At 39.9% G+C, this 143,791-nt stretch overlaps 5 protein-coding genes across 6 annotated transcripts in view; 3 read left to right on the forward strand and 2 right to left on the reverse strand.

Annotated features, from left to right (window-relative positions):
* Nucleotides 1-3,781: 3,781 nt before the first annotated feature.
* LRRC72 (leucine rich repeat containing 72) lies at nt 3,782-20,859 on the forward strand. The gene is made up of 10 exons (XM_058825495.1): nt 3,782-3,815; nt 3,917-3,932; nt 4,456-4,572; nt 7,985-8,054; nt 10,097-10,178; nt 11,439-11,552; nt 15,705-15,794; nt 17,693-17,857; nt 19,043-19,070; nt 20,530-20,859. Exons 1-10 carry the CDS (start codon nt 3,782-3,784, stop codon nt 20,693-20,695), a joined length of 882 nt encoding a protein of 293 aa, XP_058681478.1. The 3' UTR covers nt 20,696-20,859.
* A 730-nt stretch (nt 20,860-21,589) lies between these two features.
* On the reverse strand, nt 21,590-46,329 carry ANKMY2 (ankyrin repeat and MYND domain containing 2). The gene is made up of 10 exons (XM_058822158.1): nt 46,119-46,329; nt 42,832-42,896; nt 34,989-35,127; nt 33,082-33,180; nt 30,860-31,020; nt 29,518-29,732; nt 28,287-28,422; nt 26,397-26,525; nt 25,847-25,988; nt 21,590-23,087 (listed from the first exon to the last, which is right to left on the reverse strand). Exons 1-10 carry the CDS (start codon nt 46,327-46,329, stop codon nt 22,864-22,866), a joined length of 1,521 nt encoding a protein of 506 aa, XP_058678141.1. The 3' UTR covers nt 21,590-22,863.
* A 261-nt stretch (nt 46,330-46,590) lies between these two features.
* On the forward strand, nt 46,591-103,023 carry BZW2 (basic leucine zipper and W2 domains 2). 2 transcript variants are annotated; one of them, XM_058822272.1, is made up of 12 exons: nt 46,591-46,658; nt 65,696-65,760; nt 71,843-72,019; nt 73,113-73,216; nt 76,303-76,368; nt 82,256-82,391; nt 87,580-87,689; nt 89,490-89,660; nt 90,040-90,186; nt 94,300-94,438; nt 100,832-100,954; nt 102,569-103,023. In XM_058822272.1, the coding sequence occupies exons 2-12, from the start codon at nt 65,703-65,705 to the stop codon at nt 102,595-102,597; spliced, it is 1,260 nt and encodes a 419-aa protein (XP_058678255.1). In that variant the 5' UTR covers nt 46,591-46,658; nt 65,696-65,702; the 3' UTR covers nt 102,598-103,023. The 2 variants fall into 2 exon arrangements, with proteins under 2 accessions (XP_058678255.1, XP_058678320.1); XM_058822337.1 differs by lacking the exons at nt 46,591-46,658; nt 65,696-65,760; nt 71,843-72,019 and adding an exon at nt 72,285-72,482.
* Nucleotides 103,024-120,949: 17,926 nt separating this feature from the next.
* TSPAN13 (tetraspanin 13) lies at nt 120,950-136,575 on the forward strand. The gene is made up of 6 exons (XM_058806691.1): nt 120,950-121,073; nt 132,527-132,694; nt 133,739-133,819; nt 134,652-134,765; nt 135,090-135,200; nt 136,376-136,575. The coding sequence occupies exons 1-6, from the start codon at nt 121,011-121,013 to the stop codon at nt 136,448-136,450; spliced, it is 612 nt and encodes a 203-aa protein (XP_058662674.1). The 5' UTR covers nt 120,950-121,010; the 3' UTR covers nt 136,451-136,575.
* Nucleotides 136,576-141,574: 4,999 nt separating this feature from the next.
* AGR2 (anterior gradient 2, protein disulphide isomerase family member) overlaps nt 141,575-143,791 on the reverse strand; it is a 5,162-nt gene continuing 2,945 nt past the window's right edge. Inside the window, exons 5-8 of the mRNA XM_058810557.1 lie at nt 143,415-143,488; nt 142,973-143,036; nt 142,466-142,549; nt 141,575-141,871 (exon numbers count right to left, since the gene is read on the reverse strand). Of these exons, the coding sequence (XP_058666540.1) occupies nt 141,822-141,871; nt 142,466-142,549; nt 142,973-143,036; nt 143,415-143,488 (272 nt within the window). The 3' untranslated portion in view covers nt 141,575-141,821. The remainder of the gene's footprint in view (nt 141,872-142,465; nt 142,550-142,972; nt 143,037-143,414; nt 143,489-143,791) is intronic.

Here is a 143,791-nt window from a genome sequence, read left to right on the forward strand (position 1 = left end):
TCTGTAACGTGGTTTTTAAAGAAATACAATGACAACCTCCTATAACTGTGGTGTTTGGCCAAAGCATGGACATACTAGGAGGCCTCTGAAGTAGAGAACAAAGGGTGTTCATTTCCCAAGGCACCTGTAGCCTGATCATTTACAAAATCAGCAACCTCCTGTTCTGCCCTATCACCTTTGTCAGTAAAAGCAGATCTGCCTGTGCTTTCCCCTATTTCTATGTTCTGTTACCACATACTATAAAGTCATGTTGTCTTGTTGCAACTGCTTATCCATGCATGAGCACCTAAAATACTTTTACTACATAAATATGAAAAAATATGTATAACAAATTAGCCATTATTCTGAGTAACCCAAAGGAAAAATGATTGTTCACTTATGGACAGCAATTCAATTCAGGAATAGTAATAAATAGGTGATAGGCTACGTATTTTGGGGAAAAAAAAACCAATACCAAGCAACTGCAAAATATGGTCACAGTTCAGTCTGAATAAAAAAAAAAATTCTCTGCCCAAATTCCTTTAAACTCATTGGGAATTTTAAGAGTTGGTTTGCAAATGCAGAAAGAAATAGATATTAACTTTACTGAATTTGAGACAGTCTCTTTGCAATCATCCAGATTAAGTCTGTAATACCAGTTGCTAATAGAGACAAGCACCTCAAAACCCCAAAGCTTATCAAGTGAACCCCTCACCTCATGTACATCACACCTCTGTGAGGGAACACAACAAAAAACCTTCCAGAAGTTCCCTCTCTCTCTCTCTTTTCCCTTATTTAATTACTGAATTTTCTTGTCCTGTCATGTTAATTGGACTAAATTGATAAGTCACTTTCATTATTAAACATGACCTTAATAGCTACCTTGCCTTTCACAATTCTAAACTGGTAGCTTGATCTTGTTGATTGAAAACACTGAACTTGAATGTAGAATGAAAAAAATACAGAACTCTTGTACCAGTTTCTTCTTCTCCATTACAGTCCCTCTTTTCATGATTTTAAATACCCTAGAGATATTTTTAGAAACTAAAATAAGGGATTAAAGCAATTCCTCTTGTCAGTTTTATACCTTTAACATGTCTAGTTTTCTTATTTGAGGTTTCTATTTGTTTAAAGCTACCTAGCTGAAATGGAAGCCACCCACAGAATTTTTTCTATGAAAATTAGATATTTGCAATATAATACTTGTACTGTAGTTCCATTCCTCCATCATACACACTACATCTAGCTTCAGTGGTCTGAACAAGCAGAGGCATGCACATAATTAATTCCATGAGGGACAGCTTATTCATATATTTGCACACACAACTCTTGTTCTTTGTATATCAGTTACACATAATTTACAATGACTATTTCTGCTAACTTGAGTACTCGGCGTAAATTAAATTCTAAATAAAGCTCCAAGTTTTCAGACATATTTTCGTTGTAGCTTGATCAAACATTTTCTTTTGTCCTACTGGCACATGAGTGCGTGCACACACACACACTGGAAATGGCTTTTTCTATTCTTCAGCTTGTGTTATGCAGTAAAATAGTTATAAAAATAGCAACATGGCAACAGTTGCTTGCACATGTGGATGTCATAAACATTTTGTGCTCCTTTACAGCCAAACTCAATCCAAAGCACTGTCACAGCAGTGGGCCCACTCCAGGAGCCGGCACGGGAGAGGCGCTCTCAGGCACCAAGGTGATTTGCAAGTTGCAAGGGAGTAATACATACGGTGTGAATTAGCTGTAAATTAAATGCACAAGTGTTTTCTTTATAAGTGACATGTAGTCTGGACGAATTTCTTCACAGAATGGGTGATTAGACATTGGAATGGTCGGCCCGGGGAGGTGGTGGGGTCTCAGTCCCTGAAGGTTTTCAAGGAAAGACGAGATGTGGCACTTAGTGGCACATGGTCTAGCGGGCATGACGGGTTTTGGTCATAGGTCGGACTCAATAATCTCAGAGATCTCTCCCAACCTAATTAATTCTGTGATTCTGTGATATACATACATAGACATAGGATCTGTGCTTAAAAATAAAGAAACCATAGGAATATAGTTAAAAAAAAAAAAAAAAAAAACAAATATGAGTTTTAAGCAAATGTGATCCAGGAGACAGCCCAGAGGTATCAGAGGTCTCTCCCAGTTCCCCCTACCCACTGCCCACTGGGGTCCCTCACAGGCCCACCCAGGACCCTTCCCCAAATCCTGGCTCCCAGTGTGGGCACCCCTCGCTCGCCATCGAGCTCCTTCCCCAAATCCTGGCTCCCAGTGTGAGCACCCCTCGCTCGCCATCGAGCTCCTTCCCCATCAAGAAGCCCTGCCTTGATCCACACCCAGGCTGGGGCTCTCATTTCAGTGTCACACTATTGCTACTGGGTCCACTTCTGGGACTGTCAGCTCAGGAAGGACATTGAGGTGATGCAGCATGTTCAGAGTGAGATTGGGTGGAGTCTGGAGCACAACTCTTGTGAGAAGTGGCTGAGGGAGCTGGGGTTGTTTAGCCTGGAGGAAAGGAGGCTCAGGGGCGACCTTATTGCTCCCTACAATTTCCTGAAAGGAGGGTGTGACCAGGTGGGGGTTGGTCTCTTCTTCCAAGCAGCCAGTGACAGGACCAGAGGACAGTGTCAAGCTGTGCCAGAGGAAGAAATAATTTCTTCACAAAAAGGGCGGTTAGACATTGCAATGAGCTGCCCGGGAAGGTGGTGGAGTCACCGTCCCTGGAGATGTTTAAGGAAAGACTAGATGTGGCACTCAGTGGCACGATCTAGTGGAGGAGGTGGTGATCAGTCATAGGTTGGACTTGATTATCTCAGAGGTACTTTCTTAAACCGATTCCGTGATTCCAGGTGCGTGCTGGGGGTCCTGGCCCCGAAAGCCCACTCCAGCCTGGCCCGGCCGTGACCCGATCGCGTCTCGCGATCCTGCCCGGCGGCCGCCCACAGCGGGGCTCTAAGATGGCGGCGGCCGACACGGCTGGCGGGCAGGTGAGCGGGCGCGGCCCCTCCTCTCCCCTCGGGCCGCCCTGGCCGCTCCTCTCCCCGCCCGGTCCCGCCCGGAACGGCGGCCGCCCCGGCTCGGCCCGGCCCGTCGCACCCGCCCGGTCCCAGCGGCCTAGGCCTCGGCCTCTCGCGCTGCTCGGCACCGCCACCGCACCCCGAGGCGAGGCGCGCTCCGTCCTCCCCCACGGGGCGGCAGCGAGCGGCTGGGATTCTCCGAGAGAGCCCGGGCAGCCTTCCCTGTCCTTCCCGGGCCCGCGCGGTGCTGCGGCGCAGGGCCGGGGCTGACAGGGACGGGGCTCCAGGGTGAGGAGACGATGAGCTGTCGCCTAACGGAGTGTGCGAAATACGGATCTTTGAGCACAGCCTTCCTGTGAAACGCTGCCCCGGGTTGGTGCTCTCCGCCGTAGGTGTGCTTTCCCCGTTGTCATGTCGGGACTCCCCATCGCTGTGTCCCGCAGTGCCGGGGCCTGACTTGGGGTGTCTCACAGCTGCTTTTCTCCAGAGATCACCTGGTGTTCTATGGGCACATGGTGCACGTGTAGTAACACAACTATGGCCATTTGTTCCAGACCCTCGCCCTTCCCGACACCTGCAGTTGGCAGCTGGCTGTGCCCAGTTCTGGGCAAAAGGCAGGGTCCCACAGGCGCTGTGGGGAATAGGCGGCCTGCGTGTGCCTGGCTGCCTCTGGCCGGAGACTCCCACACGTCCCACTCATTAGCAAATTATTTTGTGTAGGTTTAGCACAGCCAGAACACGCTGCAGTGGTTGTGCAGCCAATACAGGCCACTCTCTACATGCCCGTCAGAGATTCCGAGCCATTTTATGCTCGTGAGGTTGTATCAATTTTGTGTTTTAAACAATAGTGGTCATAATGATGTTGGGCACAATAGCTCATGTATTAAACCCATTTTTTCTGATATGCATTTTAGTTTCTATCAACCACTAGTAAGAGAGATCCATAATTCTTACGATAATGGGTTTTGTTGCTTTTGCAAGTTATGACACAGGGATATACTCTGAAAATAAAAATCGTGTCTGCATTTTTCAATGTTAAATGTACAAGCAGAGTTTTCTAGATGTGTAGTTTTAAAAGCTCACGTGCATCGTTTAAAGTAAAGCTGCATAAAATAAAGTTGCAACTGTAGTGCAAAGTAAGCAGTTTCCTTGCTCATCACAAGTACTGGGCTAGCTGACCTGAGTGAGAAGCCCATTCTCCAGTTAACATATGTTAATTTCTCGTTTCATGTCTACCATCTATGATTCCCCACAGGAAAAGAAAATTAGTGTGAGTGTAGCCTAATCACCAGAGTATTTTTATCAATTTAAAATACAGACTGGAAATTTAATACCGCTCTATCTCTCTTAGATTATGTTACAGTTTGCTGTGATAAGGTGCTGTGATACATGTATTAATTTTGGTTACTTTAAACGCTGAGTTCACATATGTTACAATGTAATGACTCCATAGTGATGCAGCATATTATACTGACAAATGTACTGTGTACTGTCAGGCAATAGAAAAGCAGCTGAAGATTTGTGGCTATAAGAGTAATGTGGATGTCGTGGCACTGTATCTGGCTAGACAGTAAGTAAAATGTTTCTTGTTTTGACTTTTACTAAAAGTAGAGCACGCAGTAAATGGAAATCTCTCACAGTGCTTTCTGTACCAGGAACTCTGAACATCATTTATATGTGAAATACCAGTAAATCATATTCTCACATATTCCATGCATGTTGTGAATGAAGAAATGGTAAAAGTGCACAGACACACAGCAACACTGTGCTCACAGCTAACAGCCTCATCCCTAGATACACAATCTGTCTCCAGCAGCCCAGAGTTGCTTGAGGGTCTGTGAGTTCCCAGAGTTGTACATGAATTTCTGCCATGGGGAGCAGAGGAGGGAGAGCTGATGGGCTGATCTCTGCCTGTTCCAACAGGCACATAGCGCTGGGTGGAAGGAGTATCAAGAAGGCAAATGAAAGAACACAGGACCTGCCCAGTCTAGGAACTGCCAAATTTCTGACCTCCCTGAAGAAATGTGTTACTGCAATGGCAAAACTCAGTGGTCCCACCCTTGAAATTACCTGCATCAGTACTGCTGAGAACTGAAGGGAGGGCAGGGCAAGATAAAGTGAATACAAGCACAAGAACACTTCTTTTGGGCAGGCAGTGCTGATAAGAGAGCTGATCTCCTCTGAGAGCTTAATGAAGCAGCTTGAGATGTAGGGCAGATGAGGAGAAGACATGCTGAGTGAAGGAAGGCAAACTTTCATGAACCTGTGGGTGATCTGGGTTGATAGAGGTGTGTGCTGCAGCATGAACGTGCTGAGAGGCTGCCATAGGGATGTATACATGACAGGACATATTTCAAAGTTTTGGGAAAGCGTGCTTGGAATTTCTGGCCAGGGCACAATTCCAAGTGTTGCATACCTGTCTGCAGCCTCCCAACTGCATCCACTGCTCACATGGTTGATGGCATATAGAAAAACTAACGTAGTTTAATAATTCAGGGACAAGGTTTTTAAGGTCTCTTGGTCCAATGAGTGAAAAAAAAAGTCTTAAGGGATTAAGGGATTTCAGTATTGTCTAGTCTGTTTTTAGTGGAAATTATATGGTCTTGAAAATCTAAATAGTGCACTATTAGTGCTCACTAATATGTTTAAATTCCTTATCACATCTCCTGATTTACATCAACAAAGTATTTGATGCTTTGTGAGGTAAAATATATAGTTACTGTCAAATTTCTTAAAATGTGCATTTTAGAAAGAAGAAAAAAGATAAAATTTAAGGGAGAAGTTTCAATAATGAGAAAATTACAAGGGGCATATATACATACTTTCTGAACAATACAATTAATATACCACAGATGTAAAGAATTAAGACTGTGCATACAATCTTAATTGCCATATTTTCTGTTTTTAAATGCTTAAATGTGTGCCCTCACTAGCTTTCAAGTATTTTTTTGGTATAGAATAAAAAGAAATGCTCACATGGCAGATAAGTAAGTGATCTGTCTTCCCATTAAACCATTTGGTAAAGATGATGCAAGATGGATTCTTTCATGATTGGATAGAAATGAACTCCTTTTATTCTATATCAGTTTATATAAACTTGAACCCCAGCCAAGCTCAGTATCAGATCATGCCTCCTTTAGTGTTGGTTTGGCATATTTTTCTGATAGCTGAAGTAAGAAAATGGAAAAAAAATTAAAGTTAATCAAATAAGAGGGAATGAGTTTATATTTTTAAACCACTACCATTAAAGGAACATGAAACAACGTATTTTGGACACTGAAAGCTGTCATCCCAGGAAAACTGATTAACTTAGCAGTAGGTAGAAAAAGAGTGCTGCAGGCCAAAAAGGATCAGTTTATAAAAGATATACAAAGTCTGGAAGGCATGTAGAAAAGGACAGGCTCTTTTAAAATGTTACAGGAATTAAGCTCTACCTGGGGCAAATTAAATGCCTTAATATGAAAAAAAAAAAAAAGAAAGCAAAGCAGCAAACCAAAACCAAAAAAACAGCAGATTGAGGCTTGGAGATAGTGAAGATGAGGCTGTTACTAGACAGGGAGTAAAGCCAATTAAATGTAAAGCTGTAATCTAGTTATAGAGTGGCAGTGACCAAGAATATAAGAAATTTTGGCTTTTTTACCTGAAATGTAGTAATGTAGTTCAGGGATGCACAGGAGAATTAGATAAGAGCTCTGTAGGAGCTCTGCATGTCCTGTCATCAGCCATCTGCTTGTCCCTGCCACTTGCAGTAATGTCTTTTTCTGTTACTTGTGACAGCAGACACATTAAGTATGTGTTTGCAGGGTTAGTTCCTACGGCTTATCTCAGGAAGACAAAGAAACAGTTTAAAGTAGCAACATGAAAGGATAATCTGATTTTCAGTAGTACAAGGGACTAAAAGTATAGTGCCTCAACTTTGTAGGGTTTGCTCTTGACAGACTTTTCATTTGCAAGATGAGTAAAGGCATCCACCCTCCCATTGTCTGTACCTGGAGGGTGTGTTGGAAAAAAAACAACCCAACAAGTAAAAAGACAGCATGGAAAGATAGGGACCAGACTATACAGCTGGAAAACAAACATGCTTTTAGCCTAATGATATGAGGTGAATTTTTATCAGTCCTATTACCTTCTGAAACACTGGCCTTCATCTTGCAACACATTAAAATCCACAAGAAAATTTTTATTATGGCAATTAAAAATTGTCAGGTAAAAGTAATTATAATTTTTCTAGTGGAAATTAAGAGCATTTATTTATAGCAATGAAAATAAAGAAGAGCAGTTAGTTAAAATCACTTGGTAGCTCACTAATATTTTCTGGTCAGTAGGCAATTTTTTATTTATAGCACCCTAGCAAGCTCAAAGTGCTAGATACACAATGGAACATAAAACCATACTAGCACAGGGGAGATCATTTCAGCCTCAGTGGATGTACTAAGTTTCCATGAGAATAGGACAGGAATGGGAAAAAGGCAAATTTCACAATATAGGAAGAATTCACTAATTCACTAATAGGAAGAATAATAAAAAATGCACATTGACATGCTTGATGTCTGCCTTCTGTTGGCTCCTCTGGCACTGTGGCTGGACAATCCCCACTGCACCTTCAAAGCAGTTTTGCTTTTAGCTTCATGTCCCCAGGGTGCCAAACCTCTCCTCCTGTGTTCTGAGCAGGATTTCTACAAAGTGCAAAGTACATGTGACTCAGACTCATAACTCATGCTGTTATGGAAAAGCAATTAATGTATCACTTATTTTGTTCCTGTTTCTTTGCCACCTGCTGCCTTGTTATGTTTGCAGGTGTGCAGAGTGCTTCCACTGTCTCTGCCACCTTCTCTTTGTGGCTTTCTGTACTATAAATTCTAAGGAAGTGTGCCTTTCTGGTTCTTGTCTAATATTATTTATGGAAAATAAAATATTTATCAAATTAGTAAGCATTATTAATGTTAAGAAATTTATTACTCTTTTTTTTTTTCTCCCATCAGAGGACTGAGAAGTATCCCAAGTCTATCCCAGTTTCGTAGATTAAGGTATTTGTGGATTAACAACAATAAGGTAATTAGATATTCCTTTAAAGAGCAGAACAATGCATCCATACTCCCTGATTATTATTTTGTGGTCTTTTCTAGCATAAAGTATTATATCTGTTGTCAAACAAATAGATTCTTTTCAATTTCCAGGCTAATTTAACTGTCAAATATAACAGATTTGAAGAAAACTCTTTTTTTAATTTGACATTGCAGAGCTAATATATTTTCCTTTAGATTCACATTAGATTTATAAATTCTATTTAAGGAGCTGAGGTTTTGTGCTAATTCCTGAGCTCCCAGTGTAATTGGAGCAGGCAGTTCTTGGAACAGGCTGAGGAGTGATGCAGCTGTGGGACAGGAGTGGACTGCAGAAAATGCAAGGCTCTTCTTTTATATTCTGGCAGACATGCATAGTTTATTTCCTGGCAGGCTGGTGGTTGAGGTGAGGCCCCTTTTTGATGTCATGCACATGAGAGTGACATAAAACTCTGTGAAAGGAGTTTCACCCTGTGCACAGGAAGCAGCCCTGCAGGTCTAGGGATGACAGGGTATGAATATTTTACTGTACTGTATTTTACATGACTTCTACAGTGTGCCCAAATTCTTCCATCTCCAGAATTGATTGCTCAGGTAAATAAGTAGATCTGCAAGCAGCAGAAAGAATAAATTTGCATTGCCTGTCACTTCAGAGTACATGTATATCTGATGCCCCAGGCTAACATCAGTTATATGGCATCTTATGACCAATTCATCAGAAGATCTCTACTAACTATTTATGAAAAGAGAAAATGCATAGATATATTAAAATGTTAAACTAAAATCAGGTATAATAGGGCTTTTCCTTGTATAGTAGAAGGACATTAAAGAAGAAATGGCCTGATGACTAAGCTGAACTGATCTTGCTGATCAAAAAAATAAATAAATTGGAGTTTTCCACAACTCTCACTTTTCTTACCTCAGCAGTAACAAAGAACATTCTTTTGTTGTTCTATATAACTTATGTGGAGAAGTCACTCAGTGGCTTTTCATGGGAGAAGTCTCACTGAAATGCCTCAATAGGAGCAGCATATTTTTCTGTACTTAATGATTTTATCAGAAAAAAAGCAAACAAATGATTCTGAAAACAAAACTTGCCAAAAATAGGGAAAACCATTGTACAAGGGAGTGGGAAAACTTCTGTCTTGTGTTCTTCCTTCCAGCTTTTAGGTGCTGTTAATACACAGAGCAAAGCACATTGATTTCAGAGTCAGTGGCAAAATTCAAGGACTGAAATAATTCCTTTCCTGACAAACTACTTTTTGTCACAGAATTCAGAATCAGGAATAAAATTCTGTTTGTTGTTCTTGCATTTAAACTGTAAGATAAAAAGTTCAGCACCATTAGTACTCCCATTTCTCAGTGATTATAAAGGTCAGCTTGCTGTCCCACTGCAGATACTTTACCTTGCACTGGAGTCAGAAGTTTGTTGGAATTGAGCTCTCCAAACAAGGTGTGATTCCATAGGAACTGAAGACAACTCTTTATTTGGAATACACCCATATTCATACTGATTTTTTATTCTGTAACTAATTGATTCTCTGAGTATGATTAGATGACATTTCTGATGAATAAGAACCATAAGAACCATTTTGTGCTCTTTGAGCTTGCTGGTAAAAGAGCAATTTAAAAACAAGATGCTGGGCTTATTCAAATGACATATTTCAGGAATATTCTTAAACCAACATAGAATTATTATGCTCTACAAGGGTCTTTTAACAATAAAAATTATTTCAAATATGAATAGAAGGAGAGAAAATGTGCAGACCAGTCATTTGAAGAAATCTCTTTCCAAATACAAATGTTAAATGTGTAGTTCAAAAAATTAGGTAAGGCTCTACTGCTTATATTTGATTTGTAATTAGTACTTCTAATGAAGGTTCAGTTGTCAAGAGAATCCTTAAACCAAGAGTCTTAAACAGAAATATAAGGAACTACCTGTGGTTAAACAGTTTTCCAGAGGCCATGTTTATAATTCTCCAGCACCACATTCAGAGTGACATATAACAGTTTGCCTAACTCTAATTTCAGATCCAAGATTTAACCTTCTTGATCAAAAACTATTACTTGACTGAACTCTATCTCAACAATAATGAGCTGACAGATATATCAGGTACCAATCCTCCCTTTTTAAGTTGTTGAGCAGAGGCCTATACTTTCTTTTTTGTGTATTGGCATTCAAATTTTAAAAACTGGATTACAGCAAGTAATTTACTGGTTGAAAGATCCTATGTATGTATAATTAATACTTTATAATCATTAGATATTTAATTTTTCCAACATACTTGAGTGACAATAAGGTGATCTGTTTATTCTGGTTTAAGGAATGAAATGTCATTCACTTTATGTCAGGCAATTGTGAAATATTTTTGATCTTACATGATCATATTTAATATTGAGAATTTATAACCAGAAGTATTTTGCAAAGTTACTGCCAAACTTGATTTATTTTAAAAATGCGTCTGTCTTATACTTCTATTTTAGTTTTGCTTGTCCTTGTAGATTAAATGGCTTTACCAGACTTCTAAATTTGTGAATGAACAGGCCAAAGCATAATACATTTCTAACTATTTTAGACATTTAAAATATTAATTTATCTTTTTTTCTGTCCCTATGAAATGCTGGATGAGAAATGATGTTGATTTGTTTCTGTGAGATTTCAATCAAACTTTATCTTTGAAAGACATAAACATAGATACAAGAGACAATACAGGTGATAACAAAATATGGATAAACAGAAGGGTATCATTAGTAAAGAAATGTGAATAAAATGCTGTATATTATTTGGAAAATGGAATATCTTGATGTGTGAGGATGTGAACACAGTCTGAGTCAAAGCAATATTTTGTAACAGCTTTTTAATACATCAATAATTACTTGAGACAGAACTATTTTCTAAGGAATGCACTATTTACTACTTGTGAGACAAAGGTAGTATTAGGTATATACTGTTCTTTGTCAGGCAAAGGCAATATTAGGTCAAGGTAAAAGGAAATTAATTAACCAAAGATTACAGGGATATAGGAGGAATGAAAGGAGGTAGAAGAGAGGTTGCAATTGAAGCTGATTTGTTGATGCAAGGTAATGTAGACAAATGGAAAAAATTGGAATGAAAAAAAGTCATGTGCTTAAAGGATGTGACTAGAAAGGTGAAAAAGATATTGAAATATTTTTAATTTATTGTTTAATTAATATTGAACTATTGAAATATCTTTAATTTGTTGCTTAATTAACACCTCATGCAATGTGTTACTAAAAGACAGGCATACATAGATAACTAAAATACCAAATTCAGTGTACAGCATAGCAAAATATTGTTCTAATAAAGGCAGCTGTGGTGAGAATGATTAATTATTTTTTCATTTTATTTCAGGTGCTCTGAAACACCTATGTTCCTTACAGATTCTGTTTCTTCACAACAATGAGTTAAGAAAACTTGGCAAAACAGTGAAGGAATTGAAAGGAATGATAAGCTTGCAGACTCTAAGTAGTACCTTATTTTTATTTTGCAGAATAGCAAGTAGTAGCTTTTTAGTTTCTTATCAGGATGTTTCTTGTCTATTTCCACATCATTTGCCTATAGCTTTTGAAGCTAATTAGCAATTTCAGCCAAATTTGACAGAAGAAAGAGATCTCTAAGACATGAAAATTCCACAAAGAGTACCTCAACTGAGGAAAAACTGCTAAGTGAGTTCAGAAGTTAACTTTTTGGCTGCTGGCTGCCAGTAGCTTGGGTGATGTCTAAGCAGTTTACAGCTGCCTCTCTGTGATGGAACCCAGGAGTAGGGTGAGATTATCATAGAGGTGAAAGGAGTAGAAAAATGGGTGTTAACTGCTGTTGAGACTGTGAGTGATAGCTTATAGAGCCCAAATTCCTGCCTCATTAATTCTCTTGCTTATAGAACTTCCTTTCTGCATCTTTTTGGCAGACTGGATTTCTAGAGTCTAAGAATAAATGTACTTTAGGTATTATTCATAACAATGTCTGTTAAGGAGCATACTTTCTGATACACTGGCTGAAAATGAAAATTGCACCATCTCTGAAATTTCAAATGAAGTCATACAAGACAGTGTTGGTGCCACTAAGTTACAATATAAGAAGGTAGGATTATATGCTAATAAGGTATTGAAAATGAAAATATAAGCAGTGTTTTTCCATGATTCTTAAAGGAATGTCAACATAGGTCATGCCAAATGCTTAGTACTTGGAGAAGACAGCAAACAAGTTTTGTGCCTTGGTGACATGGTTAAGGAGGTGAATGTCAGAATGTCACCAGGCCACAACACCTCCTTAAGCATTCAGAAAACTGAATGTGTGATTGTGGGAAAGGAAAATATGAATAAAAAATTAAACTTTTAATTGAACTTGACCCTGAACTGAAACTAATAAAAACAAATCAAGTGTTTAGGAAGACAACATGCCAGCCAAACTATTGAAATGCTTGTCATTATATGCAAGATAGAAAAATGAGTCCATTTAAGAATGCAGTTGTTTGAAGTGATTAGGCAGCGTCTGGAGAGACATCCTATGTATGAATGGTGCAGTCACTTGAATTTAATGTTAGCTCTACAAATTAATAAGGAGCTTCAACAAGCACAGGAAGTTTGTTGTACTTTTTGCAACCATCTGTGGGAAATATAGAGCAGATAGTTAAAAGTGCTGCTGAGTTATTATAAATGGCAGTTACAAAGGCACAGTGAAAATTGTATGCAAATTGGACCAGCCACCACCACAGAAGTGTCTGAAAGAACAATCAAACAATATATATAATATATTGATCTACCCTAATTTAAAAAAAAATTGTTGTTTAGTTCAAATATTTGTACAAGAATTAAAAGTAATCAATGGGAGAAACTTAATGACCTTAATAATCATAACTTTAAAGTCCTTCATGATCTTTGCAGTCATGAAAAAAATTGTCAACATGTTTGCTTCAAGGGGATTTTGTAATAATGAACTCTCAAATTAACAGGTCTCTACTAGGTTAATAAAATGCTCTGTCATATTTGAAGTAAATTAAATTAGTAAATGAACAAAATAAATTCTAAAAGTCATATCCTATATATCGTATTACTATATAATTTATCTGCCTTCTTGCAATATTAATAAATATTGAATGGGTGCAGAATTTGCACTGTGTAGCTTTGCAAAGGGCTGTGTCCACAACTCACTTTTATAAAACAAAACCAGTGAGACTTCTCACTGTTATGAGGTAGATCTTTTTTATTGCTAATCTGATTTAAAGAAAAAAAGTCACTTGCTAACCCTCAATAGAGCTTCTGGATGCTTAACAACATTTTATTATTTTGTAGCTCTTGGGGACAATAGAACTATTAAAAAACACACTATTATTGTTTGCTTCAGGAGTGGCATCCAGCTGCCAAAATGTTGCATTTCTCTTGCTGAAGGCTCTCTTGTGATTTTAGCCACTGCCCTGCACTGGATGTGTAGCATAAGAACCATCCTTCAGCAGGTGTCTAGGGAAGACACTCAGCTTCAGGAGATTTACTGCACGTGCTGCCTGCAACTGCAGCCTTTTGGGAGATTCAGAGTGCTGCCTTATGGGCTCACCCTGTGCTCACATCTCCCTTTTGGAATCCCAGATTTTTGTTACGTACTCTGTAAATTGCCTCACTGATTTATTGTCCACAGCTGATAGCATCCTGCTGCTAGACCTCAGGAAACTCTCTTGTTCACTATGTTTCTGCCCCATGTGGCAGAGGCACACTGTTTTCCTACACTCCAAATAGAGAAAACCGACAAAACTGTGGAGGAAGAAAGCATTATCCTAATTTGTACAACTGAAATTGCATGACCTTGACAAGAAAGTAGATAGCTCAGCCAGAAATTGATCCCAGATGTTATGTAAAACAAAACCATCTTGATCTGTACAAGGGTTGAATTTGTTGTAAAAATGAGTAGTAGAAAAGTGCACATTCTCTAAAACAAACCTACAAATCAGTGTTGTTGAGCAGGGACATAATCCAAGCAGCATCCAGATTCACAAGTTTAATATCAGACCTGTTTTGTGCCTTGGAAAATATTCTCTTAAATCTTTATTCTATTCCACTACCAAACATACCTGCTTTTAGAGATCCTTCTGAAACATTTTTCTCTTTGGAGTGCTGTGGTATATTTTCTCAACTCAAGAATAGACTTATCAGATACATACATAATATTCTTTCTGATTAACACTTTCTAGGAAAAAAAATTCATTCCGTTAAAATAGAACTTTCTTTTGCTGCCACCTCGTGGGTGTTTTACTAATTTTAAGTACAGCAATTTTTAAAAATATGTTTAAGAATTAAAATCAAAAGTTCTCTGAATACATGAACAGGTGTTTTCTATGAAGGAGAGGACAAATGCTCATTCCAGCCTTGTTGCATCTTTAAAATACCTGCTAAATCCCATCAAACACTGAGCCCTCTCAGCAGTCCTGAAGAACATGAAATTACATCTTGTACATTACAAATCTGGGTGGAATATTTTCTGACTTTTTTCTTCTACTATCTTTTACTTGCTTCTGTAATACCATCCTCCTCTCCCTAACTGCTAAATGACATTTTTTTTTACCTTAGAGCAAGTATTAGCCACAGCCTCTCCTCAGAAAAACAGGTGACTGCAGACTGTAGCAGTAGTAGTAAAGATGATTAATTTAGGATTTTTTACCCTGCTCTCATGTCAAGGTGACAGCCTCCTATTATTTTTACTGTCTTAGAAGAACAGCATTTGTATGAGGAAATAAAAAGCATGATAATGTTTTTTATCTAGAAAAGAGGTCCCACCCTACAACACTTGCTTGTTTATTAGCTCATCTGTGAATGAGCCAGTTTCTACTTTAATCAGCCTCAGATATCACTGTCACTTATCAAACTGATTTGGCATGTGAGCTAGGCTCATGTTCCTCATCTGGCCAAGCAGCAGCACAGGGCTGATACCTGTCTCTGTGTTGCAAAGGTTTGGTTAGACCGGTAGTGTGAACCTGAACATAAACATTTTAGCCAAGTTGCTAATGAGCTTTTGGAGCTTGGTATATCCAGTGTCAAGGAATGCAACTAGAACCCAGGTTCTTAGGAATTAAGGCCCTCTGAAACATTATTCTCTTATGTTTCTTGAGTTTTCAAACTCATCATCTGTCAAAATATCAGAAGGCTGTGTATTTACATTTTATATTGTATCTGTGGGATACAGCCTCTTATCAGCTCTGATAGTGTCCTAGGTGATCATCTGATATTAAAAACTCCTTCCTCCTACAAATTTTGTGTCTTACATTTAAGCTGTCACACATAAAAGACCATTGCTATTTAAAATAGGGATTACCTAACACTACATAAGAAAATCAAAGGCAAACACCTCAGTATTTTTTGCTATAAAGGTTTGGAGTGCATGATGACACCTTCACTGAGTTCTTGCCAGTGGTATTTTGCATCTCTGCAGTCAGTTCCTGCAGTCCATGTTTAGATGAGTAATTTCACATGTGTAAAGTGTTTATGCAGCCTAAGAACAATCTGAATTTGATATTTTGTACAAAATCTTTGGCTCCTAGTGACCTTTAATTGTCCTGCCTTGCAAAGTTGTTGTTTTGCTGGATTTGCTTTTTTGTGCCATTGGGGCTTTTTTTCTGTGTTTGTTTTGCAGACCTATTCCATAACCCTCTGGAATATGATCCAGACTACCGGCTCTATGTGATTTACTTCCTTCCTTCAGTTCAGCTCCTGGACAGGAAGTGTAAGGACTGCTTTCCTCTCTCACAAAGCACTGTCAGCTGCTTTTGGTTCTAAGCAGTTTGGAAACATAGCTGAAATTACCCTGTCTGTTGTTTCACATGCATTTGTTGATAGAGAAAGAGAACTAATCAACCAGATACCTGTTTTTTGTAAGATTTATCAAGAAAAAAGAGTTTGCATGGCATAAACACTGTCAAATTTTTTTTATTTCTTTTTAAATTATGTTGGTTTTTCTTGTATCTTTGTTTATTTGAGTAAAGATAAAAACGTGCTTAGAAATGTGTACCTATCTCTGTGCATTCACTGGTATATTCACATGGGTGAGTGTGCTTACTTAGGTTTGTACATGTTTCTGTACAGTTTAAGTACATATATGCACATTTTTGACAAGGTAAATGCAGAACAAGCTTTCAAATATAATAAATGTCCACAAGTTATCAAGAGATCTTTCATAGCTTGCCTACTGAAAATTCTACAGAAAAAAAAGTTCTTAAGAATAGCCAAATTTTAAATCAGTGAATCCATAAACATGCCACAATGTACCCAGAAAATCACCTTTGGTGATTTTTATCTCTGGTATAAGGAGAACTGTGTGACTGACAGGACTGAAAATTACTGGAGAGCACTGAGAAAGTAGCTGATTCCTACCTCAGCTCTGTGAGAAAGCAGGAAGGAAAATCCAGCACCTTGAAAAGGGACTGAGCAAGGCAGGTGCAGGACCTGTGCAGGTGCTGGGGAGCTGTGCAGCTGTTGTGCAGGAAAGCTGCTGGATGGGCCCCAGCAGGTGCCAGGGGCTGATGAGGAGTTGCTGGATCTGACCAGGTGCCCATTTGCTCACAGTCATCATTCTGCACAGGTACCCCCACTCTCCTGAGCACTTGCTCTGGTGTTACACTTGTGCTTAGCACATCTGCCAGCCTGTTACTAAAATATCACTTTTTGACTGGGGAGCGATGACTGAAGCTTAATGTGCTGAAAAATCCATGTTGCATTTACATGTCTAGAAACACTTCCTTAAAACTTCCTGGACTTCATCTCCTAACTACAGTTCTACTGTAATCAGTCCTGGATTAAGACTCAAGGCAGTAATTTGTATCAAGCTGTATCCTGGACTTTCTCTTTAGTGAAATATTTCTCTAAAACATTACAAAGCTTCTTCACCATCTGTAGAACATTACCAGCATAGTCCTGGCTGTCTCCTTCACACAAGACATGTGCTCATGTTCCACTACCTTCAGGCATGACTACTGCAGTTCCTTCCTAATTGGTCCCCTAGACACCATGACTCCAAAACTTCCCTGAACTGAAAATCCTTCTGCCAGTTACTTGTTCTAAAAGTTTAGCTGACTTCTGTTCCATAGCTGAAGTACTAGATTAGTATGAGATTCATAAAATTAAGCCACCATCCCCAATTTGATTTAACAGCCTCAAACCATTTGTTTAAAAATTAAAGTTATTTCTCTTAAAGTGGAAAACACGAAAAACTTAAATTTTTCTTCTGATTGCACTCCTAGGGTTTTCCCTGTAATTGACCAATGGGAATTGAACTGGTCTTAAACCAAGACTTGTTTTTGCTATTCATAAAGACACTTTCAATTCTTTACTTACTTCTGCAGGAGATCTCATTTAAGCAGCACGAAAAATCTTGCTTTCCAGCATCTTCATTTAAAACTTCTGATCCTACTGCACTCAGAAGAAAATACTTTACTGTATAAGGCTTCACCCTAAAGCCTTAGAAAGTGTCACTCCATGTTCCCATTTTGAATTGCCATGAAATTGTGTAATTATTATTATTATTGTTGTTAAAAAAACTGGACAGAAAATGTATGAATCACCTTTTGTATGCTGCCTTTTCAACTGATAGAAATAAAATTAATTTTTTCATATCCCTTTTAACAGTAGTTACCCAAAAAGAAAGGGAGTCAGCACTTAATCTCTATAACCCCAAAAAGGCTTGGATGATGCAGTCAGTGGCTTTTGAGAAGAGAGCAGACACATCCCTGGGGACAACAGTGGGATCTGGCAGATGCACTCAACCAGCCAGAAGACCAATAATGCCCTCAGGTATTTATAGTGCTCGAAGGAAGGCATGCATTTTTAGGTCATTTGAATTAGAAATGTTTTTTTTCATTCATCTGATAAAACATTATTGGTTTTAGTAATAAAACATAAATGCATCAAGAACTCAGCTGCTTTGCTTCATAAAGTAAGTAGTCGTGGCAGCAGCAGGCAACAAATGAATCCTTCTACTGAGAGTATTGTGGCAGATAAATTCTAGTCATACCCTGTAGTTACAGAATTGTCCTTAAAGAGAACTGAAAAATTTCTGTCAGTAAGAGTCTTGTGTTTAGTTTTACTTTTATTTAAAACATCTCAATCGACTTCTGACTCTCAGTGCTCAGCATCATAAGAGTTTTGATGCCCTCTAGTGCTTTTACAAGATCATCTCCTGAAGAAAATATTTTCTTCTAGTGTTCTAAATTTTATGTATCTGTTTTGTAAGCAGATTCCTCTTTATGTTTTCCAAGCTAGGAATATTTTAATGATGTCTTATAACAGCATATAAAGCAATTTTTAGAGTTCTTAAACCATTCAGATCTTGAAGGCAGCATGAAAGCAGGTGAAATACCAGCTGGAACCATGAGACTTGTATCACAATCCAGAACCAACTTTGAAATCCCACACAACCTTGTCAGCTTTTGATGTTTTAAAGATAAAAACCCCAACATTGTGCATAGATAACTGAAATTGTAGCACTTTAAATAGCGTAGATGAAAGTTTAGAAAGTAATCAAATACTGCAAGTTTTTTTTAATGTATATATCACAATAGTAAAACTGAAAGCAGTGTATTTAACAATGATTTTGAAGAGGTTGGGGAAAGGAGGATAGTTTAAGCATATTTATCATTTGTTTTGCTGATGATTATCAAAGCAGGCAGACAGCTGTTTATCTCTACCCTGCAATCTTACACATCTACAGTGGCATCATTTTCTGTAAAAGAAAAAAAAGCCTGGATGTGTCTGTCTACAGGAAATAAAATACAAAAACATTAAAACTACCTACACTTAAAACCCAGCAAATACTTGCTTCCATAGTAATTTAATAAAATATTATCTTAAACATTTGAAATCATGTGCTAGTTTTCAATTAATTTGAACAAGCAATTTAGGATCAGGATAGCAATCAATTCTCAGCTACTCAAATTGCTGTACAGACATTAACATCATAATTTGAACCTTCTCTTATAGGTCATGAATTTGGAAATAACACTAATAGGTAAGTGATGTTTTCAGTGTCTTCTTCCTTTTGCATCTCTGAAGCATTTAAGTTCCTCTTCCTCTTCCTAACTAGAGAAAATGTCTAGTAAAAATGAGCATTTGAAACAGTTTCAGGTCTTTGTATTCAATATCGGTGCAACTCTACCCTAGGTTTGTTGTCTAAATTTTAGTATTGAAAGGTATTCCACATTTGGGAATGGGTACATAAAAATGCCATTTATTTGTAAGATCAAACACTGATCACTAGAAAAAGCATGCTCAAAGTATTAGAGCATCAGAATAGCTGTTCTGTATTATGTCCCAGAAAATGTTCTCCTGACTGGCTGTTCAAAAACACACTCTCTGGAAAATATTATGACTTGTAGAATGAAATTGTTTTATTCTGTATGTGATGTTAATTTTATTCTGTTCAGTTTCAAAATCATAGAAATAAATGTAAAAGTTTTATCTCTGTGTCTGGATTGAGACAGGAGAAAAGTTGCATTTTAATGTGATGATATTTTAGATGCAAACTTTGTAAGAGCAGATTTAGGTATCAAAGAGCAAACATTAGGTATCAGGCTTGGCTTTACTTTCTAGCTTTACACATGAGAAGATTTGAAAAAGGCATTGAAGTAAATAATAAAAGCCTACATATAATATCCTTTAACAGTATTCTGAGCAGAGGTCTTTAAAAATCAAGTTATTTCTGTTGAACAATTAAGTCTTACCTGCCTTCAGTGCAGCAGGCTGTCCTCATTGCTAGAATGGATGTACAGCTGCCTGGAGTCATTTATGGAAATGCTGAGGCTTTGCAAGGTGTCTTTCCATGACAGTGCATGACACTCAGTGAGACAGTCCTGTGGCTCCTATGAGGTGTGTTAGTACAGGGACATCTTTAAGAAATAAGTTCTTGTAAGACAAAGTTTTAACATTGTATGTGAGTTGGAAGGTTTTGGTTCCCTGTCAGTGCTGCTGTGATGGTGTGAATCTGCTGCTTTTCTCTCCCAGACAGCAGCTGTGGCAGGATACACCAACACCAGCTCACAGGTTGGAGAATGGATATTTGCCTGTGGGCTAGTTAAGAGATCCACAGTGAAATAAATGTGCATTTCCAGTAATGGGTACCAAATCACTTCAATCATGTCCATTGAATCAGAGCATTAAAAGTATACAACTTTTGTGAGGGAAAAAACTGAAAACAAAGAAACATTTTTAAGTCTACTATAAATGTTTTAAAAATAATTTATAGCATGATTTTTTCAAATAGAATCTCATGACTCTGACCTTTTTTCATTTTGTTCTGCTTTATTAAATTTGGTAGAAGAAAACCTACTGAAAATGAAAAATTTTTAAATCCTCCCTCTTTAGTGTCATCATGACTGCTACTTTCATTTTCCAGAGAGTGTGTCTTGTGAATTAGTTCTGAAGGGGTTTGGGAATGTTCAGGTAATGGACTTTCTTTGTTCTTTTGGCAGAGTACCATTTGAGGACCCTGAAGATGCAGTTTTAGTGCGGGCAATGACAAGATCTCTAATGGAATTTTCCTCTGTGGACTGGAACAAAGTAACCACCTGTCCAGAAAGGCGGCTTGAAAACAAAGCAGAAGAGCCCCCTGAGAAGCTGACAGTCCAGTTTAGATGAAAAAAACCCTACTTTTCTCTCTAATGTTAACCCCATAAGTAGGTTAACATAAAACAAGTACACAACAATACACATCGAATTGAGTGAAATTCCAGAAAAAAAATGTTAGTGTAACATTTCTTTTATCATATGTTGTATAGAGAGTGAAGAAATTAAGATATGATAAACAGTGGCAATATTATAATAAAAGTTGCTTGAAATGGAATCCTTACCATAATTTTGTCATCCAAAAGTACTTAACTGCTCACTAATTTTTAGGAAACTAAGGATAAATTCTTTTATTTCTTATAATACACTTCCTCACATACTTCTTCCATTCTGTCAAGGCCTAAGGTCAATGATGCTTTCTAAACATTTCCAAGTCCTTCTTTCAGGCTGTAGCTTGTCTGCTGAGTTCCTTCCTTCTCTCCTAAGTTAACCCAGAGCCACAGGACAGTCTCTGTTGGCAGGGATCTCTGGAGCTTATCTAGTCCAGCTTTCCTGCAGGAACCAGGGTGGAGATGAGGTCTGATGGGGAATCAAAGATTTCCAGTGAGCAAGGCTCCACCACTGGGAGAATGAAAGCAGGATTGGTGCTGGGGATTTAGCACACTTCCAAAACCCTGACCCTTTTGCCCTGAAGGGATGGATTTCAGAGAATCCTTGAACAGCAACACCCCTGAGAGCTCCAAAGGCTGTGAATGGAACAGGGAGGCAGCAGCACTTCTGCATTCCCAGACCCCAGAGTGGAGGGTGACTACAGCATGACTACACATCTGAGTTCCAGGCAGGCATTTCTTGCCTGCCAATTGTCCAGAAGTTAAATTTGTATACTCAAGCTACAGGAGTCCCCTGCATGTCACAGGAGAATGTCACCATGTTACAGACACAGGAACATAATTGCCACATAGCCCCTTTCTTTTAAAAAAATTCCCTTTATTCATCACAATCTACTAATCCTTGAAATTAAAACAGAAGTACATTCCCTCCACAGGTGGATTTATGTATCCTCATTCTTACAGTTTTCAGAATATTAAACAAAAACTTTCAACATATTAAATAGTAAAAAAAATTAAGAGTGTTTTCTCTGTTTTGAGGATGGTCCTTACTCCTCTAATTAGAAGAATACTGCTATTTTTAAAACACCACTGATTCAGCTGACAGTAAGTCTCCAATTTTGCCATCCCTATGCAGCAAGTGATATTTTCAGTTGTGGCATTCCCATTGATTTCATGAGACACAGAAATAAATCTGAGTGAAAAACGAAGTTGAGGGGAGCTATTTTCTAGATCTGAAAGCCAAAGTGAAATCCCAGTTGTTTCAATGGACACATGAATTTTCTTATCTAATTCACTGTGACCAGTTCAGCAAGAAAAATACTTAGCATTTTTTGTTTATGAAATAATTCACAAGCAACATCCCACTGTGCTCTAAGGCATCTTTACCTGAAAAATTTAGAATGTATTATTCTTGTCAGTCAAAATATTTTGAGTCATTCTGGTCTTCCCTTCATTAAACTTTGGAATATTTCTAACCAAACCAATAGTGAAATACACATTTCACCATCAGCTTGAGACACCTGGAACAGCAGTTTCATTTACTACAATTGCCACAAAATAGACATTATTTTTGTGCTCTGACTAGTCAAAAATATTTACAGTAATGTCATGAAAAACTGGGAGTTCAGATGAGTATCTTCAGAAACTTAATTGCTACTGAATTCCTTCAGATAAAGCTTCATAAAGTGCTGAAAAAAAAAGCAATTTAATAGTTGGCCCTCCAGTGCTTTTATCTACAGGTCTATGCATTTGCAGAAAAAAAAATTAAATTACAATTAAAGTAAGTTTTAAGTTTGGAAAACATGAATAATCCAAATCAAATGCTGTTCATTTTTCACTATGTGGCTCATTAACCACAGAAACTCAGTTTCACTGGGCTTATGTTGGTATACATACAGATGGATCTATGCCACTAATTTTTAGCAGATAACAAATACCTATCTTGACAATTTACAACAAAACCTGGAGTATTTAGAGATAAAGTAGTCAGTATTCTATCTCTTGATGAACAGAGACATTCTGTATTTTAAAAGAAGTCTTGCATAAGCCAAGCTCCAAGAACTCAGACATGGTCAGCATTAAAAATTCTTTAGTACCCTTGAGAGCTCTCAGTCCCTTCCTACCCTCTTCTTACTCCTCAGAATCTTGAATTTTTTGAAGATCAATGTCATCTAAGGCAGTTTCACTCTCCAGTGGACTTTCGGGTTGCAGGGCTAGTGCCTCCATCTCTTTGGTAAGTTCAGGTTCTTCTGTTCCATCAGTAGGATGATTTGGATCCTCGTTTTTTGTAGGATCTGGACCAGGATCTGACTGTTCTTCACTTGTAGAACTACCCTCTACTTGTTGCATTTCATCTGAACAAAAGAGAAATCACACAATTAATAAACACTGAATTCCTTTAAAAGCAAACATTTTTATTGTTGAGAAACAATAACACTAGGATACTTTGCATCAATTACAGAAGTTATTTAATTAGAAAATCTTAATTGAAAAAACCCAAAACACTAAAACTTTACTTAAGTTGTCATAAGGTTACTCTGGAACTAACCCTATACAAAGCTCTCATTAATTTATCTTCCATTTTTGCCAGACTACCTTTTTTTTATTATAAAGTGTTGCAGTGTGTTGCAATTTCCTGTTTTACTTCCCAGTCCCTTCCCAGGTGTGGCAATACCTCTCTCCCTTCCCCCTCGCCCCCTTGCTGAGTGAGTTCTGTCAATCAGGCTTAACATTCCAGCAAGGCCTCCTGTGGTTGGTCAAGTTCAAAGGATGCCCTTCAGGCCTGGGGTCATTGGCCTGTCTCGGTGTCCCTCGTCCCTGAGACCCTCCTCCTTCCACCTGGCTGGTGCCTCACCTGTCTCTTCTCCTCCCCCTGTCCCTGGGCTTAAATTCAGCCAGGTCCATGTCATTGGGATTCTGTTAGAGCTGTAACCAAGATTCAGACGTCTGTGTCCATGGAATAAACTCTGGATATAAACCCTCCGGCAGAATCCGTCTCCTTTTCCTCTTCACCCTAGCCTGAAGCCTTTCCACCAAAGGTAAACTGAGGTTCTACAAGCCTGGACTTGTTTCAGCGCCCAGCTGCAACATCCAGCCAGCCAAAAGTGTCTCTGAGGTGAAACACCACAGGTGCCACCTTTGGCCCAGAAGCAAGGGTCAGACAGGGCCAGGCACAATCTACCTGCTAATACTGGGATCGTATTCCAATATTTTGGCACCCAACGTGATGCTATAGAGAGGAGCAAAGTAAGATACTATATTCTTTTAACTTTCAATTCAAACATGCTTTATTGACACTATACTTATCACCAGCTTCTCAAAGAATGGCTGCAAGGCAGTTAAACACTGAGTACAGGTGGGGTTTGTTTTAAATCAAAAAGACATGGACACAACTATATAGGAAGCATTTCTGCATAAAACAGACTGAAGAAATTATGTGCTTAAAAACATTGAACTTTGGTTGAAATGAGTCATCCTAAAATTCATAACATGACTGCATGGAACAGAATAAGCTATTGCACCTTTACTCTTCAAGCAATGTTTTCTGAAAAAAAAATAAGTGTTAAATAACTTTTTTCACCTGATTCGACTAAGTAGGGCTTGCATGCTAGGACTTCTGAAAAGAAGGAGGGGAAAGCCTAATTGGGAGAAGTAGTTATATCTTGGTTTATTGTTCGGTGCTGTGATTGATAGCCAGCCAAGAACAGTCACAGCCAGCTAGCCACAGCCCTGCCAAAGCCTTACGTGGCAGTGAGCTCAGAGCCTTCAGCACAGGCTGAAACGGGGACTTTCTTGACACTCACCCCTGTACAGCAGAAACACTTAAACTCATGGGTTTGCTTGTAGTTGCAGCTGTTGAATTTGTTTCTTTTTGATTATTAGTTTCCTGATGTACAGGATTTGTAGGGGGTATTACTAACTTTCTGAAATAAAACTGCTGTTGATATGAAATGCTCTGATACACCACCATTCACAAGGTGACCTGAAGCTCAGATGACTTCAGTGTCTTACTAACAGTGCATAATTGGATAAGGTCTGTAATGTGCTGGCTGTCTACTTGAATCAGTTAATGAAGATTAACATGTAGATAATGGAGGAGGAGAAGCATAACACAAAATGTCAGCTTCCCTTTTTAGGCAGGAAGGGAGAAGAGCCATCCACCAAGATCCTGCCCCTCCCTCTGAAAAGGACAGCCCGTGAGGCATCACTGCTCACAGCCCATTATGTTTTGATGTACTGTTATGCAATATATCCAGGGATTTCTAATATCCTTGTCTCCAATTTCCACAGTCATCCTGATCTCATGCAACAGCAGCTCTCATAACACGATCAACTGAGGAAACTGTTGAAAACTTTAATTATTACTGATTCATTACTGATTTATATCCTGCTATTTTGAGTACAGCTGAAGTGAACATTACCATTGTAAGGCAACATGATTTGTGCAGTGCACTTCTACAATCCTTAAAACAAAGGAACGGAAATCCAGTAAGTTGTAAAAGAGAAAAAGTGATTTCATCCCCTACTTTCCTGTTATTTCACTTGGAGAAACATGGGAAGGGGCAATACAGTGTTTATTACGTTATTATGTTTTAATTACTTGTTTCTCAAAGGGAGAAAACCACCATGAGCAGTTTAAAGACTACTCCTTGCTTTCCTCACACTCGAAGCACACAACACAATTAACTTGATACTGTGATTATGAAGAGAAGTATTATGGGAGATTTAACATCTATGTTAACCTTTGCAACTGGAAGGAGCAGGCTGCTTGCTTATTATCCAACTTGTCTTAACACCTCCAACAAAACATAGAGCAGCATTAAAGTTCTGCACTAGCTTCATTAAAGATCTGGATTTTGAAACAGTGCAGTGTGAATCAAAAGGCTTCCATTGTAGAAATCTGTGTAACTGCATAATTAAAAACTACATTTGGAAAGTATACAGCATTTGTAAATTTCAAGGCCAGAATCCCAACAAACTCAGCTTTGCTGTTATGTTTCATCAAAGATTTTTCTCCCAACCTCAGCTGTTACAGTTTTAAGACCTGTTAAATTGCTCTTTGTGATGCAGTTAACACAGCATTAGTTTCAGCAAGGGAACAACAGATCCTAACCTTTCTTTTGCTTCTTTTCTTGTTTCCTTTTCTCTTTGGCAGCTTCTAGTTCTTGTTTCTCATGAATTTCCTTCAGGGTCTTGCAGACCTTTTTGTGGGTAAACCAGTGTATTTTCTGGCAGTTCTGGTCACAGTACATCACCTAAAAGTTACCAGAGTTACCAATTAATTTTCACGTATGAAAAGAATTTCTTCGCATTTCTTAGTGCAACAAGTTAAATGTCTATGTATAGTACTTAATGTTATTTTTAAGCAATTTTTAAGGTTATATGGAGTGGCTCTAACCTATATAAGAATCTATAAAGAGCAGTTTTTTATTAACTCTAAACATAGAGAATTTTTGCTTCTTCTTCATTCTTAAGTGTTCACACTTGGAAATCCAAGTACTCCTTCCTAATTGTGAATTCCAGGCATCTTTCCCAGAAGTAGATGGCCTGAATGTCTTCAGTGCAGGCATGCATGTCATTCTTCCTAAGCCTACACATACAGTGAATAGAGAAGCATTCAAAATCCTCAGCACCTCAGTGCAAGTATTTTTTTTTATTCTTACCATTTTACAAACTGAGCATCTTTTGTCTGCTCCCTTTCCCCCACAGGTTGTACAGAATTCAGCATCCACAAAACCCACTTGGCCAGTAATCGCTTGTGTAAGCACAGAAAAAGCTGTGGGGTCAGAGCCCTGAAAGACAGGAGTGGAAATGAGATTAAAAGGCAGCATTGCTGCAGAGAGGGACGTGCAAGGGAAGACCAGAAACGATGAACACGAGTGTTGGTCTCACTGAAGCTGCTGCAGCAGTAAAAAACATAAAACCAAATCAGAGATCTTCAACTAACATGCACAACTTAATATCTGTCTTTAGATAAACTTTTGTATGTGAAGTTAATGTAAGCCCTGAGCTTCTCTAGTATTTCCTCTGTAAGTCATTCATAAACTCCACATTCTTTACATCTGTAGATCCTATGCAGCAGATTTTTGCAGCTCAGTCTCTGTGCTGGCACACAAAATAAATGTTTCATTTGTCACTGTTGTGCTCAGTGCACACAGGTGCTACAGACCAAATGGTCAGAACTTGAAACTTTCAATTATTTGCGTATTACTATTTAGATGTTATTTGCAGCATCCTTCTCATGCAATGCAAGCAGTAAGGTTTAAGTAACCATACATTAAAACTATTCTTTTGGGCAATGATGTAAATATTTGAGGAACAGTGCCAAGTTGTTCTGGCTCTAAGTAATTCCTTCAACTGTCAGACTACCATGGAATATGCACAGTCATAACTACTATGACAACACTGAGATGCCCAGACTGAATCCAAGTAATTGTGCAATGACAAAGGTCAAAGGCTTACACATAAATAAAAATTATAGTATGTCCTTCTTTCCAGCTCTGCATAATGGACAGAAATCAAATGGAATAAACCATCATTGCTTTAAAGGCATGAAAGACTGCAGGCTCTCCCAAGAAAAAAGCAACAGGAAAGAAAATGTTTAATCTAAAGCAAGTTGTAACGCATCACAATGGCTTATGTTTTCACACTGTGTTTATCTTCCTGGCTTAGGCAAACAGTAGAGATTGCACTAAGCCTCAGGACATTTTAGCAGACCTGGAGCCACTTAAAATGGAGGCTATTTTTAATTGGCTCTGAATAATCCAAACACGTCACAAGATTGTTCCAATTCCCCAGTGTTTGTGCGTACAACATCTCGCTCTCAGAGACCAGCGGGAACATGCTTAAAAAAGAACAGCCACTCTTGTGTAAAATTTATTATGAAGCAATAAAGAGTCCTAAAATGAAGAGTGTGCTAGCAAAGACCTAAGAGGACAACTGAGGTTAGATTTTTAACTTGTAATTTTGATTGCCTAATTGAGATATAAATTATGCTGCACATTGCATCATCTTGGCTCTCCCTCTCTGTGATAAAAGGAACCCCACTGAACGTTTCTACCATCATATATTACCAACTTCTTGTGTACAATAAAACAAATGAATGCATTAAATCTAGGAAATTATTCAATCTTAAATTGAATTTAGCCATTGTGAAAACAGAGTGCAAATTAAGTTGCATTTTTATCTGAATCTACCATTTCAATAAGTGAACTGGCATAGAAAAACTGAACAGACATACCAGAGGAGGAAAAGAAAGCTCAGAGACAAGATAAAATTGATCAGTTTTCTTTAAAAGCAGAGATGTTTATGCATTTGTTATGGGCACATGAAAAGAATACTAATTGAAGTAATTTAGACCATTTTCCTGCAATATAAAAAGTGAAATCCAGATACAGAGAGTTTAGGGACATCAAACCCTTTGCTTAAGGGTTGCAGGGTTGTAATATGTTGCAAAAGCTGAGGACAGAAAGACGTCTCAATCTGGATTTACTATGCAAGTCACTGAGAAAGGATTTTCTTGACAGGAAAAGGTCCCTACTCAAACTACTTACTATTTCAACAGGAGCAATACTTCTCACAAGCTGCTGGAGCAACGTGGCTTCACAGTAAGGAAACTTCCGGATACTTTCTCGAATTAGCTTCTCTTGATACACAGGGAAACCATCTTTATCTCTCCCTTTCAAGAGGCTAAATTTTTTAAAATGCATGTAAAATCAGAAATCACATGGTAAATATTCAAGAACAAATACATACAGCATGCTATACTCCGTCCCCTTTCAGATTATAGAGAAGAATTCATAATAATTTGGCAACTTTATATGTTAAGTTCATATGTTAAAATGCAAATGGAAGTGTTTTTATTCTAATGCACAGTCATTATTAAATACACAATATATAAATGCTCTGAAAGCAGGACTTACCAAATAAGCCACAGAGAAAAATAATAATCTATAAGTATACTATCTACATCTGATTAAAATATCAAAATGCTTTGTGCTGTTTAAAAATTATCATTGTCATAATAAACACTGATAAATGAACAATACCTTCAAATGCAAATTCCACTTCATTATAATAACATGTTATAATCCTTACGCCTCTTTGGCTACTGTTTTTTTGTATGGATCACTGATAAACTATTTGATTTCAATATGTGAAAGCTGACTTCATAATTTATTTTCAGTCTCACAGAGGATTTCAGTAAAATTCCACAGTGGTGTATGGGGAATGTAGTCCTTCTAAGAAGTCAGGTCGCTTTGATATGTACGATCAGGCAGCTGGTTGGTAACTTAGTAGATTCTGAAGATCTATCTAAGTTATTTAAGAGGATAAGTTTCATCCAGGGTCTGTGGGATTTACAATTCTCACTTCTTTAGGTGTTTTTGAAAAAAAATCTCAACCTGCATGATTGCTGGAGAGCAAAATGGCACAAGAAATGTTCCCAGATGAACCATACTGGACACTGAGTTGTTCTTTTTTCAAGCCTATCACTCCCCTTTTGTTCAATCACACATTGCTGCTTCATAATGCATATGTAAATGCCAAGTTCTAACCAGTTAAAGCAGAACTGAAATTCCAGGAATGTTTCCTTTCTACCCAGGAAAGGACAGTGTCACTTCAGACAGAAAAAAGGCAGACAGTGCCACCCTGAACTAAATGCAGCTGGGATTACTTAACAAGTTATTTGCCATAGCCTTTATCCAAACCAATCCAATCTATTCCTTCAGTTGTCTTTTTCCAGGGCATACATGGGCTTTGAGACTTCTCTGTAGAAACACTCACCTTTTGATAAACCCATCTAGTTTATCCTCTCGCTCTTTTAAAAATGTGATACATTTCTGGAAGATGCAACTGATATAGTGCATTTTCATAGCAAGAACTTCATTCATGTCTTTCTGCTTCATGCATTTCTCACAAATGAGATCCAGAACCCTGTAACATTTCTGCAGTGCTTCTACTTCAGCCAACAGAGGGTTCTCTTTCACCAGCAACACGATCTAGAAGATTGAAGAAAATGTAATCCAGTAAAGACTTGTGCATTGGTATTAAAGCTTATATAGCTCATTGCAGCTAAATTTCAGTGGAATTTCTAATATTCTTCTACTTCCTTCTTATGCAGTCTTCCCTCTCTTTTCCCAGTCATTATTAACCATTTTTATTCAACATATTGTAATCACAGTTCCCATACAAGAAAACATTTACAACTAAAACTAGTATTAAAAATAGCAAGTTTGTTTTATTTCTTTTAGAATAAGAACCTGAAGAATCAAAACTACTTCTAAAGAAAGTTACAGAAACTACATACACTATCCTAAAATCTCTTTCCTTTTGAACACTGCAGTCTTGTATGGTTTAAGGACTTGTATGATGTAAGCAGTTGCACAGAACACATCAACCTCACATAATTGTAGAGTACTTCCTGTAGCCTAGTAAAGCACTGGATAAAACAGTCTAAGAGGAAACTGTGTGCTCTACTCACTCAATTAGCTGCCACTGGTGCACTACTGTCTCTGTGTATTGTAGATACCTGGCTGGAAACTGTTAACAAATGCTGGGCTTTGACTGGCAAGCCCAAGGAATTTGCTTTTCAATTTAGTTGTATTCATTTCTCTGAACTACACTGGAGGAGCAAACCATAAAAGACATTATTGTCAGCAATGTCCAGGGAAGTAAAATAAACATTCTCTTGCACATACTTTCAGAAACAGCAGCAGGGGTAGATGTTACTGTGGCAAACCAGTGATGAAGGTAGGAAGATAGATGCTGAGAAAAGCACTGAGAGAACAATGAGATTTTGTTAAGATTGGAAATTGTTGTATGTTTCCACTTCAAGTGGGGCTGAGTAATAAAGCCAAAAAAGACAGCTATTTATGGTTACTGATATAAGAAGTAAGAATCTCTCCAATCAAAGGTGTTAGTTCAAGATTCTGGTGTATACAAACACTGAAATAATTTTTTAATCACATCTGAACATTGAACCTGCTTATTTCTCATTTTCAGAAGTAGCTGAATTAGCAGATAATACTTTTGATCTCAGCTGAACTTGCAGAAGAGCAGAAGGCTTTCTGACACAAATAAACTGCTCCCACACCAACAAATACATACAATTTGCATATTACTCCACCTTAACAGGATGCATGTTGGTAGTAGTAATAATTTTATGCAGAGGCCCAGCTAATTTTACTGGCAGTTTTGGTTCTTTGTCTAAGCCTTGTGGTTTAGTGTAGTAGTCCAGCCTTTCACGTGGAAAGAAGTTGTTGATGACAGTCACACAGTCATGTTGACCTAAAGGCACACAAGAAAAGAAATCACCAGTGAAATAATAACAAGAAAAAGAAAACCAAAACCACCTAAACCCAAATGTAATATAAGCAATACAAGTGAGAATTACCCATATGCAAAGGAGCTCTGCATGATATATTTTGCACTGCAAAGAGGCAACTCTTGCCATTCTCTTGTGTGTAGCTCTAACCTTCAGTAAGTGTTATTAACTTAGTGACTCCCAGCAGGGAAAGGCCTCATGAAAATTAATTTTGAATGTCCTGTCTGCTTCCTGCATTCTTTCCCTGGTAAGCCACAACTAGGAGAATAGTCACTTCTCCCCAGTTTATACTATGCTAGTAGTCTCATACTGGTGCTATAATTTTTGAAGATAAGATTTTTCCACTTTGTACTTTTGAAATTAATGACATTTGCATTGAGATTCATAAGCTTTCAGATCTGCAAGCAGGTATTACTGTATTAACCTAAGGTGGGAGAAGTTATAAGAACAGAACAGGTTTAAAGTTTACAAAAAAATAAAAGGATTGTAATGAAAGTAACAAGATAAGAAAAGTTACACCCTTCTTTTTTTCTACATCTGACAATACAACGGATTACTTGACTAAAGGGAAAGTAAAACTTATCTTTTCTAGCTCAGGACCACATTCTTTAAATTGATTGATTTGTCTTGGCACTAATCCTATAATCACCAGAAGACACAGCCAATCAAATTCCAACGTATAAAATCCTCCACTGTTTTAGAAGAGACAGTTCTGAGCTAATAGAGCACAGTGTAAGACAAATGACAGGGGAAGAAGTATCCTCAATTCCCACACACAGGCAGATGAATTAATGTTGATTGGACAAAGAATAAAAAAGGAACAGGAATAGATTCCAATGTTCAGACCTTTACAGAGTAGTGTATCTCAGTATGCCTGAAAATATTTATGCTACCTTGGTGATGTGATGAGATTTTTACAAGAATTCTTAAAAATTCTGTTGGAGATAATATTCCCCATTCACTTCATACAGCATCACATGGGAAAGACTCTCCAAACCCAAAGGAGAATTAATAGGAATAGATTTCTCTGATACTTAAATGAATAGTTAAGGTTTGGCTGCTTGAACTTCAAGTGAGCAATGTCAGCCTTTTCTTCTTTAAAACAGCAGAATAAGATAATGGAAAGTGAAACAGCACTAAATCACTATTCAAGGAAGTAAATCTAAATGGCAAGGTAGCCTTGAATTCACACCACCAAAAGGACTTGAAAGGGGATTCTCAAGCATTCAAATACCATGAGAAGGTTGTGTTTGAAAGAAAATACAGGTCCTCATTTTTGGAATAGCTGTGCCATTGAAAATGACTCCACTTAACCTCATAATATTTTATCAATTCTCCCTGCTAGAGACGAAGTGGGACATTAAGCCAGAAACCTAGCATGGTCAAGGAGGGTAAAAAAATTGAAAAGGGCTTATAAAAACAAACAAAAAAAGAGCAAAAAAAAGAGAAAAAAACAACAGCAAAAAAGCCTATTGCATGTTTTGCCAGGGATTACTTCACATGCTGGAATGATAAATCTCTCTCTTATTCCAATGAAGTCCAGGTCAGTAAGTAGTGAGTGCCTCAGAAGAGGTTCCAAGACTTTGTCCCTCTCCCAGAAGCCAGGGAGAAGGGCAGGGGGTGGCATGCTGCCAGCACACAGCTGCAAAGCTCAGCTGAGCTCCTAACTCCTGGCACTACAGTCATCCTTTCCCACAAGAGAAGCTCCAGTGAGCACTTGGTGCTGCACTCTGGATCCCTCCAGTGCAACCAGCTTCCTCTTACTATTTCCAAAGCAGTGGCATTACAAAAACGTACACACTTGTGTAGCATCTGTTCTCACAGTTAAGATCATCTGTGTTTTCAGGAAATCAAACATGGGAATAGGACACAAACTGACTTACAGGATGAGATGTGGAAAATAAAGATCAACAACATGTCAGTTCAGAATAAGTCATTAAATGATGTTTCTCCAAGAAAAAGCATTAGACTCTAACACTTCACTTCTTTAGGAGTTCAGAAAATGATAATAATTTTCATCTTACCCACAAAAGCAGCCATCTGAGCAGCTGTCCTTCCCACAGAGTTGACAACATCAGTTTCTGCTCCAGCCTCTAACATCATCCAGGTGATTTCTTTGTTTCCTGAATTTGCAGGAAAGATATGGGGAATGAGCAAGGACAAATCAGAACCTGTAATTCTCTATGCTTCAGAAAAAGATGTACTAAATTTCTTGAAGACCAGGAACAACACTGAGGAAAATGAATGCTCTTAATGTCACTATTTTAAGCATGAATTAAGAGAAAGGCATGTGCTTATTTAGAGTTCCAGCAAGTGCAACTCTGCTCTCTGTAATGCACATTCAGCTTCCTGTGGAGCTTATGGGAGTCCTACTCATGTAGCTACACTGGAGGTTGGTCCCTCAGGACAGCAGTATAGAAGGAAATTCTACTAATCTAGTTTAACAGTTCAACTACATTTGCTATTCTAAGAAGAAAAACACATTCAGGACTATGATGTAGCAGGAACACAGAGAACAGAACAGATTGTTCCTGTCTCCAGTGGGAACTGGGTGTTCAGACTGGGCTAAATACCAAGGAAAATGGAGCTAAAATTTGATGGGAAGATTAGATTACTTAATTGGTGCCCTTCAGAGACTAAAAAAGGACACTTGTCACCACTCCTGCTGGTTCTGCTTTCAAAGGTATTCTTACTTTATCCATTTTTGTGCAGATGCTAAGTACAGAAAAGTGAATACAAAAAGGGGATGGTGGATGAAAATGAATGTTTAAAAACAAAGTCACTGCGTCAGTAGTGCTCATGTACCTTTTGTGCTCACAAATAACAGACTCTAAAGTCAACACTTAGAAGCTTTCACACCCAGGATGACAGGCTAAAAGCTCAGCTGTGAGAAAATGGTAAAAATACAGCATTTTCTATAAAATTGCAGTCATTTAACAGCCTCTAAGAGTTTGTCCTCATCTATCTGCTGCAGCTGTGATATTGCTCAATACCACAGGACACTGGAATTTCACAAATCTTTTTACCAACATTGTAGCTGAAAAACAATCTGATGATCTAGTTAAGGTTCATGCACACACATAAGCCTTTTTAATAGTTATGATGAATGAAGGCAGTTTAAACTCTACCTGCTAAGAACCCTGACTCCCCTAGAATTTAATTTTTGGTAAGACATAAGTGGCCTAGTAAAGAAAATACTTAAAATAACCTAATATTCCCAAATCAAATATATTCTCCAAAAGGAACAATGTTTTAATGTAGTGTCGTTTTCTCACTCAAGGAAATTACTTTACCAGCCATCAGGGGAAAAGAATAGCAAGAGGAAAACTGCAAACCACCACTTGAGACAGGAGAAGATATATACAGCTATAAACATGCCCAAGAAAAAAAAAAAAAAATAATGTAAGAGGAGAGTGAAAATTATTTTGGGAAAGTGTGGTTTTAAAATTTACTAAATACATTTTTAAAAGCCCACACAATAGTTGAAAAAATAATGTAGGAGAAAGACAAAATTTGAAAAATACTGGATTGAGAAGTCTTATATATTACCAAAAGCTACTGGTGCAGCATCATTTTCAGTGTAACACAGTCTAAGTAAGAAGACTGCACAGTTTTCTTTTCTAAGTAAGAAAACTGTCCCAGGAAAGTGAATGCTGAGATCTCAAACAAACAGGACAAAGTAGGTACAGGACAAGTAGACTGCATGCCTCAAAATGCTGAACAAAATAAATTTTCATATGTGTCTGAACAGAGGCTCTCCTGTTGCACTGCCCACAGGGTTTTATTTAACATAATGTAGCTGCATGGTTCATATAAATAACAGCAAACCTGAAAAATAAAAGCATGCCAACACTTTTAAATTACTAACTGATGGCAAATTGTACCCATTAATGTCATAAAAATCAGTGATCTGAGTGTAGTAAGAAGTTACCTGAAAGTCCAGCAAACATCAAGGCAGTGTATCCATGCTCATGTTCATTGCAGTTTACATCAGCTCCGTGTCTCAACAGCAACCTGCACATGTCCACCTTCCCTTTGTAGGCTGCATGCATCAGAGGGGTCATGCCATGCTGGCAAAAGGAAGGAGAAGCAAGTAGCATACAAAAAACAATGTTACATCTCTTGATCTTCATACCGCTGATCATTTTTACTTGGCCATACATATTCAATATAACTACCAAAGCCTCACGTAGTATTTTATTTACCAAAAACCCTCACAAAATCTTCATGAAAAAATATGGTTACTAACATGCAGCAGATTTCCATGTCAGTTTTCTTATTATGCTGTGCTATAGATCTGAAAACAGAGCATGGTTTAACAAATGAAAACCATTTACAGTCAATTTATCATTGTCCTTTCATGAAAGACATTAGTGTTGAAGACAGCTAATGTTTCTGCCAGTTGGAAAAGCTTGGTTTAGAAAATTTCTTAGCTTCCTATGTTACTCTTTTCTCCCCTGCTGTGGCTTATATGATAAGCAGCAAGAAAATTAGACATAGGCTCTTGTTGTTTTAAACATTACAAAGACTTTTAGTCTCTGAAACCCATCTTGCTCATTTTTAGTCATGATTACTGATAGTTTTGCCATCCTGGCACTGTGTCCATGATCAGCCAGAGCTCTGACAGCCCTCAGAAGGACACACAGCTCTTGTCAGACTTGGACAAACCTGGCTGGTTTGCTCAACTGCCCCAGTACAAAAATGTTCACTTCAGCACAGGAGGACTGAGGTGGGATTATAAAGGTAAAGCTGGGCAAACCCCTGAGGAAATTTTCAGAACTAGGGTGAACTGTTAGTGCAGGCTCTCTCTCTATCTCTCTTCTAGGGCAGGGAGAAACATGCTGCTGGTTGATAAAACTGCATGATACTCCATTTTCAGAATATAGTATGCTTTTTCCAATATGCTGTTTGTTTTCACTTAACATCAGGTCAGAATTCATGTTATCAGCCAAGACACTTCAACTGTCCAAGAACACACTCCAGCACTGCATGTCAGGAGAGTGCTTTAGTCTGTCCCTCAAGAAAATCAAAATGGTGTTCTGTTCCTTTATCTGCCAGTCAAGGCTGTGGGCTTGAGCACACTCATGTACAACATTACTGCATCTCTGTAAATGCATGGTAATGTGATACTCTGAAATAATGTAATTGTCAGTTTGAACCTTAATGTATTTCTTGTTTCAATTTATGACTGAGTGAAACCCAAGTAAGTTTAATTTACCAGTATAATTTTCAAAAAATTTCTAAAGGTGAGGGAAGTTGGAAAAGTTAAAAGTATAATAATTTTAAGGTATTACAGTTTCATTACTCTCCATCCTAACTGAAAATAACACAAAGTACTTACTTGATGCATTATATTTTAGTAACCCACAAATTTTGGTAAACTGCAATATAAAATGACATTGAAGATCCAAAATACCTAAAGAGATCCCTTCATGAATATGAAACAGACTGCTTTTCCTAGATTTCATTTGGGGTGTCTCAAATGTTGAATAAATACTTTCTGTCCTACTATAAAATGTATTTTATTATATTACATTTCATAATGTTACATCAAAAGCAACTTTACAGGCCAATCCCAGCCTGGAGTCACAGTAGGGATTTGTCTCCCTTAGCAGCACAGAAAGGTACTGCAGTAAGAGAATACAAACACAGCACAGTTTTTGATGGGAGAAAGATCTTTAAAAAACAATGACTTTTTAGTTTGGTTATATCTTGAAAGCCAGTTGTTTCAATTAAGATCTGAAGCCTATATGACAAAGTAAAGAACTGGGATTGTTTTATCCTCTCCTCCCAGAAAACTGTTTTTTAAAATCCTTTGATTTAATTTTGGAAGTGTCAGGCTGTGGTGTGAATCAAAAAAACGTATCAGGCAGAAAATATGTGGATGGTTGCTATAAAATTGGATTAGAAGTCACATTAATATCAGTTTTTCACATTCACAGCAAACAAGAGGGTCAGGCAAGACACAAATTTATCTGGAAATGCTGAGTGTCCTGTATCATGTCCCTACACTGAAACTGGATTGACTGCAAATACTTTTCTCAGCCTGAATGTCAAAGACAGGTCCAGCAACACTCTGTTTTCTCACAGATGACATTTGGATTGTCAGTACAACGTACATAAAAGACAAAACTTGCAGATAGTTTATTAAGCATACAGATGAAACAAATTTTTTTTCCACTACAAAACATCAGATGAAGGATCCTTTTTCTAGCTGTTACCATGCAACATTTTTCTGACCAAAAAAAATCAAACTTTTTAATCTTACTCCCCAGGACAAAAGTAAATCCTTCCCAGCTTTCTTTTTTTGGTAGGTATGTTACATGGTAACTTCTCTTCTGCAGGGCTGCAAGTATTTACTGTATGTCTCACCATTCAAGAGGAATAGAGTTTGCTGGAGAGGCATTTTTAGAGGCATTTCAGAGGTATTTTTAGTGCCTCTAAAAATTACCTGGCACTTCTCTTGACTGGGTTCTCCAGCTCACCAACCAACAAGGCCCTGCTGGCACAACAGGGCTCAGCCAGCCTGGCCATTACAGACCATTCTTCCCAGTTCCTCATGCTGAAAATAGCCCAAAAGCAGACTGAGGAATGGGATTCCAAGAACTGCTGCCATGGGGGGGAAGTCAGTTGACTAAAAAAACCCCAAACAACAAACTATGGGGTCAGTGGAGGGGCAGACAGATGAGTACCAGAACCAGGGACGGGCTGCACTCCACCACCAGCACAAAGGAAGAAGAAAGCAGATCAATCTCTCTTCAGCATCCAGCTGAGGTGTGCTTCAACAGGATGAATAAAAACAAATTCATGAAGATAATAAAATGGAAAAGCAACCTTCTGCCTCCTAGGAACTACAAAGGAAGTTTCCAACAAAACTCCTGCTCAACCTTCATCAACCAGAGGAACGGAGAAACATAGGACAAGTAGGGAACAGGAAGTGGGACAAACAAACAAAAAATACACACTTATCTCCCACTCCAGTGACATGTGCATATTTGGCACAAAACCTCTCAATTCTGTGAACATTTAAACACTCATTATGTGTTAAGAACAGACATCATGAGTGTATTGTTTTGTGGCTAACACGATGACAATCCACCACTGAAGTAGCCCATAAACCTGTGTTACTCAAGCAAACAGTGCAATCCAAGTGCTCCCAACATTCCCATGCTCACTTCACCCTTCTTCTCAAGCATGGAACCTTGCCAAGATGTGGCATACAGGCTGGATGACACTGCAGCAGTCCCTCAGCAGCTACTGGGGTACACTAAGGCATTGCACATGTGAGCACCAGCTATTTAAATAGAGTGGGAAAAGTAAAAAAAAAAAAAAAGCAAAGTGAAAGGGCTGTCCAAACCCTAGCTGAAAACGTGCTGTAGACACCTGTATGCCAGCAATATTAAAGCATCCACCTCTCCCTTCTCCAGGGAGAATTGGAATCATTCCTCCAATGAGAAATGCAGTCCCACATTAACACAGAAGAGTGTCTTATTTTACCCTTCAGGTTCAGGCAACAGTTCAAGTCAGAAAATTACAAACAAAACACATAACTCTGGGTTTGACTTTTACTTGAGACAGTATTTGGGGAATGGTTAAAAATGATGCAAAAAGAACAGGTGCTACAAGGCAAAAATATTTGTTGATGTATCTCTTCAAAAATCAACTCTCTTGTACTGAATGCTGTTAGTCTAGAAATACAACTTGATTCTTCACTGGATGAAAGCCTCTAGAAATCTCACCCTTCAAGCTTTTGAATAAGATTGCCCTTACACATCTCAAATTTCCTAAAAGCAGGATTTGGAAGGAGGTCAACAGCTACATGCACAAATAATTTTAGCTGTAGCTAAGTATGGACTAATTAGAATATGAAATACTGTTCACTAAGTGTCGATCACAGCTATAGTTCTCCTTTACAGTCATCCCCTCAGCTCTTGGTTTCACACATGTAACACATTAGATTCCTCTGATGATCTTTCAGTTCATCTGCAGTGATGAAAAGTTAAAGCCTACATCAATCAGCAACCTGAACTGAAACCAGATAATTCTTACTGGCAGTGGAATTTTCTTTGGTTTGTGTATTTTGAAGTATTATGTAAAAAACATCAAAAGACAAAGCCCTTCCTCCTCAATAAGGGCCAAGGATCTGGCATTTTCTGCTAGCATAGGATTTTCACACTAGGATAGCAAGGCAGATTACCTGAGGACCCCTCCATTGAACACACTCACCATGAGTGAAGCTACTCACATCTCAGCCAGGAATAAGCAGGCTGCTGCTGGAATTCCCAGGAAATGTTTGGTTCTGTAGCATAGAGAAGCAGTCTGTTTCTAAATTATCTATTACCAAACTGAACAGCTCAATTACCAAACTAGAGGAAAAAATTAATGCTGTTAATCCCAGATGATAGTTCTGTAAGAAGATTATGAACAACCTTACAGTTATTTTAAATAGAGAAAAATGATGTATTTTTCAGGTCAAGTCTGTTGGCTTGATCTGTAGAAAACAGGGGATATAGTACTCCACTACTCCCTTGCAACCTTAACTACCAACATGACCAGAGGAAACTTCCACAGCTGGGAAGCTCATGTGCTTCCTTGAGCCTGCCTTTCTATATCAATCTGAAATATTTTAGCCACATGCTGCAGATGGAGTTCAAGTCAGCAAAGTGCTGACAAAAAGTCACAGTATTTACAAGCTCTGTGCTCTCAGAGCAAAGAAAAGTTCTGAACACTTTCTTCAATACTAAGTTTCCAAATTATCAACCACTCCATTAAAAAATTACTAAGAAGTGTGCATTTAAGTTAAATATATTTGATTTTATTTTACATCCATTTCTACAGCCCATCTATTTGTTCCAATGTTTGAGGACACCTGAACTTAAATGTCCCTGAAGTTTTAAAGTTGCCAAACTATTAAAGACCAGTTTTGCAGAAAAGCCATTGCACTTGTTTTCATAAAGACAGTGATTAAGACACAACAAAACAATTGATTTGGTCAGAAAGGGTGGTGAGAAAAAACAGATTGTATCTGCTGGATATCTCCAACCTTCTGGAAGATGGGCATCTGGGAAACTTGTCTGAGTGAAGGGATCTTACTCTGTGCTGACACTCCCAGCAGAGCTCAGCAGACAGCAGGAGGTGAAGGGTATGAGGGAGTCTTGGAACAAGGGCAGGAAAAGCAAGCAGACTTAGAAAGTATTTTTTTTTATTTTTAAATACATGTACCAACAGCAGAAGCAATGCTGAAATACTGCATTCAGCTCCTATGAACATTTTTGAAGAAAGAAGCCAAAACAACTGGAAAGGGTTTGAAAAAGAGCCACTATTATAGCTCACTTGCTGCAGAAACATAACTTTAGGCAAGATACTTAAAAGGTCACTGCATCTGAAAGATGTTAAAATGTGACTTGGTCCTTGTCTAAAGGTACATAGAGAGAAGACAGCTGATTGTTAGTAGCTTTTAATCTACAAGAAAGTGGATCCAAGCAATTAGAATATACAGTCAAACAAAAAATGAAAGGAACAGCTTATGTGTGGGTTCTTTTTAAATTAGGAAGTTCACCATACAACAACCTGCTTCTGATGCTGAGAGTTCTTCAGTCCAAAATTACTAAATTGTGATTGCATGCTTGCTGTACCACAGCTGGAAGACAGAATTACATTCAACCTGGGCTCATTCTGTGAATTCTTCATGTAAAAAAAGTCCTCAAGGATGGAAATGAACTCCTACTGAATTGAGCTCCCACTTTAATACCTAAGCATTCCATCTTCAGGGCTTCCTTACTTCTTAACATTAACAAAGTAAGTAACAGTAGTAATGTAAATGTGAATTTCAAGATAAGCAACTAAGGCAACAGAAAAAAAAAAAAAGACCTGATGCACTGAGAACAGTCTCCAGTTGTGGCAACAATGAATAAAAGACTGAGCTGATGTTTAACAGGGATTTCACACAAACTTATGTATGGATATTAGAATAACACATTGGAGCACAAATGGGTTATAAAAGAAAAATTGTAACACTAAAATAGCTGATGGATTTAAGAAACCTGAACCCTCTCCTCTTTAATGAGCATGATTACACACCATTCTTGGGAGTAAAAAAAGAGTCTGCAAGAAGTCCATTGCATAAAGTTTTATGGGCCTTATTTGTATTTAGTCAGATAGGAGCCATAGGTAAATACTGTTAATACTATTTCTTCTACAACAGTAGCCTGAGGCATAACTCAGACATGTTTTTTTGAATAAGCCACATCCTTTTAACACTAATCCTGGATGTTGCACTAATACTGCAGCAATGCTGCCATCATTGAGCACAACCAGCAACTACACTTAAGGAAAACCTTTTGATGTCCATACAATAATGCACACTTACAACCAGACTTATATTGTGTCTTGGGTTCCTAAAGTTCAGTGTAAAGCTTGACTAGTTTTGAAATTCATACAATAGAAATTCAGGTTTAGTATTTAACTTAAGAACAATCAGAAAATTGATCTGTTGGGAGAAAAAAAAGGCTAACAACATGCCATGAAGATACCTGGTAGAAGAAGTGGCAATTTTTCTCCATTCAGCATTTATGAGGCCACATCTACACTATACCCTGTCCCATTTTGAGCCTTCCAGTGCAATAAAGACATGGATAAACCACAACAAAATCAATGCAGTACCACCACTACACAGTAGGAACCTGAGCACTTGTGCAGTGAGGAGAGGCTGCAGGAGGGGCTTGCACAGCCTGGAGAAGAAATGGCTTTTGTGGGACCCAACAGCAGCCTGCCAGAGCTGACAGGGAGAAGACAAACTCTTCACTTATGGTGGTAGGAGGGCAAGAGACACAGAGCCTGAGCTGAGGTTCAGACACAAGTGAAACACTGTTTCACCGAAATCACAGTAGGAGAGTAGAACAAGTTGCCCAGTAATATTTTACAGCCTCCATCCTTAGAGATTTACAAGGCCAGACATGTCAAAACTCAGAGCAATCTCATCTGACCCTGGAGCTGAAGCTGCTTTGAGTCAGAGGCCGAACTAGACACATTCCCAGAATTTCCCAGTGACACCTATGAAATTATAAAGCTGTGAAAACCACAGATTAACATTTAAATGGATAAATTACACGTAGATTTAATATGCATGATGGGGAATTAGTTTTGCTTGCATGCTACATTTCATATTAATGTTGCATGCTTTAAAAAGCATTGTAAAAAGAAAAATAAGAGGAAACATGAACATCACATAAGGTTCCTTTCTCCACAACCTTATTCCCACGTCCAGGTAGCACTTCAGGATTTAATCTGGTACATGTTTACCACACCCATTTGTATAAAAGGCTGTGGTTCCATTTCTGATTGAGCTACTCACCCTCCAAGTATGCCCACGAGACCCAAGCATGGGATGGGGACTGGACAGGTGCTGTGCCTGCCACAGAGGGACAAGCACAGGGACTTCACTGCTTGTGAAGGTGACAAGAAGTCAGGGAGCACCCCACGTGTTTCACTGCAGCATTTATCTTACCTTACAGAAAAAGCTCAGGCTGGAACTTGAGACAAAATACAGCGTGGTACTTTAAGTAACATTAATCTTTAACCTTTCTTTAAAACACAGTAAGAACTATTCAAAGGTTCATTACTCAGCTGCATGCTGGAAATATCTTGAGAGTTACTCTGATTTTCAGGGCTATAGCAACTGCTGTTAGAGAAATGTTATTTAACAACAGGAAGGCCTTCACAGCTAGCATTCTCCTTATTAAACTCAGCATAATGCTTGCACAGGTTTGCAGTACCTCATCCAGGCAATTGACACGGACATTCTTGCTCCCCAGTAGCCTTCCAGCCTCCTCAGTGTTTCCTTCAAATAAAAAGACACAAAGAGAAAAGGAGATGAGAAACAGAATAAACTGAGAATCTGGAGGAAAATGGTCATTTCCATTTCTCATTAGAATCAAAATCTTTGTATGTTACCTGCTTAGGACGTAGATTAACCACCAATAAATTAACTGCACTTAGTGAAGAAGCTTAGGAATGAACAGTGTTATGTTTTAGAAGGTAAAAGCCAAGAACTCACAACATCAAAGAGCAGCTGGAAAGCATGAACTACAAGTAAACATCCATTTTTTGTGCAGTAACTGACCTACACACACAAAAATGGGACACTCACATAAACAGCACATGAACAGCTCCAAATGAGCATCATGATACTGAACATTTTAATAAATGTTGTGCTTTCATCTCTTCTGGGGCCTCTTTTGTCTAAAAGAGCAGTCTACATTCTCAAAAAAAGAAAATACCTCACTTTAAAAGACTTTTTGGTTTGAATGAAACATGCTTCATCATTTACTCACATCATTTTTCCTGTTTCAATTTGAAATTTGCAATCTAACACATTCACAAAAGTGGAATGAATTTGCTTTTTGCTAATAGAGAATAGAGATAGAAAGGACAAGGACCCAGGTAGCTTGATCATTGACATTTCTAAAAATTGACAAATGCATAAGAAGACTGAAATCTGAAAAAAAAGTGTGCCAGGAAAAACAGGCTGCACCTGATTTTCAATTCTACCACACTACTATTTTTCAATTCCCTACCAAAATCCTTTTGGCTAAGCCACAGGTCTAAGAACATGATTTAAAGCCCATTGGAGGACAATTCAGATATTGCCAACACAGCTTCTACAGGCACAAAGAAATAAAAGAACATTCCAAGAGTCTGAGTTTGGAGAATATTATTGCAAATTAACAGAAACTTCTAATTACTGATTCAATCATCAGCAAAGCTCTTTCAGCAGTGATGTGCTTAATAAAAATAAGCACTGCAACACTTATTTTAATTATTTTCATGTTTATCTTCACTCTTTCAGAAGTCATCCACCAATGTTTCAGCAAAACAGCTCTTGCAACTTCAGTTTTGGCTAAAAAAATCCCATTGAAATACTAGAAATAATTTATTTTCATAAGGCTTTTTGATGTGTTTTAACTACACTACATGGGCTTTTACCATTTTTCTTTTAATTCATTAATTTCAGGAAAAAAAGACAATTACCCAAGTCATCTCACACACTTAATAAAGATTCCTGACTGGCAGTCAGGGAACCATCAACTAACTTACTCCCCCCAGTAACATACATATATTCTAAACATGTTAGAAGCTTCTTAAGAACTGGATCAGTTTTCAGAAGAACATCCCAGCCAAAGAACAAACATCAGTAAGAGAAAGTCTTCAAGGGCTGATCTCCAAGCAAATTTTAATACAAGCAAAGCAAAGTTGCATTTACAAACTCAGAGTTCTGTATGACAAAACACTGAAGGATTTTCAAACAAGACACTAAACTGATGGAAGTCAGATTTCTAGAACTGGCCAGAGGTGAAAGCTGGAGCCAGGCTCCTCATAGTGGTGGCATGGTAGGAACACAAGAGATAACAGGCAGCAGCTGAAATGAAAGGATGCTTCAGACTGGAGACAAGGAAAACCACTTTGATTATGAGCCCAGTAAGGCAAAGAGATTGCCCAGAGACATTGTACAGCATTCCTCCTTGGAAGTTTTCAAGGTCTGACAGGATAAAGCCCTGAGTGATCACACCTGACCTCACAGCTGATGTGTTTTCAGCAGGAGGTTGGCCTAGAGAACTCCTGCAGCCTCTCCCAACCTGAATTATCCCATCACCCTTATCAGAAGCATCAACTGAGTTAGACAGAGGTTTCTGCAAGACCAAGGTCTGAAACTCTTATTAAAGTGAGTCAATCAAACTGGTTCTGGTCCACAATAAATTCACTGCCCATTGTCCTTGTCCTATGCCTGTGTCTCTGACACAAAGGAACATTTTAATACAACTGAGAGTGAAGCACCAGAATTGCAGTAAAACTTTCATGGGTTCAAATTGCCTGGAAACTACATCTAGAAATGCACGGAACACAAAGCAGTTGTAGTTTGCTTACAACTAATGAACGTTGCTCATGATTTTCAAAATACCAGTTGGAGGGTAACTATTTAGTTGGGGTTATGAAATCCATGTTGCTGGACCAGGGAACCCAAATGACAGAAAGTACTCTGGCAACAAACATGTGTGACAGTGCAATGAAACTTTGACACTCACACGAAATGTAAAACCACAGAATGGGTCAGGTTAGAAGGGACCACAGTAGCCTGGTATGCGCTCCAACCTCCCTGCTCAAGCAGGCCCAGAGCACATGGCACAGAATTGCCAGAATTCCAGACAGTTCTGAGTATCTCCAGTGAGGGAGACTCCACAACTTCTCTGGTTAATCTGTTCCAGTGCGTGGCCAACTACACAGTAAAGAAATCCTTCCTCTTAATCAAGTGGAATTTTCTGTGCATCAGTTTCTGCCCCTTGCCTCATGTCCTGCTGCTTGGCACCACCAGGAAGCACCAGGCTCTATCATCTTGACACCCTTCGTTCAGAGAGACATTGATGCCCTCTCCTCTCCTCTCTCTAAGAGGACAAGATACTATAAGGAATAGTAAAATAGAACATTATAAGGGATGAGAGGTGCACAACACCCCAAACAAGCTCAAGTGCTGGAAATATGAGAATAATGTGTCTGCAGAGACGCCCTGGTCTGACAACAGCACATGGGAAAAACCTCACAGCACGCTAGAAGACTAGATTACCCCCAAGAAAACTTTCTTTTTTTTTTTTTTGGCAGTGGACATTAACACCAATAATGAGGCAAACATCAACAGACACTGCCGGTAAGATGCAAGCTTTCCCTGGCAAAGTTAGACCCGCCCAGCGGATCTTCCCCAGCCCCGCAGCGCGCCCCCCGCTGCACTGCCCGGGTGTCGCGGGCCTGCCGGGAGGGGAGCGCCGCTCTCCCCGGCCGGGAGAAGGAGAAGGGTGACGGCCCGCAGGCGGGCCGGGGAGGCAGCGGCCCTCAGCGCCGTGACCCGAGCAGCGCGGTGGGGGCGAGGGAGCCCGCGGCGAGCGGCCGGTAACGGCGCCGCACCCGCCGCCCCCAACGTGCGGGCACACGAAACCCCTCCCGGGGCACGGCCAGCGGGGCCCGTGGGAGCTGCGGCCCGGGGCCGCGAGCGGCGTGGGCCGGGAGGGCTCACCTGTGGCGATCACTGCCAGCAAGTCCTTCTCCTCCGCGCTCAGGTCGCCTTTCCTGGGGGGAGCCATCGCGACCCCCGCGCAGGGTAAGGCGGGATCAGCCCGGGACGGCGCCCGAAGCGCCCCCGCCCGCGGCACCGCCCCCGCCCTGCTCCTCACGGAGCCTTCCGCCCGCAGCCCCGCCCTGCCGGGGCCGACTGCGGGGCGAACCATTCCTGTCCAGGGATGGGGGGCACTGCGTGCCAGCCTCTCGCCCTCCGCCAGCTTCCCGCGCGGTGCTGCCAGAGAGAAGGAGCCTGTCCGCTTTTATCCCTTGTTTTCAAGTCGAGAAACGCGTTACGCTTTTCTTTTTTGTCCCCTTTTTGACTTCTCCGCGGCTCGTTCGTTTCTCCTCCCCGGGGAGGTGCCGGCAGTGGTTTGGGCGGGCGGAGGCGCCCGTGTGTCAATGTGTCCGTCCTTCACTCCTCCATTGTCTCCCGCCGTCGCCGCTGCCGTCGCGCTCGCTCGCCCTCCCCGCCCCGGACCGCGCAACCACCGGACAGGTGCGGCCGGGATGGGGAGAGCGCCGGGCGGGAGCCGTGCCGGACCCCGCCGGAGCCCCGCGGCCGCGCTGCCCAGGCCACGGGGGCTGCTGTGGGGCAGCTCCGGCCGGGCGGGCGGGCGCGGCGGCCATGGCGGGGCAGGGCAGGGCGGGCGGCGGCGGCACAGCCCCGGTGTGGGTGCTGGAGCCCGGCTTCGGAAATGCCGCCTTTCGCGGGTTTGCGGAGCACCGGCGGCGCCGGGTCCGCTGCGGGAGGGCGGCGGTGCGGGCTCTGGTGCACGCCGGCCCTTCCTGCCGTGCTCCTGCTTTCCTGCCTTTTTATGGCAGCGGTTGGTCGGGTGGTTGGGCTTTTTGTTGTGTCGTTTTTCCCAGGCAGGAAGAGCGTTTTGTTCGGCTAGAGCGGCCGCATGGAGCCGTGGTGGTGCCACGGCATCGTGTCCGCAGGAGGAAGCGGGCGCTGATGGACCGGGAGGGGAAGGAACGCGCTCAGCGTGATCAGAGCGGTGCCTTTTGTTGGCGCCTTTCTAAAATTAAACTGTTGGTGGAAAAATAATCTTTGTTACAGATCCAACTTTCCACTATTCCAGTGGAAGCTCCCTAGGCACAGGTCCCCTCCAAGGGACAGAGACTGAGGTTTAACATCTTTGATTTTTGGCTGTGTTTATACCAGAGAAAAGAGCAGGACCTTGATACTTGATGCTGACTTTTACCCTCTTTTGTTCTACTCTTAAATGTGTATTTTTTGTATCCTTCCTTTTAAGGAACCCGTCTTTTCCTGTAACTAATTTTTGAAGGCATGGCTTTATCAGCCAGCCGAATTTTTCTGTTCCTTAGTACTTGCAGGTCTCGTACTGAAATATTTAATTACGTTTTGGAATTTCTCTTTCTAATACTGATTTTGTTTTGTATTTTGATACCTGTAGGTGACTTTTTGACTGACTTTCAGAAATGGTGAAATCTCTCTCATAGAAGAGCGTGCTCTCTGAATATAGTGTATCTTTGTAACTATTTGAGTAAAAAAAACCAAAATGTGATACAATTTTATTTTAACTAAACAACCAAATTGTGTAGGTTGCCATGATGTTAAAAATCATGGAAATACAGGGGTGTACCACCATCTAGTTTTACTTGCGTCAACAAGTGTAAATAAAAGAAATTGGCTTGGACTTTAGATTATAACAGATTCCCTTGACGTTTTTTGTGGGAAACCAAAAATGTCTTGAAGGAAATGCCATTGAAGCACAAGTGCTTTTAATATTCTGATCCAGAGAACGATCCCCATGTAGTGCTAACAGAAGTATGTCACTGGCTCAACCATGAAGGCTGAAATTAGGATTTAAGTGGTCTTTTGTTGGTTCACTGCAGGGTGCGAATTTTACCTGCTGTGAACAAATTTTGTGATACTACAGTGCCCCAATAATCTCCGTGGCACTATTAAATAACAGCCTTCAAGCTTCCTTTTGCATTTGAAAAAAACCCACAAAAACTGTCATGCATTCAGCACAGAAAAGTATGCGTATGACATTCCTTTTATTTAATATGAGAATGTCATTATTGCCATCCTGCCCTTGTTCACAGAGTGAACAGACAGTTTTTCCTTGGCAGCCTCACTGGATCTCACTTGGTGATTAAGGCTACAGAAGTGTTCCATCTGCAAGGGTAATAAAATACTTTCAGTGCTGGTTAAAACATGTTTCTCACTCTTAGCTGGCTTCTGTGTGACTTTCAGTCTTGTAATGTGCAGATATTTCACAATCTTCAGATTATCCTTGTGAAAGTGTGAGGAAGTGGCATTGCCTCCATTTTATGAACATAATTTGAAGCATGGAGGCAACAAGTGATTTTTTTTTTAAGGCAATGTAGGGAGTCATTGTCTCAGCAGAGCACTGGAACATGAAATGTAGGTTCTGTGCCTTTGTGTCTTTCCCTCTAAAGCATTTTCTTTTATCTGCTGTATCTGTTTCACATATTTAAGACATGTGCATTACTGCTTGGTAATTAATAATATATATTTTGGGTATTACAGAGGGAGAAGAAATGTTAACCTCACTGTGATTCAGAATATTTTCCTGATTTTAAATAATATGTTTACATATTAAAAATTCCCTATTTCCTCATCAGGTGATACATCTGGTACTTGTGATTTGTGAAGCAGGAGCCAGTGGTGACATTTTTTCCCAGCAGTTTGCTGGTTTTACTGCATGGAGGTGTGCTCACAAGGATTTGTGATAGCTATTGTTACCAGTGTGTAGCTGATCCTCAGTGCCCTGTGCAATTGTCAGGGGTAAGATTCCTGCAAGAAGATAACAAGGATTTCTTTAAGTAACATTCATTTTGGAAGAATGTACAGAGCAATAACCTTTTTCTCAGGACAGTTTGGGGGGAAGAGACTGCCCTGTGCCTTGGAGAGTGCACCATGAAGCTCTCAGTCTTTGGACAAGGAAGAGAGGGAGAGGAAATGATGAACTGGTTTCACTGTTTTCTCTCAAATGACCTACCTTCACTTCTGTCTTGGAGGGTTGCCTGAATTCTGGGCGTGTACTCTGCAGAGGTCAAAGATCCCATAGTCAGTGCCTGGGCCTGGCAGGGTCAGAAACCTGTCTGACCCACTCCATTTTGTCTAGGGGAAAATAAAATAATAGGTCAAACAAGTATGCATATTTCTATTACTTAGTTCCTAGCTCCCATGTCACTGGTTCAGCTAGGGATTTCCTCAGCAAGAAGTGGTGTCTTTGTGTTTACCTTTATGTTTGACAGCCTAAAGCAGGCTGGTAGGCTTTTTAAATTTAGATAAATTGTGTGTATGCAGCAACCCATGATTATAACTTCCATGACTGCTTGAAAGAGGACTGCTTCCTTCCTGTTTGTGAACCTGCTGCTTCATGGTTTTGTTCAGTCCCCAGCCCCCAGTTCCTGTTTTGGGAGCTGATGAGGAATTGGTTCCTGTTCAGCCTTGACAGACCTGTGGTGTCCCCTGCCATTGTCTTTTTGCTGAGCTGAAGTGTTGGGTGTATGTAAAATCCCTTACATATTGTTGCCAAGTGCATTTTTGTAAACTAGCTCTGTCTCCCTGCATACCCTGGGCAATAGGAAATCTCCTTCAAGTGCAGTTGAGCCTTGCAGACAGACCCCCACTGGGTTTTGGTTCTGCTGTCTCCAATCCTTATAATTATATCCTGGCCAAAGTTAAGAGGATCTAATAGGATTATTCATTTAGATCAATTCAAGTTCATGCAAGTTCAAGGGGTTTTTATTGCTAGAAACATCCTCTGTTTTTTCCTCTCAGATCTCACAAATAGTAATCTGTGGATAAGTTACTTCCTTGGCCCCCCCAGCCCAGTTGATTTGCATTGTATAACTCAGATTTCTTGAAGTGCTTTTATTATATTGTAAGGGATGTTTTTCAATTTTTATCTGTTTCTGGATCTCAGGGCAGCCACTCATCTTTGTTATGATCTGTCAACGTTGCTAAGGCCTGTTTTATACCAGAGGGTAGACTGTAAAACCATGGAAAAATAACTGAAACTGGTGAGCACTGATACATGTTTTTGAGCACAACTGGTGTATCCACAATAGCTACACACAAGGTATTCCTGTGGATAAAATGCTAATCTGAGACCTCAATAGAGATCTCCACCTGTTACTGATTCCTTGTGAGACCTTGCACAAAGTTAGGCTTTCTCTTCACTTTGACCTTCAGAAGCAAATCTTAGAACTTGACTCCAGCTGTATCCAAAGTCTGGCAAGATGAGGTTTATGCTGCTTTCATCTTCTCTTCAATCCTGACTTGAAGGATTCTTACATATATGGGACAGAAGGACACCAAAGTATTTTCCAGAAGATTGTCTGGTGCACACTGTAGGATGAGCATGGTCGAGGTGAGCAGTGTTCTCCAGCAGGAAATACAGGTCAGAGCAGTGTGAAAATACCAGTTTGGGGCTTGAATGTCTCTATAATGGTAATGTACTCCTGTCTGGGTTTAGTGGTCTGATTTAACTTGGGTGTTGGTTTACTCCAAGACTTGACCTGATTGAGCAGAGCCAGCTTAGGTGGTTTTGCACCTAAAATATATCCAGAATAGCTATCACCTATGGAATTTTCTTCTAAGAAAACTGTTCAGCTGTTTATCTGTATATGTTGCAAAGTGCATTTTTGAGCATATGCTTTTATTTTTGTGTGTCTTTAACTGCTAATCATGCCAGGGCATCCAGAATCTTCCCACAGGGAGTGAGGATTAACAGAGCAAAGAAGAAATTTCGAGGCGCTCAGGTATTGTGATGATGATCATGGGCAATGTAAGTGCCTTAGATGAATGTGCATTTGTACTACCTGGTTAAAAGCTTCCTTTGAAAAAGTCAGCATTGCTTTCACAACAAAATCAGATGTGTACTTCTTTCTTCTTTTATATATCCAGCATAGGAAAAAAAATAAATTGCTCTTTTGCAAATTGAGTTCACATTCTCTTAATTGTTTTTTCTAGGTGGTTCTAGTATGAGTGGCTTGCTCAGACAATACTTGCTTTGTGCTTTTCACATGTAGCTCTAAGTCACTGTGGTTTTATTGAATTAAAAGAAATCTAAGCTTTAAACATATTGTTTCCTACCTGTGAATTCCACATAGTTAGGTACTTGCATTTTTTGGAACAGATGGTGTGCAAGCAGCTTTTTGCTGTTAAAGACTGAGATGTGTTTAGTGACAGCAGAGCAATATGTGTCAGAGTATGCCTGGACACCTTTGCAAGACTAAATTCTTTCTCTCTTATGCTTTGCAGGTGGTAGCAATAACCCAGTAATTCATTAGCACAGCTTCTGTAAGAGCTGGTTTGCAATTGCTTTTCAGATGGCTGTTCCTAAAATAAATTCAAAATTTCAGAAATATAAAGCGAATAAAATTGCATAAAGGTGCTAGGGAAATATATCTGTGTGTAGGAGAAGATTGAAAAATTACAGCACATACAGAATTTGTACTGGTTTTAGGGATTCATGAGTGCAGTACTGGGAAAAACAGCGTTAGCAGCATTTAGTCAGTGACAATCAGACCTTTCTTTGGTGAAGAATGGTGGAGGCACTTGGGTTAAACATTTAATTAGATCTAATTAGTGAGTAATTTTTTTAACCTCCAGACAGGATTATTAAACTCTGCTTACAGTCATGTGCAGATATATGTACCTCTTTGTAGGCTTAAGGTTATTGTTTAGGACAGAGGAATTAGATCCTGCATTGAATGGCTGTGTGCTGTTAAATTCAGATTGCTTTAAGAGGCATCATCTTTTATTCCTTATTTTCTGTCCTCATTCCTCCTGTGCAAATTCAAAAATTCCTATATCTGTCTGGCTCATAAGGCAATAGACAGTCACCCACATCTGTCTCTCTACTTGAGCTTACAGGTGAATTAATTCCATTTTTATATTTTATGAGCAATAAATCAGCTGTGAACTGTGATGGTTGCCAATTAAATTTTAGATTTGATTTCTGAAATGGTTTCTTTTTCCATGTGATTCAGTGTTGATTAAAAATTACTCTTCTGCTCAACTGCAACAGTACTTACATATTAAAGTAGTAACTGTCTGTTGAAAGATAAATAAAATACTCAAGGATCACTCAGAGGTAATGCTGGTGTGTGAGAGGAAGATTGACAAATGGAAAAAAAAATCTATTTTTTCTCCCTAGAGAAAAGTCTGTGGAGTGCAATAATCTTCTACCATGCCTGAAAACCCTTTTGAACTCACTGTACCATAGTTCTTAAATGTAGCTGTAGATCTTGTAAGAGACTGCAAAAGTCAAAATAAAAAGCCAAGCGGAGTTCAGTACCTATGTGCAGTGGTGTGGTGGCCATTTTACTGCACTGAAGTGCTCTTTACCATTCTTGCATGAATGAAACACTTGAGTTTCAGGGTTTAACAGCTTTGGTCTTCTGTAAAGTGTGATTGTATAGTGCAAGCACAATACAGGGAACTCATATTTTGGTAGCAATTTGCTGATAAAACCTCCAGCTTGGGTCACTATTTGTGATAGGGATGGCTAAGCCCAAGTGTGGTGGCTCATGTAGATCAAATTGCAGGACTGTTCTCCATCTTTAGATTCATTTTTGTTGGCTAAGCTGGTTTTAATAAAGAAAAACGTCTTCCTCACATGTGCTGTATAAAACAAATAATCACTGTTTTGGTTTTTAAATTGCAGCAAGTCAGGAAAATACTTCCAGGAAGTAAATCAGTAGTAATTTCTACTTTTTCTGTGAGAGCTTTTAGTTGCTATGTGTCTAAGAGTTTTTGAAATTAGAAATGAGGTTTTTTTCTACTACAGAAATTATGGAAAGAATTTTAAAATTCACCAAGTCCTTCATACATCAGTATGTTTTGTCATTCTGCATAAGGATTTCCTCTGCAAAATCTGAGCTATTCTTAGGTTGGATGGAGAAGTTCTGTATAGAGATCACTTACATTTTCTGCAGGCTCATAGTGGCAGACAAAGATTACTGCTTTTATTCAGCCCGTAAGATGATGGATTACCTCTAGTGAGAATTAGGACTGAGGACAGACAGATCAGCAAAGGAAATGCTAGACACAGTCTGGGATAGAGGTTGGCCAGGGACATTGGAAAGGAAGCATCTTCTGTGATGTCTTGAATCTCAGTGAGTTACACCCTTCTACAGTTCCTTCAGATACTGCAGGCAGAACAATTAAATATGACTTTGGGGTTGTACTTGCTTGTAATAACTACTCTCTCATGTGTTTTCCTTAGATGTGTTTTCATGCAGAAAAGAAGTCTGAGCAGTTCAGCGGTTTGTAATTTGCAAGCTAAAGTGATCCTTTCATTTTAGGTTTTGTTTCCATAAATAAAGTCCTCTAGTTCTCTAGAAATGTTTTTAAGAGGGAAGATACATTCAGTGCATTCAAGTTATATATTAGTCATTTTCTTCTGATAAGACATGGTGAAATCTTGGGAAGATATTACTAAGCGTTAGATATAGGGCTTGTAATTTATTTTCACTGCCATTTCATGCCTTGAGCAACAGAAAACTAGAAAAACAAAGTATGTTACTTCTTTTAAGTGCTTGAGAGAAGTCAGCCCTTTAGAAGAGGGGTTGGTGAGTTTCTTTTCAATTTACAACCTTGCCTGTATGCACCAATATTGGTGTGAGTTTGGTTTGAGTCTGGTTGCTAGTTCTCTCTATGTCTCTGCACCTTTCTGAAGCCCGCGTTAAATCTTTTTTGTCTTAGGTCTGCTTTGGCTATTTTCTTAATGTGTAATTTCTTGTGACTGTGACCTGAGAATCCCCAAATCATCAGCCAGTGCTATGAAAACCCAGTGTTGTGCTGTTGAATACCATATTCTGCCAAGATGTTTGTGGCTTTCTTTCTCGACATTTTGTATGAGAAGAAGCGCCAGTCAGTGTGCCCCCTGGGCCATGTGAATCCTTGGCTCTGCCCTTCAAATTTATCATCCTGCCCATGGGTCTCAGCTGCTTTCCCAGCATGAGGAAACACCTACTTCTATGCTCAAGCACACACATGAGGTCTTTTGCCAAGTTTTGACTTTGGCTGCCCTGTTTTGTGGGGCCTTGTTAAAAGGCTTCCTGAATTAGAAAAAGGAAAGGATGCACATAGTTTTAGAATTGAAAAAAAATTAATTTAGGTTGTCACTCCTACCTTTGTAATTTTATCCTCCCTTAGCAAAGAACATATGCTAACTTTATTAGTTCTTCAGCTCTACAGAGTGTATCAAACTATGCAGAGCAACGTTTGAGGTGGGATACAAATGTGCTGGTTTGCATGGCCTTCAGCAGTCAGTTCTCTGACTCGGAGAGTTTGACTGTATCCAGTCACTCAATGGTTCTGCATTCTAGGATTTAACTGCCATGTCTTTCTGAAGCCTCAGAGGGACCAGCCAAGCCTTTCCTTGTGGTTTCTCAGTCCAGCAAAAAAAAAATCCTCTAGCTGTCTCATTAGTAAACCTTTTAAATTATTCATAGTTTGTATCTTCATAGGAGGTGGGTTGTAGAAATCTAATGTAGCTTTTACTGGTGTTTTTGCTCTCTTATACAAATGTATGTATGCATACACCTACAGATACACATTCCATGGAGCCCTTATTATGTTATCTGCAGAAGTAGGTTGCTGATACTGGTCTTCCCAGTGCATGAACAGTGATGTTGTAAACAAGAAAATAGATTTCCCTATTAATAGTGTCAAATATCATTGTGCCAAGCTGACGTTGACATCGGCCAAACACCACAAAGTGGATGCATGCTGTCTCTGAAGGAAGCAAGGCTGTCTGGCATAGTGATGCTTTATGCCCTTTAAAAAAGATACTAAACATATTCTGGTTAGAAATCCATAACTCCTGCAGCAGTGCTTGGCTTCAGAAACTGGGTTGGGAGTGGGTGGATGGCTGTGGTCTGATACTGAGGCTGTGCTGTCGACTTATTTGTGGTATGCTGCATTTTGAAACTTCTCAGCCAACAATGAAAGTTCTGTGAATTATTTCAGAAAGATGAACAAGCAGGTCTAATGAATTAACTACAGAACTGAATAGGATACAAATAGTAATTGCCTTATAGTTAATTTTGGGTAGGGAACTAAATTCCCAGCTCTGCCTGAGATGTTTGTAGGTATCACTGAGCTATAGACTTTCACACAGATGGCTGATCTGCAGGTGTGAAGTTTGATCTGATTCAGATACATAAAAAGTGACTTAAATCTGAAGCTATGAAGCTGTTCATCCATCTCACTCTAAGATGGGCAAGCAGAACATTTCAGATAAGCTATTTTCTGGAAGTGTTTGTGTTTTTTCTTATGGTGAAAATATGCAAGAATTGCAGGGTTACACTAGGTGTCATAATTAATTTTTAAAGGCAAGTCAAATACACCCCATATTTGGGTTATGCCAGTTGGCTGTTCAGTCAAGAAAAGTCAATAGGTGTTTTGGTTTATCTGATTGCCTTCTAGAGTGATTGACAGCGAAACAGGGAGTGGTGCTCACCACCAGTAGTTTCAATTAAATTGCTGGGTTTGGCATTGGGCTGAGCTGACTGACGGCATCTGTGCTTCCATTACCAGTGGGTGGGCACAAAGCAGTGCAGTGTATTCAGCACTGTGTGCTGCCTCTGTGGTGGAGCGGGGCAAAATATTCTGTACCTGCTCTGATCTACATCTGGGTGAAACAGATGTCTCACTAACTTCTACTAGCTTCTTGTAATGTGATTAAGCTGTTAGGAGATGATGCTAATACAGGAAAACAGATAGAAATTACTGACACAACAGGCTAGTTGCTCTATTTTTTTCTTCTTCAAGTGATTTATATTGTTGCTTTATTTGACTTCCTTTTGTGGCAGTGTTTCTTAGTTCTGTAATTTTGGCCACCTGTATATATAAATGTGGTTTTGAGAACTGAATTTTCGTCTGATTGCAATTATGATCAAAATTGCATATAATTACCACTTTTTGAGAAGCAAAACTTAAGAAGCATTCATAATAGCCGTTGCTTGCAGTGCTGTGTTTATAGACAACTGTGAATTCTTTGGGTTCAGTTTGATGTATTGCAAAGTCTCATGAATATAGATTACCATCAAGGACATATTCTTGGTTTTAGGCATTTAAATTTTCAGATAAGTCTTACGTTTAATATCATTTATGTTTAAATACAGGATGGAAGAAGATCAAGAAAAGCAAAGTTAAACTGTCAAAATTGAGAGAAGATGCAGCACTTTGAGAATTTTCTGTGTCTGTGTATGATATTCCAAAATGAAGGAAACTTTGGCATATATGATTCTTGGTATTTGAGCTTTGGGTTACCAAACCAAAACTGATCTCCCATTTCTGATATGTGCAAAGTGTCAGAGTCCAATACTCTAAGATCAGCATCTTTTAGATATTCCACATGTGGAGGGTATGATGTTTAATATCTTAATTTCCCCACCTGAGGATAGTTGAGATTATGTGGGATTTCTCATTTAGTAGAGTAACACAAATTATACTGAGAATGTCATACAAATGTAAATGACACATAACAAAGTAAAGCAGTTGCAATCACACATTTCAGTCACAATACCAATGTGATTCACATTACCAGTCTTGACAATATTCTCTCTGGGCACCCCCGTTTTTGGGAAGAAATATGTGGCTTGAATCACAACATGTCTCAAAGATTTTTGCTCTCTGAAGAAAACTGGTTTGAATGTATTCCCTCATCTTACAAAAAGCAACTAAAGTCCTCCTGCAAAATTAGTAAGCTGACCCAGGATAGTCCTCTTGGGATTTTTGTTTACTTCTCCTAACCTGACCTTACTCAGGTGCCACCCAACTCTCAATGCTGTTGTCCTAGTACTCCTGGGTGGAATTTGGTGTCATGGGTGAGTAATGTGAGTAATGCCTTGTGTGTTTGTGGATCTAAGAGACAGCCTTCTCATACCAAAGCCTGGTTTACTGGGAGAAATTTGCCTTGGGTCTGTAATCTTATCTCTGGAAGTAGCCTGTAGTGTTGGTAGGTGAAAAACAAAGAGAACAAAACAAAACCAAAAAAAAAGCCAACACACAAAACCAGTGTAGATAGAGTGAGTGCTACATTTCTCTTTCATGTCCTGTCAAACTCATAGCAATTTCTCAGGTTTCCACACAGAGGTGAAGAGATGCTGTTCTGAAGTAAGGCTGAGAGTGCTGGTATGGGAGCTGCCCAGCAGTGGGTATGATAGCAAGTGTCTGCTCAGTCTGTAATTGCTGGTTTTCTGACTCACCTAGCATAACAGTTGACTGTGTAGGCACCCCATGGCTGGCCTTTATTTCTTTTTTTGCCCCAACACACAACTTGGATGGGAATTGGTATCTATTGCCATGGGATTATCTTAGCTTGATCTCAGAGGAGTTGTACCCACCGTTGCCTAGAAAGTAACTGCTTGCAGGTTGAAATAGTCCAAGCATTGATTGCTTCTATTCCCCACTCCAGGATTTTATTTACCAAAACTGGTGTGTTCTGTCAAAATGTTCACCTGCTCTGAGGAGGAAGAAGCAGCCTCAGGGAATATGGGACTGCTTTTGGGATGCAGAGTGACACAAGTCAGTTACAGATTCCTTTTTTTTCTCCAAGTGAATACTGCTAACAGCATAACCAATGTTAGCTGGTATGTTTGGAGTAGTAGATATGGTGAAAAGTGTTGTATGTTTTCACTACTGGCCCTTTGTGCCAAAAAGATCAGAATTCAGATACCTGGCAGCTGATTCATTTTCCCTCAGGTAAAAAAAAAAACCCCATGCATTGTCTTGGTGAACTCTTTGCACATGCTTTGAAGAAATAATTAGGGAGTTCTGAATTGAAACTTGCTTTATTGCTTAAAGCAGTTGCTCTATTAAAATCAAGGCCTTCACCAATTGCAGGTGTGTAGGAGGTGCTGACTATTAATACATCCCTCCTCCCATTACTGTATTTAGTTCATGAAATAATGAGCTGCTAGCATCTGGGGAGCATTTCTTTCTGGAGAAGACACAGATTGTATTTATTTATTTTTAACCTTAGCCCCTTAGTTTATCAGTTTTCAAGTGTTGCAGTGCTGTGTCCTGGAGGCAGAAGTGATCTCCAGTGCTTTTGCTGCTTCTCAGAGCTTTGAGGTCGCAAGAATAATGGAAGAGGCACATCTTCTGATTTTTTTGTTGACACTGAAGTTGTATGAGTAGCATCAACATTATAAAAACTTCCAGTGGGCTGATACATTAAAAAAAAACAGAAGCAAGATGGACTTGAACAGAGGAGTGGTACTCTATATGAGAAATCTGATCTTCCTGCCTTCATTACAAAACTGTTACTGTGTTTTCTTGTGTCTCAACAGGCTTTGTTTTTGGCAATGAAGCCTCTCTGGTACTTTTTGAACATGTTTTCTTCCAAATACCTGTGTTTATTGGTTTATTAGAGAGCTGGTTCAAAGGAACCCTATAAAGTAACTCCATTAATGATTTCTTGCAAATATACTGTGAGCAGTGGCTTCTGTAGTTCTCCCCCAAACATTAATGAAGGATTGAACAAAATTGCTGCAGTATCTTTACAGTCATGCTTTTGCAGAATTTCAGCTACACCATTTTCCTGTAACAAAATCATCTCTATAGCAGTTGCTAAGACAGTTGAATTTTTCAGGATGATCAGGACATGTAATGTCTCCAAATTTGAGAGCCCTGTTTTAGCATTTACACAATCCATTGAAAGTGGTGTCTTGTGTGAGGAGAAAACTTTGTTAGCTTTGGAAGAGTTCTCTCTTCCATTGTTTTATCAGTTCACCTCACCCCGATCTCTGCCTGATGCTGTTTATCCCCTTCTTTTTCTAAGAGGTTTTTCTATTGGCAAGGTATGCAAGCTTGGAATTGGTATTTTACCTTCAAATGAATGTTAATTGGATATGACTTGATTTGTAGCAATACACCATCTCCATTATCACAGCCTATTCCAGTTAAGAGTATAGCACCTAAGAGAGCTTTCAACAGTGAGAAAAGCTCCTGCTAATACCTTGTTCTTAAAGAATTACATCTAATTCCTCCTCTTTAGTTCCTGGAAGAAATCTTGTTACTGAATGACAACATTTTTTGTGTGTCACCCTGAGTATGTGATTGAATTTTCTTAACTTGTATGTCTACCTGCCAGTTATTAGGAATTTTTTACTCTTTTTTTTCCTTTTCTTTCACTGACTGTGCCATGACTCATGCACTTTTTATGATTCCTGATGACATGACAGAGAAGTCCATTGTCTCAGTGCTCAGTTTACAGTTCTCTTGACACCATGAAGTGCATTTGAAAGTGCTTCAGTGGTGTTACTCATCTTAGCCACTTCTGTAGGAATTCCTGGTTAGTGACCTAAGAAATACCTGCTGTCCTGAAATAAGTGCAGTGAGGTGGCTCTCTAATGCCGTGTGTGGTTGTACATTTATTGGTGGCAGTGGAAACGGGGGCTTTTTCTGACTGTTTTTCAATAAACATCCCAGTTTAGCTGTTAGGTGGTGTGGTTTATGGTGCAGACTTCAGTGAGTCTGTCTTCTCATTTTTTCTGGGTTTATCATGTTCTTAAGTGCCATCTGCATGTCTACCAAGTCCATCTACATGTGTTTTAAATAGTGACAGTGACTCTACCGCTTCCCTGGGCAGCCTATTCCAGTGCCTCACAATGCTTTCAGTGAAGAAAATTTTTCTGCCACCCAATTTAAACCTCTCCTGATGTAAGGTGAGGCCATTTCCTCTTGTCTTGCTGCTCCTCACTGGGAAGTGACCAGCTCCATCTGGCTCTGGCCCCTTTCAGGTGGCTGCAAAGAGCAGTAAGGTCTTCTCCCTCCTTCTTAGGATAACTCTTCACAAGCTGCACGCCCAGTTCGTTCCTGGAAAACCTTGCATGAGCACAGGTTTTTATTTATTATTTACCATGTGGTAAGTTTCATTCTCTTCAGGTATTCATTTTGCTGCAGAATTAAATCAATTCCTTCTGCTTCATCTCCTTGTTTTCTCTCTCCCACTAAGCATGCTAATAAGAGAAATATTTTTATTGAAGTAGATACACTTTTTACTGCAGACCAATACTGTTCTGTGATTAAAAAATAAACATTTTTTAAATATTTAAGTGCCTTGAGAGCTTCTGGGAGGCTCTTTAGGGAAAGGCAGGGCATGTGGTTCAGCAATATTCGTATTTCATGTAAACATTAAACCCCCATGTGAATTGTGTTTACCCTGCAGATTCTTATGTTACTGTTTTGTCCCTGCATGTTGCTGCTGAGGCTATAAAACCAGGGAAGGGATTTTAATGTGGCAGGAGCCTGGCTCTGGCTTTATCGTTCCTGATGAACAGCCCCTTTGGGTTAAAGGTTTCATAAACATGGCAGCTGTGCTGGTGCCTCTGTGGCAAGTCTGCAAGAGAAACCTGGTTGCTGGTGCTGCACTTCCTGGTGATTTGTGCCATGGTTGAATTTATGGACCTCCAGCTTGTTAGTCACTTCTTAAAAAATCCCAGTGTTTTAGGAACAAAAGGCACAGTGTCCCAGTGGAAGGCAGGAAGCCTGATGAGGATTTGTTGAGAACCTGTGTCTGGATTGCATCTGCTCTGTCTTCTTGTCCCCTCACATTGCTCTGTTCTCCCTACTGGTAATGATTTATAAGTTTTCCACCTACAGATTTTGTTAGCTTATGATCTAGCTGTCTGCTGCTTTTCAGAGAGCAGAGACAGCTGCTGGCTGCATGCTGACACGTTTCCTCTCTGGCAAAAGTGCAAGGGCAGCTTTTTCTCTATGCTGCTCAAGTTCAGTAATTTGCATTTAATGTAACTTCTTGGCTTGCTCCTGAAAGGGGTGGAAAACTCTCTTTACCCCAAGCCTGGAACTGTAACTGTGAGACAATGAAAACACCCAATAACATTGCTGGATAAAAAAGACCCAGTAAAGCTTTTTAATGTCCTGGATATTCTTTGGTGGGAAAGAAAAGATTGCCTTTGATATGTGGGTTGGGATGTTTCCTTCGTAGCAACTCTATGCTTCTATTTTATTTGCCTTTGTGATGAGTTCTGCCCCTGTCTTACACGATATCTGAGCAGGGGAAGGAGATGGAAATAGCTGCTGCCAAGCCTGTGTTGCTGTGCAGGCTGGTGGTGCAGTGTTGGTGTTCTGGCAGCTCTCTCCATCGCCCTGTCAGTCAGACGCCATCGGCGCCAGTGCCCACAGCAGCAGCGCAGCATCCTGTGCAGCTGTGCCCCCCTTGCCTCCCCAATCCCCTGGGCTGCCCAGAGGGTCACTGCCTGCCCTTGGGCTGTACTTTGTGCCCTGCACACCAAGAGCCATAAAATGCTGGTCGTTTTTATTAAAATGTTGTTCTTTTCCTTATGCTGCCTGGCATTGATTCCCTTCTCTCTGTAACTAGGGCAGTGAAGTTTTGCTGCTGTGAAGCAACTGTTCCCAGATTCATCTGAGCATGTTAATGTTGGGAGAATCTCAGATGATTCTGATATTTTGGTCAAAGGAAGTGCAAAATGATGCTTAGAAAAATAGTGTTGCTTTGAATAAAGGTTTTCAGTATTTTTTTTTCAATTTGAGCAAAATGTTTCCAAGAACAAATGGTAGAAACTTCAGCCTTACCAAGGCTTTAAATAATTGAGGAGTTAATCATCATAAGAATTTCCCTGTGGTGTGGATAAAAGACTACATTTTACTAACCTATTAAGTGAGTTCATACTTGCTGAAGTGGTGAAAAAACTTTTACTTTGTCTGTTGCAGGTTTTATAAATGTATTTTATTAATTAATGCTGGATTTATTAATTAAAACTGTTACAATTTTTATTAGTTGTGTGAGAAGGATTGCTTGATTGGAGTAACTGCTTTATAATATGTATCTGCATATCTACAGCTGTATATGCCCCTAAGTTTTATTTTAACTATTTAGGGTCTTCAGCATGAAAATGAGGAGCAGCTGTAGAGAAAGCTTAGTTAGCTCCTGGATTTCAAGCAGTCTCAGGAGAATGTGCCAACTCACCAATTTATGAATTTTTAAAGTATGGATCTGTTTTGTACAAGCGTCTTAACAAGAGTGGGAGTGGAATTTGGTAAACTTTAAAGTCATGCATTTTTTTGTTTTTCTGATTAATTTTGTAGCTGCAAGTTAGTAATTAGCAGGCTTAGATATTTTTTGTTTGTATGAAAAATGGACCCGTTGTGGAGCGTAGTGCCAGGTTCTGTACTGCCCTGACATCTGCTTGAGTACTGAGCAGTAAATTGAGAGGAAAGCTTCTATTGCTGAGCCTCTCCCATCTTTTGCTGAAGAGTGGAGTCTGTGAAAGGAGAAAGCTGACATTTCCATATCTCTTACTTGCTCTCCTGCTGACAATTCATGTAAATTGTGGAGGATGTTTGGCTGCAAGATAAAAGTTTGGCTGGTGGTTTGGGTTTTCTTTGGAGGCAATTCCCTTCCTACCCACATCTGTCCTTAAGATCCTTGCTCCACTGAAACCACTATGACTGTTTAGCTGCCATTTCAAAATTGGCCGTTGGCTTTGAGCCCAGGTGCTGTACCTTTCAAAATGGAGAATATATGTAATAGTTCAAGGTCTTGAATGATTTCAAGGTTTTACAGCTATCTGACACCTGGGAGGCAGGCTGCACTCTCTGATGCAATCAAATGTGCTGTGCAAGTTTATATGCTTCCACCCTGAATTTACAGCCTTCAGGCACCACTTTGATACTGTTGTTGGTTTCTTATTGATGAAAAAAAAAGTTTGCATTGCATTCACTTTTGTAAATTTTATTATTCAGGCATCTGTTGTGGTAGCAACAGCACTTTAAAATCTCGTTTTCAGGACTTGATGCCATTCTCAATCCTTGTATAGATCACTGGGTTGGTTTTGCTCACTCTCAAGATTGTGTTTCTTAATGAAGGATCCTGGGCCATTGCTTGAGGCAGTGCCTTATAAAGCCAGACCCTCACTCGAGCAGATTAGAGCACAGCACATTTAAAGCTAAATATAGAAGAATGCATATCCTGTGTTCTTGGTAATTAACTATTCAAGAGTCTCTTCTAGTGCACTGAACCTTTAGTCATTAAATCTGCCACAAGTTGGGAGTCCTGCTTTAACTGCTTTTTTTTAAAATCTTTTTCCCAGCTGTCTTAAAGGACATACATTTTGTTCACAGGCAACCGTTAAAATCCATAGTCAAGCTTCAGGTGCATGCAAGTGTTTTTGCAACTTAAAAATACACTGCATCCAAGGAAAGAAGTCTGGTGTTAGAAATTCAGTGTATGCATTTCTGTCTTTCATAGAAACTGGGAAACTGTCCAAGTGTGCTGGGTTGAAGGCTTTTGTGTGTTGCTTAAGGAAGTGGGCACTGTGACCCCAGCCTGACAGCATGTTTGTGCTCTGGAAGAGCTGTGAAAAGTGGAGTTCTTACCTGCTGTGTGCCTTGCTTGACATTTTTTTTGCAAACCTTTTGGGTTCCTCTTGCCATCTCTTGAAATTAATGTTTTTGGAATAAGGTGTAAGGTGTCCAGGCAAAACATAAAAACAAGTCAAAAATACCTAGGTGAATGTTATAGATCATTCTCTTTACAAATAACTGAAGGACAGAAAGACAGAGCAGATAAGTATGTCAAATCTAGGCAGTCCCTGGCTGGAGGCTGGGCTGTTGCTCATCCCTGTAGATTGCTGGATTATCTGCCTAATTAATTTATAAAGCACCTCCTGTTCCTCTAACACCGAGCTGTCTCATCAGGGGAAAGAGCCTTTGGAGCTGTGCTGTGAAGGCACTCCTGGATCCTACAGCACTTTGAAAGATCCCATGTTACCTGCCTGGCCATGTTTAACTCTTTGCAGATTACCAGAACGTTTTTCCAGAGGGCTGTTAAGTGTTGCAGTTGTTTTGAAATGTTCCTTGGTCTGTTAGAACTGCAGCTTGAAGTCTCAGTGATGTGTGAATCTCAGTTGAACTGCTTGTTGTGTGTTTGTGGTTTTGTGACTTACAGGATGCAAACCTTTACTCTGAACTCCACTGGCTATTTCCAGTTCATGTGCCTGCATGCAGAGTTTTTGACTGGATAAGTGGTAAACCTAGACTAGAAGGAAGTGATTTGCCAAGTAAAATATTTGAAATGCTGCAAAAGTGGCCAGCTAGGGAAGCTGCCACTACAAGTCTGGTGAAAGGGAATACATTGTATAGCTGGAGCATTGTTAAGAGAGTTAAATGAACTTTCAGGGGTAGAGAAAACACTACTTGGATAGTAACATGTGATTGATGGCTTTCTCAGCCATGGAGCTTGAATTTCTTTTCATTTGTGGTAGGAAGCATGTCGGCAAATCTGTGTACTTCTGAACTAGACCTGCAGAGTCCACAATGAAGAAATACAAATAATACAGATTTATGTAAAACTGCAGTTATTAGAAGAACATGCTCAAAGTCTTTCACGAGAAGGTTTAATTCTGGACAAGAAACTCATATGTAACAGTGACCAAATGGCCTGCAGGGTGTGGAGTAGGTGGCCTCTAAGTGTCAGGGCTGGCAGGTACTGTGGGCAGGACAGGATGATGGCCTGTGGTGATTCCTAGTGCTGCAAAGCTTCCTTTTAATTGCTGCTGTTTGCATTCAGCTCTTGGTTCAGCTGCTCTTTGCATAAGCTAAGTTTTGTGCGATGAAACTGATTGTATCCAAAGCTTAAAAATAGTTTTGTTTTCTTTAGATAAAGTGACATTAATATATTATCACTTCCTGATTATTTTGACATTGTGTGTTGAGATTTGTTGTAAAGGTCTGAAGTAATACATTAATATATTATCACTTCCCAATTTTTTTGACATTGTGTGTTAAGGTTTGCTGTAAAGGTCTGAAGTAATAAAAGCTCAGTATTTTTTACTGTTGTATGATGTGCCATGTAGGTCCTTAACTCTGTATGTATGCTCAAAGTTGATGGGGTGAGGGATTTGTTTATCTTCTATTATTTTTACAACACCCACATGCTTTTCAGAACTGAAAGTTGCTAAGATACAGTGATGCTTGTAAGAAATGTTTGATTAGAATTTGACGATTAAAACACTGTCTTTATGGTTAGAACACAAAATCTTGTCTTGAGCTGGACAGTGCATAACCCTGGGCATGCATCTGCCTGGTGGCTGTGCCAGAGGGTGGGCCCTGTGCCATGCTGAGCCTCACCAGGTTGGCTCCCAGCCCTCTGCCTTAGTGGCTTCTGTGCCCCCAGCATCCCCACAGGCTGCATGGGCAGTGGCTGTGTACCCCTGCCCCAGGAGTAAGGGCAGTGACTACATCACCTTCCCAGTCAGTTCTGAATCTTCACAGTTTTTTGCAGAGATGCCAACAGCCAGGTTTTAAGAAAAACACATCTTATTGAAGTTATCCTTGGATTGTAGTGCTCTTCATCTTAAAGATAATGTGAATTACTCTTGGAAAATGTGTTAAGAATTTTCTTTACCTGTCATATGTTGGGATTTTGCTACCCTGAGTCCTTATTTTGCCTTTAGATTAAATTGTTGCTGTAAATGATAGAGTATAAATATTTTTCCCTTTCTTTCTTTCTTTCTTTCTTTCTCCAGAAATTTTATGAATAAGAATCAGAAGCCGGTGCTAACAGGCCAGCGGTTCAAAACTAGGAAGAGGGGTAAGTTGCATTACAATTTTTGCTTTATTTTCTTTGTTAAAATGACTAGAAACAGAGCAGGTGGAATGGTTGAAAGTTCAGCTGAAGGATTTTTCTCCCCTTCTTTTCAGCCATGTTAAGATTGAAGATGTTACTTTGAACTAAGCTCTATGAATTGTATTATTTTCACTATATACCCTAGGACTTGATGTAAATTTGAGTTTATGAGATATGAAGTCTTGTGGAGGCTTCAGTTAAAGATTAGATGCTAAATGAATTTATAATATATTTGCATATGATAAAGAAAACTTGTTAGATGTTTGGTTTGGGTGTTTCTTAAAATGTCCTTTTCAACTAAGAAAGCAAAATATGAGCTTTTTTTTAAAAGTTTAAAGAAAACTACCTGGGCTTTTTTGGTCTGATTTTCGTTTTTACTTCATTGACTCATACGAATGCCATGTCTGTAAGTGAACCTTTCTTATCTAAAAAGGAATTTTCTCACCTTCCTTCTCCATGAGATGGTCAGATCATCTCACTGGCCCTGCTTTCAGGTCAGAAGGAGATCAGGAACTTCCTCTTTCACAAATATTTATTCCTCCTGTGTTAGTGTAGTCTTTTTTTTTTTTTAAATTGTTTAAATAAAACAATTTTGTGAGTCTCAATTTACTCATTGTGATACTGATTTTCTGTAAACATGACCAACAGTTTGTTAAGTACAGTAGAGCATCAATTTTTAAAGAAAGCTGAGTGGTGCTGATTGTACCATCCAGGTATCTGGCACAGCAGATATCATCCTAACATGCTTGCTTATACCATACTCAGAACTCATTTGTTGCAGTTTAGGTGGCTGGGATGAATGCCCAACAGTCTGAGGCAGAGTGACAAAATACATCTAATTGTTTATTTTATTCCGTTCCTGCTCCCCCACCAAAAATCCAAGTCTGGTTTGTGAAAAGAAGGATTAGATTTTTGGTGGTATAATAGTAGATTATTGCAGCAGACAGGTGGGGTTCCTGTCTGTCATGAAACAGACATTTTCCATCTTGACTTTCCTGTTTCTGATCAAAAGCTAACAAGTCTTAAAAGCTTATCTAAACGTCTTGTGACAGAAAATGTAAATATGAGCATTTTCTTAGTGTGGATGAGAGAAACAAAGAGAGTTGGTAACCTTTCTCAGAAAATTTCAAATTCTGTCACAGCTCTGAAGAGCTGAATGATGAGTGTCTAGAGATCTAGGATGATCATGAAGCTTAGGTAGGAATTGCAAAATAGTTTAGTCATGTTAAAAAGCAGTGCCAGCTTTCTCTCATCTTTCCTGCCTTGCACCCAGCACTTCAGTTTGTTTCACTAGTACAGTCTCTTAAATGCAAAATGTCTTTCCTATGGTACATATGCAACGTTTGTAAGGATAACTAATTAAAAAAGAAACCAGTGTTGTTTGTAATTAAATATCATGGTGCTCCAGTAATTAGTGGGATTACCTTTCTATCAGTGTGCTCGAGGGCATTATGCAGTGGGAGCTGTACACTGCAGTAATTCACAGCCATATAGATGTGGCCAGAGGAGTGGAATTAGCAACCCCTAAAGAAATCTGTCTGTCAGATCAGCCAGTAGAAGCACTCAGACATGCACACTGCTGGATTGATCCCATGTATTTTTCAGTCTAGGCCAGTCAGTTGTGGTAAATATGTTTTTTGATAAACTTGTCTTAGAAAATATTCTCTCTCTCAGAGACTTTCACTTTGTTTTCCACTGAGTTTGACATAATCTGTCATAGTACAGATTTGGTCTTTCACTCCTATTTAATGCCAGCAATAATTAGAATAAATAAAGATACTTGATTTGCAATTCTGTGCCTATCCCTTGGATTACTGTTTAGAGTGGTTGGAGGTAACCCTAGATAACTCACTGATTACATGGAAGAAAGAAAAAACACGGGGGGGTCGTCTGAAAGATTGGTTGGGGTTTTTCTTTTGAGAGAGGTTTCTTAAATGGGATTGTGGATATTAAATGGCTTTAATATAGAAATTTTAACATGCAAACACTTTTTGTACTCAAAGCATAAAATCTCTTCTTCAAAAGGGGTGTCATCCTTGTTGCCTTTAGATTTTAATAGCCTGCTTGGAAATTTGTTGGTACTTAGTTCTTTCTAGAGGCAGAGTGTTTAAGGAAAAGAAATGGCTTCCAAGTATGTTTATTCCATTAGGTTTTCAAATACTTTTGTGTCTCAGCAGTGCCACAGGTTGTTAGGTCTTTGGCTTAAGACTAGATGATACTATTGGAGTTTTTTATGCTGAGTTTCAGTATATCAGGGAGTCCTGAAATGTCACCCAGGCAGGACAGAGTGCAGTAGCTGTGGTTTGACCGTGACATTTTGGTGTTTGGAGACTGTAATGTGGCATGTAACAGGCAGACAGGTAGGGGGTCTGAAACATGCACATGCTGGGGACAGTGAGCTGCTTATTTTTACCCACTTGTGTCCCATGGTACTCCTTTTTCCCTTCTGCATATCCCTGGAGCACTGCCATCTCAGCAAGGTGTGACACTGCAGTCAGGCATCCAATAAAATTAATGCATATGTGAGCTCTTACCACTGGTCAGCTAGCTGCAACTAATCTCAGGTTGTAAAAAACTTCTGAGCTTTCAGAAATCAAAAAAGAATAATACAATGTTTTCGATTTAAAGTTTGAGTGTATGCTTAGTGTGTAAAATATCTTTAAGAGAGAACCATGGAAGAGGAGCTTGTAAATCTCTCTCTAGTTATATTGATTAACCAAATGAAAGAAATAAGCCTTGCATGCAGCATATATAGTGGCAGACATTCAAATCACTTTAAAAAGATTTGAAGGAAGAAAAATTATGCTGTTAAGGGAAGAACCTTCCAAGGGAGGGAGGCATCTCACAGTTCCTATCAATCTAGGAAAATAAAATAGTTTGGTCAGTTCTTGGTATAATCTCTGTATCTGTTGAATATTCCTTTTTCAGTGAGGGTCAGCAGTAGTTGGTGTCTGGCGAGTACTTGTGTTTATGGAGCTGTATTTGTGGAGATAAGAAAATTATCTAATAAAAAGTCAATATTAACACCTTTATGTTACCGTGTTTGGCCCCTCTTCTTACTTCATATTATCTTTTTTCTTCCACAGAATTACAGTTGTGGGCCTTCTGTTGAAGTGATAAAATTAATTAAGGACAAGCTATGAATATACTTGGTGATTTTCTTAGAAGCAAAAGATAGGAAATAAGGATCTAGGAACATGCTGAAAATGAAAAGCTGTGTATAGCACTGATGCAGTGGATATTGTGTGCATCACATCTGCAAGCTACACCTGCCTCTGCCAGCCAATGATTTGATCTGTGCTTGTTTAGTAATTGTGCACTTGACAGCTCAACAGACTGTCACCACTTGTTGGTGATGGCTTCTTACTCACCCTCTTGTAATACATCAGCATATTCCTCTTCAGTACATTAGCTTGGTAGGAAAATGTTTCAATAAAATTATAAATCATTTTTCATGCAATGAATTCACCTCTTGTTGCTGTGTAAATTTTTAGATTGTGATAGGCAAGAAAATAATAGGGTACTACGGATACAAGGAAGACTTCTGGGGCAGGGAAAGAATCTATTTTAAATAACTAAGAAATGTTAATCATGGTATTTGTGTTTGTACTGAGCACTGTGTACCCATGATACCAAGCATATAATACCTTCTAGTTTAGATGAAAACATCTTAAATTTTTACATAAAATACATTTTAAAAAGTAAACCAGGATTTTTTTTTCAGTTCTTAAAACAAAGGTCTGTCTTCTTGCTGCTTTATGTGTCATCAAGCATTTTAAAATTTTTTTTACTCTTCAAATAATACATACTTACTTGGCAATCCCAAAGAGAATAATTGCACTCAGATGCTTGTTTATGGGTGGAACTGTGTTTCTTGTGCACAAGTAAAACTGCCTGAAGTACACATACTGAAGTACTTATTTCAGTAAAAGATTGGTTTGTTTCTTGGTTGGTTGGCTGCTTTGTTCTTTGGTTTGGGTTGGGTTTTGTACTTCAAGTTGGAAGAGAGCTGCAACTGAGTGTTTGGTAACAGGTCTGATGGCTTGGAAGGGATTCCAGTAGCATGCTTCTCTCTGGGCGTTTTTTCCTTGGAGCAAAGGCACATACTTGAATTCTCCTCTCAACCTCCTGGTTTGTCCCTGATGGCTGTGCCCTGCAGATAGGAGAGGTGGTTCCTCAAAACACAGACTCCAGGGTTTCATCACAGCCAAAGTGAAGATAACGTGGCTGAGAGACTGAACATCTCCAAGGTCTGGTGTGAAGTAAAAGCCTGGGAAGAAGTCCAGAAAAGGGGCATTATTGAGTAGTGAGTGTATTGGGTGCTGAGAGCGTGGTGGTGGAGAGTCTGGGTTGGCCCTGTGTTTGTGTGCATCACTTCATGGGGAGCCAGAGTTGGGAGTAGATGGTTGCTTGAGCATATGTATGGGTGTCCATGGAGTTGTCTCAGTTTTGGTCTGAGGTCAGGTTTGGGGGATGGAGAAGCAATCCATGTGGAGATGGGTTGTAGACTCAGTCATGAAAAGCTTGGGAAAAAGGGGATCTTACAGTCTTCCAGTGCTTAGTGCTTGAGAGGCAGCCCTTGAACTGCAGCTGGCTCATTGAAAGGACAAGTGGACTCATCCCCTGAGCTTCCCAGTGGCTGGGACACTGAGTGGAAGGGACTGCTTTGTGCCTTCCAGGTACAATTGCTGTGGAAGAAAGGGATGCATTGGAAGTGGAAGAGAATGTGCAAGTGAGGTACTGAAGGTGCTAGAATGAGTGCTCCCCACGTACATGCAGCAGAGGAGAGATAACTTTGCTGTATGAGAAATAGAAAAGCTATCAAAAGTAGGAATTGTCTGTGAAACAGTTATTCAATGCCATGAAAGTACCGTGGAAGGAAGAGATTAGGGAAGAGAGGCTGTTAAAAAGCAAGGTCTCTTGTTTAAGGCCTGGGATGAAAAGCTGCTCTATGAGTAGCAGGGAACAGAAGCCTGCAGCCAGAGGATGCATAAAGTCTCTCACAGAAAGTCTGCAAGCATTGCAGCTGGCATATTTCAGACTGCATTAACATATGTTTTGACAGAAATTTAACCAATCCTCAATTATCTTTGTGAGTAAAAATCTGTGAATTGATCCTCTGGATATTTTCCAATCTTTCAAGAACTTGTATCAGTGTTTGTGTCAGCAGGTGATAACAGCCCTGGGTATGAGTGCACAGAACAGCTTGCAATTTTGTTTCTGAAGTTCAAGTTATTTTAACAGTAACAAGCATTTCATTTGTGCCCTTTTGTAAAGGCAGGGCAGGTTTTCTTAAGAAGCTTCAAGTGGCCGCAGTAAGCTGTTAACTGCGTGGGCAAAAAGGCAACAGGAGGTATGGGTAAATCTACATAAGAGTTACCTGGAGGCTGCAGTTGTTTCTGTTGTGACTAATGACCTTGACACAGGGACTTTGGGGGTCAGGCTGTGCCTTAACTGAATTCAGCAAGGGACAGCTGTGGAAAAAGCAATGTGAGTGCTGTGTTCATAGTGCTGCTTAAGTCTGTGAATATAAAGGATAAATTCTTGGTTGTATTGTGTTGCTTTAAATGTTTATTCAAAAACTAGTTTTATTAATAACTCAGTCTCCTGTTTTTCCTGAAGACTCTTTTTGAAAACGTTTTAGTTATGTGACCATAGTTATTAGAAGAAAACTAGCAGGAGATGAAAAGTGAAGTGTTCATACCTTGAGATTATGTACTCATACCTTGGCATTCCCATTATTCTGCTCTCAGAACAAGAGAAGAGTGTGAAGTTAGAAAACAATAGTTGCTTTTCCTTTATTTATGTTCCCATATGTTTATGTGTGTTTTGGTGTTGGGAGATGATGAGGAGAGGGGAAGCAAGGGTAAACACTACAGAATTTCCAGAAATTATACAAGCCAAACAAACTTCTGGTGTGTTGACCAGAATGAGAAGAGTATTTTAGGTGCCACAGTCCTTTCAATTGCTGACTGATACAGGATTTTAACAAGTTTTAAAACTGACACTCTCTCTCTTTCCTTCTCCTTCTTTCTCTCTGTTTCAGATGAAAAGGAGAAATTTGAACCCACAGTCTTCAGGGATACAATTGTCCAAGGCCTCAATGAAGCTGGGAATGACCTGGAGGCTATAGCCAAGTTTCTGGATGCAGCGGGCTCCCGACTTGATTATCGCCGCTATGCTGACACACTCTTTGATATTTTGGTAGCTGGCAGCATGTTAGGTAACCTGCAGAATATCTGACAGAGAATGTTGATGATCAACCTTGCTTGCTTCTTTTGAGATGCTGTCTTCCTCTACAGTGGAAATTATAGCCTGTATTACAAGTTCAGTGCTTGCATCTCGTATCATAGCACTGTTTGTTGTTTGTCGTGCAGTAATACCTCGGTACTTTCTGGATATTGCTCTGAGAAGCCTTCAGTCTGAGCTAAACCAGCATATAATTGCAACAGCAAAGAGAATGAGACATGCTAACTAGGGGAAACAGAAGGATTTATTAGCATAAAAAGGTGCATTCCAGGTTAAGAGCTGCTGCAAATCTTGCTTTGTAGATGGTGCAACAAAAGGTAGCTCAGAGAAGTGAAGGATAATGAGGTGTGCCTTGTGGATGTTCATGGGACTTTTCTACCGGTATCAGTGGCAGCTTCTGGCAAAAACCATACTTTTCACTTTCCTCTTTATTTTGAGTAAGTTGTCTCCTTTTACTGGTCACATTGCTTTGACTCCTGCTTCCTGCTCTTTGGTAAGCAAGAAGAAAATACATTTTTGTAAGATTTGAGGTAGTGCAGGAAACAGCAGCTATATTCTTAGAAAATGCCTAGGGAAAAACTCTCGATGAAATAAGCCAGTGTTTGGAATGTTTACATGAGCTTGGTAAGCATTAGAGGGAGTTAGCAGGGTACTCCAAGTACTCAGATTGCTAACACAGTGCTAATACTTTCCTCTTTGGGAAGGATTTACATTATTGTGGTGTTTAAAGAATTAAAATAATGTGTAAGGGTTATGCTCCAACCCATAGTTGTTTGATCACTCTGTGTTCTCAAGACCAGCTGAGATTCCTTAGGGTGAGCTGAATCACTCAGCTCTGTGAGGACTGTGTGTTCTGCAGTGCAGCATATCAGCCAGGTGTTCCTTCTGTCAGGTGCCCCCACATCTTAGCAAAGTTAGGTCTGTCTCTGTTTCTTCCTCTCCCCTGCTAACTGTTGCTGTGGCCCTTTGCCTGTGTGATATTAACATAAGACTTACTAGTCTTACTAAATCTTACATTCTTTAAAGTAAGAAATGATTCCTTGCCTTTTTTTTCTCCTTTCTCACAGCTCCTGGAGGAACACGCATAGACGACAATGACAAGACCAAGATGACCAACCACTGTGTATTTTTTGCAGATGAAGATCATGATGCCATCCGAAATTATGCTCAGGTCAGTAAAGGCAGAGCTGATTACTGTTTTCCATTTATGTGTCAAAAGGGATTAAAGTGGAACATCTGCAGACTGCCTCGGCTGCACTAGGCTAGCTGCAGACCAATTGAAAATCCCGTTAATCATTAATCTGCCCTAACACAGACGTTTTAGGTAAGAAAATAGGATGTTTGAGATAATCTGATCACAGCTGGCAATGCTTTCTTTACAAGAAGCAGTCTTGCTTATCACAGTCTACCATTGGTTGAGGCTATTTCTAGACACCGCCCTTACTAATTTTGTTGACCTTTTCTGTGTGCAGACTGAAATATTTATATGACCATATTTAAAGAAACACATGCACTGTATCAGAAATTCAGCTTTTATAAGCAATGGTGTGGCCAGCAGGATCAGGGCAGTGTACATCTCCCTGTACTCAGCACTGGTGAGGCCACACCTCAAATCTGTTTTGGGCCCTCACTACAAGAAAGACATTGAGGTGCTGGAGAGTGTCCAGAGAAGGCCAGTGGAGCTGGAGAAGGTCTGGACCACAAGCCCTGTGAAGAGCAGCTGAGGGAGCTGGGGGTGTTTAGCCTGGAGGAAAGGAGGCTCAGTGGAAACCTTATCACTCTCTACAATTCCCTGAAAGGAGGCTGTAGCCAGGAAGGGGTCGGTCTCTTCTCCCACGTAACAAGTGACAGGATGAGAGGAAATGGCTTCAAGTTGTGCCAGGTGAGGTTTAGATGACTATTAGGAAAAATTTATTCACTGAGAGTTGAAAACATTGTATTAGACTGCCTAGGGAAATGAAGTCACCAGTCTCAGAGATATTTAAGAGATCTGTAGACATGGTAGCCTAGGGCCATGGTTTAGTGGCACTTGGCTGGGATAACAGTTGGACTCTGTGGTCTTCAAGGTTTTTTCCAACCTAAACAATTCTATGAAGTGCATGAATGACAAAAACTATGAAGCTCACGCCTCCAACCTTTAGTTGCATAACTTGTTAGGAGTTAGGCATATATTCCAAGAGCTTTCATTTCTCCTGCATATGTGATGTCTAATTTCTTCCTGCAGGAATAAGGCTTGCATAAATAGGCCTATGTGAAATTAATACAAAAAGCCAGTGAACCCTAAAAGATTCTTGAATAGAAACTAACTTTGCACAACTCCTTAATGGAAGGTAGTAATTATATGAGAAATTACAGTAAGAATTCTATGGAAAGTTCAAAGCCACTATGCAATTCTGGATACCAGTAGGATTGCATGAAATGCAATACCCTTGCAACTCCCCTATGTCAAAACCCTTACTGTTAATTATTTATGTATTTATCTTTTTAAATCACTGGATATTATTGGAATGCTGGAGACAGTGACTAAAAGAATAAAAGCTGCTGTCCCTGCTAAGGTCTTTAGGGTGATAAGTTCCTGGAAAGGTGCATAGCTGATTTAAAGAGTGCTGAGGTCAAAATCTGCATTGGTAAAAAATGTTTGCTTAATAGCAGAAAGCTCCTTTAAAAAACATCTAATTAATAATCTAAATCAGTGAAATATACTTATTTTTGGAAAGGGAGTCAATATTTCTTACGCATCAGCTTTATCATCTCTTGAAAACAGGGTATGCTGCTTCAGGAAAATCTCTGTTATCAGTAAATGCATTGATTCTGTCTTCTTGAATTTTAATATTTTAACGATCTTTTGAACAAAAATTGGCAGTTCCAGTCCTCCAAGGAGAAATTTAAAGTGAAAGATTGCATATTGAAAAATGGAAAGGAAGGCTTCACCTCAGGATTTGAAGGAGTGGAATTTTCAATGGATTCTCTGCACTTCAAACCAAAAGCCACCAAAATAAATCAGCATTTTGTAATTAATGCCTGAAGAGTTGTGTCCTTTTATTGACCTTGCCATTTTTTTGTACATCATGAAAAATAGAGCTCTTACTGTATTATAAAAATGTGGAGTTAGTCTAAAATAGTGTTAAGATCTTTCTTTAATCTAGAAGATACCTAGAAGGTAATTTCTTACTCTGTGTCCCAAGTAGTATGGCTGGTTTTTTATGGATTTATTATGGAAACGATTAAAAGTGAAAAGTCTTCAACTCAAAAAACTGAAGTTAGTATTGATATTTTAGCTGATTATTTGCATATGAAGTCATGCTTCTGTCATTTACAGAGACTTAAAAAATATGCAGAATTTTGTTTGGAAATACTAACAAGAATATTACTTTTTCATCTTTATCTTATTTCATTACGATTCTGTGTGTGTCTACTTTGCAGCATGGCCACATTTGATTTTCCACTTTTTCTGAGGCAAAATACTACCAGTTAGGATGTAGGGATGTGTTTTATATTATGAAAACTGAATTGAAGCTTTCTAAACCTAATTTTCCTTCCTCCCCCATCCAATGTGGCTATAATGTCATTTGTTCCCCACATAAGCCTTTTTACCTGTGACAGTGAGTCATATGCTTTGTGCCTTCGTACAGCAGTGCAAGTGGTGATTTGTTCATTTAATTTCTTATCTTTTCCTTTGTCACCTTGAATGAACTCTGCACCTGTGCTGTTTCTGGTTTCATAGTCTGTGGTCACATGATGGGAAACAAATGGTGAAAACTGGAGAACAAGTGGTTCCAATAACATAATGGTTTTAGAAGCTTTGGCAAATGTTCTTCCTCTTTCTGTGACAGTAGTGTGTTTTGCTGTAAACATTCATGTTAGTCGATTTGCCAAGATATTGCATCTTTTGAAGATGCCCACCACCCTTACTGCATCAACTGAGAGCTTCCCCAGGGCTGCATTATTGGAGGAAGGGTGCAGTTACCCTCTTCCTTCTCTCCCTTGCTTTTATCTATGGATAAGGTGAAAAGCAGAGAAGGAAAAAAAGTTTGAAAAACATGAAAATACTCAAACTGCAATAAATTCTCCCATTCAAGCATTGCTCTATGAAGCAAGAATAACAAAATTCAGAGAAGGATGTTTTCTACTCTCCATGTGGCAGACAACACTAGAGAAATCATTCTGCAAGCTGCTTATTTCCCTTCACTTTTTTTTGTAAAGAAAGATGGCTGTAATTGTTAAACACTTTTTAAGTTAATCTGTGTTTATCTCTAGGTCTTCAATAAACTTATCAGGAGATACAAATATCTGGAGAAAGCATTTGAAGATGAAATCAAAAAGGTAATGTTGATGGCAGTCTTTACTGCAATGATAATATTTTTACTATATTTCTAATATAATTGTATATCTACAAATGTGATGCTGCTAGGTGTTTTATTTGGCTGTGCTGGAAAAGAGGATGGAATCTACAGGAGGCAGCTTTATTCTACAAATTCAGCTCTGTGGGAATACTGCAGGAAGCACTTGATGTATCATATTTCTGAATTAATGAGTCCTTTGGTTGCTGTGACCAAACTCACTTTCTTATTCCAGACTTTTTTGTGCAAAAGTTTGATACACTTTGGAATATACCTCTTAATGAGAAGTGGTATTACTGTCATGCAAATAGAACATCTTTCTGGTTTTTTTCCAAAAAATGAATGCCAATCTGCTTTGCAGCATGTCTCTTGGCATATGAATATTAAACCACTCCTGCACTGTGAAATGAAGTTTTCCATTCCATAACCACAAGTTTTTTGTATTTGAGACCACAGGTATGTGTAAGAGAGAGTCCTCACCAGTGGCAGAGTGCTCAGGATTTGTCTCTTAGACTGTAGTGGCTATTTGTGGATACTGTTTTGTTTTGTGATGCTGAACTCTAAGGAGACAGGAAAAGCCAGGGTAAAAATGTTTGAAAAACAACATACAGATTTATTTTGTCTGTGTTGAGTTCCTAGTAACAGATGTAAATATCTTTTCTAATGGCCTGAATAAGTAATAAACACTGTACTGTTCTGTAACTTAACAGGCATGCTGGTAGTGGCAAAACTTGTCCCATGACTAAAGTGTCATGTTTGTTAAACATAAAAATGTGTTTCCATATTATTTAAACATTAGAAAGGTTGCTGCAAGGGTCAAATGAGGGCACATTTGGAGCTTGGTACCTCACCAGCACTTCTTGTGCCTGAATTAATTTGGCTTTGATTTATACGTTCTTGCTCATACAGGAAATTATTTTTACACTTGTGGCCAGCATGCCTATCAACTGATGCTGATTACTCAGTACATCATTCTAAAGACCTAAATTTACCTCTATCCCCACACAAATCTAATGTTCCTGCTGTTAATTACTGTAATCACTGACATGAGAAGCGCTGACTCACAGCATTCAAGTTTCAGAGAGTGCTCAGCATATTAAGTAAATGCCATGTCAATTCAAGCCGCCTCTGCTCATTGCTGCAACTTGCTTGGCTTTGCATCCTCTTCAGCTTCCAAAAATTCACTTTGCACTCTTAGTGACAAGATGAGACTATGGCACCTCCACTGCCATTGCCTTTAAAACCCTTGAGGACTACTTGTAGGTGCTTTTGCTTACCTTCTCCCTCCCCCTGCTTGTGTGAATCCACAAAGTGGCTGTTTTCTCATTTAGGAGGCTGCAGGGTTTTTAACCACTTAATCCTTTAATCCCTGCATGGTGAAATTTCTACAGGAGCAGCTGCCCATGGAGGTCCAGCAAATAGATACATTTTCATTTCCAGAAGGTGTTTCTGCTAGACCAAAGATGGCTGCAGTTAGTCAGTGGTTTAATATGTAAGAGAATGACTCATTGACCTTTTTTTTGAGGGTCGTTGTCCCAGCAATGAAAGTGGTGTTTCTGGCAGAGTCATTAGGCAGATAGAGCACTTGGGGGATAATTAGCTCTTCTCATAGAAAAAGGCATGCCAAAAAAAAAAACAAGGCAATACCAGCAGTTTCAGCTAAAGAAGCAGATGCTGTCAGTGGGACTTTTCTTTCAAGGGAGATTATCTTAGATAGCAGTATTTGCACAAGTATTTGCTTTATGTCTTCTATATCACAACTTCCTCATTAGGACATTGTTTTCTACCATCTTTCCCCTTTTTGTCTGCTTCTAGCCTTCAGTTATTTTATTTCTTTACTGTCTCCCCAAAATTGCCAGTTACTCATTTTTCTAAAGGCATTAGCAAACCATATATCCAAGTTTTACGTCTAAATTATTTTGTGCAAGCAATTTCAACAGATGTTGTTTAGATGCATTGCTCACTTGCTGTGTTTTGATGTAGGCACCTTAAATTCATACGAGCATGGCCCAGTGTACTAGTATAGACCATGACATTTTGCAATAATTTCAGTAAAATTCTAAGTTAAAAACTTGTGTTCTTCTTTCTCTACATAGGTATTTCCTTGGATAAAGAATGCAGTTATTTTCTGTCTATTTAGGATGTTTGCATGTTTAGGCAATTTTCTATATAAACTTTTTTATACCAGATTGGGGTAAGGTGCAGTTTTATTTTTTTGTCTTAACAGTGATAAGTGTTACCGAGTCATAACAGGATGTTTGAAGTGCTGGGAGATGTTGTGACATCCCCTATTTGTGTTCCTAGTTTCCCAAGGAAAGAACTGTAAATTAAGCTAGGAATTAGGAAATAAGAGGAGAATAACATTCTGAGATTGGATAGGGAGTGAGCAGAAATGCTTTAAGCTAGCCAGATGAAAGGCAAGACTCAGTCAGCGGGTGTCTGTTGCTGTATTAGCTGCCTTCTCCATTGCTGACAGTTCAGTGCTGTCTGCAGATGTGATAAACTGTCAGCAGCAGACCAGATAATGAAGACATAAAATGACACCATGCTCCCTGTTGGGTAGAGTTCCTTAATTTTCACCATTTAAGATGTCTGGATCACAAGAGGTGATCAGAAGCACTTGTTTTTCTTGTGTGCTTTTTAATGTTGCATGAATGTGTTTGCTTGGGCACATCTTCTATACCCAGAAATTGTGCTTAAAAGACTTTTTCTTTAATGACAAAAACAACATGGAACATCACATGATGCCTGGTCTTGTGCTTATTAGGTATTCTGAATTTCTGTTTATGTGGTTGGGAGTTCTTAGAGATATCACAGAAATACAAAATAATGAGGCAGAGCTGCCCTTTTTATGCCTGGAATGAGTTTGTATCTAAGGAAAGCAGTAATGTCTGTGCTTGGCTAGCAGCAGGGAAGCATTAGCTTGGAGAATGTTCTGTGGGTGGTTGGGAACTATTCTGAAGTGTCTTGGACATTTTGTGACTTTCCTACTGAGGTTTGTAATTGTGACGCTAAAAGAAAAGTGCTTAAATTAATCAGCAATAAAAATCTGAAGTAGCAACTTTGCACTGAAATTTAGGTTCTGTTTCAAGTTTTTTAAAATGGGTTTATGAAAGATTTGGGTTTTCCTATCACCCAGTCTCCCCCTAAACTGTTTCACAACTGCTAGAAAATATAGAATAGCATCCTTAATCAGCAGAAAAGGACAAGTCTAGGTTTGAACAGCTTTAGAAAAATATTAGTAAAACAAAAATTAGGCAAGTAGCACCAACAATACTTTAAGTAGCAAGGGATGTGTAGAAGATAAAGGTTCTGTTTAAAACAGAATTTTACATGAATGGATATAACTGTTCATGATCTACACGTTACTGATAAAGGGATGGAGGTTGGAGCTCAGAAGTATATCAAAACCTGGTCTGTTACATTAAAGGGGTCAGTGTGACCACTTTCTAATCAAAATCCTCATCCATTGGTTATTTAGAAGCAAAAGAAAAAAGATTTAAGTGGGGTATAGAGAAATCTGAAGCTGTTTCCTCTTTATTAACAGTCTCAGTACTTCCAGGAAAGAGATCTAATTCTCATTTTTTTTCTTGTGCAGATCTCATTTTAGTACATTATTACTGATAAAGCTTGTATAAAGAGAGCTTTAAATCCACAGGCTTCCAGTTTACACTAGGATTATATTGAAATTCTGTAAGAACGTTCTGTTTTCCATTAAATGTGGCCCTGGAGTTCCTTTGCCTACACCATTATGCACACCAGTTAGTTGCTGCATTTGGAAATACAGCACACCATTTGTTTCTCAGGCATATATTTAGAAACAATAACTCCATTCTTCTGCATCCCAAATTTTCATGCATTTTGTGGTTGAGCCACAGTTTGCTGAAATAAAATTACACCTTGAGATTTGGTAGTTTCATAATTGTTCTTTTAAGCTAAAAGTGTGTGTTGCAGTCATTTGGCTGAAGCCCACTGGAAAAAATAAAAATTCCCAGTGATTTGTCTGTGGCTGAGTCATTCAGTCCTGTGTAAGCTGTAATTTAAAGCTGATGTTATTATGTAAGTACTGTATGAATGAGGGTTTTTTTCAGTTCTGTTCACTGATGCAGAGCAGAACTATTCATAAAACACTGCATGAGATTTAATAACTTCGTTAGTTACCTGAATTTTTAAAACATCACTGCATTCAGAAAGTTTTACATTTGTTGATAAACTGTTTGGATATCTCAGAGAAGATCTCTCACTGTCCGTGGTAATAAACAAGTTCAGGGACATGTATCATATTCTGTCCCTTTGTATGGATAGAATCTGATAATTAAGAAATACCCTAATGTGGAAACGTGGTGAGAATTTTCTATCAAAACAGACTGTTTTGCTTTAATTGCATTTGTTGGTCATGTAGAAAAGAAAAAAGGGTGTCCTGACAGCAGAAGGTCAGGACATCCTTTTGGAGGGGTGCCATTTGTTCTTCTTGTGAAGAAAAAAAATGAGTATTCTTTTTAACTGCAGAAAATTATATCTTCAGTACTTTTTTTTTTCCCCTTCTTCTGTGGCAATGGTAAATTTGTAAGCTAGCATCTGATGGAATCAGCAGCTTTTTGCATTGAATGAAGCTGTCCTTTATTATCTCTGCTCTTTTTTTCCCCTCACCCATATTGTGGTAACTAACAACACATTAAGAAAACATTTTTGTTAACAGTAATGCCATTGACAAAATCTGATTCTGCATGGCTTTTTTTTTCTGCTATAAAGGAAAAAGGGCATAAAGTACTTCATCAATGTACTCTCAAGGCAGTAATTTTAACATATGAAATTAAGATTTTAAAAATAGACTTAATTGCCAATTTTAGAATTAAAAGGTGTATATATAGCTCAGATCTTCCAAGATTGAGATTTGTAATTTTTTTCTCAAGCTATTTGTTTTCTCTTGTAATTAGTACTGGGAATGGCAAGGTCTTAAATCAGCCTGTGTTCCTGTCTGTCCTTTGTCAGCTTTATCAATAGTGTCTGAACTTGAAATATATTTCTTATTTTAGCCAGTAAAAAAATATGTTGTAATTGTGCTGTGTTCCCTAAAAGAAAACCAGGAAATTTTCCCATCCTTTCATTGTTTCCATGAGCAATAGTTTTCGAAAGCTAGAAAACAAATTGTAACTCTGCATGGCTTAGCTGGAAGTCTGAAAATATGAATAGGCAGGGTCCTGTCTGTGATCCTGTAATTGCTGTGTGTCTCAAGCCTGTGGCAGGTACTTTTGTCTTTACACATGCACATATATTTGGAGAACACAGGTGTTTTATATCTAAGGCTGTATCCTTCACAGAATCATAGAATGGTTTAGGCTGGACCTTAAAGAATCATGGAATGGCTTTGGACCTTAAAGACCATCTAGCTCCAAACTAGATGGGCCAAACTGCTATGGGCAGGGTCATGTTTTACTAGACCAGGTTGCTCAGAGCTCTGTCCAACCTGCCTTGAACACTGCCAGGGATGGGGCATCTACAACTTCTCTGGCAACCTATCCCAAAGCCTTGCCACCCTCACTGTAAAGATTTCTTTCTAATATCTAATCTAAACCAGCTTTCTTTCTGTTTGAAGCCACTCCCCCTTCTCCTGTGAGTACCTGCTCTTGTAAATAGTCTCTCTACATCTTTTTTGTAGGCTCCCTTCAGGTACTGTCTTGTGTTCTTAGAGAAAGTGAAACTACAAGAGATCAGTGAAATGACACTGTCATGCTTCTGGGTAGATTTTGATGTGATTGCTGTGATTTGTATTGAGACCTCTCAAGAAATAAGAAATAAAGCTGTTAATTGCTGCCTGTTGTCTACCTGTGCCTCAAATAAATACTTTTTTTTTCTTGTCTGGCCCCCAGCTCTTGTTGTTTCTTAAAGCCTTTACTGAGACAGAGCAGACAAAACTGGCAATGCTTTCTGGCATCCTGTTAGCCAATGGGACTCTTCCTGCTACAATTTTAACAAGCCTCTTCACTGACAATATAGTCAAAGAAGGTAATGTTCCATATATTTTCTTATCTTAGCTTTCTTATAGGAGATGTATTTTATTGCAATATATTATATATGTTGCAATAAAATGGAAGTTGGAAACTTGTGAATGTACAACAGAATCAGAATTTTAAAGCAGAAGCACACACAGACAGCAGTGCCCAGCATACTTTTTGAAATCTTGTAAGAGGCCAATCAGACAGAAAAAAGCCACAAAACAAAAACAAACCCCAGAGGATTTATGGTTTTTTGGAAGTCATACTTGTGTATGCAAAGTTGTAGAATTTATGTGTTAGTGTGGTACTATAAAGTTGTGAAGTACAATATCTGTTCCTGAGATAGATCTCGCATTTCTTCAAGTGTTGCTAATACCTTGTGAGTGAGAAGTGAGACAGATCCCATGTAGGCCAATGGGATATTGCAGAAGAAAAATCAATCCCTCATTTTACCTTCATACTAGTAGTGATCAGTAATTGATAAACTTTCTTATGAATTTATGTTTATGACATGATGAGTAAGTGAGTTCTCTCAGTCTTAGGGTACAAAGCCTTTTAGAGATTACTTTATTTAAGGATTTTGTTGTATATTTATAGGACATACCTTGGAGACCTGATTTTAAACTGCTGGCTCAGCAATTTCTTTCTCTCACAGTTCTGACTACCTGGCACAATTGCAAATGTACTGGTTGTGTTGAACAGTTTTCATGACCTTTTTTGGTTTTGTTAAAGAGTTATGTATAAGCTAAAATGTATTCTAATTTTCATTTAAAAAAATTATTCTAACTTCATGTTCTCATTTGCAGCATGCTAACCATTACATTTGTTTTCTAAATGCTGCAGAAAAAAAAGCCACAGCTGCAGCTTTGCTTTGTCATCACTCATGGCTTTTGAAATCAGAATTAAACTAGGGAAAATCTCAAACAAAAGCACTAATCCATGTGTTTAGGATGATTGTCTGCAATACATTTAAATGAAAATCTTCCTATTTATGGGAAGACAAGAGGCATTGGAAAACCCAAATTTTTAAAAATCATGGAAATTGTTATATTTTAAATTTAGTATTTTAAGAATACAGTTCTTATTTGCATTAGAAACTTAAGTTTCTAGGAGCCTTAAACTTTTGTCAGAGCTTACATATACTTCTAGTTCTTGGTTTGTATATACTAAAAATGCATCCATGACAGCATTTGAGGAAAGATTGTTCAGTCAGTATCCTGGGGTAGATATTTTATGCAAGAATAATTGAAGATGCAAAGTTAGTTTAAAAATGGGGATCAAAGCAAGGCAAAACAAGTAGATCATACATGAATAAACTCAAAGATTTCTTTGATTTACAAAAAAACAATGCTGCAGGCAGGTGAGGTTAAAATGCACAAGGAAACAGGTGAGCAGAGGGACTTGTTGATCAGCATGGGACTTGTAACATTGGCTAAGAAATGGCTGAAAGTGAGATAAGGGTAGATTGGACAGGAGGTCTGTCAAGTTTGAGTGCAAATAGCTAATTTATTTTTAGATTACCTTATTTCAGTGTTGTGACTACTTTTACTGTTATATATAGATGGAAAACAAAATATACTTTTGTGGATTGCTGACATACTTGTAGTAGAGACAGAGAAAGGTCTAGGTGGTGGTGGAATCTTGCCAAGGTTAAGTGTACCCTTCTTGTCCCCTGTGCTGGCAAAGTAATGCAAATGCAAAGAGCAGCTAATGGGGCTAGTCAATAAAATAAATGACTGAAATTGCTTTCTCCAAATAAGGGGGAAAACAATGAAGCAAACATAAAGAGAAGAGCTATTTAAAGGAAAAGAGTGGCAGCACATGCACAGAGTATAGGGGCAGGCTAGTGATAAATTTGGGCTGTAAATGAGAAGTAAGTTTGAAAATGTGTGGGTAGTGAAGCCCTAGAACAGCCTTCCCCTGTTGTCATGGTTAGACACTGGCACAAGGCCAAATGCCCCCATGAAAATACACTTTCCCTGGTGTCTGCTGTGAGATGTGACCAGGAATAAGCAAAGCAGGCTCCAGCTTAAACACAGAGAAAAGTTTATTAACTAAACTACACAAACAATTACTAAACTACACACAAAAGAAAAAGAAAACACAAGGAAAATGAAAACCTCACAAAAAACACTCTCCTCCTCCCCCCTAAATTCCCAATACAATACATCTTCCAAAATCATCAGTTCTGGGTCCAGCACCACCCTTTAGCATGCTCAACTTTCAGTTCCTCAAGAGGAGAGGGAGTCCTTCCGTGTGTCGTGGTGGCCTTTTCCGTCCTTGTTCCGGTGCTCTCACCACCGAACAAGAATCAGGGCTGCTCCCAGGGTTGTCTTTTTAAGGATGCTTTGTCCAGTTCCAGAAAAGCACAGTATCTCACCTTTGGGACATCTGTCCCCCCCATATTTTATATACCCCCTGGGGCCGAGGGGGACCCACACTGAATCTTCTTTGGCTCTGGGACATTTCTCCCCCTGGACTCAGTCTCTGTATCACACGGAAACATGGCTCTGTCCATGGCTACACAAAACAGTCCAGCATAAAATGCCACTCCATCTCCTCCATCTTTCCAACATCTCTCACTCTCTCTCTCTCTGGTCCAGACCTTCATCACTCGCTCATTTCCTTCGTCCTCCTCCACTCCTATCTCTCGTCTAGGAAGGGTTAATGTTCTGTAAGGTTTTCATTGTCCAAGAAGGGTTAAAAACTCCTCCGAGCGGCTGGACTCCTGGCTGTACACCCCCCATCTCCTCAGCCGGGCTGCCTGCTGCCAGCACATGTTTACTGAGTTTCAAGATAATGACACAGGCTGCACTCCCTCTCTCTCTGTCTGTCTCCAAGGGGGGGGGGGAATGGCTGCCCGATGTCTCTTGGGGCTCCTCCACCCTTCCATCCTCCAAGGCCTCCTCACTCCCATGTCTGTCCAGGCCCAGGCCTACCGCATGGCTGCCCCTCTCAGCCCAGCAGCAGCGGCTGGATGGGGGAGGGGAGATCCGACCTCTGCCCCTCGAAGTCCCAAGAGAGCCTCCCAGGGCCGAAGCTCTGCTTTTAACCCCTGGGTGTTCTCAGAGGTGTGTCCAAAAACCCACTGGCTACACCAGGTGCCAATATCAAAATCCAAGCACCCATTGGTTTGACCACAGCATCCCAGAATTCCCACTTCTTCCTGGTCAAACCACCATACCTGTTTTGGTGTAATCCCAGCCAGCAGTCAAGCCCCACACAGCTGCTTGCTGACTCCCACACCATCGGGATCAAGAAGAGAATGGGAGGGGTAAAATCTGGAGAACGCATGGGTTGAAATAAAGTTTAATGGGGAAAGCAAAAGTTGCACACACAGGGAAAGCAAAACAAGGAATTAGTTCACTGCCTCCCGTGGACAGGTGTTCAGCCACCTCCAGGAGAGCAGGGCGCCATCACATGTAATGAGTAAAATGTTCCTCCCTTTTTGCTTCTTTTCCCTACTTCATATACTGAGCATGATGTCACATGGTCTGGAATATCCCTGTGGTCAGTTGGGGCCATCTGTCCCAGCTGTGTCTCCTCCCAGCTTCCTAGCCAGCATGGCAGATGGAAAAGCAGAAAAGGTCTTGGCTCTTTGTAAGCCCTGCTCAGGAATAACAAAAATATATCTGTATTGTCAATCCAGTGTTCAGCATAAATCCAAAATAAAGCCCCATACAGCCACTGTGAAAAAAATTAACTCTACCCCAGCTGAAAACAGCACTCCCTCTAATACTGATACTGGCATAAAACTTATTTTGTTTTAAGCTAAAACTAGCAGAAATATGTAGGATATGTGTATTGGGACAATGCTTGGTGACAGAGACCATTCCATTCAAGTTTGGTACTGGGCACATAAGCTCATGGATAGGCTGAAGGGTGTTTGCAGTAGGTGCCTAGGTCACCTACTGGCTGACCAGGCTTTGTTAGTCTTGGTTAGTCAGCTTGCAGCACTTAGGATTGCTGCATCATGTCCAACATGTAAACCAAGCCCAGGAAGTATTTTGAGGCCTCTCTTGGTCTGGCATGGTGCATCCCTGGTTCTGTACAATATTTCTCTAAGGATCATGTCTGACCGCTAAGCTCCTGAAATAAGCTTGCCAAAACTTACACAGTCAAGATGTGTAAAGTCAGTGAACTTCACAGGGTCTGGGAATAGTCTTTTCTGTTCTTGTTCAGTGAATCATTTAGTCAAACTATCCTAGAAATAAAAATAATGAATATCTATCTATAAAGTGGCTAAGAGTGATGAAGCTCCTTCTCACCAGTAGGTCCCATGTAGCTCTGAGAGCTTCTGGACTATCTGGAGGTGAGACAGAAAACCACAGTGGGCAGCTGTAGCCTAGGATAGTGCTATTGGTTATGCATTACCATTACCACTGCCTTCAGTAGCCCTGGTGTTGGTGTGAGTGTAGGATGGAGAATCATAACTGACCTACAGGCAGCATTCTTCACGGATGAGCTCCATCTCCCAGACCTTTCAGCTTCCTTCAGCTCCCTGCCCTTGCAATGGAGAACCTGGAGCAGTTGTGGTGGTGCTGCTGCTCTAGGAAATGGGACATGTGGGCTTAATGGTTTATTAACTCCCCTGGGAAATCCACAGCTAGTGGAGGTAGAGTTAGTTTGATTTAATACACAAAATACTAACTTTTGCCTCGAGGAAGGAATTTTTTCACTTGAACTAGTGTTTGTGCCTGGTAAAACTGGCTACTAAATGCCTCCTAGGAGAACATTGTACAATCAGTCACCTTAAAATGCAAAGTTATTTAACCCTATTCCAGGATTTGCTAAGAAAAAATATGAATATATGTTTTTTTAGTTCTTGTTCTTGATTATTCTTTATTGCTTTATGCCTTTGTTTCCTGTCCATTTAATGCATAATTTTTCCTCTTGCATTGTAGTTAGTCTGTGAATTGGAATGTAGGAAAAACAATTGCAAGGAAAAGCTTTGAACAACTAAATGGAGATGGGCAATACCAAATGAAAAGATTTTCAAACAATCTAGCATAATTCAGAAAACGAATTTTGCATTAAAGAAGAAAATAGGCATTTCAGCTCTATATGTTTGTTTCTGTTGTCAAAAATGTATTTTCATTCCCCAGTCTTGTAGCTTTTTTGTAACCTTGAACTTCTTATAGTCAGCTCTAATTTATGTTGAAAATTACTGAAACAGGTTTTGTGCTTTTCTCTGATAGGGATTGCAGCCTCTTTCGCTGTAAAGCTTTTTAAAGCATGGATGGCAGAGAAAGATGCCAATTCTGTTACCTCTGCTTTAAGAAAAGCCAACCTCGATAAGAGATTGCTAGTAAGTACAATATATTTTCAATAATCTTTATCTCTCCCAGGGAGAAAGAAGGAAATGAAATGCAGATGGTAGTTTGCTGTAAGCATGTTAACTCCCCCTCAGACTCTGTTAGCATTTCTAAAATGTTTTGAAACACAGCAATATTGTTATGGCTGTAGCACTGATACAGGTTCAGGAATATTAAGTATCACATGGTTTTACATTCTGTCTCTGTTTTTCCTGTAGTCAGATGCCTTCTGAGAGACTGTATATATGGGGCTTGGGAATTAAATAAATGGTGGTTTTTTCCTAACCACTGCTAACTAAACATACCAGCATATGGGCATGAGAAGCTCTATTTCTTTAAACATGTTTTCCTTTTGCAAATGGTATATAAAGTAGAAGGAGTTAGATTTGAATGTAGCTTTCTGAAGCAGCAGTGTTTAAATGGTATAGTAAATGAATAGTAAGCTCATTTTCTGCAGCAGTAGCCATCTAGGGAGCATAAATGGTCCTGCAGTGGTGGCAGCAGACCTAGTAGGTACAGTGCAGAAGGCTTTCAGCCTTAGGACTCAAAACCTGTGTTCTGGGTTTGTAGCAAGATATTCAGAGAATAGATGAATATTTTGTAGCAATTTCATGTGCCTTTTTCTCTCAGCGTCTTTCTGAAGAGCATTTGGGGTTTTTTAATCCTTCAGAAAGATTGCTGCTATGATAATGCAGCAAATACACATCCTGTGTAGCAGTGCCTGGATACTCAGCAGTATTTCCTGTTTCTACCTCAGTAATATGTAATTAAGCAAGTATCCTAAGTAAGGAGCCTCCCATGCTCCTCCATCTCTTCAATTTGTTCTTGATTTTAAGTGTCCAAATCTTAAATAATTTGCCATTAACTGGGAAAGGGGCTAATTACACTGGTTTTTGTGTGGAGAGGGCAGGGAAGAAAACTGCATCTTATTTCTATTTCAGGCTTGACTGACAAATTTTCAGTTGTTGGCTCTCATTACTCTGCTCAGTTAAACAACTGGAAAGTATCAGATGATGTTGCCTAGCATAGATGCCTTCATGAAAGTTTCTTAATTTAATTAGTCAGTAAGTAAATAGATGGAAAGTCTCCAGCTTCTTTGTTAAAAAAAGTGTTATCCATCCCACAGATCATTGTTAAGACACCAAGAATGGATGGTGAGCAAATGCCATTAAATGCTTCCCATGATGGTGCATTTGCTGTAGTGATTTTTAAGAATAATTTTAACTTTTCTAAGTAGCTGGGCTTTAATAAATTGACAGTGCTTTTTAATTAGAAATGCTTACAGGAGTTAATGTTAACAGTGCATAGTGGATTTTGTGATTTTTGTTAAATGATGCATTAGTGGTAGGTCAGGATGCCTGGGCCACTTATGTATTGTTCAGTATGTATTTTTCTTAAGAGATAAATGTGTGGATGCACTGGGAGAGAATGATAAATGTGCTTTGCCATCTATTCCTTTGTACTTTCCCTACAAGACTCTTGGAATCTGGAAAAAATATGGTTCCTCTTAGGACTGCTTTGAGCAACATGTTTGGCTCATGGCTGTTTATAAGTACATGCACTTCACATGGAGTGGGTGTTAGCTTATTTGTGTAACTGGACATCATTTTTTCCCTCCACTACAGTGAAACACTGCAATATGAATGAAGTGTTGACTTTTCAAGTGTGCATACAAGCAGTGTTTTAAGTGAAGTAACAGGTTATTCCCACTGTTCATTCTTAAAAAAATGTTCTTTCCATTCTGTAAAGAGTCATAGATGGTTATTTAACAGACAGCATTCCTGTCTTTTTAGGAACTATTTCCAGCCAACAGGCAAAATGTGGACCATTTTGCCAAGTATTTTACTGAAGCAGGTCTGAAAGAGCTCTCAGATTTCCTTAGAGTTCAGCAGTCACTGGGGACTCGTAAAGAACTTCAAAAAGAACTGCAAGAACGTCTCTCTCAGGAATGCCCAATTAAGGAGGTAAAAACTTTCTGTTTATATAATAATAATCAAGGACTTAAATCAACATTAGGTAGAGAGGAACAGATTTCCTCTGTTTTTCTTTAAACTATTTTAATTTATTCATCCGTTCACTCTGTGCTTAAGACTAAAGCAACCAAATATTCTCTATATTTCCAAATGTGGTTGTCTGTGGGATGGGGGTGGTTTTCCTTCACTTATCCTTGAGAATGTATTTCCTTTAACTGCATTAACTGTTAGGTTGGAGGGAAGGGTCAAAATCTTGTTCTAATTTTGTTTCTTAATGCTTCTACACCATGATGTTGAAAAAGACTACAAGTGTTTGGAAAGTCAGCATCATTTCTGGTTCATTGGAAATGTCCCTTATTTCCTTCCCCAGGTAGTGCTCTATGTGAAAGAGGAAATGAAAAGAAATGAGCTGCCAGAGCCAGCAGTGATTGGTCTCCTTTGGACCTGTGTCATGAATGCTGTGGAATGGAACAAGAAAGAAGAGCTGGTGGCAGAGCAGGCCCTCAAACATCTAAAGGTGCGTGCATGGGTGAAGAGGGGAAGAATTTACAGAACACATTCTTGGGCTATCAAAGTTTTTTACCTGTTTAAATCCAGGAGATTTAGATTTTTGAAGGCTGATGCTGAGCATACCAAGCATTGTGTATAGTCTGACTTCTGTCAAATACATGCTGAGGGCTGAGGTATTTCAGATCATTGAGTGCCCTGAGTCCCACAGTGCCAGGGCAAGCCAAGGTGGTCACAGCCTGAGCCTCTCTTCCTTGTGCTTTCCCAGGGTGCCAGGGCCCTGAGAGGCTCCTTGCACTGGGGCAGGGCTAAGTGATTGCTGGGACTCAGCCTGCTCAGACCTGACTAGTAAACCTGCAGGAACTGCCTTTGCAATGTCTTTGCCAGGAGCAAAGACATTCTGGGAGCATGGTGAGGCAGCACCTGTGCTGGCTGTGCAGAGGGCTGGGTAGATCCAGGCAGGAATGCCAAGGCCAGAATCTGTGAATTGGTTGTTGCCAATTTTGGCTGTGGTAGCTGGATGCTCAGTGACTTGTCAGGTGAGCTGGCTTGGACTGTGTGTACATACAGTGTGGTTATCTCTGATCCAGCTACTGTCCTTGAGGATGAGGGAACTGTATACTTAGAAAGACAGGCTGCAGTATTGCAGTACCACCACTCCATGTTGGTACAAAAACTCTGAAGACCTTAGGATGGAAAAGAAACACCAAACCAATGCAGAAGCATCAATCAGTGCCATCGTTGGTATTCCTCATCTAAGTCTGAAGTAATTGTGCAGTGCAAGACACTGGATGTGAGAGCAGAAGCTTTTCAGCAAACTTAGTCTTTGAAGCAGGTAATCTGTGACCAGGAGAATGCTCCCTCATAGCCAGGGCTTCAAAGGTTTGCCTTGGAACAGAAGCAATCCAGGATTTATTCTTTATGGTAAAATAGATCTTTCTTCATATTGGATGTCTCTGTACTTGGGTGTTCCCATGTTGGTTTAGCTCCTACTACTGCTGTCCTTTTGTCTGAATTTGGTTTCCCAATCAGTAATCCTAGAAATGCAGTCTCTTGGGATACTGTGTAGTCTTTGATGGTAAGAATGAATGCCTTCAAGTTTTCTCAAGTAATATCTGCTCAAATAGCAGGAGAAAGACAAGATAGTTTCCAGAAGGAGGAGAGACATTGTTTTTCTTGTTCCTTTGATGTAAAATTTGATTATCTCTCTTTGAGTTGTAACAAAGTTTCCATTGAGATTTATTGTCTAGTACTGCAGGGCAAATTAACAAACACTTTCTGGAATATTTGAACTCTGGGAAAAGAGAAACATAGCTGGCTTTGTACAAATCTTGCTGACTGGATGTTTAGTCCTATGCATCACCCCAATGAATTAGGCAAGGCATCTTGCCTGCATAAGATAGGAATCTTTCTAGGTGCATCCACTTTCTAAAAACTGAGGAAAATTTGTTTGGGTTATTTACTATTTGGACTCAGGAGTAAGATTTTAATAGAAGCAAGAAAAACAGAAATAAAGACTTTGATAGCTGATTCTTTACAGTTCAGTCTTTGAAAATGAAACATCATTTTTCACATCCTTCCTCTTAGGATAGGTGGAGACAGATCCTGGATCCTTCTCTTAGGGCTCTCACCTACCTCAGTGTCTGAGCCAACCCCAGAAAGTGGAATAGCACTGTTAGGATGGTACAGAGCTCAGTTCTGTGCCTTGCTGTGTGTCCATGTCCCAGGAAACAGGGAGTTGCTTTGACCTGGTGCTGTGATTGGGATGTGTGTGAATACATACTTGATGTGTGACATGTCAGATGGTGGGGTTTATTCTTGTGTGGCTCCATTCTTGTATGACAGGTGACTTTCACAAACCACGTTGCCAGAGCTTTCATATCTGTCTCTAACCAGTCTCTAACTCACCAGATTCTTTCAATCGGTTGTACACAAGGCACCCCTGGTGAAAAGATGAGATGGGTCAGAGCACAGAGTATTATTGACTTAGTTCACAGGTCTTTGAAAGCCGTGCTGGATGGGTGGCTACCTAACAGCAGGGTTGAGGTGGGCAGCCATGGACGAGCATACTTGGGCAGTGCAGTTAAAGCCATGTGTGCCATCCATATGGCAGGACCAGCAGGAGCTGACCTCAGGAGGAGACAGGGCAAGCTGTTCAACCCTGGATGTCACAGAATAAGCTCCTCATTGTCCCAGTAACCTCACTGTGACACTGGAGGGGCTTATTGCCTTGGCCTCCTCAAGTGCAGAGAAGAGATGTTCTCCATAGGTGAGGAGAATCTTCCAGACAATTCTCACTGCAGGCAAGGTTCTGGTGAACTTCACAGCAAAGTGGGTGCTGAGCCCCTGCTCCTTAACATGACACAAATAGATAGTACTGCCACTTGCTCAGCCAGCAATAAGAAGGTTCCTTAGTCATTTAGACATCTGTAAAACTCATAACTGTGAGCCTGTACCAGTTGAGAAGTGAGGGAGGAATGTGGAGGGGCTAAAGTCAGATGTGGCAAAATGAAGACAATTTACTTCCAAACTGAAAACCTAGGATTTTTATTCGAAGTTATTAATGTTTATAGACAGCAGCACTTCACAAACGAGTGGATGGGGGTGAGTTCTGCTGAGGGTATTAAATAAACCCAAATGCACTGTATATTGCCCTGCCTTCCTACAATTTGGATTAGCTCAATGCTACAAGAGCTAAAAGGGGAAAAAGAGCTACTCACAGCCTGCACAAGTTTTTCAGTGCTCTAACCAAAGCACTGACATTGTTTCTAAAGATGTGGCTGTACCTGCCAGGAGTGGAAAAACCTGGCCTCTGGCATTAGCTATATCTGGCCATTTTAAGGCAGTTCCTTCCAAGAGTAATAAATACTGTCAGCCTGCTGAGCTGCTTGTGGCTGTTGTGATTTCATGCTCTCTTAAACAGCTGATAATTATTGCAAAACCCATTTTGGAACAACCTTTCAAATTTCAGTTGATTTTCATGTGTTTTACTAATTATTTCCATGGACCATTTTGGAGAAAACCCTCAGGATTAGCCCTTTTTGGAGGGGTGCTGAAGTGTACTTTTAAATATGCCCATCAGTGCTGTGGGTGATGGGTGGTTTGTCACCTAAGACCAGCAGCAGCCCTGGTCACCTAGACCACAATTCTGTGACCTCAGGCTATTGCAAGTCCAGCTGGAAAATGCCAAACTGGGGGTTATTGAAAACTTGGAAGAAAGGCTGATTAGTACAAAAGCAGATGAAATAATAATATGCAATGTATATTTGGCTAAGGTCTCTGAAAATCAAAAGTAATTAAACTTAATCTCTGAAAAATGCTCTTAAAATTATCTTAATTTTAAGATTGTGGTCTTAGCTGAACTCATCAGAGGCTAAGATGGCAGAAAATTGGAGAGATATGGATATAAACACTAGCTTTTAAGGAAAGATAGGGTCCTTCAGTGTAATTTTTAGTTTTAAGTTCTGAAATAAGAGGGGAAAATTGCAAAACAAGTTTTTGGGTTTTTTTAATGATATTAACAAACACCAAAAAAAGACTATGAAATGTACCATTACTGTCTTGTCAGAGTAACATAAGCAGTTAATACTGTGCTTGGAAAATGTTGCTGTTTACCAAGGGCTGTCATGATATTCTTGATTGCGGTAATGAGAAAAAATAAAGACAGTTGATCATAGTTAACTTGGAATAATTTACTTTATTTCAGTTTCTTGGGACTTCTAAAACCCCTGTGAAACTAGAGACTTTTTTTCATGTATTTCATCCTGGGATGTCTTACATTGTGAACATCTGTAAAGCATCACTCCTGAATGAACAGAATGTTGCATTGTGAAATGTATGACAGAAGTAATGCCAGATTGTGGGCTTTATAAATTGATTTTACAGAATCCAGTTACTATCTGGTACTGAATTTTAGCTTTAAGCATGCAGGACATGCTACACAAAACCATGGATGTTTGTGTATATGCATTGTATGTGTTTTAGAAAATGCAGTGTACAAGTAAATCTGAGGTTTCAGTGAAACATTTTCAGGGATGAAATTCATGATGTTTATTCTAAAAAAGTTTATCTATTTTTAAGTATACTGACATGCATTTTATTTTTTACCCTCTCTTGCTTTCAGCAATATGCCCCCCTGCTTGCTGTGTTCAGCACTCAAGGCCAGTCAGAGTTGATCCTACTCCAGAAGGTGCAGGAGTACTGTTATGACAACATCCACTTCATGAAAGCCTTTCAGAAGATAGTGGTACTCTTTTATAAAGGTAAAAGTGTGGAATCCACTGTTGTACTCTGTGCTTGGATTCTCAGTGTCAACCACTCTCTTATGATGTTGAACCAAGCAGTGCATATGAGAAGGCTGTGTTGATGTTGAATTCTGGAATACTTTGTGCTTTGAGCATTCAAAAGAGTGTGTGCAGCAGGAAAAGCCAAAACAAGCCCTTGTCTCCCTCTGTTGCTTTCATCCCGTTCAAGAAGTGTGAGCAGGATCAAGCACTGTCCAGTCTTTTCAAGTGCAGTTTAGTCCTTGTATATAATCAGTTCTAGGAAGATATTTCTATAAATTTCTGGCAGATTTGAACAGTAGATCAGAGCTTGGTTTTAAGAAACGCTGAGAGTGCAGACCCTTCTAGCAGGAAGATTTTTCAGGGGTTTGGAGTTGGAGGTTTTTTTTATTCACTCCCTACCAGAAGGAGCTTTTCTTATTCTTCTTTTCCTGCCAATTTTTTGCAGATGCTATAGTTTTGATGGATTTCATTTTTATTGTGAAATTGACTTCTTCACAAGTTTATTCTGATCGGGTTGTCATAGAGACTAATGGTCTTACACCGCGTGTGATGGGTGGGTGCCAAACAGTTTGTTCTTGGTATAAATAGTTGGAGGAGAAAAGTCAGCAGGAGTAGAAACCTGATGTTGATCTTTGTTCACCCTGTTGAGTCCAGGTACATGTTCAAGGCAAATGAGTTCCAGTTGTTACAATCATTTCATGGTTTCAGAAGGTAGAAGGAAGTGAGTCATGTGGATTTATTTCTATCCTTCTTTCAATATAGTGTGGCCTCCATGATAAATGAAAAAGCAATGCCCCTTGTCCTTCTGCCCTCAAATCCTACAATTTGTAAATACTATTAATGACCGTAGAACAACTTGAACCTGCAAGCTGCAGCAGTCACTGGATTCAGTTTTCCTTGGAAAAGAACATTTGCTTTGGACATGGTGAATGAGAGGCGTAATTGCTATTCACTCAAAGCATAACTGATGGTCAAGCCAGAAATAGGCTTGTGTAGGATTGCTTTCAGAATTTTTGTAGATTCATTACTGTGTTAGCCTGCAAGAGCAGTCCTGAAATTCCAAAGCATTCTAAAATCAAAAAGAAAATAAATCACTGAATTGAATATTAAACTTCATATGCTTGAAGAGCCTAGTTCCCATCTACTCTGCTCACCCCATGTGCTCTTGTCCTGACTCAGGAGATTACTTGGGCAGGCTTGTTTGGAGGGCTGAGAAGACTTCAGCCTCAGCATACAGGTGCCTCAACACTGTTTAGTATTCACATGATGTCTCGAGGAGTGTTTGGAGCTACCGTACGGTCTGTCCAATATGTGCTGTGCCTGTATTCCTGCCTGGAATACCTAGGGCAGGCATGTGGAAGCACCTGCTGCCTCTGCCATCTGATGCAGTCATGTGGAAGCACAGCTGCCAGCCCTTCCTGGCCCTGTTTAGGCTGAAGCTGGATCTGCCCTGTTTGACAGACCTGCTGCCTGCTGGTAACTGTTTGCCTGACCCTACAGCCACTGCCATAGGGCCCTGCTGGGTGCTGGATGCAGGGAGCATCAGTTCCAAATGGTTTTGGCAGCTTTGCAGTTAACAGTGTCCATTAGGTGAGGACATGCTACTTTGTCAACCAGGGAAGATTCTGGGAGCACTAGGCCTTCAATTCCTGTTTCTTCTACCTGACTCTGTCGAGCTTTAGTGGCTCATGGTGTGGTTTGTGCAGTGCTATGCTGTCTGCCTCCTCTTGTTTCGGTGCTGGTAGATTTCACCCTCTCCTGCTGCCCAGTTCGTATCTATCCACTAAAAACAAGCCATCGAGTCTTTTTGTAGACACGTGCTTTATTTAGTTAACTTCCCAGTTACAATGTATCTTCTGTTTCCTAATAGCCGAGGAAAAAAGCCTCTAAAGCTGGTACTGGCTGTGTCAGTGCTGAGGGAGCAGCAGACACCCCTCTTCCCCTTCCTGTTGTTCTTAAGTGTAACATGCACAAGGTCTGGAGAGGTTTCAGGGTCCCTAATGAACTTCATCTAGTGACAAATAAAGGTATCTGAATATCTGAATGGGCAGATAAAAATGCAGCTTTGTACCAGCATGAATCCACATTCAGTTTGTTGCTTGTTACTCATTATGAGGTAGGAGTGCTTCCTGGGCATAAAAATAGCCAGCAGTGATGATAGGCACCTAATGCCAGTCACGCTTTGACTAATTTAGTGCTATGACTACTCTCATCAGGATGTCCAACATCTTGCATCTCCATGCTTTCCATATTTCCATCATGAAATAGCCCTTGGATTACTTTCCTGTGAATTACCTGATAATACCTAAACATGTTGACAGCTGGGGCTCATTAGCACCTAGAAGATCTTGAAAGTCTGTGGTGTTGATTTTTTAAAATTCCTTATTCTGTCTCTAAACAAGATGGAGCATCCATTTTTTCCCCAATGTAAACCCAAGCCCTATTTTCCTTTAAGTAACAGCAGCTTCTTACTGGCTTGTAGGTATAATTTGCAGAAGCTACAGTTCTGTAGTTGGTTAAAGCTTGTTAACATTATTATTACTACTCTACCCTTGTGTTCCTATGACAGTATGGACAAAAATAACCTGTGCAGTTCTGTACTGATCCCCAGCTATGATGTTGCTTCTCTGGTTTTCACTTTAAGCCGGTACAATTGTTTATCAAACAGCTGCATTTTGACCAAGATCTAAAAGCCAGCTGCAGAATAAGAATTGCTGAATTCTGAGTGGCACTCAGTAAGTTTGCTGGCTTCCTTGCTTGCATTGCAAGATGTGTGTTGTTTGCTAGTTCCTTCTGTGTTGCAGTGTGTCCCTTCACTGTTGGTAAAATAAGCACTGTTGTTATTGGAATACGTGCTATATATCATAATCACCTGTTGGTCCCTTTCCTTTAGTTTGTTTATATCCTTGAAATTTCAAATGTGAAATCTTGACACTGTTGAAATTAATGATCGTCCCTTTCATGAAGATCAGAATTTCACCCTTTGAATGGCAAACACAAAGCCTCTGTACTTTTTCATTAGAATTCAAGACAACATTTGCAAAATACAAGAAATAACTGATTGCAAGTGCATATGAAGTAGGACTCTGGTTTGAGGCATAATTAGACCTCAGAGATATTCTTTTGCAGTACAGAGATACAGCAACCAAATGATGCAGACTGACAGAGATTCTCAAGTTCTGCAGGGAACACTTAGAAGAAAGGAATCTTCAAGTTTCACTTCATACAGGGGGTATTTTTTTGATGGATTACAATTATCTTTAAATATCTTAATTATTCAAGTACTTTTTGTGGTACTTGATGCAAAATTTTCCTGGGAAAAACCCAAAACAAACCAGAAGGGCCTTAACTGTAGTGTGGGTGACATTCCTTGCATTGAAAGAAGCCTTGTGTGAAGGCTCTGTTCTCCCAGCTGAGTTAGCTGCAATAGAGTTGCATTTTGCAGATTGATTGACTGTGTTGGCAGCTGCCAGGGTGTGCTTTTCCCTTTACTGCCTGTGGCTATGTGGTTTGAGTTAAAAGCAGGAATTCATTTGAACCGGGTGATTGAGTGCAAAGCTGAGACCTGAACTTCAAGTAACTTTCCAGTTAACCCTGAAGAAAAGAGACTGGGCTGTTCAGTCTGTGCTCTGCAGCTTCTCCCTTTCATGAGGGACATCCCTGGAGGCTCTGCTCGTGGGTGGTTTGAGTGGCAGTTGGCTGCACCTGCAGGAAAAGCAGCTCTGTGGGGCTGACATCACCTGGCACTGCAGTGAGAATGATGTGCACACGCCCACAAACTGCAGTGCTCAGCTTCAGCCATTAAAGTATATCTATAATCAACTTTAATTAGGAATAACTATATATATACAAAATGAGTCATTCCCTTCATCCTCCTTCCATTTTCCCTTCCTCCTCCTTCCATTTTCCCTTCCCACTGCTTCAAAGCAACTTAGAGGTATGATTAACTATACCCTGTCCTGCATGATTGTTGAATTGAGCATCTTTGTGCAGGTGGGAGAATGCCATCCCTTATGAGCACTGGAGGCATGAATGTATTACACATAACATTTCTTAGAAATTAAAGGAGCATTGCAGTTGCCCTTTTTGTAGTTCAGGACATTTTGTTCTTCTCTGTTAGGGTAGGAGGTTTATTGCCATGGAGTTAAATACAGGCAAATTTTTCATCTTCCAGACTTGAGAATGTTTTAATCTTTGAGGCACACAGTGAGAGTGCATGCTGCTTTTATCAGATGGGGGTTTTGGGAAGGGAGGGAGAAATTCCACTCTCCCTTTTGGCCACAAAACCATTGAGCTTACAGGCTTCAAATCAAAATAAAGACAAAAACCAGACTTGAGTCCTGTTACTTTTGAACTGAGCTATGTTCCTACCTGAAGGTGCTTCCTTGCACAGTATCAAAATGTCACCTGTCATGAAGCAATGGGATTCAGCACTTCTATACAACAGCTTCATACTTGTGAATGTCCACAGCGCCCCAGAGCTTGAGCTCAGGACAGGGTTGCTCTACTTTAGGTTTTTTTGGTTGTTGCTTTTTTTTCTGAAATCTCTCCTGATTTTCTTTGCCTGTCCTGTGTGCCATACCCTGAGTAATTTTGCAGATATAGTTGTGTGAACCTCAGGACTCTGAGGTAAATGTGATCTTTTCACATGCACTTTTACATTAAACTTCAGGTTTATGAGTCCATGTGAAATATTTTCAGGTTTGCTAAACTAAAATCCAGATTAATGAAATACTGTAATGCCTTTGAGCTGCTACTAAGGACTACCAGCAAGTAGTTAATGCAACATGTTTAAAACCTCTTTCTTCTCTCCAGTATTTCTGTAACGTTGGAGAAAAAGTTCCTTGTGGCAGGTTGTGATTTCAGGAAGATGGTGGAAATTTTTGGTCCCTCTTGTAGGTTCACCAAGCACAATTTTTATATATGGAAAAAAGCCTAGAGCCAGCTCAGTCCCCCTTTTCCCTGCATTTTCTCAGTATTACTGTCAGCTGCAGTAAGCTGCAGAAGAGGTTTTATTTTGGAAAAGTTCCTGAGAGACAAGGTAATTTCCAGTCACACAGTCTTACTAAATTCCTAATTTTCAAGGAGAATTCACATTCGGTTACTGTTGAATGTCTTGGAATAGTTTTGATTAAGTTCAAATGTATCCCTGGTTGCTTCCATCTGTTTATTATTCAGCAGCATATGTGAAATGTGTCTCCTCTGTCTCATTTGATCAGATGCTTTGGGGTTTTAGTGTCATTTATTTCAGTTTGTCTCCTTCCCTTCCCTGCCACATCTGCTCTAACTTTAGGCTGAAGCAGAAGGTGAGGGTTGGTGCCTTGGCAAGCAAATACCCAGGGGGTGGGACAGCCCCTAGATGCTCAGGGAAGCAGTGAAGTACATAAATGTGTTGATTTTGGGCAGGGAGGGTAGTTTGTTCAAAGACAAAAAGAATGGAAATTTTAATGAGGTGTAGAAAGCTGTCTTTAGTCTTTTTATAGAACAAATACAGTTTGATTTTTTTGTTCTTGTTGATGATGTTGTTTGTTCTTGCCTCTTGTATTACATAACTGCCAAAATGCCATTGTGGATCCCAGATTTTGCCTTTACAGCCATCAATTACTGAGCTACTTGGCTTGCTGGATCACAGGAGCTTTGTCCTGGGGCTAGAGGTCTGCTGCTAGACCTAAATTTGCATATGTTGGTAACAATAAGTGTCCTTGCTATTTATTAGTATTTCTTTATTCTGAATTGTACTCAGCCTCACATCTCCTCACTGACAGCTGTTTTGTTCCTGATTCTTGACATAAAAATGTCAGCTGTGCTGTCCCTCCAAGCCAGTCCCTTAAAATGGGTAGTCAGAATAGTGACCTTAAAACTTATTTGCTAAAGACAATGTAAGACCTTTAGGGGAAAATAATTGCAAAAAATCCCTACTGGCTGTCTCTTAAGTGTTCAGTCAGGAAGAATCTGTCACTTCAGACTTCTAGAAACATGCACAATTCTGTGATACAACAGCAAGAAAAAGCATGGTAATTCTTATTGTGGTAACTTCCAAGATGTGCAGGCTGATTATTATATTTCTTTTATCCAGCAATCTTATGTGGTATATTTAAAACAGATGAAGAAAGAACTCTTCTTGACAGAAGCACAGTATTTGATACTTTATTTTAAGCCTAATACATTACACATTTTATTGCATCTGGAACCCATTATATGCATCAAATATTCTGTATTTGAAGCCTAATATAGATGATGCAAAGCTTGTTCCACTGCAATCATATTAGCTGTATGCTGCCTTATAAAAAATCTTTGTCCTCTCATGTTCAAAATCTGCTGATCTCTAAAAAATACATTTTTTTTTACAAACACTGATCTGTATTTCAGCTGATGTTCTGAGTGAAGAAGCTATCCTCAAGTGGTATAAAGAAGCACACGTTGCTAAAGGCAAAAGTGTTTTTCTTGACCAGATGAAGAAATTTGTGGAGTGGCTGCAAAATGCTGAAGAAGGTATGGGTTCATTTGAAGAACTATAGTAGTTTCTTTGCAGAACAAATGATTATTTTTTCACATTTTAGTTGTACCAGGATACGAAGTATTCAGGACTCAAAATACAAAACAGCAGGCACGACCATCTCAATTGTTTCCAGTCATGGCTAAGCCTAACACCACTTGCTGCTTTTTCAGTGATTGTGGTGTCCCTGTGAAGTCCTTTATTCATTGAGTACCACTTGTCTATAAACTCTTTCAGCTTCTGCAGGGAGGAACTCTGCACTGCTGACAGCATCGAGTACCTTGGTGCTAACACCTGCAGCCAAGCAGTTTTCTGTCTCAGTGCCTTTTTTGCTCTTGTCATGTTTAATGGCACAGAGCATGAGCTTGCCTGCACCCTGACTCTTGCAACTGGCTTCAGCTGAATGGTCAGGTTAACATTATGTGGTCTGTATTTGCTGCTTTAAAATGGTTGTTTAGAAGGGGAACTAGTTTCTTTTGTCCCTAACTTGGTTTTCCTCATGTTGATAGAAAAATACTTCTACTGAATAAGTTACCTTTTTTTGCATAGAAAAAAAAATTCCCCATCAGTTGGGAGGATAAATCCATGTGTAATAGATATGGATAGAATTATTAGGGTCCATTTGCATCCATTTAATGTAATTTATTTTATAAACTTGGAGGAAATATGCAGGAACAGATAAAACTTAGCAGCAATTCACATGTTCAGGTGGCAGTATAAAAATGGCAGCTGCTTTCACACTTAGATTTTGGATGGGCAAGCTTGGTCTAATTAAACTTTTCTAAAAAATTTTTTGCTTGTATGCCTCAGCTGCTCTTTATTTTTATCCTTTCCTGCATGTCCCCTCTGTCAAATGTCCTTAATTACAAAGTCCAGTACAAACGGAGACAAAATGTTTCTGTAAAAACACGCAGCCCATGTTTGCCCTCAGAAATCTGATCTGTGGTGTAATGTTTGCTGGCAGTGAGCCCTTTCCTGTCAGGTGAGCACAGAAATATAATATGATGCAAAGTAGCTTTAGGTTACAAAACAAGCATGTGTACTCCTGCTTCTAGGTTACTTCTACTTCTTCTGCTTCTGTTACTAAATGAACTTTATCTTGTGCCATAAAAATAATTTAAAAAACTGATTTGTACATGTTTCATACTTCCTGTAGGGTAGCCTTTCTAGATAAGCTGGATGGTGATGCTGATTGATATTTGCAAAGCAAATAGTTTCAAGGGTGCTTCCTGGGTGAGAGTAGTACAGTCTACTCATAGAGATTAGCAGAGTGAGCAGATAATGCTGATCCTTTATTAAACTCAGCTCCAGTACACATTGGGGCTCCGTAGATGAGGACCAGAATCATTCATAGCAACATGTTGAAAATTTAGTAACAGATCTGTAAATGAAGAGCTCCACCATGGGGGGCAGCAGAGTAAACCTTCATCTCCTGAAGCTGTTTCTTTCTTGTTTTCTCTGTTTGATCTACCAGCCTTTCCTAGGAAGTACTAGGTGTGGTGAAAATTTTCATTTATGTTTTGGAAGGATATCTTGTTATTTTTATATAATTAGTCACATCAGTGTCCTTGTGCAACCTACATGAAGTGTTTCACTCTCTTCTCTTCCAGAGTCGGAGTCTGAAGGGGAGGAGAACTGAGGTGGTTCCACAGCACAGTCTCAATCTAGGTTAATGCCAAATGCGCTTGGGAATGCCGTACTGTTCAAGCAAAGAGGCTTTACTTCAGTGTCATACAGAAAACTATAGACTAGACTTTCCTTTTGTTTAGAAGAATAAAGGTTTTTAATGGAGCCCTGAGGCATTAGATGCTTTACTTGGGACTCTACCTCTGGCTCAGTGTACACTAACTTAGGCAAAGACATTCAGCAAGGAGCCATATAGAAAAAGTGAAATGAAATACTTATGGACTCCTTTTTATTAACGGTCTTTTTCAGGTACTATGGTATATGAACACTCCAGTTTCTGTTTATAGAACTGTTTGGTCTGTGTTTGTAGCTCAATATTGGCTTGTGTATGTGATTTGACACCACCACATTTTTTTGAATAAATGGCTTTTATATCTTAGTTTTGTGGTATTAGTGTGTATGTAAAGTTCTGGCTTGCCACAGTTTTTATGATTCTTCAAGTAAAAATTACCCAAGAATGCCAAGAGGCCATTTTCATACTTCTTCCTCAAAAAATCAGCAGCTGTAGTTAACTGGTGTAGGGAATCACTGCCAAATATTTATTCCCATCTTTACATTCACTTTTGGACAGATTAACCATATTGCATAGCAGATATTGATCAATTCTTTTCCTTAATTCAGAGAAGATATACAGGAACAAATCTGTGGAGTCCCAATTTTTCAGATACAGTTTATACAAATGATATATAGAATAATATGTTGTGCTCCTTTCAAACTACGGTCAGTTATTGGTGATTGCTGAATTTAGAGAGTGAAGTTGTCTCATTTTAGAAGAATTAGCTTTAAAACATGCGTGACTAGAAGTCATTACATGTGAAATCTGAAATTTTTTTACATCAGGTTTAGAAAAGCCAGGCTTGTATTCTTACAGGGGAAAAGCATGACAGGGCATAATCAATTAATGGAGTGTTGTATTTTGTCATTAGAAACCAGTAAGCTAACAGATAGTACAGATCTTTCTGAGGGAAAGTCAACACTTCATATAAACCACAGATGATTCTCAGTATGTATCTAGCTTTACTGTAAACAGCAGTTAGCAAGTGGAAATCAAGTGCTGTTGAGTGCCAGCTTTCCATCCAGTACAGCATTTATTTCCCAACAGGCATTGATCTTTGGAGGGGGAAAAATGTCATGGTGATGTTTCCAGTAAGTTTGAGAAGACCAGAGCCAGTCACATTAAAAAGCAGAACTGATGCATTAGCTGCATACTTTCCATTTTGGTCCTTGTTATTACAGAAAATAAATTTGCTGGGCATGAAAACACATGCACAAAATGCTGCAGCTGTGACGTGGTAGTACTGAGTCACTGATATGCAGCCACTATTGCTAAAATCATCTTAAATTCAAATTTGCTGTTTCCTAAGGTACTAATGAATATTTAGTTTGGTGTACATAAAACCACTTTTCTGTATAATCTTAAACTTGGGCTGATTTTGAAGGTGCCAGTCTGGAGTAGTGTGCAGAGGTCACAGTCCCCTTTCCCTGCTCTTAGACTGCCAGGGAGAGCCAGGCAGGGCTGGCTGTGGGCTGGCTGGGCCATCTGCTGGCGACACAAATCATCTGTGCAAGAGGCTCTGTGTGCCTGTGCCCCAGCACACTGCAGCTGCAAGCAGAGCTGGGTGGGTCACTGCGCTGAAGGTCAGGTGCCTCCAAGCCATGCACCCGATGATGCTGTCAGGTCCCTGCCGAGTTGAGATACTCTGTGATTGCTGACACAGTTGTCCTAGCTCCATTTATAGACATTGTGTTGGAGAGAAATGGGTGTTTTTAGCACAGGGCTGCTGGCCAAGTTGAGACTTGTGATTTAGAGCATGGTGAGGAGTTGCACTCTTGGCTGACAGGAGTTGTTCACTTTTCAGTCACACTGCCCAAAACCCTGCATCTTCTGTATTCATATCATGCCTAATGTGTGGTTCCTGGGAGCCCCTCTCAGCTTGCCTCCTGCAGGAAAATTATTAGGCACTAACAGTTTCTCCATCTAGTTTTCAGGACTTTTTCCCACTTAATCTCTGATATCAGATGGGAACTTACATGTGTATTTTTTCATCCAGCATTTCACATATATGCTGGTAACTGAGCTAGGTAGGGGCACAAATAGATCTGGTTTGCATCAGACTGAGTATCAGTACAAAAGTGTGTAATGATACGGTTTTCCAGGAAACCTGTACATTAGAAGCTGGGCAGAACTTTTGATGTGACTCCCTTCAGGCAAAGTGCCCATCCCTTGAAGCCTTCAGAGAGGCTGCATTTCAGTTAAAAATATTCCCAACCCAAGGCATTTCTTCAACACAGCTCTTGAATAAGTGTTTCTCTGCTGGAGAAATCAAAGCTACAGTCAGCACCAAATACATGTTTTAAATATGGAATCAGTTGTCTTGCAAAATTAAAGATACTTCATAGAAAATGTGCCTCACATAACATATTACATTCAATTTTGAAACTGCAATTTTAAGGTCAGAACTAGACATATTTTACTTTACAATAAATTGCAATAGAGTGCACTTTAAAATGGGGATTGCTGAATTTGAAGGTGATTCTTCTATTCTGGCCTCTCCCTGAGGTTTTAACTAAGAAAGCCAATTACATTGCTTCAAAACATTCCTCTGGTGTACAAATGCTCTCCAGGAGAGAGACCACATCCTCCTTGGGATGATGCAACAGTGAGCTTGTTTAAAGCACTGGTTATGAATCTGACAAAGTTCCTATTTCTTGCTGCTCCAGCTACCTTATTGCATTGCAGGCTTGTCCAACTATGTCAAGCCCTGTGCGAAGGGAGTTTTCAGCCCACTGCAGTCAGTAACCCCACAGATCACAAACAATCATTGTTTTCAACAGCAATCCTGCTTCACCCTTAGCATGCTTTGGCTGATAGAGATTTACCCCCAGGAAAGCAATGACCTGCTGTGCTAGCATCCCCCTTTTCTGCTTGGCCAGCACATCCCAAACCCAACAGTCAGACCCATGCCAAAAGGAGTGATGGAAACCTCTCCAGCTCATCCCTATGGGAGCTGCAGGCTGGCTGAGCATTTAACACCCAGGGAAACCAGCATCTGCCAGGTGAGAACCCCTACAGATCCCAGGGTCCACTCCATGACCACACCTGAGAGAGGAAGGGATATGTAGGTGGTCTTGTGTGCGTACACAGTTTTTTCCACAAAAGTGGCACTTCAAGCAATATGGAGCCATTTTCTCAAGTCTTTAAAAGCCTTCCCTCCCCAGTCCATTTAGTGACAAGGTAGCATTAAACAATGCCTCATAAATGGATGTGGGAGTCGTGTTTTCCTTTAGTGCTGCCATAATCCCCAGTTTAACAGGCAGAACTCTGATAGAACAAGCACCCATGTGTTGTCATCTTACTGTGAAAGTTCCATACTTCTCAGCAATTTCTCATAGACAGCTCCTCACAGCACTGACTCCTCCTTCTTCACAAAGCAACCAACAAACTGCAACTCTCTCCACAGCACTACCAACAAACTCCAGCTCTTCACAGCCCAACCAATGAACTGCAGCTCCCTTGTCAACCAGCTCACCCATTCTTCTGTAGCACTATTCTCCTTATTGGACACAGCTGTAGCCTGTTAAGGGCAGGGCTGTTCCTAATCTTTGGTGATTGGCACAGCTGCAACTCCTCAGGGGTGAGATTACCTTCTGCACTATCTTTGTTTTCTTACATTTTATCCCTCCACACCCATGCACTGAGGGGCTGATGGACCAGGGAGTGTTGGAGGCCCTTCCTCCCCACTCCAGGTTACGCTTGGGCTGAGGGTGGCTGCTGCAGCTCTTTGTGGGGCTCCCTCTCCCAGCACAGCTCCCCAGGAGTGATGCCTGGGTCAGGGCACTGACAAGCAGCTTTGGTGTTTCATTAGCAGCACAAAACAAACTGCTTTGTGTCTGTATTTGAGCAGCACAGCTGTATTTCAGGGCAGCTTGTGCACTTCAGCAGGGGCAGACAAGCACTTCAAGGCAAGCAAGGGGCGAGAAAATTTGGCCCAATCCTTTATGTTCACTATTGTCAGTGTGTTCACTAATGTGAACTCTGATTTCTGCTTTGAACCCCTTCCTCAAAATGTGACCTAGCAGAACCAGTGGGTTCAGCCTAGAGTGGCTGCAATGGGGCCAAGTGGTGAATCAGTTGTGCTAGGTTTGTCTGAACAGCATTTGGAGAACACAACCTGTTGCTCCCAAGCATGCCCTTAACTGAGGCACTGGTAAACTGAGGCTTTTAAGCTCAGTTAAGCCTCAGGCTTTTAAGCTCCTGTCATGTTCGTGGACAAGAATAACTACCTTTAAAATCACATTTGCACTTAAAAATGGTGATTATCTAAAATAAGTCTTGTGGGCTGGGACAAACCAGTCCTTTCTCAAAAAGAGCTACAAATAACATTACACGGGTTAATTGCAGCAACCATTCAGCTCTCACTGAGCTATGCTGGTTATTGAGAACCAAAATTAGGACAAATTACATAAGTATATATTTTCCAAAAAAAGCCACATCTTTTGACTTTGAAGGGGGGGAAAAAAACCCCAAGACCCCAAGAGTTGACTTCTTCCACTTTTCCACTCGACTTTTGGTTTTGTTTTTGCTATGGTATTTTAAGTAAAAGTTCTTGCTCCTTACCAGCCTCATGGGCCTTTATAGCTTCATGTAAATGAAAACAAATCCCAGGTGGGGAAGTTATGCCAACACCTGCAGAAGACATGATTCAGGCAGGCGAGGCCTCCTGGGCTGTGCATGTAATCTATATTTGGTACATGTCACAGAGCCACTGCACTGCTGTCCTGGATGACTAAAATAGCTCACTTGCTATTTTTTCTGGCAGGAATCTGATTAACACCACGGTGACAGCCTCAGGTTCCTTCCACAGAGGACTGGCAGCTCACATCACGCCACACACTAGCAGGGGGTTCAGATGCTCCTTTCCAGTTTCCCAACGTTATTCCCTGATGAGAAAGAAGTCCTGAGCTTACAAAAGCTCAGCAGGAGCTGTGCAGGTTCAGGCTCACCTCAGCACTTCTGCCCTGGGGCCCCAGGGGCCATGCTGGGAGAGCAGTGCCCTGAGTGCTCATGGCAGGAGATGAGGATTAGCGAGTGAAGGGGACGGGCTTGTTTTCCTGCTGCCTGGCCCACACGGGGGCAGGACAGAATTGCACTTGTCACTGTCAGCCATCAGCAAGCAGCACCCACGTGTGGCTCTGTTCCAGACATACAGGATGTGTCCCCCACCCATGGACAGGCTTTGCTGGACAGTATAGAGGGAAGAGGCCAGGGCTGGAGCTGCTAATATGACCCAGCTGCAGGCTGACAGGTAACATTTGGGTACCTGGATCTGTCTCTCCCGTGGCTGCCAGAAACTCAATAGTCTCAGCCCAAGTGTCTCAGATAAGAGTTCAGTGTTAACAACTGCTTGCTGTGCCTGCTGTGCCCTGCACTCACCACAGCTCTTCTACTGATGGTGTTACAAGATTCAAGTGCTACTCAGCACCCTTCACCCCACAGGACTGCAGGAAACTGCAAACTGTTCTGGAACATCACCAGCAGGGAGAAACACACCCTGAACACCAAATTTCACTGATTTAGGAACACACATGAATAAAAAAATAAATTGATTCAATCCACAGTGAACAAAAGACTGTATCATGGCAACTTCATAACAAGAAGGCACATTTGTTTTGCAGTGCATCTCAAAGTGCATCGATTGCCTGAGATTTTTCTGTTTATTTTTCCCTGATGAAATGGGCTAACATAGCACTCTCCATATCATTACTACTTACTGCTGGGATATTTGCATAGCACTGACAGCCATAAATTATGCTAGAAGAAATAACAAAACAGTATTGTTGATGTATCCCAGGATATTATCAAAATAGGGTTTTTAGCCAGACCTATGTTATTAAACCCACTAGTCTAGCTGGGAAAAATCAATAAGCTTTCAACTATACTTCCTTGCCCAGGTCCAAAATAGAAGCAGCAGCCTTGAAAAAATAAAAACTGACTGTGAAAAACTGATCTAAAATTTAGTTAGATTTGTATCAGTAAGACCACCCAAGAGAAAATAGATGGTTTCTGTGACACTAAAGGAGATTCTAAAGGGAAATGAGAAGGCAGATAATTTACAATTTGTGGAGTAAGTAGGACAGTCAGTGAAAGAAAAGGTAAAAAATTGTCACAGAATCTTTCTCTTTTATTGATGATATAGATAAAGAAGGTGAATTTATCATGAGGCTTGCTGCCCATTCCTACATCAACTCTGTTCCCTGCAGTCCCTACGATCCAGGCCCATGGGATAACAGCAATGCAAATACATCTGAAAGAGCCTGGAGACACTCTACTCCACAAACAGAAATTTTTCTGGTATCAAGAAATGGAAGCAGTGGAAGATCTAGAAGATTATACTTCTCCCACCTTTTGAAAACAAACCCCAGTTTTCTGTGGTTTTATCAAGACAATGGGATTAATAGAAACAACCTTTTGTTTTTTCCTTCTTGTTATCACACTTTGTATCTTCTGCATTTTGCTTTAGGAAATTAATGGATCCAGAAAATCAAACCTGTTAAGCTTTTCCAGAAGAACCCATTAATGCTGACTTCTAATCAAAGGGTATCTCATCCTGTTTCCAGCTGAGAAAGTCCTGATTTCTCTCTCCCATCACAAACCACACATAACTCAATAAATCCACCATGGAAATATCTTCTGCTCCCAGACAGATCACCTCTCACTTACTGTGGTTTCTTACCTTCCCTCAACCTCATAGGCTGGCCCAAATTTCCAGAAAGACTGGGAAAGCATTTTGTCACACTCAGTTGAACTTCTGGACCTGCAATCAGAGCTGTCTGCTCTGAGCCTGTGGAGAGAGACATCCTGAGTCCCTCACCTGGAGGAAGGAAAGGGGATCCCCCTTTCCCAGGGGCTGAGGCAGGCACCAAAGCCATGGCTTCAGCCCCCTCTGGGTGTCCCTCCAGCTGGCACACAGCCTCCCTGCCCAGCCCAGGGGAAGCAAAGCACATGAACCACATCTGGCACAGCTCCGCTGCTCTGCAGGGATATGTGCGATGGTACTAAAATATCACAGCAGCCAGAGTTGTAGGGATGCAGTCCCTAGGGATCCCAAATAGGCCAGCAGCTTGTCAGGGGAAATGCCAGCAAGCACTCCAAAGCCAGAGACAGAGCGAGAAAGAGAGAGGTAGCAATCCCAATACAAGTATAGGACACAAAAATCAGGACAGAAAGATAATTGAGGATACCTGCATGCATCATTCAAGGTCATGTGTTGTCCCTTCTTGCACTAAACAGCATTTATGTAACACTCCCATGCGTTGCTCCTCTTAAAGTCACACCAGATCCCTGTTACTGATGAACAGAGACTGCTTTATTTCTACTTTTTTTTCCTATTTCAGCTTTTAACAGCATTTTATGCATAATCACATCCACAGTTCTCCTTACTTTTTTTTTTTTCTTGTGGAGGTGAGTTTTAGTATTTTTATAATAACTGGCTATAATTTTGTGATTTTTGTAGCATTTGTGTCATATTTATGCTATAATTTAGTTGCTGTAACAGCAACTAATTTATTTTTAAGAAACTTTCTTGAAACAGCAGCTCATGTTAATCCTTTAAACTGAAAGATTCTTCAGACAAAATGCAGCTCAGATGATACAGGCATCCATCTGGATGATTTATTTAAACAGAATAGAACTATCCTCCCTTCAAGTACTAAAAACCCAAATGTTTGTTTATGCTCTGCCTGTGTGCAACTTCACCTTACTAAACTTGCATTACTAAACTTCACTAGGATGGATGAAATGCAAGAATCAGATGTAGGCAAGAAGAATCAGCATGGATAAATCAAAGACAAGGATATATTTGCTAAAAAAAGTCCTAAAGCAACTGGTTCTCATGACCCCAAACTCCAAATGGCTTTAACAGGATGTGGGAGAGGTCTGAAAGCTGTATGGGCAACTGACTGAAGAGAAACACATGGTGGTGCTGATGCTGCAAAGCAACCCTGCAGTTTTAACATGAAAAAAGCACAGAGGAAAAGTGTGGTCTTCTGGGGAACACTAATCCTCAGAGAGGAAGCAAAAGGACAGCAGCTTCCCATATCAAAGGAAGAATCCACTAGGGACAATTTTAATTGTATAGATAGGAACATAAATGTAAACTAGAGGAAAAGCACACAAGCATGGCCTTCTACAAGCATAACAGACAGCAGAGCAACAACTTGCCTGTCCTGCAACAGTGGGAGGTCTGAATCATGCTGTAGATGACCTTTAAGCTGGAAATTTGTTTCCATACTGAAATTAATATTAACTTTTCTCACCAGAAGTCACTTAAAATATCAGGAACTCAGAGATATTCTGAATTCCCAAGGAGTTTTAGTCCAGCCCATAAAATGGAAGAATCCAGATAACCCCCTCAAGATGAACAAGATTCTCTCATCACAGCCAGAGACACCTTCCTATTTGGAGAAGGTGTTTGGAGACAGATCATTATATTACTCAGCCACTTCTCACCAATCACTTTTTACTGCTGTGCTAGTCTGCAGTAGAGAGAAATATGTTCTTCAGAGGCAAAAAATCCCCAAGAAATCATCCAGCTCAGGAAAATGATATTAAACAGATAAAGTGATAAAGCACTGTGGAAAAAAATTGACTGCTGAATAAAAATATCGGGTGTACTCTACCCCAAATGCAGAGGTGCTTTGGTTAGTGCAGTGTTTGGTTAGTGAAGGGCACATGCCTTTGACACAGTGTCAAATAAAATACTGAAATGAAGAATTGTCTTAGCAATTAAGGATTTATCCAGCATTTGGAGTAAATCCTTTAAAGGATCTTAGCTGTGACCTTACTGCCCTTTGACTCAGAAATGGAGATGACACTTAAGAAAGACATTAAGGTGCCTGTAAATGCTGGATGAATTCTGACAGCACAGACTTAGCAGGGTGATGTGGCGCTGTCTAGCCCCAGCACAGGTACAGCAATGAGAAGCAGGTAAGAGACCTGAGCTCCATTCCTTTCTTTCTCAAAGAAAAGCTTCTTTGCACCCATAGCCAGAACTGAGACTAGAAACAAACCCTGGCCTGCTGCTGTTGACAAGAGGACCATAAAGTCTGTCCCACTTTTGTCAGCATGTTTCTATTACCACTTGTATTACCTAATAGCAATCCTTTATCCCTCATGCCAGCAATCCCACTGAATGGGTGCAAGGCAGCCCCACAGTGCACCCAGAGGTGCCAGTGCTCCAGATCTCTCCCCTCCTAACATGACTGACTGCTTGCTCTCCCTAAATCACTGGAAGAAACATTTCCTGGGGAAAAGCAGCCTTCAAGAGCACTTTATTCAGAGTATGTATTAATTTAAGGCTGAGTCCTCTAAAAAGATTGGTTCATATTTAAAATGGTTTCCTACTGCTGAAGCAGCCTTGTTTCCCATCAGCACCCAGGTTATTGCTTTGTCAGTGTCTGTGTCTGTCCCAGGGGCATCAACAAGGAAGCAGCACCAAGTGCACTGCCAGCTGCCAGGACTTGGACTGCTCCAGAGAAACTGTGCCATCAACTTTTCTCTAGGAGAAAAGCCACCCCTGTGGCAACAGACTGGCAGCTTCCCAAGCTGCCATCTCTCACTCATATGTAGAAGGTGTAAATAAAACACAAGATGGTGTCAAAACTACTTTCCAACTGATACTAGGAAGTAAACTAATTATTTTAAACTTGAAATTCCACCATCACTTAAAATTGCCTGCAGAATTAAGTTTAGATTCACCTTTAGATTTCAGTGTACATTCTGTAAAGCACAGTAACTGTAAATACTCTATTTTAGGATTCTTCACTTACATTAAAAAAAAACAGAACAGTATCAAACCCACTTTATTCTTCCTTCATTCCTAACTGTTTGCTTCTCCTACCCACTTGCAGAGGGGTTCTTGACCTCTGTGAAATACACAATTAAATGGAAACTGTATTACCACATTGCAGAACAATTCTCTTTGTGTAAACTATAGTAAAAACAACTGCATATCAAAAAAAAAAGAACAAACCAAAGTTAATAGCTGGCTAATTAATATAAAACCATTTCAACTGATGGCTGTCTTGATTAGCACTGACACAAACCCACAGTTTCAAAAGGGCAAACCCTAAACCGGGAAGGCAGATGGTAAAAAGAGACAAATCTTGTGATGCCAAGAAGAAACTTTGGTGAAAGATAAGCCATGACCTATCAGCTTTATCTTTATTTTAGAGAAATTGTACCAAGACAATTCGACTGACAGAAAATTCCTGTGTGTTTAAGGGATTAATTACTTATTGCAGATACCAGTATCTGACTGTCAGCTTGGGTAATGTCCCTAATGCAGATGTTTGGGCACTGATAGCAAAAAGCATTGGCAGTAGACTCCATAAGCAGCTAACTTGTAAGATAAAATAGGAAGCTAAGTTTAAATGTGTAAGCCTATATACTGCTTAGCTTACATAAAGCCAGAAATGCACTCCACACCAATACAAATGGGCTGATTTTCACAGTGATATGTCTGCCACTGTACTGGAGCTGAATTTATATAGCTCAACAGCAAAGCAGAGAATTCAGAATAAGCATGAGAATCCAGGGTTTCACTGTCAAACCCTGGGCTACCATCTGACACTTCCAGTAACAAACAAGGTTTGTTTCTTCTATTTCCATGTTACTAGATACCCATTCTGCTTAGTGTCATCTGCTTACAAGAAGACTACTGGAAAATAAAGAGCTGTTCTTATAGATGAACATACTCCTGAGCTCTCTTGTTGCTTTAAATTTTTATTTGAGGACCTGGTACGCTTTTAGTGCCGTCAAGGGAAAAGACCAGACGAGGAAATTGCTTCCCAGCTTGTCCCCAGCTTGCACACAGATGATGGTGATGATGCAGCAGAGCTGGCAGCAGCAGCAGGTCGATTCCTAACTAAAGGGCCGTGGCTTTTTCTACAGGCTCCTCATGCACGCTCAGAAGGGCTGAACTCACATTACTGGCAGCTCACAGCTATAGGTATTCTGTTTGCAAGAAAAGAAGCCAGGCTATTCTAATGAGATATTTTAAAGAAAGATGACTTGCTAGAGGCATATAGCATTATCACTGAACCAACTGCTTCATAATGTATGTCAGGTGTCTAAATTACTAATGACACTGGTTTAAGATTTGATATTAGGAAAGAAATTGGGTTCTTTAAATTTAACTTCTGAATTTTGAGCCATTTAGTGTTCACGATTTCAAGGTTTTGCTCATAACCAAATAATCTATTTCTGTAAAGTTCTTACCTCACCAAAGGAGCACAGCAGCTCACCTTTACCACAGTTAAGCCATGCTAATAGAGCAGGGTGAGAACACTGACTGTGCTTTACAGAAACCACAGAAAGATATAACAGATAGACAGAATACCAAGTTCTGGTGTTTCTCTTTGCCCTGTGAATTTGTTTCACTGGGGTATTGCTGATTTGGATGAAATGTCTCTATTTCTCTTCTGTTCTTTAGCAAGATATTAAAGGAAAGTACCAGTTGTGGTATCACGGAAAAAAAAAATCACTGTTCTGGCTCCTGGACAAATGACGTAGGAATGAAAATGGAACTGAGTTTATTTAGCCTACAATGAATAAGGCTGGGGGTAAATTTTACTGCAGTCTTTCACTCCAGAAAATGAAAGACTCTTCTAACTCCAGAAAGGACTTAAAATGAAGACAGAGCCAAGCTTCTCATTTGATACAGCAGAAGAGCAAGACAGTGGGCACAAGTTGCAACAAGGTTAATCCTGATAATGGAAAGGTTTTCACAGTGAGAGTACTTAACCACTGGAACAAGGTGGGGCTGCCCTTCATCCTTAGAATCATTCAAAATTTGACTGAATGCCTCTCTGGGAAAAGTGCTTTGGTTTTCAAGCTGAATGTTGGATTAGATGGTCCCCAGGAGTCCCCTCCAACCTGTGTTCTCCATGGTTCTGTGACAGGCACAACACAGCTCTTATCACACAGCTCACATGCACAGGAGGAAGTGACACAGCCAACACACACACACCTAGTGATGATCACTTAGCAAATCAACTTACATCAGAACCTTGGTGCTCAAATTTCCTTTGTGCAGCTTTTCTCCCTACCCTTACACTTCCACCATACAAGGTCCTGGTCAAACCATCCTCTTCTGTTCTGCTATGTACTTATAAAGAGTTAGGATCTCTGCTTCTAAGAATTTCTCCCAGGGAATCACCTGGAAGGGCATTCAGCAGATGGCATCCATTTTCCCTTGATGAAGTTATAGTTTCCACCTGAATGTGATAAATGGGAACTCCTCAGGATGCAATGGTAATGAGAACCCACAGCAGACATAGCATAAACCCAATAACACCTGCAATTAATCTGAAAGCTATTTACTCTCTCACAGCTTACACCCCAGTGTTAGTCCACAAGCATTAAAATGTCCTGTTAATCACAGAGTTGTTAACTTATATTTGCCATTGAAGTTTGCTGGGTTTATTTCAGACCTGAAGAAGAGATGTGGCAGTGGGTCAGGTACCAGCACATTGCCATGATCCCTTCCCATGGAAATAAAGTATGATACACACAGTCTCCCAGAGGCCACTTTCCTGCTAGTTATCCACCTCTCCAGAGAGACACACAAGTGCCTGACATGTAACAGGCCAAGTAAGTTTGGATTTGTCTGAAGGAAGCCCAGACCACTTCACTTCCAGGATCTAGAATTCTGCTTTTGTCTCTTCCAGGCTTAACTAAAAGCAATTTCAGAACATTTCTGAATCCTGCTCCTGAATAGAAGGACTGGGTTTTCAGTCAAGTATTTTATATACTACTATTCAAAATACCATTATACTGCTATTTTCAGCTTCTGGTTGTTTCTTTAATACATTGGGTGTAACAAACTGTCCTTATCCTAATCCTTTATCAGCTTAATTCAGAATGGATCTTAAATGTGATGAAAGACAATTCTTACAGTTAAGATCTTTAGCAATCCCAAGGCATAGCTTCTGAACTTATAAGTATTTGCCTCTTTTACTATTTTAGCAGGCTGGTCTCTGAAATACACTTTGCCTTTAAAGTCTGTGTCCTGGGGCTATTTTAGTTCTTTGTTTTGTAGTTTTGCTTTTTTTCACCCTCATCTGTCCACAATCTTTAGAGGGACAAACTTCACCAAGCCTGTCTTCCCTGGCAAGCACCACCCATGAGACAATTCAAAAGACACAGGCAACAACTGAGTTAACAAGGAGACATACCATTGTTACACTCCACTGTTATTTTCCACCATTGCACAGTGTATCTGGTGGGAATGGTAAGGAATGGCTCAAAAAGCAAAGTTGGGCATACAGCCACTCCATCCAGGACAACAGTTTTGCACTTGCCTGTAGCTGCTTCTGCTTGAGTAAGTCTCCCTTCTAGGTAGCTTCCCAATAACAATTTAACTTCCTAGGCTTGATCCAAGAGCTTTATGCCATTTGGATTTTGGTCAGAAGTTTGTCAAAGAATACACTCATTATCTGTCTCTCCAAGAGCAAAGATGAACAAACCATTACTTCCTTTGTAACCACTTGTTAGATTTATTAAACTGAACAGGAGTTATGTCTTTGTGCTTTTGGAGGAGCTAATTTCTGACCTAGTTGTGGGTTTCTCTAGCCACACTACTTAAATGGCCTATTTTCCTGTCCTAATTTCCCTTTCTCAATCTACAATGCTCCACTTCACTAAAGAAATAAATAAAAATGCCAAACAGTTTTGTACAATTTTTCTCTGCAGAGAAGATTCCAAAGAACACAGACAAATTTATTCTGTATGCCAGGCTCACCTCTCCACCGTGTCTGGCTCGTAATGATCATTGACAAGACACAGCACCACAACACCTTGTGTGTCAACCTGTAAGACAGCAAAGATCCCTGCAACAGCTACGCCTACTCACGCTGCTCCTCACTGCCTGGTGCCAGAAAAGGCTTCTTCAAGGCTGCTGATGGAATGGCACAAGTGCAGTAGCACTGCTGGGAACTGGTTTTGTTCCAGGAAGCAGGGAGAATTTCATGGCTGCAAGCAAACACCACAGCACAGCCAATTCATTACTAACACCTCAGGAAATAACTGGGGTATGTCCACAGGACATTTGCACTGAATTTGAGAAAAAAATAAACTTGATTGTTACAGCAGATAACGTTTCAAATGTATATTTAATTGATTCCATATGTTCAGTCATAGGTTACAGCTAAGGTGACTAACTGACATGACTCAATAACTGAGGCAGTTCAGGTGACTGAGATGACTCAGATTTTCCTGCCCAGTGACACAAGAAATGACTGGACACTGGAAATTCTACATCCATGGAGAAAAACGGGTGATGATAAGCAGCATTTTACTTCACAGCCATTTTTGAGAGATTCTGTAGTCATGACCAAGCTTCAGGCATATTTGACTGGCACAGGAACATGCTTTAATGGTCAACTGCCAAGGCAGGAAAAGCACTTTATTTATTCCAAGTAAAGCCAGCTGAAACCCTGTCTTGTTGTGCGTGTACACTATTCACCTCAAGACTAACATCTAAATGTGTCAACTGTACACAATAAATATATTCCTGGAAACACCTGGCTTTCTTAAACCCTATTTTCCCCCTCCCTGATTTTGATGTGCATGAGAGACTTTATACAAATGAAGGGGCGAAAAATTACTTTACAAGACAAAGAGTGAAATGAAATACCTAAAGTGCTGTCAATGACTTATTGTAAACCCGGGAAAAATAAAGTGATAAAAATCAATTTCTGCAAACAACGCTTCACTCACAACATTTTAGACACTCCTTAATAGTAGAGAGTAACCAAAAAGTTCATACTGTCTTAATTTTAAGACAATAGCATACACTTTAGGAGCACTTTGTATATACTTGAGCCTTCACTTTTCAAATTTGTGCCTCAGAAGTGGCACAGGCCTTTAGATTTCAGGCACATAATAGGTAACAGAAACCAGCAGTACCACATGATCCACAGCCTACAGACACAGAACATATTTGGCTATAAGCTGAGTTTTCTTTCAGTGTGTTACAGTAAAAGGCTTCATGCAGCAATCCTCCAGAAAACAATCCAGCTGATGTGAGTTTACTGGGAAATGAAGAGTAAACCACCCAAACAGCTTCAGTTTAAGCTTTTTGGACTAGTAAGGAGTGTACCAGCATTGAGCCTCAGTAATTCTGTTGTTTCCACTCCCCTCTCCCTTTGCAGAAGCATCTACTGTTTGTACTGTCTTGTAAGTGCACGTCAGCAGCATTACAAGTGCCCAGTGCAGTTTCCCCCCACTACAGTTTCCCATGAAAGAAAAACTAATCCACACTGTTTGTAGCTCCTCCTGCTGCCAGCACTGCCATTGAAACACACCATAGAAGGGCAGGAGAACAAAGACTGTGCAAGGAAGCAGAGAATAAGCACCAGAAAGACCAAAAAGTGAGGAAAGAAAAGGAAAAGGCAAATTCTGCTCTTGGTTATGTCAGACAGCTCAAGATTTGTGTAACAGATGGGAGTGCAGGATTTATCCCCCGTAAAGACAACAGCAGAGAAGACAAATACGTAGAATCCTCACTTGGACCAGGTACTTTAACAAGCTTAAAAAATATCAAAGTATTGCTATCTATATTTCCCTACAAAAATGACAGATTTCCCTCCAACTGCAGGAGAGTCTTTTCACAGCTAGCAAGTCCTAATTAGCCATTTAAGAGAATTGAGCCAATTTAGTTCTAGCCAGAATACAAGCTGAGTGCTGAAGCCTGATGTGAAATGGGAGCACAGACACACTGCTGACCACCATCAGAAATTACAGACATCAGCACAGCCAGCTACTGTATCACGAGGAGTGTTATTTTAAATCCAAACCATATTAGTCCAAGCTTGTACTATAGCCTGTGAACAAAATTGGAAGGGGGATGGAGGAAGGACCCCTGCTACATTTGTCATAGATCTGTTTAAGAGATGTATTTTATCTCTTAATTGGAGCCTTTGAGTGCTTACATCAGCTGAACTGTGCCCCAGAGTTTATGGTCAGAGGTGGGTATGAACACATTGCATCACACATGGTCAGATGCCTACCTGAACACGAAGCAGGGAACGTGTAAAAGGTTCCTCCCACCCATGACAGGCTGCAGGAGCTGGGTCCTTTAATAACAAACACCTGCATTAATTAAGAAAGTGGAGGCACAGCTTTTAATAATTAATAGTGAAAGAGATCTTCTAAAATGAAGGGCAGTGGATGATGGTATTGAATAATTCAGCACTATAACCAAAGCAACAATGGCACAGTAACTTTAGATGTTAGCATTTGCAACAAAATCCAACAAAAACATTTGATATGCTGATGGCTGCTTGTGTTCAGGAAAGGGCATACATCCAAAATACACTTTTCTATCACGTGGACAATTTCTGAAACCAGTCTTTACTGGTTGGTAAAGCTGCTAGCAAAGTTACACTGAAACAAGTGATTCTTATACTGGATTTATGCTCTGCCAGAGTTGGGCCCAAAGGATCAGAAGCATGGCCCAGTAATCCAGTAGCTCCAGTCAGTAAATCTGCATTCCCAATAGGCCAAATTAGCCACAACATTAAGTCAGTTTAATTATCAGAGAAAAAAAAACCTCCACAGATTTTTAACGCTTCCTGTCACTTCACAAAGCTTCAGCAGCAGGGATGTCAAGTTTAGAACTAAAGAAAGATAAAGCTCCAGAAGGCTGTTGAGCATTCAGATTTAATTTGTGGTCACAAATATTGCAGAATTTGAATTTGATGTCCATCTAGCAGCTGAAAGATTGATCTATATGAATAGAAAAGCAACAAGTCTTTGTTACTGCATGAGAAAAAAAATGTGTATCGTATTTAAATGGAGAAGTCGAGCAAAATACCAAAGAGCATGTAAAAAAAGATGTTTAAAACTAAAAATAAAAGATCTGAGCAATAGACTAGGAAAGACAAAGTGTGCTGTTGTTCAATGTCTCACTGCTGGCAAGGATTATTTGCCTGCTGGGGCTTCCTTAGCAGATGAAGGGCAGCCAAATTACGGAAAAAAACCCCCACTTTTGGAATTTCCTCCCTGAACTGTTTTGATGACAAGTTCCTACTAAGAATTGCTGTGAATTCATCAGAAAGTAGATGCAGCTTCCTTTGCTTACCAGGAACTGACCATCACAAGTTCTGTGGCACCAAAACCTGATAAAGTGAAACTGCTGTGCCACGTACCCTTACGGACATCCCGAGGGAGAAACAAGCATGTCCTTGTCTCTTTGTGAAGCCCAGAAAAAAAGACAAGAAGCTATCTTGGACACTAATCCTGCAACACATGTCCACACTGGAAGAGCTGGCAGATATCAGATCTGTTGTATTGATTATAAAGCATCACTCAGCAGGCTGCAGCCCACGAGGACTGTGAAGACAGGATTTTGGATGGTTGGAGTGAACCAGGACACCACTGAAGCCAAGTACGAACATTTAACAAAAACTAGCTACTGAATAGCAGGAAATTATCAGTACAGGTGGAAGGTTTTGTAAAGTAGAATGAACGTAATTGAAAATATTTAACCCTCAAACTAAGGAAATATACAAGTATGTAAGGAGGTGCAGTAGAAAGATGACTTAGTAAAAATAAATAAATAGATAAATAGAATATGTTAAAATAGAAATGACAGCAGCAGTGCTGGGCTGACGGTTGGACTTGATGGCCCTTTCCAGCCTTGATGATTCTATGAAGCGCTGGCAGAACTACCAGCACTCCGAACACTTTCACGGTCCGTACAGGCAAATCCCTGCATGTTTTCCTTGGGATCACACAGGCCATGGACTATAGGGGTGCGCCGGCACCAGCGAGGCGCCCCCGCTCGTGAGGGGAACAGGACGGGGCCGCGGCGGCTCCGGCGGGCGGGGGCCAGGCCCGAGCTCCTGCCGTCACAGCAGCGGGAAACGGGGAACGGGGACCGGGGCTGGTGTCGTCACAGCCACGGGGAACGGGGACCGTGGCTGCTGTCGTCAGAGCAACCGGGACCGGGGCTGGTGTCGTCGCAACAAGGGGGAACAGGGATAGGGGAGCGGGACTCGTGTAGTCACATCACGGGCTACGAGAACAGGGGACCGGGGCTGGTATCCTCACAGCAGCGGGGACAGGGGACCGGGGCCCAGGGACGGAGCAACGGACCCCGCCCGTGCGGCGCGAGCCGCCGGATAGCGGGTGACGGCGCCGACGTCACAGGCCTCATTTGCATACATTTACCTTTGCGCCCCGCGGCGGCCAATCAGCGGGCGCCGCTCACCTGCTGCGGCCGCACCCGCGCGCGGCCGGGGGCGGGGCCGCGGCCTCCTGGCGGAGCGGCGGCCGCGCGGGGCGGCGGTGGCGGCGGAGCGATGGCGTGCGGGGGCTTCGCCTGCTCCAAGAACTGCCTGTGCGCCCTCAACCTGCTCTACACGGTGCGTGCCCGCCGCGCTGCGCTCGGGGCCCGCCCGCCGCCGCGGGCTCTGCCTCGTCCCGCTGCTCCCGCCGCCAGCTCGGCTGGGCTGGGATAGGGAGGGGAGGTGGCGCGGCGGGGCTCGCTGCGCTTCTGCCGGCGGGATGTGGCCGCAGGGGCCGGGGGGGTCCGCGCTGCGGCCGCTGGGCGGTCGCGGCTTCCGGCTCGGGAGGATGGGGAGGGAGGGATGAGGAGGTGACAGCAGCGGTTAGGCCGGGCTTTGTCACCGCGCGGACGTGGCTGCTCGGGATCAAAATCCAGCGAGGCCCGGGAGCGCTGCTTGCCCGGGGCGGCGGCGGCGGCTGGCTCGTCTCCTGCGGGGAGCGGCTCCGGGGCCCGGCCCGCCGGTGCTGCCCTTTTTGTCCGGCTGCAAAGGGCGCTGCACCAATCCAGGCGTGAAGCAGGGAGGGTTTGTTCTGTTGTTCCTCAGCCAAGCATCAGCGCTCAAAGGAGTGCAGTCGGGTCAGTGATGAGGCCCCGGCACCCCGGTGTTCCTGGGATAAACCAGAGAGAGTCACCAAGTCGGGCTGCCTGCGGTGCGGGGAAGATACGTGAGGAGGGGGAGAAGTGGGATGTTAAAGTGAAATAAATGACTTTGCTGGGGAGGTGCAGGCAGGTGCCTGGTTCTGTTCCAGAGTATTGGAGGGCCTGTTTTAAACAGAGAAGAAAAAATCTCCAATTGTGGTGTAGCTACAGGAATTTTTTTCCTCGATATCTATTTTTAAAGGGCTCAGAAATAACACGAAACGGGACTAAGGGTAATGGCTTCCTCTCACAGAACATCTGGAGAGGTAGACTGTCCTCTAATGTTTCAAGTTTAACAACTGTGCTTGGGAGTGACTTTGAGCAGACTGAAATTGGGGTCACCCAGTGCTTTTGGACAGTGTATCTGTGCTCTTCCAAGAGCAATGCCTGATCTGGGCTGAGAACAAGACTAGAGAACAAGCAGGTCACCACTGTTCATCAGAACAAACAGTACCTGGCAGTAACTGGACCTGATGAAGCGCAAAGGAATGTGCTGAATCCAGAGCTGGTTGATGTTCTTGGGTGTGCAAGGTGACCCAACCCCCCCTTTCCTCAGAAAAGAGCAGAAGAGAAACCTTTATGTAGGAAGAGGCTGCATAATTACTTGGCCTCCATCCTTGGAGGAGCTTTAGGAGTGAAATACGTCCCCAAAAAAGTCTGGAGCACGCTAAGGCAGCCCAGCCTACCCACTGTAAAAGTTAGCTTGGATCCCTGTGGTGCCTCCTGTTGTTGGGCTACACTTAGAACAGAGGGGAGCAGATAGATGTTTGATATCTGTAGTTGAAGGTAAGTTTAATGGATGTAGAGTGTCACAATTGAACTAAGTTAGAATCATAAAATAGCTGAGGTTGAATGGGTCCCCAGAAGATCATTGTGGTCAACTTTTCATGAGATTTTCCTGTGCCAGAAGGTGGTTTATGGGTGGTTTATTGGGATGCAAGCATCCCAATTTTGCTTTTCAGTTAATGCAACACTTCTTTTGTTATTACTGCTATTATTCCTTGTGTGACAGAGGAGTGAGAGAAATCTGGATCATTCTCAGAGGGATGCACAAGTAATACTGTAATGTCATGAGGACGGCAGGTGTTTTTTCCTGATGACTGCATCATTAATTCTACAGTCATATAGCCATATATTAACCAGCTGTAATGAGTCTGATAGGTCTTTTGCTTTTGGGCATATCTGGCCATAGCAAGGGTGGGTTGAACTTTTGGACTTCTGTAGTTCTGTCTGTGGTACCTGTACAGTGTATTTACCACTTTAATCTCTGCTGTGATGAATGCTCGAGTAGACTTTACTTTGTGGGTGTCACTTTGTCTTCTGTCACTTGACTTATACAAAACATCTGTTTTTGCTGAAGGGAAGGAATGACTTCTTTAAATCATAGTTACAAGAATGTCCAATTGCTATTGCTAGTATTGTTTATTAATAAAACAAGTTACAAGACTTAATGCTTTTAAATTCCTAGTTGGGGAAATAACACTTAATGTGCTCACTTGGCCTGGTAGAGTTGTAAAGTGTGTGGGCTTCTCTGTTCCTTGGTTAGACAGAAACCTAAAATAAAGGGTTGAAGCAGCAACCCTTTGAATGATGGACTTATTTTTTCCCAGCTGGAAAAAAATAGAGAAGACAGTCAGAGCAATAACATAATGATTGTCTCTTTGAAATAGTATTGATTCACTAATAAATGGTGAGAAGGGAGTAGTGGTAGTAAGAAGGGATAGGTGACACTTCTTGGATGTTTTTGTAGTCAGCATTGATGTGTCTGTATGTCATGAATTAACCTTGAAAACTGTATATTGGAGGTTTCAATTTACATTCTGCCCTTCATTAAAACACTCTAGGTAAAATATTATATTGGAGTTTAACTTATTTTTAATTTTTTTAGTACTGTTTTTTTTTGTTGTTGTTGCTTTTTTTTTTTTTTTTTTGTAGTAGTACGCCAAGAAAAATATATGTCCTGGCAGTAATAAATCAGTTACTGGTTTAAGGCAAGAGACCAGAATACCACCAACCAAACTGCTCACTTGATCTCCTTTCAGATGTTACTTTGCCAATGACTTTTGGTTCTTCTCCTGACTAAGTCAGGGTCCTTAGGCCCTGATTCTATTTTTCAGTCTATTTTATATGAGTAATTCTGGCATCTATGCTTAGTCTTGCTGACCTCAGTATGGTTCCTTATGGGTAGAGGAAGTGTAGGAAAAAATAATTGAGACTCTTTATTGACTCTGAGTACATGATGATGTATATTGTCAGAATAAAGACCTACATGGAAGAACTGAATACAAGAACCTTTAAAATACTAATTTTGGGTATCTGGCCTATTTAGTTTTTATTCAGTCAGTCATATTTACATTTCCCATCAAATGGCAGGTCTATACAAACTTTAAAGTGCCTGTTCACAGAATTAATCCTAATTCAGGGATATGTTTGTAGCTTAAAACTTAAGCTTCCAAGGAAGTCTTCAATGTTTGTGTTGAAGTGCAAACAGTCAATATCTTTATTTGTATCTGATTTTTGGAGAAGAAAGGGAAGTTCCTAACTAGTGGTGAAAGGCTGAAGTGGTAGGGGAGCCACAAGATCAAATATTCAAATAAAAAAGCAGTACTTAGAGTTCATTTGGGTGTTGTGTGCTGGTTTTGTCACCCAAGCAGCTACTTAGTTATTGCTGCAGCAGGAAACATGAAATGTTTGTTGGCAGTATGCAAGCATCTCACATTTTGATGAGCAGGCTTTATGTTTTCTTACACTTAGCCATTTGATTTCAATTAAACCATACAGTACCTTTTCCATTAGAAGTGTGTATTTTTAGTAGCACAAAGCTTATTCAATAAAAGCATCCACATTTACTTGTAACACTAGAAAGTACCATATCAAAATAATTCACTTTTTGTGTTATGTCATTCTTTGAACCTCTTTTTTAATTGCCTGTTAAGTGGTTTTTGCATCCATTTTCAAAGCATTGTGTTTTAAAGAGTTTTTGGGCTTGTTTGTTTTGTTTTTCCTATCACTGTCGCTTGCTCTCTGGGTGCTTTAATTATTGAAGTTGCATTTGGGCTTTCTGCCCTCTTTATCAAACTTGGTTTCCCTGTATTATGGAAATAGCAAAGATAAATATAGAAATTCTCAGATTTGGACAGTGTGTGTTTGGTATCATAGAATGATTTGGGTTGGAAGGGACCTTCAAAATCTTGATAGTCCAACCCATCTGCCATGGACAGGGACACCTACCACTAGACCAGGTTGTTCAAAGCCTCATCCAACATGGCCTTGAAGATTTTAAGAGGGTTTTTAATTACTAAGGTATTTTATAATAATGTTTGTCTTGCTTTCAGAGTTCCTGATGCAGAGAAATCAGGATCATCTTCCATGCAAATCTGTCTGCCTCATCTTTTTGCTGCATAGGGAAACTTAGTGTCCGAGGCAGGGTGAACATCTGGATTTTCCTCAGGAAAGGGAATGTGTCTTTGTGTTCTCTGATATTTCCTGACTGGTGTAGTGGCTACACAGAGCCAGGTACAAGCAGACAGGAGTTAGAGAAGCACAGTTCTTGCCTCAGGTGGCAATTTCTTTCACATTTATTAGTGAACCTGCAGTCTCTGAGTGCAGCTCTGTTTTGATTTTCCTAAGTTTGTTTTCAGCTGTAAGATAAATAAGATAAAATACCCACTGCTTGCCCTGTCTGACGGGCTCTGGTCAGCATTTAGGTGTGCAGCATCCAGAGTTTGCCCCAGCACCAGCCTGTTCTGTGCTGGTCTCCCTCACTGTCACGCCTGGATGCTCAGCAAATGGGACAGGTTGCCTTGGAGGCATTTCTGTTGTTCTCAAGAGCATTTTGAAGATGGCAGTATAAGCTGGGCTGTCTAGTCTTGACATGTAAGTAAAAGTGGTGCAGAAGCTGCCAGGTATTGGTCAAGGAAGCTAATGTTGGTCATGTCAGTCTTGTGGCCTCTTTGTTTTCATTGGCATTTTGGGAAGGTTTCTATGCTCACGCTTGAGAACACACAAGAACACAGCAATAGTACAGATATTTAAAGATGTTTTTCCAGGGTTTGGAAAGGCCCTGGGCTATGCTGTGTGTCAGTTTATAGCCAAAGTGACAGAGGTCTGTGGTGGTGGGTCAGAATCTAGACGTGTGCTTGGTCCACAGACAGCCAGGAGAGAGTTTTGCTTTTCCATTGTCCTTTGCAGAGTGTGCAGTGGCATGAGGAGCTAAGAAGGCAGCCTGTCCTTAGGGAGAGAGGAGAATGACAGGGCACAGAGGAGAAGGGTATATGGAACACGGGGTGTTTTGGTACTGCTGGCCTTTTCAGCCATCCTGGTGGTGCAGGACGGCTCTTTAAAACCAGCACAATTATTGTGAACCCCTTTGAGTGTCCTGCAGAAGCCTTGTAGCTTATATCATTAGTTGTGGGGTTTTGTACTCCTGGTTTTGTGTTGAAGGAGATATGATGTGTGGAAGAAGGATCTGTGGGCTCACCAGGCTTTATGAAAACATTTTGTAACCTCTTAAACAATGAACAAACACACAAGTAAAAGTAAACATTTTAGAACATAATTGTTCCTGCTGCACAGCAGAAAGCTTCCATTTCCAAAGACCAGAGGGTATTAAGCAGGGGTTAAATCTAACTGACATTTTAGTGTGTAAATAGTTTTGTTACATGACCAATAAAGTGAATAACTCTTTACAAGGCCTGAAACTTAAAGAACAGGCTTTTGTGATAGGAGCCAGGAATGCTGCCTTTCACATAAATTGCTTGTTCCACACTATGTGTCTCAAGGCTGTTCAGTAATCAGACTGCTGATCACTCTTCATTTAAGTAAGTCTCATAAAGGTGGAGGATTTTGCTATCTGTTAGAAGTCCTTTGGAGATACCCAGAGCTTTCCTTTGCTCTCGGAAAAGCTGAAGTAGTACTGTTAGGAAATAAAGTTGCTTACAGGTGGAGTAGCTTCCAGCTATGAGAGAAACCAATTTATCTTCATTTTAACTTGGTAAAGGTTATGGTTACACCACTATGCACTGCCTGTTGTTTTAATGTGGTGTTTTTAAATTAAGTGCCAGGAATCAGAATTGTCTTGTAGATTCTCTGTGGCTGTGCAGAAATGGTTACCCAAGTGGAAGGGGAGAGTAGTAAAAGCCTCTAGCTTAAGTATATATGTCATTTGACATTTAAATTTTAAAGCACCCTTTAAAGTAGTAGAATATGAACTTGTATGTGGGGAGAGAGGTTAGGGAGGATGTATTTCATCATTTGTGTAATCTCTCTGGTTTTAGTTCCTGTTCCATATTCACTTTGACAGCTATTCTGTAAATATTACCCTTGCTGATATGAGAATAAATGATACATAATCTCTTTACCTAGGAAGGGCGAGTCAGTAGTTTGTAAAATTTAAATTCTGAAATGTGGTTTTTACCATCTCCTGTTAGCACTGAGGTGGTAAGGAAGCAGGGGGAATACCAGCTTCTGCATATGACTTCCTTCCTAGCCAAGGAAGTTGAAATACTAGTCCAAGCTAGTTGAAATACCAAAAAGTTGCCAGTTAGTCAAGACAGCAGATTTGCTGATGGCTTGCTGTTGTAGGAAGGAGGAAGTGGTTTTAGCATTTGAATTGTTTCTCATGGCATTGTATAGAGAAATAGTTTGTCAGTATCTTTGTCTCTTTTTTGTAACACAGACTATAAAATTCCACATAAGTACAGGAGGGGCATTTGTGGAAAGAAATAGGTTTTTTCCAGTACAGGAAGGAGGGAAATGAGCAGCTGTGTCTACAGGAGAACTTGGATTTAAAGAAGAGAGCAAATTTGGAGATTTATTAGGGAAACTGTTATATTTGGAACAGCTCTGAAGTTGAAATGTGTGTATGTATGTGTATTAAATAAAGGGAAGTTGCCTAAACTGAGGTCTGATCTCTTCCACTGATCTTGAACTTCAATCCTCCCTAAAGTTTTCCCTATGCAGATACTGACATTGGAATAATGTTTTGTCTACTGACAATATGCTTGAATTTTTTTTCCATTTGTTTTACACCAAAGTAGAAATACTCTAATCTCATAGGGAAAACCACTGATCTTCACCTAGAATTTGTGCTACCTAAAGGTTTATTCCGGTAAAGTATTTACTTAAATTTCAGAATTACTAGTTTATATATTGAATTGTGCTAAGCCTATATTTGTGTGTGTGCCTTTAAGTAATGTAGCTAGGGTTTGAACTGGTAGAGAAGATAGTCCTTGGTCAGTGCTAAATCCACCTCTTATCTATCTGTTAAAACTTTGGTTTTTTGGTTTGGAGAGAGTGGCATGGTCAAAGTGCTGGCTGTGGTGTGTGGCAGTGTTGGTTGGAAGGCATTTTTGGGGCTCACCAGTCCATGATCCTGATCAGGATTATGAGTAGCAGTAGCTTGCTGTCTGTGGCTTAGCCTGTGGAGTCTTGGACACCCCTGAGATCATCCCCAGACCACCTTGCAGATGTGTTTCCTCATGTCCAGTGAACCTCCCAAGCTGCTACTTATGATACCCAGAAGAGTTTGCTTCCACGTTTATGTGATGTGCCTTCAGCTTTAGTTAGTATGTGATTAGCCCAGGCAGCCTCTGTCGTACTAAAGAAAGCCAGCTCCATCCCCTCTTCTCACACCTCTCATTAGCAAGGCTCCATGCTATTTTACTGACTCCTGCCAGGTTCTCAAATTCCTTTTCTGCCTGGGGGACTTGAAATAGAACACGGCTTCAGTCTCACCAGCATTGTGTTTCCTTTGATTGCACTCTTCTTGGTTTCCCTGTTTGCAGTGAGAGCTGACTCCTGGCTTGTGTTCAACCTGACAAACAATCTGATCTCTAGATCTGTCTCATTAAGGCTGTTGTTCAGCTGGTCTGATCCCAGGCAACACTGGAGCACCCAGGAGCACAATTTTTTACTTTGCAAGGTTCCTGAGGTTGGCTTATTCCTCACGTTTTTCAGGGTATATCTGAGTTAAATCTCTTTTTGGAGAGTCAACCACTCCTTGTTTAGTATCATCCCCATGTTCTCTGAAAATTAATTTTGTGTTATATTCAGGTTGTTGATGAATATACCGTGTGATATTGGCTCCAGCCTTTGTGGTGGTGCTTACCTGCTGCTAGCAGCATGCTGGGCCATCAATTGCTGCTCTTCAAGTTCAGCACTCCGGCCTGTGACTGTTCAGTCCTAACAAGTCATTTCTCCAGCCTTCCTGTGGGCAATTGGATTAGCCCTAATCACTAAAAAGTGGTCTGTGATTTCAGATATTTCTGGTAAATACATCAAGCAGATATTTTAAGTGTTACTAACCAAAGCTTGCTTTGTCTAAGTAAATTCATATAGGTAAAATGACGTTTCACAGATAATTTAGTCTTCCAAGGATGGTACTGTTTACTTTGGGAGGCTTCTGCTGCTGTGAAATGTGATCTCAGTTAAATAAAATGTGACATTCAGAAGCTCCATAGAGAGTCCTTCCTCCTTCATTGAACAGAAATACTTGGCCTTTTTGCATGTAGGTAAAGCTTGTTGGTTTAGAATGTATGTGTTACTCATTTGAAGTGGTTAGGGTCACTGATTTTCATACTATAAAGCGATAGCAGCTTCAATTTTAGATATGTTGCATTTAAATCCTTTCATCTCAAAACACTGGAATAAGCACTGCTGAGTGGTTATTTCTAGTGGCTAAACAGTATGTAGCACTGTGAGTGTTGTATTGTTTTACAGACTTTAAAAATCTCTTTTCAAAGCAGCTATTTTTCCTTTTTGTAGTAGTATGCTTTTACTGTAGTTTTTTACATTATGGCACTATAAAACTACATAGAGAAAGTTATTCCTCTCATTTAGATGGTCTGTGCCAAACCTGAATATAAAGGAACAACCACAATTTCATCTTTCGGTAAACATGTGGAGGAGACAGAAACTTAATATTAAATCAATTTCTGGACTGTTTAGTAAATCTGTACTCTCCATTTCAGTTTTGAAACAGTCAATTTTCCACAATTTCAAGTGGCAAGAAAGGAGTGGCCAGTAATGATTTTGATCCACATCAGATTTTGATGTAGATCAAAATCATTGATCTGCCTGACTGGATACAGCATTTTCTTATAGCTTGTCAGCCAGAGCCCAGTAGCATGGATCTGTGATCACACTGAATTTCCAGATGTTTTAAGGAATTGGACAATTCCTAACTTTGTCAAGGAAAATAGAGCCTTGGTATTATGGAGGTAACAGTTAAAAATGAGATTGATAGCTCTAAAACTTGAGCTCAGTAATGGGTTTAAAATCCAGAGAGACTTCTTTTCCTCACTTGATCGAAAACCAGACCTTTTCTAGATTCAAAATGTGGCTGTTTCTACCAGGAAAGCTTTTTGTGCCAGGGTGTCAGGACAGTTCTGGTGTCATGCAGATAATTTTATGCATGCATCATCAGAGTAATGTAAGATGAGATCAGTAATGGCATCAAGAAGCAACTGGTACCCTGCACTTCACAGACTGTGTTTATCCAGGAGATCTTAGAGGCACAGATTTTGTCTCTTGTTTTGATTTCAGTATTTTAAGAATGAACTAATTTCATCTAATGCTTTTGGACCTGTTATGAACTGTGCAAAGAGCTGAGCAAACATGTATTTTGGTATCCTGGAGGCAGATTGGTGGAAGATTTGCCCTCAGACAGAAAAGTATCAGTGAAAACTATTAGGAACAAAGTTTCATCTGCTCTTCTTTGTGAAATGAGCTTTGTCATTGCTTGTGAGATTTGTTTTTTAAAGACCTATGTAGTGGAAGTGTGAGTTCAGTATTTAGGAGCTGATGCAGAGCATGGGATGTCAGACAGCACTTTTTGATTGGAAATTGGGCTGTGGGGTTTCTTTAGTTACTTGCTTCTGGTACTTACATGGAAGACTCAATCTTTCCAGTGGAATGAGACAGTGAAAAAAGTAAGTGGGCATAGATCAGAAAAGGTACATCTTGCAATAAACTGTTTGATTAGTCAGGCTAATTTTTAATATACTGGTATAAGGAAATTTATAGCCTTGTGCAGCATGGATTCAGAAAATTTGTCTGTGTAAGAGCCAAGGTGTTTTATTTTAGTTTTTTCTTCAGTCCTCTCTGTAATTTTGATTCATGACACCTTGGCCTGTTATTTTGGTTTTAAATAAATGTGGTAATTTAGGCTTTTTGTTTAAGAGAAACAAAGACAAATGTGAAATCATGCTAAACTCTGCTGGTACCGAACAATTCCTTTGAGTTTTATATTGGGTTTTTTTTTATCTTTATGTGTTAAGAGAGAAGTGTAGGTATGACAAATACCCTCCTTTTGTTCTTGCAGGCTCTTGAATTTTTTGTATGGATTACTGGCTTTTGGTAAAAAGTTTTTTGAGATATATTCCTGTGTGAACACAAAAAAAATTCCACCTGCTGTGTTTAGATCTTGATGAGCATCTCTAGTTGTTTTAGTAGCTTTCTTGATGTTATCTTAGATTTCCATGTTTCAAAAGCTGCATTACTTAGGTAGTTCTCTAAAATGTACTGAAATGGAAAAAATATACAGATGTATTTGGCATTAATACCAACAAGAATTCCCAGATGTAGGGTAAGTATACTAAAGTGATAAGTTGGAAATTATCAAATTACCTTTTTTTTTTTTTTTTTAATTCTTCCTGCCTCTGGGTAAGCAGTAAAATGTGCTTCATGAGAATGTGCCCTGTTTGAATGGAAACGGTGAGCAAGTGTAAGTGCTTGCTCTATACCTGTTGTTAAGCAAATCCAAGTAGTTGAACTAGACTAAGTGCCTACTCTTTTATATTGTTGATTTGGATTATTTTAAAATAGCTATAAAGCTGAGTATTTTTTGGTGAGATCAGAGTTTTGGAAAGGTAACACTTGCATGTGGAATAGGTGTCATTTAACAGAAAATGTAATGAGCAATGTTACACATAGGTCTGTTTCAAGCCAGAGAGTCTTGGGCATCTTGTGCCTTGCACATCTGGATTGGCTTTGTCTGCTGCTTCCCTCCTGCTGGACTTCATTACAGATTTCTCTGCAGCTTTTCATGTTGGAATTTCTTTTTTCTTGGGGTTGTGTTTTTTTGGTGTGGAAACAGGAAAGGCTGGAGCTTCCTGCCCATATAAACAATAAATCTCTGTGAAGTAACTGGGACAGATTCCTGCCTGCCTTCCCTGAATACCATGTTTAAAAGGAAGGAAACAGCATAAGTGTTTTGGGTATTAAAATAGGATTCACTTATTAGTAGAGCTATTTTCTTGAAAAAATATGCCGAGCAGGCAGGACACCTTTGTTGTTTTAGTGCTGTATAAAGTCCTTGCAATTCAGATCTGAAATGTGGTTTTTGTGACCATGTTAACTATTGCGTTACATTATCAAGTATGTAGAAACTTCTTTAATGAATTAATACAGCTGATTAGAGTAAGTTTTGGCAAAGTGCCCTTTTTTACACATTCAGAGCTCTATAGCTGTATATTCTGTTTTCTTTAAATATACTGCCACAGTTTCACAAAAGATCTGAAATTTTGGTTCTTACTCCACTCTGAATTAAAGCTGATGATTTTTAGCTTATTTGTCAGTTATGTAATGATCTACAGTTTAGTGTCTCTAGTCAGTCACTGATAGTACAACATGGCTTGATTTACAGGTGATTTGAGTTGTAACAGTTCTACATTGACAGTGTGGAAGAATATGTATGCCTTAAAACATCTGGAACTGAAATTACTTATACAATTATGTGGAGGATTGGTTTGTTTAGGGTTGTGTTTCCTCTCTTCCCACTAGCAAGAAAAATTGTACCTTTTTAAAAACAACTTAAATGCAAAAAAATTACCTGTGTGTGGGAGCCTGTTTTAATATGCAGTCTAACTTTGTGTTTTCTCTTCCCTCCAGCTGGTGAGCCTGCTGCTGATTGGAATTGCAGCATGGGGAATTGGCTTTGGCCTCATCTCTAGTTTCAGAGTTGTTGGAGTGGTAATCGCAGTAGGAGTCTTCCTCTTCTTTATTGCCTTAGTTGGATTGATCGGTGCAGTGAAACATCATCAAGTATTGCTATTCTTTGTATCCTTGTGATGCACTGCAGTGTTTGATGGCAGCGTGGTTCGAGCTGTGTAAACAGTGTCCTGTGTCAGCTGAGACTGCTGGGGGAGGGCTTCAGGAACAGAACAGGAATTTGCGATCTTGCTTTGGTCAAGCGCAGTCTAAATTAGACTTCCTTCCCATTTAACTTTATTTCAGTTTCCCTTTTTCCCTTCCATTGTTTGTGCTCTGAAGATAGAAGTATTCACATCTCTTTTTATAAATAAGGGTCTTTTAATTCTTTGAGAGCTTTTTATGGTAGCTCACTTTGTCACAGGTGCCTCTTACTGTGTACTACATGGGGCTAAAGTAGGTGAACTATTAATGTTTAACTTTTGTGGTCTGTGAATAAGAACTGACTTCCACTTTACAAACAGCTCAATTGTGTGAAGTATTTGCCTCTGAACACAACAGCCACATTTTGAAAGTACTCGCCGATTTTCAATCTTCGATCTTTTGTATCAAAGTTTATTCTTTTTGTTTTATGCCATCTTCAGATGCAGTAGTCCAAAAGTGTGTGAGGCTGTGTTCCAAGAGCAACTCTTATCTTTTTTTATTTTTAATCTACACTAAAGTTTTTTTTGGTAATTAATTACAGGACTTTGTCATTAAAAAAAAAGCAACCTGAATATGCAATACCCCCAAAAATATCTTCTCTACTGCTTTATTTAAGTGAAGTATGATGAAATTACATGAGTCCCTAAAGCTGGAGCAGATGGCTGGAGATCTTGCTCTCAAGCTCCTTTTATTGACCTCTCTGCTCATGTTTTCTTGCTAGGCAAGAAATACCTTACAAGGAAATGCCACCAATGTATAGTAGTAGCCAAAAGGGATAATGCATGATGATTGGGTTTTGGGAACATTGTTTAGGTCATCTTTTCCACATGGAGTCAGAATTTGCTTCCACAGTTCTTTTGTTTTAGAGGACTTACTGTTACCTGGTGAAATAAGGAATACCATTAGGTGCATATGTTATAAAAGCAAAATTAATTTGCGAGTGTATCCTTAACTATTGATTGTTTCCAGTACATGATTATTCTTCTGCTAGTCTTTATTGTCCAGTTTTCTGTCTCCTGTGCCTGTTTGGCACTAAATGAGGAACAGCAGGTAAGAAAAGTTTCCTGCCTTCTAAGTTAATCCATAGCATAACACTATAAATATATATGTACACAGGCACATGTATTTGTATGTAGTGCTCCATAAAATGAGGAGAGCATATTTTAAAAAAAAATCAGCATTGTCCTATTTATTAAAGAGTCGACCTTGGTCAATGTTTGGCTCTGGTAGATAGAAAAGAATACATTTGGGTCCTAAAATTACTTTTTTTTTTTTAATTTAATTTGTTTTTAAGCTTCCTTTCTAGGTTTATTGTCACAGGTGTAGCAGCATGATATCTTGATTATATCTTGTGCTCAGCAATTTCAGATAAACTGATGAAATCTTGTCTGAAATATGCAGTAATCAGGGTTGAATTGTTAGTGTGTAACTGGAAAAGTCATAACTACATTAGGCAGTTACATGTGAAAGTAAAAGAGTCTTCCATGTGGTATGGAGATCAGTTCTTAGTGCATAAGAGGTGGGTAAGGGCACAGTGACTAAACAATAGGTTTCTGCATGTGAGGGTGCTTTTTGTGTATAGCCTGGGCAGTCCCAGCTAGATTAGTCACATTTCCCTTTACTAGTGATCTTGTTGGGTTTAGCAAAAACAAAGGAAGGAAAGTAATTATACCCGTGAATGTGCTGGTGTTAGGTGATGTTCTTTCTTTAGCTACACAGTCTCTTTGGACACTCCAGTTGTTTTTAATATATTTATATTCTCCTGTTAAGCATCAAGATCTGAAGGCTTTAGTTAGGACATTATCAACTAGATTTTGTATGTGGGCTGCAATGTAAAACAGTTAAAAAATGAATGTAATATGTATTTGCTTATGGCTTCTAGAGTGAACTTCTAGAGGTGGGATGGAGTAACACCAACAGCGCAAGAACAGATATCGAGAGAAATCTGAATTGTTGTGGATTCAGAGTTTTTTATCCCAATGAAACCTGCGCCGCTGTAAGTTCTTCAAGTGGGAAAAGCCATAACTTATTCACACTGTGTTTGTTCAAAAATGTTTCCATAGTTACAGCAAGCAGCATTTTAACAGGCGTGTAATGTAGTTGTTACAGTGACACTAAGCTCTTAATTTACTGGAAAGACAATTTCAGGGCACCCTGCAAAGTTTGTACTGTCATTTATTTATACACATGAGCTCTTGAAGTCTTTTAAAACTGCTGTAATTTTGTCCATGGGTAGCAGTCTCTTCTAGAACAAACTAGATGCTTTCAAACAACAAAGTGTCATCAGCAAATGGAAAGCAATTCTCTGTATCTGTTGCAGGATTGTCTTAGAAATCTCCACTGTAGACCATGTGCACCAATAATGGAAGAATATGCTGGAATGGTGCTGAGATTTGTTGGTGGAATAGGACTCTTCTTCAGCTTCACAGAGGTGAGTGAGTGGTTGGAAAATTGAGTGCTTTTCCCCCACTTTTAATGCTTTACTTTGTGAAACACATTTTTAGGGGGTTTATTACAGGAAACCTCAGTGCAGTCTCAGGAATTAGATAATTAATTAGGCCCAATTTTTCAAAGCTAGGCCTTGATGACAGACCTGTGTCTGTCAGAAGGAAGGCTTTTCTTGCAGCTTTGTTATTTAGACAACAAACCTCAGCATTAAAATGTGGTGCTGTAAAGTTCAAGCTTTTCAGAAACTTAGCTGTTCAAGTCTACCATTCTCCATCAGTATTAAAAGAATGCTGTTGCTTTACCTTGTTCCCTTTTTTTCCCATCTGTTCCCCACTCTAGCACACATTAGGTCTTTGAGGATTTTTTTTTTGGTGCCACCTGTAGAGCAAAGATAGAGTTGCACAAGAGTGAACTGTATTTTAAACAGTAGGTTAAAATTAAGAAGGTCTTTTGGTTCTTTGCTGTAGTACCATGATGATGCATAATTTGCTTTATTGATTGGAGCATAAAAATCCTCAGAGTAGGCCTTTTCTAATCCCAGAGAAGAGCATGTGAAAATGCTCTTCCTGCTGCTTAGTGCACTTTTGAGAAGGTTTGTGAATAAGACAACAAGAAGAGAGATACAGCAACTTAAACAGTATCACACTGATCTCAGCCATCTCGGCTAAAAATGTGAAGGTGCTGGGGGGAAAGACAGGATTTGAAAATGCACAAGAATAGCTGTATAGTTAGGTGGTAATGGTAAAATGAAACAGTTCAGAGGGTTTTTTTATCATTATATTAAAAGCAGCTTTATGAATATTTATGATTTGGGAAGGGGGAAGAATAATTTAACTTTGGTTATAAAAACAATGGGAAATTTTTTATTGCATTGTGAATATGAATTTGGCTTTTGTTGTTCATAGTTTTGTGGGGTTGGTTTTGTTTTTCTCTCTGTTGCTAGGGTATGATTTTTCTTAGAGAGAGAGGATGCATTCTTTTTTCTAATTAAGAAAGATGGAGTGTGGCTGTACAATTTTAGCAACAGTAAAATATCCTAAACTTGTATCCTACACTGAAAATTCTTTGTCATGATTTTATGTTTAAAATAAATTTTGTAAAACTAGAAGATGAGACGGAAACTCTCTGCTTAATAATATCTTTGTTTTTTATTTTCAGATTCTGGGAGTTTGGCTGACTTACAGATACAGGAACCAAAAGGATCCCCGTGCAAACCCTAGTGCATTTATTTGATGAGTTTATAAAGGACTAAATCTTCTCTCTGCACCATCTGCTTAAAAATACTGATTCTCCATAGTTTGGTATTTCTCCATAATAGGTATTCTACATATAAAATAAAACACAAGTTCTGTAAGAAATGTGTAGTTTTCATATTTAATTTCTACTATTTTTCTTCTAAGAATCTCTATCTTAAAGTAGATGGGTGCAATCAGTAGCTGGGCAGAGTTGAACTGCTGATTAAGACTTTGTTAATTGTTATGGTAAACTCTGTACAATGAGTTTTATAGCACTACTGGGTTATCTGCTGTAAAAAAAACCCTAGAGGTATTTTCTGCTGTATTCATTGATTACAGAAATTCACGTGAATTCTCATTAAAATGATAAAAATTTACGGTGGATGGTTGGGTATGATTTACTTAGGTTTTAGGATGTACTCTAGTAAACTTTTTTGTCTCCCACTTTCCTGTTAAGGTAAAAATTATAGCTAGAGATGTTATTTTCTGTAGTGCACAAAAGTGTATGTTAATGACTACTGTAGTCTTCACCCCTCCCCTTTCCTGATTGTTTTGGTTTTCTGGTAGCTTTAGAATTTTGTTGAGAATAAAAACAATGTTAATGAATATTGTCATTATGAGAACAATGACTGAAGAAAAGCACGAGAATGTAATCTGCAGCTGATTAACTTGAAACTTTTTTCCCTTGACAATGAATGAGGTTTGGTATTTGCACAATCAATGTCTGTCATCTCTGATATAAGAAACTTGATGTCTGGAAAGTTGTTGTACAGCTATTTTTTTTAGACGGTGTTAAGTCATTGTTGTAATAACTCAGCAGTGTTCTATAGTTCTGTGTCATCCAGATAATAGTCTTGATTTCATGAGAGATTGAATGACATGTAAAAAAAAAAACAAGAAAGAAAAACGGCAACAAAACCAAAAATGCTTTCAAGTAGTTTCTTTTCTGAAAACAAAGAATTCAAGTTAGAATGGTGTGTTACTCATGTAGAAAGTGTTGTCTGAGCTGAAGGGAAGCGTGGTCCCTCTTGCTGCCTGTGAAGGAAGTGGTGCATCAGCTGAAACAGCAGACATCTAAACACCCTAGGTGCATAATGTCCCATTTGTTTCTAACCACACTGAATTGCAGATCTGCACTGCACCTTTTCTTCATTCATTCTTCACTCAGTTGCTGCTGCTGTCAGGGGAGGCAGTTGCTGTAGCTCGAAAGACAAATCTACAGAAAGGAAAGGAGAAGAGTATTAAGGCCCTCTGCCAAAGAATACAGCACCTGAGCAAGGTGGAGAGGAAATTTGGAGGCAGACAGAAGTAGATTCTCATACAGTCAGTTGCCCTTTACTGGAGAAATCCCTGCTTACTCCTGCAGAGGAGGCAAAAAGTTGAAACACATGCCCATCAAAGCACTTTCAAACTTTCATGAGCTGAGTGCTTCTGAAAGAGGAATTATCTTGAGGTTTTGAAGGGGGAGAGCAGAAACTGAAAGCAGAGGGATGTCAAGAACTTGCTATAGAACTGCTCCTCTTCAGATGTGGCTGAATTTTCAGCATCGGTGGTCAGCACCTTCTCCTGGAGCTGCTCTGGGAGCGCTGAAGTCTAATGAAATGTACACAGTGCTTTTCTTCTCCAGGTTGCTGTGCTGTTGCCCTCAGTTTCTCTCCAGCCATTCCCAAAACGTGCCAAGAGGACAGTGATGATCTCATGGCTGCCTTTAGGAGCAGTTAATTTTCCTGGTCTACACAGGCTCTGTGTTTTGTGCATTACAGTAATAAATCCAAGGAGTTGTCATATGGAGAGGGTTAATGAAGCTTAAAATAATACCATCTTGCTGCTTCAATGTTGACTTTTTTCCTAATTGTTTTTGTAGTGCTTAGTTTTGGGTGGATCTGGTTTCATAAATATGGTAGATTATACTGGAGTGTAAATGTGCACCAATGCAAAAATACTGAAAATATTACCACTTCCAAAACTCTCATGTTCTCATAATGTGAATTTGTTTTAGTAGTCAGAAGATATAGCAGTAGATAGTGTGGAATGATTAAAAGTTTTTCTATTGTATTAAAAATACATTGTCTCTTCAGGATTTTGGTTGAACAAACCCATCCATCCACACAAACCTTGAAATTCCCAGAGGTGTGATTTTGCTTTCCAAACCTGATTCTGAAGGGGGAGAGTAAAACACAATGAGTCTGACTTTGTTTTTGGAAGGTGAAGAGTGTTGCCTCTCAGAGGAAGTCTGACTCGTTTGAGTATCCAAGAAATGCCGTACTATTCTGACATGCCAAACTAGAGCACTTAAAAAAGTTATTTATACCTATTCTTCGTGGGTTTTGTCATGGAACTTCATTGCTTTCTCTTCTTGAAAAACGTTTCCACCACTCAAAGATTTTGTTGTTTTTTAGAGATGCATTTTAATTTTCATCTGACTGCTTGAGATTTGGACTTCATTTTAATCAGATTTTCTAGAAGCTATTTACAGCAGCACTGTCAAAGTAATGGAGTGATTTAACTTGGAGCATTCTTACTGCTTTCATTAGATGTCTTTTGGCTTTAGTTTACTGAAATGCTTTCTTCAAGTTGGTTATTCTGGAAAAATGTAGAAAGATGTCTTCTTTCAAAATGCACACGGATTTTTATCATATAAAAACAATTGGCTATAAAGAAATCTAATTCTTCACCATTTGTGAGAAAGTGAATCCAGATAATGATTAACATCCTGATACTACTGCACACCTTTCACATGAAAGTAACTATTACAAAAGGGAAGGTTGTGTAACTTGAAGTGATACCTGTAAAAATATACCTTAAACTATAGCTGACAAGTGAATAGGAATGAGTTAGTGTTCTTAACTTGCATTATTATTTTAGACCTAATTAATTAGAAGATTGTCTGCATGCTAGTGGAATTCTTAAAACCCCCATCCTGTGTACTTTGGGACATCTAACAATCATATGTATTTTAGTAATGATAGCCAGGTTTTCCAAAGAAATCGAAAGAGGCTTTTTTAGGTATCTCAGCTTGGCTCAATGCCTTTTTAAGCCCCCCAAAAAATAGGTATTTAGAGGAAAGGATTAAAAGAGCAGGATTAAGTTGGCCATTTATTTATTAAGATTCTTGCAGATTTGGTTGTGGTGAAAAGTAGATGAAAAAAGCATAGCCTTGAGTGTAATAAAGAATTTCAGTTTCAAAAACATTCATTGATACTTGCAGGCTGGACTAATTTGTGTTTGCATCTAGGCATGTACATTAGTAGACCCTTGTAGGGTCTCTGTGTGCCTCATATCCATTTACTGAATGTTATACATAGTATCAGCACCTCTGCTTAAAAAAATGATGCTGCTTCCATAGTGTTATAAAAACAGTTTTGTAAAACATGATGGCACAGGCAGCCCTTGTTTTATATCACATAGCTCTAGCAAGAGTACTTTGGGTTAAGTAGGTGAAGATGATTCTGATAACCAGCTGCTCTGGCCTCCCTCCGTGTTGTTCCTCTGCTATGTGATATGACCACATTTTTTCTGACTGATAAGTGATTCTAAAGACTATTTCTGCCCCCAACTGCATCTCTTTTTTCTCTGTCTTCTGGATGCTGCAATAGAAAGTAGCATCTTACTGAAGTGCTGAAGGAATGCTGAATTCCATGTCTGGGACCCTTTCGAGGTGCCTCCTTGAGGTTTTCTGGTAGGCCGGGTTCACACAGCTTGCCAAAGACCTATTAGCAAGTACCTCCCTTCTGATTTTGCTGAGAGATTCCCTCGAGCTGAAAGCCTTGCTTCTCTCACCTGTCCTGCCCTCCCAAGTGTTTTCCTCTTGTAGTTGTGGCAGTAATGGTAATAGAAGTGGTAAGAATGCTGTCACTGCTAAAGAGCTGAGAAAATAATGAAGGTATGGTCCTGGCCAAAGTGTTTCTCACTGATCCTGCTCCTGAGTTCAGAGTTAGTAGATATTTGGGGCTGGAAAGTCTTTTTGTGTAAGTCTTTATGAAATGTATACTCTCATGGTGTTCATCTGCAGCGTTCATTTTAGTTCTGATTTCTCTTGTCCCTTTTGGGCTTATAAATAAGCGATCATGAAACCAGCCAATAGTCAGTGTGGTATCCCTTTCTTAATCATCTCAAGGCTTTACTGAAATCTGATGTAAGCAGGAACATTTTAAGGGAAGCAGTCATATCTTAAATCACTTCAGAATACAGCCAGTTCAAAAGAAAAACAAGCTCTGTATGCAAACAATGCCATTCTCTAGTCTCAAGTACTTTCCTGTGAAACATTTTTACTTCTTGCTATCATAGCTGTAAAGAGAGGGCTGATATTGAAAGTTCCACATAGGCTGGTGCTACTAGAAAATAATTTGAGACAAAGTAGGCTGAGTAATAGAGAGCTTAGCTAGCTTCTGGAACTGGAGATAAAAAGCTGCTCTCCTCTGCTGGGTTTGGCTGAGTAAAGTTGATTCTCTTCACAGCAGCTTGTGTTGTGAATTTGGATTTGCAGCTTTGGATTTGCAGCCACAACAGTGCTGATAAGACAGGTTGTTTTCTGTGGTTGCTGATACAGAGTCGAGGTCTTTGCTGCTCCCTCACACTGCCCTGCCAAGCAAGTAGACCTGGGCTGCAGGAGAAGTGGGGCAGAGCTGAGACAGCTGATTCCAGCTGAATAAGGGGATGCACCACGCTCACCATACAAACTGGGGGAAGAAGCAGGAAGGGGGGCACATTTGGAGTGAGGGTGTTTGTCTTCCCAAGTCACCATTACATTTGGTGGGGCTCTGGAGGTGGCTGAACACCTGCCTGCCTGTGTGAAGCAGTGAATTAATCCTGTGTTTTGCTCTGCTTGTGCACACAGCTTTTGTTTTACCTATTGAACTGTCTTTATCTGAAGCCATGAGTTTTCTCACTTTTAATCTTCTGATTCTCCCTGGAGAATAATCCCACTGCAGTGGAGTGAGAGGGCAAGTGGCTGTGTGGGGCTGGGCTGCTGGCTGGGATTGATCCACAGCAGCCTTTTTCTTCCCAAATTCCTTGAATGTGAAATGCAAGCTGTGGTCTAAAGCAAAATGGTGATTTTACTATTTCTAATAATGATAGATGAAGATAAGAGGAAAAAAATGAAAACACAGCAATGTTTTGTATGTAAACACTTGAAATGAATTTATTTAAAAAAAAAATCATTTTTACAGTTGAATCATACAGTATTCTTCTGTATGCCTTAAAATAAAAGCCTTCAGCTTTTAAAAACGCTTCCCAGTACAAAAGTGCTAGAAACCATCACTACACATCACTAAATATCACTCTAAATAGTCTCTTCACCAGTATCAAGGTGTGGAGAAGACATGGAAGATAAGACTTCATAATATTTAAGGGCTTTCTTCTTCCCCTTACAGTTCAGTCTTCAGGAGCTTCAGCGCTTTCTGCATATTTGAATACACTAGAAATAAAATATTCATGCATGTTATTTTTGCTGCAACTTCCTCTGCCAGCAACCAAAAATGCTGCAGAGAAAATGTAATTATTATTAAAGATTTTAATCACATGCCTATTGCTGTAGGGATTCAGATGCACTTAACTCTTCCAGGCAATTTGTGAACATCATGGCTTTAATTTTTACTGGTGAGAACATTCATTAATGCCAACACACGGGCAGAGGCTGGAGCTGTGCAGCCGTGAGGGATGGCTGTAGCAAACATCTTTCCCTGCTCCCAGAAGGGTGCCTGACCTGGCCTGTTGGGACTGGTGTGTGGGTTCTCACCGTTGCTTGCAGTGAGCGCTGCTGAATTATGCAAGTTCCTACTGACGTATCCTTGCTTTTAAAACAGATGGATGTGTAAAGCTCCAGGGCTCTGCCATCATTTTCTTCACCTCATTGAGTTTAAGTCTAGCATCCTGTTTAATTTTAATCCTGGTTAAATGTCTTTCAGCAAGTACTGACTGCAAGAATCTGTAATGCCTGGTGTTATTCCTTGACACATGAAAAATGCCACTTTCAGAATATTTCCAGAATGTGTCAGAACACTCTACTTACACAGCGAAATGTCAGAGGGCTCATATGCATAGAGACGGTTTGAGTATCTTCCTGTAATATCTGCTCTCACAGTCAGGGAAGGATCTGGGGGAAAAAGGGTGAGAGAATTTGTAGAGGTTAACCTTCAAGCAGAAGGAAATAAAAGGAAATAAAGCTTTCTGCACCCCTGCTTGCTTCCTGAATGTTTCTGTGAGACATGTCTGCTTCTGCTGACTAAGAGATTGTTCTAAAAAGGGTCACTGACATTTCAGTTTTAAGTGTTGTGTTTGCAGGTTTATTAGGAACAGGATGAGCTACCCATTCCAGTGAATGTGGCATCAGCCATTGAGGGAGGAATGCTGGACTTGTGAAGATGGGTGATATCGAGTCAATATTTGATCCACAAAACCAACTTGAACCTTTGTATTTGTCATGAAATACATTCCTGTTAATCAGCCCGAGGATTTGAGATGCATGGTGCAGCAGGAGCTCTGTTCTGAGATCAGCTTTGGTGCTTGAGGTACTCACCTATGAACAAAACCCGAGGGACGTACTGGCCATCAGGGGCAAGGTTCTTGTCTGTGGTTTCATACTTAAAGAAAACAGAGAAGGTTCCTAGTCAAGGAGGGCACGTTACATGAATATTTTTTTCCTTCACCACACTTTGTACTATGAAATACAGCTCAAATAATACATTTTGCAGTCTAAGATTCACTGTCTGGGAGGCAGTTTTTTAACAGCTGGGATTGCAAAGTGGTAAGAGTTTATGTTATTATTAAACTTCACATTCCCCTACATTCTGAGTTTATGATAGCTACAAATGAAAAAGACTTACTTATGAAATCTGTTATGGCTACAGCAATGGCCATTTTCCTAGCCAACCCTAGCTATTAAACTCAAGTTAGAGAAGCCATGATTAAAATCAGAACTTTGTAGCTTTCACTTAATTAAGTGTAATTGGGAAACTTACCACAAGGTTGAGGAGAATGAATTTTTCAGCCAGTTTCTGTATGTCTTTGTGTTCAGCAAAGACCTTCTTGAGGGCTAAAGTAGAAAACAATGGGAAAGAAAATGAAAAAGATGACCTTGAAATATATTGTCCTCAAAAAAGAAATTCAAACAAACTGATGAAACAAATGAGAATTTCCACTTTACAACTGCAGCAAACAAACATTTTCAGTTCATTCCATTGGAACGTGATCCATTAATTCTTATTCTGCCTTAAAGAGTAATTACAATAGTGCAAAATGTCCCATCTTCCTTTGGAGAGTACGGCTGGCTCTCAAATTCTCTGCTTAGGTTTGAATTTGAGCATTTGACTCTTCAAACCTCCTGTTGTACTACTGT

Source organism: Ammospiza caudacuta, chromosome 1, assembly GCF_027887145.1.
Source record: "Ammospiza caudacuta isolate bAmmCau1 chromosome 1, bAmmCau1.pri, whole genome shotgun sequence".
NCBI classification, from domain to species: Eukaryota; Metazoa; Chordata; class Aves; order Passeriformes; family Passerellidae; genus Ammospiza; species Ammospiza caudacuta.

Coding starts and splice junctions, on each gene's coding strand:
- LRRC72 (XM_058825495.1), top strand. CDS start 3,782: ATGCCCGTCAGAGATTCCGAGCCATTTTATGCTC. Junction 4,573..7,984: donor GCACTGTATCTGGCTAGACA/GTAAGTAAAATG, acceptor TTCTCCCATCAG/AGGACTGAGAAGTATCCCAA. Junction 11,553..15,704: donor GATAAGCTTGCAGACTCTAA/GTAGTACCTTAT, acceptor TTTGTTTTGCAG/ACCTATTCCATAACCCTCTG.
- ANKMY2 (XM_058822158.1), bottom strand. CDS start 46,329: ATGGTTCGCCCCGCAGTCGGCCCCGGCAGGGCGGGGCTGCGGGCGGAA. Junction 42,897..46,118: donor GCTGGCAGTGATCGCCACAG/GTGAGCCCTCCC, acceptor TTTTATTTGAAG/GAAACACTGAGGAGGCTGGA. Junction 35,128..42,831: donor GTGTCAATTGCCTGGATGAG/GTACTGCAAACC, acceptor TCCTTTTGCCAG/CATGGCATGACCCCTCTGAT.
- BZW2 (XM_058822272.1), top strand. CDS start 65,703: ATGAATAAGAATCAGAAGCCGGTGCTAACAGGCCAGCGGTTCAAAACT. Junction 72,020..73,112: donor GGTAGCTGGCAGCATGTTAG/GTAACCTGCAGA, acceptor CCTTTCTCACAG/CTCCTGGAGGAACACGCATA. Junction 100,955..102,568: donor GCTGCAAAATGCTGAAGAAG/GTATGGGTTCAT, acceptor CTTCTCTTCCAG/AGTCGGAGTCTGAAGGGGAG.
- TSPAN13 (XM_058806691.1), top strand. CDS start 121,011: ATGGCGTGCGGGGGCTTCGCCTGCTCCAAGAACTGCCTGTGCGCCCTC. Junction 133,820..134,651: donor CACTAAATGAGGAACAGCAG/GTAAGAAAAGTT, acceptor TATGGCTTCTAG/AGTGAACTTCTAGAGGTGGG. Junction 135,201..136,375: donor TCTTCTTCAGCTTCACAGAG/GTGAGTGAGTGG, acceptor TTTTATTTTCAG/ATTCTGGGAGTTTGGCTGAC.